Source organism: Danio aesculapii, chromosome 7 (genome assembly GCF_903798145.1).
Source record: "Danio aesculapii chromosome 7, fDanAes4.1, whole genome shotgun sequence".
NCBI lineage: Eukaryota > Metazoa > Chordata > Actinopteri > Cypriniformes > Danionidae > Danio > Danio aesculapii.
This window is the reverse complement of record NC_079441.1, coordinates 33,512,874-33,657,052: the sequence shown is the minus strand read 5'-3', so window position 1 is coordinate 33,657,052 and position 144,179 is coordinate 33,512,874. Positions and strand designations below refer to the sequence as shown.

General features: G+C 36.7%; 1 protein-coding gene across 2 annotated transcripts; it reads left to right on the top strand.

Moving 5' to 3' along the window:
* The first annotated feature begins 28,994 nt into the window (after window positions 1–28,994).
* nfatc3a (nuclear factor of activated T cells 3a) lies at window positions 28,995–139,703 on the top strand. 2 transcript variants are annotated; one of them, XM_056461760.1, is made up of 10 exons: window positions 28,995–29,426; window positions 57,266–58,442; window positions 65,786–65,948; window positions 87,775–87,974; window positions 89,946–90,118; window positions 90,208–90,348; window positions 109,403–109,458; window positions 109,720–109,846; window positions 114,495–115,511; window positions 137,074–139,703. In XM_056461760.1, exons 1-10 carry the CDS (start codon window positions 29,336–29,338, stop codon window positions 137,151–137,153), a joined length of 3,225 nt encoding a protein of 1,074 aa, XP_056317735.1. In that variant the 5' UTR covers window positions 28,995–29,335; the 3' UTR covers window positions 137,154–139,703. The 2 variants fall into 2 exon arrangements, with proteins under 2 accessions (XP_056317735.1, XP_056317736.1); XM_056461761.1 differs by lacking the exon at window positions 28,995–29,426 and adding an exon at window positions 35,154–35,258.
* Window positions 139,704–144,179: the final 4,476 nt, after the last annotated feature.

Sequence of the window (144,179 nt, the reverse complement as noted above, 5' to 3'; positions counted from 1 at the left end):
CTCGGTTGGGTCAGTTGCGTTTTCTGTGTGGAGTTTGCATGCTCTCCCCGTGGGTTTCCTCCGGGTGCTCCGGTTTTTTATCTGACTACAATCATAAAATATTGAGAAGCTTATTGTAATATTTAATTTAGATGAATGTTTTATTATTTTATTTAATCTTGTTACTATATATTACACTCGTTCATTCAGATTACTATAATGTTCTGAGTCTTGTACCGCCTGAGAATACAATCTCTTAAACACAACCATGTCAGTCTTGGTCATTAAACAGAGGCGATTAACCTCTATTATAAAAAGACAGAACCCTGCTTACTCAGCTTAGAATATTTTTAGTGTGGTCCCCATAGATCTGCTATCTACTAAATCAAAGCTATTTAATCATACCATGATCATTACGGTTAAGCAGACCAATTTATTTAAACTATTAGTAACTTTGAATGATCACCATGTGATTTAAATAGCATTATAGGTTTAGAGATGAAGGTCTATACACATTTAGATTGGTCTCAACAATACTTTGTTGCTGTATAAGTAAAAAATCCATTATTGGCCTTTTACAGTCTAAGTATACTTGAATTAATACCAATGTGTTAGTCAGAGCTCTAAGAACATCGTATAGCATCCCAAGCTGCTCCATCCATTGTGTTTTAGTCTGTTACTAACCTGTACAGGAGCCTGTGGCGTTATGGACTTAATGTAATCTACTAGAGTTAATAATACAAGATAAATTAGAACAATTTCAATCATGAAAATTTATTAGGTTAATGTGTATAATGCCAATTCACTCAGTCAATTCATAAACAATCAACAAGTCATCAAATTCTGAAAAATAAATCTAAGACCAAAAGATGCATACAGTACCTGACTTTAAAATATACTGTACTTAGTATAGAGCACGAAAGCTGTATACTATGGGCTGATCTGGTTGCAGAATCGCCCTGAACCTCTTAACACTTCAGACCAAGAATCTCCTTCAAGGAGGGTTATGTGTGGAACAGCAAAAGGCATTTGCATTCAGTGGCACATTAGATCTGAAGAGTTACTGTCTATATAGGGAACAAATGGTAATTTGAATAGAAGCCCCCTAGGTAAAGGCACACCCTTAGCAGTGGTTCAAAAGATACCTGAAGTTATATATCTATTGTTTTGATTATGTCTATTTCTGATGGAATGAGACCATTGGTGGGGTGTGGAGCCAATTGTCTCTGTGTTTCCAGCCTATGCTTGTATTGTCAAAGACATGAAAGTATCTGTGGTATCTCAAATCTTACAGGCATCCGCTGCGTAAAATATATGCTGGATAAGTTGGTGGTTCATTCCGCTGTGGTGACCCCAGATTTATAAAGAGACTATGCCAAAAGAAAATGAATAAATGAATGAATATTTGATATTCGTATATAAGATTTTTGTAAAAGTCTAACAATTAAAATATTTACACTGAAACATTTGATGCTTGATCGACTAATTTATTTTAGACTATTTAACAGTACACTGAAAACATAATCATAAGAGCAGTGTCAAGTGTATTCCTTGTTTTTTGTCTGCACAAGCAAAGCAGCTTCGCGTAGGCTCAAACTCCGCAATAGATTTGATGTTTTACTTGAGTGTTTTCATTTAGTAGAAATTGACAGGCTGAGGAAAAAAGTGCAGTGCAGAAATGAAAATGTGAATTATTGCAATGCAGGCTCCATCTGCCTGGGCCTCTTTAAAAAATACATTAAACCAGCAAGAAAAACAAATGGCGTACCCCAAATCTGAATGTCAGTTGAGCACTAATGTTAACCAAATTTCCTGTCTAATGTGTTTTCCCTTGTATTCATGCTTCAGGTTGTTGATTTGTATTCCTGGGCTCTTTGTAACGAGTGTTGTTTGTCAGGTCTGCAAAAAATTATATTGAATATTTATTGCATTGCAGGGCCATCTTCCTGCAGAGTCAGGTTATTATTGGCGTTGGTTGCCGCAAAGCTGTTTTTTTTCCCCTGAGAGAAAACTTGATGTTAAGAATGTAAATGATTTAGACAGGCCTGTTATGAAATTCAGCTGAATTGTAACATTTTATTTACAGCACTCCCCGTGTATTTTCAATCAGGTAAAAAGTTTCCAAGCTGCATTATAATGCCAGGCTATACCTACTCTACATTTAGACCATGGATCCCCTTACTGAACTGTCTTCTGAGTTTAGCTCCAACTTGCTTCAGCACAACTGCCTGGAAGCGTCTAGTAAATTAATAAGAGCTTGATTAGCTGGTTCAGACATGTCTAATTGGGGTTTGAGCTAAAATATGCAGGACAGCGGCCCTTCAGGACCGTGTTTGGGTACCCCTGCTTTAGACAGATGATGAATTGTGAACCATCTAAGATACTAAATACATATTTGATGTAGAAATTATTTTGTTTAACAAAAATGTTTTTGAACTTCATCCCAGGTCACTGTGTGATATTATAACTGTGCATTCAAGTCATGTTGCAGGATAAATCATATTAACTAGTTAACGCACATTGAAAGTCACCACAAATTCGGGAATCAACATGTTTTAAGAATTCTTAGAGTTCTTGGGTTGAGGGCAGATGTGCCATCTTGTTATATATGTGTAGTTGACAAATAATTCTGAAATATTTTTTCAAAGTAACATTTTGGAAGAAAAAATAGAAAGTATATTTATGTAGTTTAAAGTGTTATGTTTGAGGAATTATTATTATTATTATTATTATTATTATTATTATTATTATTATTATTATTATTATTATTATTATTATTATAACCTTTATTTTACCAGGAAAGACACATTGAGATTAAAAATCTCTTTTACAAGAGCGTCCTGGGCAAGATTAGGCAGTATACATGTTAGATGGGTCTAAAAAAAACACATCTAAAAAAAAATTTGACATTTGATAGTTAACAAGGATTACACATTGACAAACAAACTATTCAAAACATCTACAAGCCTGTGTTTCAATTTCTGAATCATTTATTTGAGGAAATATAAGGGCTCACTAACTTTATAAATTCTTTCACTGTTTTATTTATTTATTTTTACCGAATTGTACCTTAAATATGTCCTATGAGTGGCAACACGGTGGCTCAGTGGTTAGCACTTTCTCCTTACAACAAGAAGGTTGCTGGTTCGAGTCCCGGCTGGCCCAGTTGGCATTTTTGTGTGGAGGTTCAATCCACTGTGGCGACCCATGTTGAATAAAGAGACTAGGCCGAAGGACAGTGAATGAATGAATGAATGAATGAATGAATGAATGAATGAATGAATGAATGAAAATCCTATGGTGTGACAGCAAAAATTGGGATAACATATCTCATAATAACATATCAATGGCATTAAAGTGATTTGTCTTATTTGTTGGACACTTGTCCTCATATAGTGTTATGTATATTGTATAAATGAGAATTGAATTGAGATGTCACAAGAACAAAAAAAAAACTTTATAATGGTTAAAAAAAAATTATATGTGGACAAAAACTTAACAGGTGCAATTCATGGGCTTCATAGGGGCACATAATCTTGAATGTGGTCCTACAAATTTTTCAGTGTAATTTTCGATTTAAAATGAGCATATAGTGTCTTATAAAAGGGCATGGCTTGCAGTGACAAAATGTATATATTTGCCTATGTTTTTATGTGGATGAAAAAAATGATTGCCATTTACTAAAATAGCCACTTATAAAATCCGGACTGATGTAATTATTAATGATTTGATGATTTTTATTGTTTAATTTAAAAGAGTTGTAATTTGAACTACGCTTGAGACAGTCACACCACAGGGTAGTATTGAGATTTGTCTCAAATTTATTAAAAAACATGAAGGTCCGTGAAAAGTTCAACCATTTACTGCATTTTAAATTTTGACAAAACAAATTATATTCATTTTGCCCCATATATTGATCAGTAGGCAGAATACATGAATGCAAAGTCCACACATGTGCATTGTCGGTGACAAAACTCATTCATTCATTCATTTTTCTATGGCTTAGTCCTTTATTCATTTGGGGTCACCACAATGGAATGAACCGGCAACTTTTCCAGCATATGTTTTACACAGCGGATGTCCTTCCAGCTGCAACCCATTACTGGGAAACACCCATACACACTCACATTCACACACACATACACTACGACCAATTTAGTTTACCCAATTCACCTGTACCGCATGTCTTTGGACTGTGGGGGAAACCGGAGCACCCAAAGGAAACCCACGCGAACACAGGGAGGACATGCAACTCCACACAAAAATGCCAACTGACCCAGACTCAAACCAGCAACCTTCTTGCTGTGAGGTGAAAGTGCTAACCACTGTGCCACCATTACAAAACTCAACTGATGCAAATTCTTTATTCTTTGTTTCCATTTGTTGGCTCGATTTGTTGTTGGTTTCTGTGCTTGCTTGTTTGCTTGCTTGCTTGATTGAATCTGTGATTATGTCCCCATTTTGTTCAGTTTTGTTGTGATATATTGTCCGTCTTCATCTTTATTTACACTGTGTTGTCATTTTGGTTTAGTCACTGTCTAATTCTTGGCTGTCATCTTTCATGTCCTTTCCTCAGGATTCCCTACAGAGGTTTGGTAGAAAGACTGGTAGTTAAGTAGGTAAGTAAGTAGGTGTATTTTTGGTTAAGTTGATAGTTAGTGTAGTTTAGGTAAGACGTCTTGGATGTTGAAGATTTATTTTTCACATTATTGTTTATTAGAGGGGATTTGATATTGGTAAGACTTTGATTTTTTTCTTTGCTTTAGCGCCACCCTTAGCCAGTCTTTCTAATTTATGTTTTGTTTTGGTTGTGATTTGTAAATATTGTAAATAGCTCACTCACTGCTTCACTTATCACCACCTGTAATAAATCACTTTATTTGCACACCAATTCTTGTTGTGGTCGTTACTTTGAGTGCAATTTTCTTTGAGTGTTCGTTTGAACCAGATCCTTGGTCAAGTGTGCAACCCCACTCCCTTAAACTGCCCAGGGGTTGAAACACAGAGTTAACAAACCCTTTCTTGTATTTTATCAAAAGAAGGTACGACAGCATCTTGTGCCGGTAAAAATGACTTGAACGCACTGTATGTCATTTGTACAAACTCATATTGGAACATCCCAGGAGGACTTGAACACAGTATATGACCTTGAATGAGTTTTTTTTTTTTAGCTTCTGAATGATTTTTTCTTCATGAATAATCTCCATGAAGTTTTCGAATGCATTTTCATTGAAGTGCCTTGTTTTTCAATCAACCGCTGATGAAAATCAGATGTGTCTCTGGAGTCCTTAAGTCCCTTCTATGGTTTGTCTTGAGATCTTCCACTTCTCTCCTTCCCCATTCTGCTTTCCATCTGCTTTCCCTTGTGGGTTTTTATCAACACTCAAGCTAATTACACGGTCACGGTTTCAGAGAGGGGTGAAAGAACCCATACCGCCACCAGCATTAATTATTTTCTCTGCATAAAATGAAAAATCCATTCTTGTATTCAAATAAACCCAGACTCAATATTTGGATGTCTCTGGGTTTTTAAATAATGATATAAAATGATTGTTGATTATGAGGCTGTTGCAGACAGGCTGGCATTGGGCATCAGCTCAAGGAAATTACACTGAACTAAATGGGATTTGCAGAGCATTTCACACATTATAGGTTTACGGGTTATTATAGGAGGAAATGCAAGAGTTCACAAGGTAGAAACCAATTGGGGCATGTGCTTTGAATGCTTTGAACAAAACCCAATTGTTTTCCTAAACCTACACTGTAAAAAAGATATTTTAATTAAGGATTTTGAACCGTAATTTACAACACTAACCCAGACAATATATCACTTTAAACCAGGGGTGCTAAAACGTTTTCTTATAAAGGGGAAGAAAATTAACTTGATTGAAGGTGGTGGGCCAAAGCTAAATATACCAAACTCTATTATATTAAAGTTGGCACTAGTAAATTAATAATATTTAAAAATATAAAGAAAAAATACTTTAATCATATTAATAATTATATATTTTTTACATTTTATAATGTACTTTTAAAAATAAAAAGAAACAATTCTCATTTAATCTCAAATCTCATAATGACACAATAGAGTTCAATGTTTTTTTATTTGCTAAAATAATAATTTTTTTTCTGGATAGTGAAATATAATAGTTTAGTATAATATATTAGTTTAAATATAATAGTAAGTAGGTATGTAAGTGATGTGTATATATATAGCGCATTTATCGTGTATGGACATTTACCCAAAGCGCTTCACAATCATGAGAAGGGGTCTCTCCACTCCACCATCAGTGTGCAGCATCCACTTGGATGATGCGACGGCAGCCACAGGACAACGGGGCCAGTGCGCACACCACACATGAGCTTTAGGGGGAGTAGAGAGACCGTGAAAGAGCCAATTTGGTGGATGGGAATGATTGCGAGGCTGTTATGCATTTCTTTTATTTATTAAAACAATTATAAGAAAAAAATATATTTTATTTGAAGTAGTGAGTTTTTCTTTGTGTTGTTGTATGGACTGGAACATCGTTCGGAGAGTCTCCTCTCTCTCTCGGCTTGTTTTGTTTATTTGTGAAAAATAACTTGTGTTGTACTTCTCAGCAATATTGTTGAAATTTTAACGCTGAGTGTTGACTTATTGAGATGATGATAATCCATGATAGATAAGAGCCAATGAAGGGAATTTGTCCAGGGCACAAGGATTACACCCCTACTGTTTACGAGAAGTGCTATGAGATTTTTAATGACCACAGAGAGTCAGGACCTCGGTTAAACATCTCATCCGAAAGACGGCACTCACTGACAGAATAGTGTCTCCTTCACTATACTGGGGCATTAGGACTCACACAGACCTGCTGGCCTCACTAACACCACTTCCAAAAGCAACCTAGTTTTCCCATGTGGTCTCTCATTCAGGTACTGACCAGGCTCAGCCCTGCTTAGCTTCAGTGAGTAACCTGTCTTGGGCTGCATGATGATTTGGCAATAGTTAAATATAATAGAAATATAACTATTAGTGTCCTAATAGTTTTTTTAAAGAAACATGCTACACATGTATATCTGACAACATCATGACCCTTTAAAAAATCGGATTAATTCACAATATTTAATTGAGACAATTAATTTCAGTTTTGCTTTTTTTGTCGCTCAACAACCAAACAAACAAACAAAAGGTTACGTTAAATTAGAAATGACGATCTCTGTTTTTTTTTCCCAGTGATGGTGTGCAGCTAGAAGGGCATCCGCTGCGTAAAACATATGCTGGATAAGTTGGCAGTTCATCCTGATGTGGCAACCTCAGATTAATAAAAGTACCAAGCCGAAAAGAAAATGAATGAATGAATGGATCTCTGTTTGAGAGATTTGCCACGACCTTCCTCATCATTTGTCCCCATCTAATTGGTTTGCGGGCCAAGCATGTGCCAACTTTGGCCCGCGGGTCCTGGTTTGGGCATCTCTGGTTTAATAAAAATGTTAATAAAAGTCACTTTTTTAAACTTTTCAAGGTTAAAAGATCTTGGTAGAAAGATCTAGATCCCATAATGCAAATCAAAAGAATAAATAAGTTGCGGAAAATAAAAATATGAATAAAAAAATATGGAAAACTGCTAATTTATGGATAATTTTTTAGTGTTTGTGATCAAATTTGCTTTCTGTAAAACCAAAATATTGCAGAGTCACTCTTTAATATTGCTAACAGAAAATCCTTTCAGTCTGTTTTCTTTTGAGCTTTTTTCTGCGTCTTCCTATAAATCTTTTTTTATTGCCAAACAGTAGTAAGACAAGAGTAAAAAGTGCTCAGATTAACACTGATGGCTCTGAAAAGGTTTGTTGTGTTGAGGCTGATAGCAATTACAGCTTAAACACAGCATCCCCATGAGACGTAGAGCTTTAATGACTGCCTCACTGTAATGATGTCTGCTACATCAACACAACGGCTGTTGTTTTACACAGGATAAATTGTGCACTCGATAAGGACCACGGCTTATGCTGCCCCCTCACACTAACAATCCTCTAGCACCTCTCACTGCAAGCTCTTATCATTCTCTCTTTCCAAAAAAAAAAAAAAGATTTGATGTTGGGCAAAATCTAGCTTTGTTTGGTTGTGGCTTTGTTGTAAGCTCACCGACCGCTTCTGGCCTTCTTTTTATTCCGCAGCCAAGCACTTGATGATGTCAAATATGACGCAGCTTTTCAGCGCTGAGCTTAGATTATGCCGTAGATATCAAATGGATTGTCACCAATGTCTGGAAAGTATTGATTGCTGCTATATTACAGTACCATGTCCCATATTGGACCGTTTAATTAAAGCCTCTAGAGATTTTTGATAATGATGAAGACTTGACAAAGAGCTTTGATAGGGAATTGAAAATTGAAAAATAGTTAGGATGTGGATTAGAAGATTCTGCTGGGAAGGCTAACAAATGTTGATTTGTTTGTCATGTATGGAGACTGAGAGTCAGAACATGTCGATATTTTTTTTCTTTTAGATCTGTGTGGTTTGTTGAGTTCTTTTTAAACTGCAGCTTGTGCTGTTAGAGTCACTGAAAGAGACACAAAACTTGAATTAGCAACAAAATAAATATGTAAATAACAAAAACATTTTACAAATCAATCTTTTGGTACTTTATAAGGGGTAGTGTCTATTTTGATGGCTCCCTGTAGACATTCTTTTAGTTATACACTGTAAAAATCATTTTGGTTTCCATAATTTGGATTCCAAAATTTATTTTTATTTACACTTATGAACTTGATATCTGCTCTGATATTTTAATGCTGAAAAGCACAGCGAAATAATAACTGACTGACATTTTAGTTGTTAGAAAGATGTTGTCTGGGTTGGTAATGTAACTTGATATGAAAACTACATGATAAATGACCTTTGTACAACTATTCTGTTGTTTTCATGTGTTTAAGTCATTTGATTTTTTTAAAGCCCTGACCATAGAGACCCACATAGAATATCTGATATGTATGCAATATATGCAAATTACATAAATGACATAAAAGTTCATATTTGGATTTCACATATTTAAAATATTTGTTTTAACCATGGGAATTGCAAATATGACTTGTATGTTCAAATTTATTAGCTATATTAAGATTATCTGACAACAAAACAAGTCTTACAAAGCAATTGCCAAAAATACATTGTTTTGGGTCAAACTTATTTTTCTTTTATGCCAAAAGTCATTATGATATTAAGTAAAGATCATGATCCATTAAGATCTCTTGACAATTTTCTACCATAAATATATACAACTCAATTCAGTGGCGCAGTAGGTAGAGTACATTACAATACATTAGTGGAAAGCTTATTTATTCAACTTTCAGATAATAGATAAATTTCCAAAAATTTACACTTATGACTGGTTTTGTGGTCCAGGGCCACATTTTCTGACTGTTCAAAAGTATTTGACCACCTGACTGTTTACACTAATTATTAATGCAATCTGACTGAACAAGTTTTTGACCCCCTCTAGAAGTAGTTGAAAGTGGATAAAAAAAAATGTAGACCTGTATTTGACATGTTCCTGTCAACAATAAAACAAAACAAAACAAAACTGCATCATATCCTATAGGTGTAAACATGTCTTTGTAGATTCAGAACCAGTTTTGTAACTGTAATATTGCCCTAAATTCATTGCTCAGCTGGTTGTGCAGTAAGACATGTTTTCAGAAATCTAATATCGCAAGTGATCAGAGCTAAACACTGAAGGAAATTATTTCTGAATGCATCAGTGAGACCACATATGAGCTCAGCCAAACGTGTCATAGTGTTTAGTACGCGTTTCCTTCTGCAATAGCAAAGATATGCATGTGTGAAAAACACTGATTGAACTAATCTTTATTTCTTTCCAGTATTAAACATGCTATGTAAGTTTAATTCTCAATCCCAGACTGTAGTCACCAGGATCAAGGGAGAGAGGCTGTATTCTGACATGTCATGTGCCAGCAAGTCAGAAAATACAGAGGAATTTGTTTCAGAAGAGCAGTTAGGCTGATGACCGTTCAAGATCTGAATATAATTTTGACTAACATAACAAAAGCAGGACTAGCCCATCTGACTGCTCTTTTTCAGATCGGCTTCACCGTTGTTGGTGCTGCCAGTTGGCACACACTGCAGAAAAAAAAATTGCTTTGACAAGCATGAATTTCCATGCTTGTTTCAGATGGTTTATGCTGGTTTGTTCAACCAGTGTAGTCTTTTTCTAGAAACTGCTAATTGCAGAAGCTGTTTTTGGGGATGGCAGAGCTGTAATATGTAGCAGAAGAATGAAGACTGGCCTTTTGGGCCTCACTTTGTAAAAAGCAAATCGTTGATCTTACTTAGAAGACAGAGTGAACTCATTGCTCAAACAAGGCTAAATTTGGGCTGTCATTGAAAATCTAATAGACGTCTATGAATAGGCCATAACTAGACTAGTCATCAAATAAACAGAAATGAATGACTACACATAAAGTCTGTCTATTTGATGACTAGTCTACTTTTGGGCTATACTTGTCTATTAGATTTTCACTGACAGCCCAAGTTTAGCCTTGTTTTAGCCAAGCTTGCTACATTTAGATGTCTATTAGACATCTATTAAACACAAAAAAATTTGCTGGGATGCACTGGTTTAGCTAAATTGGTCATAGTGTGTCAGTGTTTGTGTGAATGAGTGTGTATGGGTGTTTCCAAGTACTGGGTTGTGAATGGAAGGGCATCTGCTGCTTAAAATGTGGTGCTGGAATAGTTGGTGGTTCAGTCCGCTGTGGCGACCTCTGAAATAGAGACAGAGCCAAAGAAAAAAGAATGAAGTTAAATAAATGGTTATTTTAGATATATTTAGTGTGTAAAAAAATATTCTTTATTGCGTGCCACTTGCATTGTGAGGGCCAAAGGGTAATTATTGCCATACAGAAATCTATACTGTGAACCATTTGGAGATATAACCAAAAAACTGGATATTTTGCTAGAGGGACATCTACAGACTGGGCAATAAGAAATGTCCGTCTCAGGGAACAGAATGCCATGACTAAAGTCTGGTTTATACTTCTGCGTTGAGTGATCGGCGTGACCCAGGGGCATGCCTTGCACATTGCCATGCATTTACACTTCTGCATGCTGTTTCTGTTGCTCTGCAATAACACTTCCGAAACGCTGGCTGGCAGTGAGGTTTTTTCTGAACGCTTCCTTAATGTTCAAGTGGCTCAAACTCGCTCATTTTGAGGAGGGCGAACTGAAGAGCGGGGGTATGAGCAGGTATGAAGATGGTTGCGCGTTGGGTTCGGGTGCGCAAATAGCTGAGGAGTGGGGGGGGGGGGTGGATAGAATTCCAGGAGTTTTCTGGGAGACAGAACAATACGGGAGATGGGTGGGAGATGGGTCTGAAAACGGGAGTGTTGAGAGGTATGCCCTAACCATGGTTAGCTGCAGCACTCAAAGAAAATTCTGACTAAGGAAATACATTACCTGTAGGAGACAGCCGAGCTTCATTCTCAGTAGTGGCCAGCTCTGAAGGTGGAGGACTCAACGCCAAGGGTGGCTGTTGTTCTGTAGAAGATGGAGGTATTTTCTCCATGTTTTGTTCATATTTGATAAAATCTAATACAGTGCTGGGATAATTGTGTTTATTGTTTTCTGATAAGAGGAATAGTTTCATTTAAGACAAAGTATTGCCTAAATATTACATTTTTGACTGTAGGCCTACATACAAAACTTTTTACAGAGCTCAGTTAAATGTTCTTTGATTAGGCTAGTTATCAATAAACTGTTAAAGCCAAAGCGACTGATAAAATATAGGTTGGAGTTAATTTAATATAGTTTAAATAAATAAATAAGATATACTTTAACAGCCTATATAGGCTAAATATATATAGCCTAACATATTTTTTAATTAAATAACTAGGCTATTTTCTGAAAAATGGCAATGTCCATGTTTATTTCATTGAATTAAAGAAATAAGATAAATAAATATTCTGTGTTTTTGTGCTGTTTTAAAGTGTGCTGTCTCAAATGTATGTGATGGATGTGAAAATTAATATAACTGGAAAAAATCTTATGATGTTTCTTTTGGTCTGTCATTTTCATGTAAGAAAGAGACTTGTTCCGGACATGCTGATATGAAGGACAAAAACTTTATAAAAGCATAAAAGTCAAAGCCATTTGAAACCACTCTGAATGCAGTCAAAGCCATATAATTCCAAAGTGGTGAAATGTGTCCAAGGCAGTTGTAATTGCAGGATAGTAAGAGGTAAAGAGAATGAAAACAAATGAATCAGGTACAGTACATGATGTAAGCTAAACCTACACATGCGTCATTATGTGTCGCATTTCGTTGCCGTTTCAAGTCTTGTCTGAGTGGCCTGTCTCTTACATAAATTTGCTTTCCAAAGGTCTACGTTTATCTTTTCCTTCCCTGAAAGACTAATGCACTTCATTGTTTGTGATCACACTGCATGCTTGCCATATTTTTTGTGATTGCTTTGTAAAAATTTGTTGTGGGTGGATTCATGACACTCTGTCTCCAGGGTAACGTACATTAAATCTGCTACAAAACCCAGGTAACAGAACAGGACAAAACGCATCATTAGAATGTTTTACTTCGTTTGCTTCAGCATGACGTTTGAATACATTTCACAATATTGTTGTCAGCTTAAAAGAGTTTTTTACTCTTCAGTACATTTTAATTTGCCATAGCTTTAGTAGCATGGTTGAGTACAAAAGAAAAGGTGTTTCTTGCAACAACTATAAAAACATTTATGTATGTTTTCCTACTTCATATAGTGTATGCCTAAAGCTTTTGTAAATGACACAGCCACGGCCATATCACCCTGCAGCTCAAGACCGGTTACTTACTGAAGCTAAGCAGGGCTGAGGTTGGCCAGTACATGCATGGAAAACCAGGTTGCTGTTGAAAAAATGGTGCCCTCGAACTACGGTCTGTGTGCGTGGAGACAGTCCTACTGTAGCTGTAGCCCGCAGCTTGATGACAGAGTTGATCAGGTCCGCTACGTAGTTGACAATCGCCTACACCTCAACCTACCCTAAACCCAACCGTCACAGTAGCATGAGCTTTACCTTATTAGGCGGTAGTTGACAATCACCTACACCTCCCCTACCCTAGACCCAACCGTCACAGTATCATGAGCATTACCTTAGTGGGCGGTACGAGGTCCACTACGTAGTTGATGATCGCCTACAGCTCCCCCTATCCTAAACCAAACCGTCACAGTAGCATGAGCATTACCTTCTGATTGCCTATAACCTCCCCCTACCCTAAATCCAACCATCACAGTAGCATGAACGTTACCTTAGTGGGCGAATAAGGGCCTCTACGTAGTTGACGATCGCCTACACCTCCCCATAACCCTAAACCCAACTGTCACAGTAGCATGGGCATTACCTCCTGATCGCTTACACCTCCCCCTACCCCTATGCTAAGGGAAATTAGCTCAAATGTAAAGCGCTTGCTTAGCATGCAAGAGGTAGCGTTATTGATGCCCGCATTCTACCCTAAACCCAACCGTCACAGTAGCATGAAGGTTACCTTAGTGGGCGAACAAGGTCCGCTACATAGTTGACAATCGCCTACACCTCCCCCTACTCAAAACCCAACCGTCGAAGTAGCGAGGTCCACTACTTAGTTGACAATTGTCTATGTCATCAAGCTGATGGCTGCAGCGGGGACATCTCCTAACACCCCACTATAGTGAAGGGGACACTGTACTGTAAATGAGTGCCGTCTTTCGGATGAGATGTTAAAATGAGGTCCTGACTCCCTGTGGTCATTAAAAATCCCATGGCACTTCTCGTAAAGAGTAGGGGTGTAACCCCAGTGTCCTGGCCAAATTCCTACCATTGGCCCTTACCCATCATGGCCTACCAATCATCCCCATCCACTGAATTGGATTGTTTTCCTGTGGATGCCGTCACATCATCCAAGTGGATGCTGCACACTGGTGGTGGTGTGGAGAGACCCTTTCTCGTGATTGTGAAGCACTTTGAGTGTATGTCCATACACGATATGTATAATGTGTATAATGTGTGTATGTCCATACACGAATGAGTGTATGTCCATGAATGTATGTCCATACACGATGAATACACATTACATTACATTACATAAATGTACACCTTAGAGTACTTTGCCTTGAGTATATCTCAGTATATCTCAGCTGTGTTGTAATAGTGCTCTTTAGTACTGTTCAGTCTGATGTCAATTTTCACACAAAAGAGGAAGAGACAGAGAAATTTGATTAACTAAAGTGATGCATTTTTAATTAACATCTTTTGTAAGTTTAGCTCAGTGACATTATTATCCATTTTCAATTATTTAACAAAAGTAATTCTTAAAATTGGCAAAAGTTATTACAAAGATGAAGCCGTAAGTTCTTTCTGTTTGCAAAGGATTCGTTTGTCTAAAGAGTCCAATTAATTAAACATTTCTTTGAGTGCAATTTTTGCAGAAATATTTTGTGCGTAGACTTCTAATAGGACTGAAACAATTGTCTCAACCTATATATAGCGATGGTAAATTGCACCAGTTGAGTCTGTCGAGGGTGAGTGAAAGGAATGACTGACCTTGCTGTGTATTCGCTCCATCAAGGGTCCTGGATATAAACTGTGATGACGGTAAATGCAGTTTACCACTCATGTAAAAAAAAATCTCGCTTCTTTTCAAAGCAAACTGCCTATTCAACTGTATTACACTCTGTGAAACCTGTGAAGGAAACTACAGAAAAACATTGCTGTTACACCTTGACGCATTCACACAAAACCACATAAATATATCTCCCCTGCAGAAAACACATTTTATATGCCTCATAAATGTCACAACACATCCCTTAATCATCTACATGATTAAAAAGACAGCATGCATTTAAATTCTGCATGGAAAAGCTTTAATTATGCTAATTAAAATGCTAATCCTTGGGATAGCTGACCATTACAATGTATAATCTAATTGAAATGTCTTTTATACAAACCCAAGTGGCTTTTAGCATGGCAAGGTTTTCCATTTATAACTCTGTTTACAAGCCCAAGGATTGTGTGCTTTCCATATGAACACTAAGGCTAGTGTTCATACGCTGATTTAAAATTATCGTTATGTAAGCCCTTACACACAAATAGACACTTAAATGCTAGGTTTGGACCTACTGGGCTGGGATGTGGTGGAAACTGTCACCCAAGGAAAGAGTGTGACACCCCAAAATTATCCCAGAATAAAATACAAATGTAAGCTGTTGTTTCTGTGCTGCTTTTTAGCTGTCCTTAGTTTTTTTCACCCCATTTTTTGCCTTTGTTGAATGCAGTAAATTTACCTGTGGCCGAAGACTATCTAACTTTCCACTACCATTTTCATTGTGGATATAACACCTTTCTAAAAATATAAAAAGATTTCTAAAAGATCTCTGTCATAACATGTGTACTTGAGGACAAGACTGACTTATATCCTCTTCCAGGCTGATTGTTGACTGGAATGTCTTGACTGAAAAGGTCAGATGATAAAAATGTTCTATTAATTCATTTATTTTCCTTCGGCTTAGTCCCTTTATTTATCACAGCGGAATGAACCGCCAACTTATCCAGCATATGCTTTACACAGCGAATGCCCTTCCAGCTGCAACCAGTTCTGAAAAACCCACACACACACTTACCAATTTAGTTCCAAATCCCCTATACCGCATGTCTTTGGACTGTGGGGGAAATGGAGCACCCAGAGGAAATCCACACGAACATGAGGAGAACATGCAAACTCCACACCGAAATGCCAAAGACTCGAACCATCGACCTTCTTGCTGTGAGATGACAGTGCTAACCACTGTGCCGCTGTTATTGCTATTTTTATTTTATTTTACTTTTTTACCCATGTTGCGAAGCTCAACAACCTTCTTTTTCTGCAATTCACAGTTTTGTTCTTTGCACTTACCCATCATGAGCGAGTTTGGCATTTGTGTTTCCTACAATTTATAGCCTTTAAGTCACAATTGAACAATTTAAGGTCTACAATGAAAATACACTTCAAAAAAATTTTGCACATGAGAATTCATAGGGGTGAGGTAATTGTGGCACACACACATTTTTTGGTGTTTGTTGCTGTTAATATTGAGCAGAGAATCAAAAGGCTCAAGACTTTTTTACAGCCTTTTTTTCCCCCAGAGGACTGTATGTTATTGATATTTGCTGAATGCTAACATTAAGTTGAGCATTTCTAATAAATGTTCAAAACCTTGTATTGTGATAAGTTTAAGAGAACATTATGTATTGGATTAATTAATTGTAACCTTTTAAATAACAATCTAATCAGGTATACAAGATTATTGTTAGACATTTTAGCATTTCTAAACACAGCAAATCAATGTTCACAATTAAATACCTTTAATACAAGCATGTGTCTTTATTTTCATGCGTATGAACAATAAGAAATACTTCTTATACTCTGGCGCTCTAACAGAATGACTAAAAAGCTGCACAGTCTTTTCCCTCGATCCAATATTTGCATTCTGTCTCTCTGTTTCTCTGCTCTGTGCTGTTCTCGCTTCCTTAATTAACTTCTGATTCTTTGTCTTTATGAAGCAAACTAGGGGAGGGCTTTTAGACGTACATTGGTTATCATGACATTTTCTCTGTTCTTTCTCTCTCTCTCCCTCCGTCTAATATCCTTAGTAAAGGGTTGTAGTCTTCATAATAAATCTGTTTACTTGTCTTGGCTCTTAAATGGTTCAATAGAACCTGTGTTGTGCATTGAGTGGGAGCTGTTTTTTTATCACTGAATAATTTTTTTACAGGAAAAAGTCTGCACCAATCAAATTGTACATCATGTGCAGAATTATTAGCGCAAGCCTCACAGAAATGAACCACGGGGGACTGATGATGAATTTAATAACTCTATGCGGTTTTTGGTGTAACAAGCCTAGATAAAGTTTAAGCTCCTTGAAATGTCAAATCCCAGAGTTTTAAAGAAAAAAAGATTAGCCATACTTTGAATCAGAACTTACTGAATCGAGATGCACTGAAAGCCATAGAAAACTGCTAAAGACAAATAAAGACTGTGTGTGCTGTTAATCTTCATGAATATGCACAATGTTATGATTATGGATTTGTTTGTAGAGTTTTTCAGAATTAATGACCATCTCCACTAAATAGTTTTTCTCCTGCCGTCTCAGATAGATTGTTGTTTATACAGCAGATCTTGCATTGGTGTTGCTTAGACTCACAAAGGCATGGCTAAAATATATTTATAATATAGGTGGGCATAGAATATTTTTTTAATCTAGATTAATCTCACTGTAATCTGGAATTAATCTAGATTAAAATGGCTCATTTGAATTCAGAATTCAAGGTATTCAGAATATGTGTGCTACCCAAATAATGACTAAAAGTAAGTCTTTGAAAACAGGTTTCTCAAGCCAGGTGGCGCCTTAGACTAGGGGCTCATCTCCGGTTTCTAAAATGAATCACAAACTGCTTGAGAAACTGTTCTACTATGAGGGGATGAAAATAAATAATGTTCAATAAGATGTTCTTGTGTTTACTAAATGTTTATTCAGTTAAACATGAATTTTGAACTGTAGGCCCACATAAGCTCGAAACTGTGATTTTTGATTACCTTAATCCGACTAAAGTCATAACTGAACTAAACAGAAATGGAATTAAGACGTGGAGTATGCATATATTAGTGGCATTATTGAAGTAAACATGGCAATCAAACTATTACCGTCATGTAGGACTTTTCGCCATTTCAGTCGCATGCGTTATTCAATTCCATAACACTCTCACCAGTCCTTACTCCTTATTTGCGTCTAATACCCCAGTTTGTCACGGGGCCATGAATGAAATGTTCATGAGTGAATGTGAAACTGCCGAACTGCAGTTAAAGTCACCCAAAATTACAGGAAACTCTTCACGTCAACACCTTAATTATATTATTGCCTATTACATATGACATATTACATATGTCCATGTAAACATAGTCAAGGGCATCCTGCTGATTTGATTATAAACGCATAAACTCTACAGGTGCCTGATAGTTAGATGTGGAGCTAACATTAATCAGATTCACTCTAGTGAACTGCATCCATGTTAGCACATCACTTTTGATGTGGTAATTTCAAAGTAGGATAACATGCAGGTTCGAAGACTCGTTCTCGCCACCTACAGTGCAATTCGGCCACACAATCCACGCTAAAATATCAAAGTGAAAGTCATCATAGCCTGCGTAGAATAGACCCAGTTACCAACCCAACTTTGAGAATAGATTAACCGCAATATTTTTTTAATCGCTTGATAAGAGTCTTGCGCTAACGATGCACATTAACGCCGATAACGGCCCACCACTAATATATATATATATGCACTAACATATATATGAAAGGGGGAGCTCTGAGATTATGGGGTCCCAGAACTGGAGCTTAGTTCACATTGCAGATGTTGTAATGAATTCTGACCCTTGCCAGATTATTACCCCATTTTTTATGCTAGGTTTAAGGTTAGATGTGGTAGAAGGGTTAGGATTAGGAGTGAGGTTTTGGATTAGGCAATCAGGTAGCATATGTTTACATGGCCACCAATACTTCAATTTTAATACAACAAAACTTTGATTAAGAGTAATTTTGATTACCTTAATTCGACCATTTTGTAGTACTTTTCGCTACATTTTGCGACAGGATGCACACTCGGCAGTTGTCGGGCTTTTGACAAAAATCAAATGAGAATAGCTTCAAGCAAGAAAGCACAAATTGGGTGCAAGCAGGAAATGAGGACTATGCTGAGAATTCTCCCAACAGTCCTTGTTGCACCCCTTTTTGCCTTCAGAACTGCCTTAATCCTTCATGGCATAGATTCAACAAGGTACTGGAAATATTCCTCAGAGATTTTGGTCCATATTGACATGATAGCATCACGAAGTTGCTGCAGATTTGTTGGCTGCACATCCATGATAGAAATCTCCCGTTTCACCACATCCCAAAAGTGCTGTATTGGATTTAGTGACTGTGGAGGCCATTTGACTGCAGTGAACTCATTGCCATGTTCAAGAAACCAGTCTGAGATAATTCGCGCTTTATGACATGGCGTGTTATCCTGCTGGAAGTAACTAAGAAATAGAAATGTGCGCACATCTAGGATTCTCAAAGGCAGGTGCTCGATCAAGCACAAACACAGTAGCAAAGAAAATCGGCACACTGCCACCTTAGCTCTCAAATACTTTTTATATAACAATGTTTTGACCTATATGGTCTTCAACAGGTACTGAAAATCCTGCTGGAAGTAGCCATCCGAAGATGGGTACACTGTGGTCAAAAAAGGGATAGACATGGCCCAAAGTGTGCCAAGAACATAAACCCACATCATTACACCATCATAACCAGCCTGAACATTGATACAAGGCATGATGGATCCATGCTTTCATGTTGTTGATGCCAAATTCTGACCCTACCATCCGAATGTTGCACAGGCAACATTGTGGTCTTCTGCTGCTGTTGCCCATGCGCTTCAAGGCTTGATATGCTTGACAGTGATTTTTAAACCACACTGAACTGAGCTAAACTGAACTGAACTTAAACACTACAAACTGAACTACACTGTTCCTATTTACTATGACCTTTTATGTGAAGCTGCCTTTGACACAATCTACATTGTAAAAGCGCTATACAAATAAAGGTGAATTGAATTGAATTGAACATGTTGAACTGCCGCTCACTGGATATTTTCGGACCCTTCTCTGTAAACCCGAGAGATTGTTGTGCATGAAAATCCCAGTAGATCAGCAGTTTCTGAAAATCTTCAAATTTATTATAACTCTTTATTTGTTTGTTTGATTGTTAAGCTACAAAAAAAGCTAACTGAAAGGAATTGTTTTAATTTAAATGCTGTAATTTAGATTAAAATTTACAAACTGTCACCAAGGGACAGAGGACAATGCAGAGACTTTGGTAAGTGAATCAAGTCAGATTCTGCTTGAGTAGTGTATTCAACGTTGAACTACTTGAGAGTGATTGTTTGTCTTCATGCTTTATTGTAATCCATTTAAATGTGATTCGTATATAAATCTGTAATAAAACGTGACATCGTTTCACAATCATATCTGTAGTTAATGCTGTTTTGCCCCTTCAAATTATTTTCTTTCTCTCCAGATTATTTCCTAGTACAGTAATATTCAATATACATCTAGAATATTTTTAAAGAAAACTTGTTTTTAGTGGTTACAGTAGTTATTCCTGATCCGCTGAAAGTAATTCCATAATATGTTTCCTTTTAATATTCAATGGATGGAACTGGAAGGACAATAATGGCACCTGTACAGATTTTATTACAGATTTGTACTGTTTAAAAGGAGTTACGCACATGCATTCAAGCATCACAGGGATAGGATAAGGGTGGATATAGAACAACTTTTAATGGTCATGAAGTTCAAGCTCAAATGTACCTCAGTATGTGATTTCATACACACTATTAATGTTAGAAAAAGTGCAGGTATGAGATTAGATGGCAAGTTATGTACTGCATAAATAATCTTCTCTTAGAATTACACTTACTAATGGATTAGCTACTGTCTACGTTTACATCATGAAAATGTCTGTGAACATGTTTGTTCGATAAAAATGCATGGAGGACAAATGAACATTTTAGTACAAGTGCAGGCGACTTGTCCTCAGTGTAACACGAGCGCATGTATTATTGAATTCATTTGCCAGAAAAGGAGGAGTCATTAATCAAGCAAATAAAGAAATTTGTCATTAGCATTAGCATACTAGCTGGAGATATATTTATTTATTGAGTGCATTGAGCCTATTTACATGTAAAATACGTACCAAAACAATACAAAATGTGTAGGATTTGCCATAGAGAAGAACCTAATGTAAGAATAAGCTCTAGCCACACTGTGAAATGTCCAGCTGAAGCCTGGATTCAATCAAATCCAATGTAATCTAAAGGAATATAATAATCCGTGTTTGTTTGTTTGTTTGTTCTGCGAGTAACATGTGACATAGTCATTAGTGCTTGTGCTGCACTGCTCTGAGAGAACATCAATCAGATGGCTGATCGATGCAACATTTGGGAGTGATGTCAGAGGATCAATACTAATCTCCCATGACAAACACACACACACAGATATACACACACATATACACACTTGCACACTTACCCATTCTCTGCAGGCTCACGGTGTCACACAGGCTTGCAGAGACACTCACTTTCAGTTTGCTTCATCTGACCCCTGTCTTCTCAAAGGATTGCCAGTTCTTGTCTAATATAATAACAGCAGGAACACAACTCTCAGCAGAAGAGGACTATACAAAGAGCACATAACATCAACTAAAAGGAAAAACAAGCCTTAAGTCATGGTGCATTCAGAACGAACACTGAAACACGGAAATATTCCTGCTCTGACTGTCAGTGTTTAATGTGTCAATGTTTTTAACTCTATTTTTGTGTCCTGTTCTTTGTCCAATTTCAGCCCTTTTAATATGTTTCCTCCACCGTCCTGTCTGTTTTAATCTTCGATTTGTTGTTGGTTTTAGTTGTCTTTTGATTATTTCATTTCTGTTTTGATAGTGTTTTTAGCAACGTGGGACACATATATGACTGTCAACATCTCAAAAAATGTGTTTTGGTGTTTCGTGAGCCTTTAAGATTGTAAATTTATAGTAGTCTTTGTTCTTTAGCTTTCTATTTATCTCTTTCCTTAATTTTGCCCAAGCCTATCTAATTTTATTTGTTACCAAGATTTGTATTTGATTGATTTCTTCTTTATTTTTTTAATCAGTTAGTTTTATTATTTTCCTTGGATAATTATCACTGCCTGTTTTCTGTCTTTTGTCTTTACTCATGCTGATTCCACTTCTGATTCCTCTTCCTTTCCTCCTGACATCTCTGGCCTGCCAATTTGGTGTACATGCTGCTGCTAGATCAATCTAGTATATATCAAGCCCTAGCTCTGCCCACTGCTGCTTTGACTCCTGACTGGCCTTTAATTCTGGTGCTGTCTTGTCCTTGCCACTAGTTTCCCTGCATGTTACTGCCCCTACTGTTTGGACAGATGAAGGGTCTGCCTGTATTTTTCCCGTTAATATACAGTACAACATTGTTTTGTTCATTTCTGCAACTGGGCCCTCTTTCCTGCAAACCACTGTGACAAAAAAAAAGTCTAATAATAATAATAATTCATTACATTCAAGTTTGTTTTTGACCATATATGACACAGGCTTGATGCAGGCATATGAACTGTCACAGTCATGGCTAAGACAAAAGAGCTCAGTGAGGACATGTGGCTGCGCTTTGTGAAGTCAGGAAAGGCCTATATGACCTAGTCTAAATGTTTTGAAGTTCTAGTGGCTACAGTGCAAAGTACTGTTAAAAATACAAGATGTTCTGCACTCTGAAAAATCTCAGCGGATGTGGTAGAAAGTCAAAAGTTACACATGTGCTAAGCAGGAGGATAGTGAGAGAGGTAAAAAAGAATCCAAGGATCACCACCAAGGCCATCCTGATTAATCTGAGCTCTGCTGGTGGCAGCATCACAAGGTAGACAGTCCAACTGTCACTACACACTGATGGGTTACATGGACGCAGACCAAGAAGGACACCACTTCTCCGGTGAATGCACATAAAGGCCGGCATGACCTTTACAAATGCACATCTGGATGAGATTTCTGGTCTTCTGTTTTATGGTCAAATAAAAAAAAAAAAATTTTTTGGTCACAATGATGTAGCCTTCATTTGGCATAAAAAGGAGAAGCCTTCAACCCCAAGAATATCATCCACACTGTCAAACATGGTAGCAGGAACCTAATGTTATGGGGGCGGGGTAGGGGAGGTTCGGTCGGTGTACCAGGGATTCACAGTAAATGGCATGAAGGAGCTCCTTGAATAAGGAGTAATACATCAAAATTCTCAACAGCAACATCAGACAGTCTGCAAAAAAATAAATAAATAAATAAATAAATAAATAAATGAATAAAACCTTGGACAATTCAACACTACAACAACCCAAAACACACAGCAAAATGGTTAAGAAATGGTTAGCAGACAAAAACATTAACATTTTGCAGGGGCCCAGCCAGAGTCCTTACTTAAATCCAGTTGAGAATCAGTTGAAGGAGCTAAAGATCAGGGTGTTGGCAAGGAGACCCTACAGCCTGAAAGAATTAGAGCTCTTTGCTAAGATTAATGGGAAAAAATACTAATGGAGATATGCTCAGCAATTATAAAAAGCATTTGATTGCTGTAATAGCCAATAAAGCAATTTTATTAATTACTGAGAAGGCTATGAATAATTTTGTAAAGTAACATTTCATTTAATTTAACATATAATTACATATAATTTACATATAGTACATCATTATTCATGGAGGCTACTGCTATTGTAAAGCGTTATCAAATATTTCAAATCAAATCTAATACCAGTTTCACCACACCATGCCATTAGCCCCGGTTTATATACAAATTGAGTTGTATAAACTCACGATTCAGACTTCAGAACATGGAATTGCGAGTTATCACATAATTCAGAGGGAATTTGTGAACACACAATTACAATAATGTGTAAAAAATCTACAAATGTAGATTTGTGAGTTAAAACTGACAATTAATTTTTTTATTTAACTTATTCAGTGTCGAATGTGCAATAGCTTCTGAGAGAATAGTTTTCAGACATAATTACATACTTTTTTAGCTGTCATATTTTGTATGTATATTTGAACATGATAAAGAACCATGGTTTAGATTTTTTTTATGTTGTTGAGTCAACTGTTAAATTAGCTCAAACACTGCCTTAGAACACATTCTGTTTAACAGATGTTATCAGCTTAGATTTTTTTAAAGAGACCAATCAATTGATTTAATAACTCACCGTGGTAGTTAGTTGCACAGTCCCATTACAAAATGTAATTTGAGTGACTTCTTTTTTGAACCATGGCCAAAACCTCATTATTATGCCTAATTAGTCTTTACACTAAGTTTAATTGTTTTGGTATTACATTAAACCTGGTGACCTTTAATGGTGACCGGAAATTTATATTAATCACAATTGCTAAAGCTGATAGTATAGTATTAGAATGCTTGCCATAGATTTCATGATTCACATAAAAAAAACATTTATCGTTACAGCAAGAGATAACTGTCCATCCTGTATTGTACGAGTACTCTGTCGTAATGTACCGTTTAACTGACTTGTGATCAAGTTTGTTTTTCCCTTGACTCATTACCCCCCTCTGTTGGTAAAAATTGAGAACAACAGAAAATACGCTTTGTTTACAAAGTGGTTCAAAGGACAGTTCACCCAAAATACAAGGATTTATTCTCATGTGGTTTTAAACATTTGTTGAATTCTTTCTTCTATCATCAAAATATCTTCTTATGTTGTACATTATTTCATTCAAGGCATATTTTATTACTAGAAAAAGTTATTTAGGAAGGGGTGGCACGGTGGTTCAGTGGTTAGCACTTCAGTGTGTGGCACTTCTGTGTGGAGTTTGCAAGTTCGTGTGGGATTCCTGGCCGTAGTTTATGAGTGTGTGTGTGTGTGTGTGTGTGTGTGTGTGTGTGTGTATGTGTGTGTGTGTGCGTGCGTGTGTGTGTGTGTGTGTGTGTGTGTGTGTGTGTGTGTGTGTGTGTGTGTGTGAATGAGTGTGTATGGATGTTTTCCAGTAATCGGTTGCAGCTAGAAGGGCATCTGTAAAACATATGCTGGATAAGTTGGTGGTTCATTCCACCATGGTGACCCCTGATGAATTAAGGTACTAAGCCGGAAAAACAATGAATGAATGAACCTACCTACAATAAAACTCAACAGTAGCTGTTTTGACCATTTCAAGTTGTGCAAGAATGTAAGTGTTTAGCAGTCAGGCCTTGATGCCTTTTCAGGTTAGCTCATGAAGTTCACGGTCAAAGCCAAAGACAATCAGCAGCTCAATCTGATACCGCTCATAGTCTCCCTGTAGCATCCTTAATTACCTGTGCTAGGTCTGATGCATTTCAACCAGGACACATTGCAAAGACAGCCTTGTTCTTTTCACAAGCTGAAGTGAAGTCAATGAGGATTCTGTTCATGTCGGAACATGAACATCGCTTCTGGACAGCGGGTGTGAGCTGAATGAGCAATTAAATTTACACCATTAGAGATATTATTAGAAGGATGGGAGACTAGCAGTGCTAAAGTCAGCTCTAAAGAGACAGTGCCTCAATAACAGTGAATGCTGTGGTTGAGTCTTGATGACCACAGAACAAACCAACCCCTGTTAGGAATAAAAAACAACTTATAATAGTCAGTCTACTGAAAAAGAATAGCACATGCTGACTGTGTTGCAGTCAAAGCAATGAATCATTAATCATTCATGGTTTCCAGGAGAGAGAACAGGATACTCACTTTTGATGTTTTCATATTCCTTTATAAACAGAAAATGTCCAGCAGAGGGCAGCATGCATTAGTGGAAAATGGAGAGAGGGAGAGCGAGCGAGCGAGAGAGAGAGCTATTAAAAATATTTTTCCTTGTAGAATCTGTTGCAGAGCAGCTTTGCCCATAAGCAGTTCTCATGTGGCAAATACATTATTTACTTTAACTGAGATAGTTGTAATTTCTGTTTTTACAGCCTTAAAAACTAAATCAACCAGAGTATTCAATATAACCAATACAAATACTCACAAACAAACATATAGTACACTCATTTTTTTATGAATTGCCCAATTCTGAAAGTTCTGAAAGTGCATGACAATAACATAAAACAATAAAAGGAACCAAATATTGTGTTTTCATAAAAATGAGAAAGAGAGCGTGCGAGCTCATGCACGTCGTCATTCTTTGAAGTCTGAGTTCAACACAATGCTTTTGATTAACTTTAGATTGCATATGATTTATTATTATTATTTTAACTAAACTATTGTGATCCAGATGCAACAAAAATATGTCTACCTGGAATAGGAATGGGAACTTAATTAAACTAAACTTTTTTTCAGAATATGTAAAAGTTTAGGTATATTTACTCATACTTGGTCTATAACAAAATCTGTACATGCAAAATTATTTAAAAATAATATTTCGTTTCTTTTTTTTAAGTGCTATTTGTCCTTACAGCAGGTTCACACTTGTTAACATTATTTATAAATGATATTTTCCACAGGAGAATTTGTGCACATAATTGAAACAAATCAGAATGTGTATATTTATACAGTATATATATATATATATGTGTGTGTGTGTGTGTGTGTATAAATATTTCAGTCTTCAAAACTAATTGAAAACATTTGTTTATCCCAAGAATATTACTTTGAAACAGTGCGTGTTATATCTAACAAACATTACCAAAACAACAATCCTTGAAAAGAAAACTAGTTTTGAACCGGATTTGTGTGAGAGTAAAAAGTTCTTTCTTTCTTTTTAACAGTCTTTACGAGAACACAGTATCAAAAACCACATCGTCCCCCTCCTACACAATCCACGGATACCGTGTTCTCTGTCTTCCTCCCACAAAGGTCATCAGCGATGAACAGAAACACAGGTATTCTGAATAGTAAACAATGAGTTTGGCAGGATCATTTCAACAATGTGAGAATGTGTTCAAGCCATTACCCTTCATAATACCATAATTTAATGCTTGTGCCTCTTTGTATGCATCTCTGATATTTGGACAATGAAATGATTCAGTCAGATGATTCATGATTATGCAGCATTATTCATTCTCTTACGTGATTATAAAACGATATTTGGTTCCTTTTATTTTTCTGTTTTCTGTTAATGTCATGCATTGCGGGCAATTCATAAAGATGTGTAGATATTGTTTGTGGGTATTTTTGTTGCATAAAGAAATTAGCCAAAAAATAAATAAATAAATATAAAAGTATATAATGTAACGTATATTCTGGTTGATTTAGTTTTGAAGGCTGTAAAAACAGAAATTCCATCTCTCCATCTCTTTTTTAATGAACAATATGTGCTACCTGAGACCAGGTTATGAGTAAAGCTGCTCTGCAAATAATTGTATAAGAAAAAATGTGTTAATAGCTGTTATCAAACTCTGTCATTGTTTAGAGTGTTCAGCGAGCTTTAGTGTGTTTAAAGCATAGATTAGTTGACATCTAAGTAAATAAAGACCACAGGAAATGTGAAATGTGATTCTGGCGTTTTTTACGCCCACGTTCGTCAAAGAAAACATTGTTGTGAGGCGGTGTGAATTGCCTGAGTTGCTGATATAAAGCTGCTTGGTGCACATATATATATATTTTACTTTTCTCTGGTATTGTCTAATATTGAGTTTTACTGTTAAAGCCGTAACACAGCATCCTGCTGACTAGTGCAGAAAAGAAGCATATAAGTCATGAAGGAAATAAATGATCATAGAGGTATATATTTATATCAGACAGGAAAACTGAGGATACGCAAAAGATTTATATTTAGTGGTGTCTTTTTCACAAGAATGCTCTTCCTGAATGAACTTTAACTTTATCACCAAGTCACTTTAGTGCAGGTTTTTGTTATGGCCGTCAGAGTGCGAGGGACCTCTATTCTAAAATCTAAAAGTTTGCATAAAAATGACTGTATAAAGAAACAATGCTGCAAAGAAACAAATATTATCAATTGGACTAAATAAGAATATTATTTAAAAAATTATTTAGTTAAGTTATTTTTTCTACCGATTATTTTAGTACTGAATTTTGTAATTTGCTATATATAATTTTATATATTCATTTTATGTCAATTCATACACTCTCAGAAATAAAGGTACTCGAGCTGTCACTGGAGTGGTACCTTTTAAAAGGTACACATTTGCACTTAAAGTGTCCATGTTGGAATCTAAAAAGTATATATTAGTACCTTTAAAAGGATATTAGTACCTATTTTAGTACCTATTTTAGTATATATTAGTACCTATTTTAAAAGGAACACTTTTGTACTTTTTAGTTACTAATATGTACCCTTGAGGTATTAATATGGATCTTTAAGTTTTGAAAAGGACAGATCACACACCTTTATTTCTGAGAGTGTACCAAAAAATGTTTATTATTTATTTATTTATTTTGAACTGTGTTAACATGCTTACATGTTTGATAATTTAATCTAAAATTAACTTTAATATTATTAATATTTATTTATTTCCCTATGTATATAAATAATTATTATCTTATGAGTTTTACAAAGTATCCCAGGGTCCCTCTGAACTGTCTTTGGCCCCTAGGTGTCCCAAGATCATTGGTTGAAAACCCCTGCTTCAATGATTCATCATAGGTTAATGAGGTAAACAAACACTGCACAGGGTTGAGTGATCTGGCTAAGAAATATTACTTGTATCATAACATCTAACTATACTTCGTTGGACAATGGTTATGCATTTAATTAGAAAGTGTGTTTGCATGCTAAGGAAATGTGCACAGAAATATGTGTTTGGGTGAATGTGATGACAGATTAAAGTAAGTTTAGTATGGTTACTTTTTATTAAAGCATACAACCCTAACCTAACTCCAACCTAATGAGTAAATGGCCTGTGGCGCAAGCTTTCAGTGAGACACATGATGTTGATGTACAGTACAACTATTTTATTAAACCGTTCATGCAGACTGCTGCTGTCATTAAACAAATATATACGCATTGTATTGTAATGCTGATATTAATGAAACGTAAAGTATAAAATTAGGAAATGCAAAGCAATTTATATATGTATTTATTAATTTACTTACCATACGGAGCAAATGACTCCACGATGTAAATTCTAGTAATAAAAAGGTAATACATAATAAGTCATTTTAATGATCCAATTAGTTAAATCAATTTATTTCAATGTTTACATAAATGTCCTACGCATAATTTATTGCATTCACAGTAAACTACACAGAAACACGTGCTTTCGAAAGCGCACGACTGATTCAAGTGTAGTTCTGTATTAACAGAAACTACAACACCCATAAACCCAGTGCGTTCGTGTGTGTATGTGTGTGTCTGTGTGTGTGCGCGCGCGCGAGTGACTGAGTGCGTGTGTGCGCGCGCTTGTGTTGTCTGCCGACTTGGCTGACGTCACCGCTGGAACTGCCCTGTCACGCGCTGTTAGTAAAAGTTGGGATAGGAGCTAGAGACGGAGAGCAGCAGCGAAATTACGGACGAACTCGATCAACGGTCGCGCTGACGCACAACGCTCACCCCCCCTTCACGCCACGGGCTAAAAAAAAAAGTTCAGACAGTCGCTGCGAGTTCGCTGAATCCCTGCAGAAGGTCGAGCAGTTTGGATTATTCTGAGGGACAAGCAATAATATTTTCTGCTCGGACTTAGAGAAGTACAGCACGGAGGAAAAGTTTAAAAGTTTTGCCTTCAATATTAGTCAATGTAGTGAGTTCATTAAAGAGTCGGTGTACATAGACGGGTGAGCCCGAGCTGTCAAACCCGATGACTACTGCAAACTGCCCCGGGAATGAAGAGCTGGACTTCAGACTGATCTTTGGGGAGGACGGGCAGCAGCCGCCGCTAGGCCCCGCAGGTTAGTGCCTCTACTTCGGGATACTCTCGCATAGTCTATCGGTATAGATCAACTCCTGAATCTTTCATGGATAGCAAAGGCGAAACACGTTATTAAAAGCAGCAGCGCGCGCCGCTGAAACCACGTCGCTCGCCGGCTTTTCTCTTCATACCAGCAGCTGCAGTTTTGTTTAGTTTTTGTGCGGTTGTAAATTCAGCCAATGAAAACGAGAAGCGGCAAGTTTAGGCGGCCGAGTGAACTAATGTATAACCAAGAAGCACCTGGACACCCTGTCCTGAAGACGGTCATAGCGGCTCCAAACCTAGTTAGCTGCCTGCCTTGACAGCCTTTTTGAACAACATTGGCGCCTTTAAGTGGTTTGAGACAGATCCACATCAGTCTGACAGCTGCCGCACAGTCGAATGCTATAAAAGTTTCTGTTATCACTCGCCCCTGCCTTCAACTTGAGCACATGGAAAGAGTTTCAAACCAAAAGTTTCCACTAATACTGAACTCAACACTGTTTCGTTTCTCCATTTATTATTTGCGGCGGTACATATAGGCAGTAGTTAGCTCTGTCACTTTGCAAGTAATACAGATATATTATCAAATGCATGAATATTCAAATGAGTTCTCATTATTGTTTAGAGGGAGGTCTCTTCTGAATAGCACTTTTCACATGCACATTTTGGGGTAAAATAAATGAAAATAAATTTGGTTTGTGTATATTTTTATAATTAATCTAATATTTTAGAATATATGCTAATTCTTGTAATCATTAAAACTCTTAAATTTAAATGTTTTTGCCTATGCCATTTACCTCAGCTATGTTTAATTATTGGATTATCCATTATTACAGCCACAATAAAAGATTGCTGCTGTATAGTAAACACCTGAATAACAGCTTTCTTTGAGAATGATAATTGTGTTTATTGACATTACTGATTCATTAAACGTCTCTGCAATGGTAACCACACTAAATGACAGGAGGAGTTTGGTTATTTCTAAACACATTTGCTATGTCTGCAGTGCAGATTATCTCCAGTTTGCTACCACCAGACATAGCCTGTGTGTGTGTGTGTGTGTTTGTGTAAATTGCCTAATGAAAAAACAGTGTGTGAGAAGCAGCAACCCTATCAGCGTCTGTCAGTGTGCTGGAGTGTGTCGTGAAGGAAAGAGATTTGGCTATAGTGAAAGCAGAATGCCTGTTTGTGGGTGGACCCCTGTGTGTTTTTGCTGAAGTTTTGCATGTTTTTTTAAAAAAAAAACATTGCATGATCTGTGAATTGCGTATAGGGATTTCATGCATTACCTAGGCAAAATAGGACTGATGATTTTGTGTCATTTCAAAAGAATAATCGCTGTGTTTTGCTTATAATGTAAAATACTGCACTATTTAGGTTTGAGCCGTATTTGGGTGTATTTAATAGATGAAGCTTTGGTACTTCATAAACTGCATGAAAGGCTGATGCTGATATGCAAAATTTTATAAAAATTGATAGAAGAATGAGAAAAATCCAAAAGGTGGGAGGATATATTTGGACTAGATGTTGGAAAAAAAGTGTTCAAGTGGTTTTTTAGTCTGTATAGTTTGGACCCAAATTATATAGTTGCAGGTGTTGTGTAAGAATTGTGATTTACAATTGGATGTATGTGTTTTCTATTTCAGCTATATGCATGTCCAACTTTATCTCAAAGAATTATAGAGTATTAAGGGAAAAATAAACTGATATTATTATATGTAGAAAATTATTACAGAAAATGAAACAATTTTTACCAAGCTTTCTTATGACTCATTGTTTTGAAAAATAAGACCACAGTATATACAGGAAAATGCAATGGCTAAATCGGACTGAAAATACAAACTCTTTTTACGGTGTTGTTTTAATTAAACAGACTTTCTGAAAGGGAAATAAAAGCAATTTAGTTGTTAAACAGGTTTTATCCTGAGTTTTGCAGTTGACCGTTCATGCATGTCGAAAAGTCATCAGGATTTCAATGCGGCTGAAGGGCAGGGCTGTTGTTACTATACACACTCATCAGTATTTTCTGTGCCTCTGGCTGTTTTTAGACAAAAGATAACTGATCAGCTTTTGTCTTGTGTTTGTTAATAAAGCTGAGACCGTTTAATTTAGATTGGCACTCTCTTTTCAGAATGTCAAAATATCACCAGATACTATTTAATTTGAATAACGTGTTTGTTTGTTTGTGTATTTATGTCACATTATTTATTTTATTACCTCATTGACCAAAAATGCAGTCTTTATCAAATATCAAATTTATCAAATTAAATGGATACATTCATGACTTTATGACCACTGGAAGTTTAAATGTTAATTATTGTATGCATTTAAGACCAGGTGAGGAAATATATGTATAATTCAGATTTATTAAATGTTTATGAATTGTAGCATGCATGCCCCTTTTTAAGTCTAATTACGGTAATTCTCCTAAAATGTTATACATAGAAAAGAGAAACTTATGGTTAAAAAGTTCAAAAAGTGATTCAAGTAGAAAAAATACAAATATGCCTGATTCAACAGCAGCGTGAAAGGGTGTGTGTGCACATCTCACACAGAAGTTTTTGTGATCTATGACAGCAGTGGTATTTATAATTACACTCTATAAAGCTCTGTTAGTTTTCAGTGTTGTTTAGTCCAGAGTGAAATCTGACAGGAGGACTGTCTGCTCGTTTGGTTAATCTGTGAATATTTGCATTGTGTCTATCGTCACCTTAAATGACCCACCACAGATGAACGTGAGCACATGTGAGGCAGCTTTCAAGTGTAACATTTTCTGTGCATTTTCCCTCATAAAGTGAGTTATAGTTTTGGGAGCAGGATATTAGAAACTGAAAACATATAATTGAATATACACTTCTTTATTTGTTATTTATCTAATTTATTTATTTGCATTTTTAATCAATAAAACATTTTGATAAGATTAGATAAACCACCATGTTTCTGAAAACTAAAAGTAGCCTCTTTTTTTTAAAACAATAAAACTTTTTTATATAATAATAAAAATAATAACAATAATTACTGCAGCTTTTATCAAATTTTATGGTATTATCACAATATTGAGAAAATTTTTATATCTATAATAACAAAAAGAACAACATTTTTGTGTATTATTGTTTATAAATGTTCAGAAGAACTTTCAAGCAAATTAAAACATGCCAAATTGCTAACTGATTAGCAAAATATTTTTGAAATACAGTCCCACCCCAGCCGTCCAAAGATGACAGTGGACAGCCCACTAGATCATGTAATTTGCCAGTTAGAAATCTTTATAGTACTTAATAATACTACAATTTCTAACAAAAACTGTATAATATCTGCACGTTTTCAGTTTTGTAGCAAGCGAAACCTGTCATGATGTGCAATATTTCATGCATGCAAGGATCACTGGTCTCTCTCTCTCTTACGCGCTTTATCCTAAAGCGACTGCTGTATGCCTCGCGATTGGCTGACGGCGTGCAGGAATTACACTTGTTATTAAGCCATACTTGCATACTTACATGCTATTTCTGACTTCTAGTAGCATGGTAAACAATATAGGGACGCGTCACAGGTTGTCATTGTTTAAAAATGAACCAATGCGAATATAAAACCAACTTCAGCTCAGTAAAGCAGGCTAGGCGGAATAATGCTATTCACTTATGTTTTGTTGATAAACTAAATGAAAATAAAATTATCGATGTTGTAAAAGGTCCCTTATGAAATTGATAATAGTCACATCAATCTTTTGCTGGGCGATTTAAGTGGCAGAACAACACTTCTGTGTATATAACCCATTCATAACACAACACATTCTACATCAGCTTTGTGTGACTAAAATAGTTTTAAAACAGAACATTACCTGTCTAACAGAAATACTTCAGCCATGGTGTCATCTATCCTCACCGTGCAAAAGTAACTCCATTATTAATTCAGGATTTTAAAGTTTTGATTCAGCATTTGTTTTTAACGGTTACTCTTTGTCTCGAGTGCACATAAACACGTGGTGCGCGTGTGCATGCGCAAACGGTGGATCTGCGTGAATGGCTGTGCAGATGTACAAATCTACATTTGTTGACAGAAAGTTTGGGATAATTATCAGAATTATGGGAATTGTCAGCGTGACAAATTTTAATTGGTTGAACTTTTTTTTGTCTTTTGCCTTACCCAAAATATAAAGTTACATATTAATACATTTAGATCATTAACTTTAATCATTACTATCAGAATGTGATGAGACTTTCAACCAGCACAACAACAAATGCTTCTGAGGACAATCACCATCTTTAAGGTTGTGTTAGTTTAAAAAAAAACTATTGTAATTAACTTTTAGTTATTATCTCTATTAAATAAGGTGGTTACATCTTTTAAATAGTGAGTTCAATTAAACATTAACTTATAAACTTAATTACCATTACCTAAGATTAGTACATTTTTTAAAGGTCGTTTTTCCAACAGTTTGTGTTATCAACTGGGACCTCATTATAAAGTGTTAATGATCAGTTGGTCTATAAATAATCAGAACATTTTCAATCAATATCCCTGGCATACTGTAGGCCATATTAACATGTTATGTAAAGTTTGAAGATTAATAGCCTATACACTGGTTCTGTGATGAGCCACTACAAATACAGCAATCTGAATATTCTTGAAAATCACTCCTAAAAACTTTTAAATAATTATTCAAAAATATATAAATCAGAAAGAGCTTTATTGCCAGGTATGTTCACACAAACGAGGAATTTGTTTTCGTGACAGAACTTCTACAGTGCAATAGAATTACAGAGACAGGACAAAAAACAGATAATAAATATATTTTAAAAATAGAAGAAAGTAGTAAATGCATATGAACAAATTGACAAGTGTATTTGTAGGTGTATTACTGTATACAACGTTATATGTGCAGCTGTTATTTGCAAATTGGCATGTAAAGTGTGTTGTTAAATAAGTGTATATATGTATAAAAAGTATATATAGCATCTAGTGATGTCTGTTTCACAATTATTATCATAAAGTGCCTATGATAACAAAATCCTGCATGCTCATTATCTCATTATATTGTCTTGTTGTTAAATATCAGCACGTGTTCACAACAGAATAAAGGTTTTGTCCTTTGTTTGTAAGGCAGAGGTGGAGTGAGTGCAGTAAAAGTGGCCTCTGCCATTGCAGAGGTGGCTGTAGTAGGGCCAGAAGGTGCTCTCTCAGGGCTGAGTAAAGTCAGATAGTGTGGAGCTGTCTGGCATAGTGCCCGGGCACAGCATGTGGTCTTCAGATGGCAGTGGAATTCAAGGGGAGGGGCACAAGACAGAAAAAGGAAAGAGGGTTGAGTCTTTCTCTTTTCTTCACTTTCTCTGTCTTTCATTTCCATCAGTGATAGACCTAATGTGACGTGAATGTGATTTTATTATTTATTTAATTATACTTATACTTTTTATAGTTTATACTTATACTTTTTTAAAGTGTGGTCATCTTTCGAGAGTCTGCAGGGTCTGAAAAACCAGGTCGTCTGAGTGCATGAGAGCACCAGTCTTGAAGTAGTTTTTGAGTGGGTTGCTGAAAAAGGCAGAGCGTGCAGGGTTTAGTGTCTGTGCATGCATCTGCTCATCTGGCTGGCTGGCTGTCTAAGTCGTGGGAAAGACTGAAATTACATCGCTCTCTGGGTGGGTTATTTTAAGCCAGAGAAAAAGTGGCAGAGGGCAGACTGCAGGTTTGCTAGTCCCGTCAGAGGAGAACTGCCCCCTCGGCTAGCAAGTGCCACTGGACGAATCGCCGCACATTTTCGGCCCCGCACCGCCTCGTGTTGTGTGTCCCGAGCAGCAGAGAAGTGTTAAAATGCTGTGCGCTACGTCCACAGGTGAGGCCGCAGACTCAGGTGCTGCATTGACGCTTGTTGGTCAGGGAGCGAGTAACGCGTGCTAGCTCATCCTGCCAGCTTTATTTAGACAAACAGCATGACTGCAAGTCACTAGTTTGGTAGGATGTTATCAAGCTTACATATTCTGACAAAATGAAAGTGAGGAGGGATATTTAAATGAAAATGGTTGCTGCTGCTTTCAATGGGAAACATCACTGTTTGGTTTTTCATACTTGAAGGAATCGTTCACCCAAAGATGAAAAGTCATCACTTACCCTCCATGTTTCAAACTAGGCATGAGCCGGTATAAGATTCTGGTGGTATGATAACCTTGGATAAAAATATCCCGGTTTCACGGTATTGGGATTACAGCTCTAAAATATGTTATTTTTAAATGTCCGGGTAAAATACTAAAACTTTTCCGCATTTAAACACAATATATTTTATTTTGAGAAACATTTAAAATATTTTAGAGCAGTAAACATGTCAGGCTAAATAATTCAAATGAATCATTGACTTCTGCTCTCTTCATTTGTTTCAAAAACAGATTTCTTTACAATTTTAAACAGCATCTTTGGATATCTTTTCTGCTGGAGATGCTGTTGTCTTAAAAAACAAACAAAAAAAAGTAAACAAATCTTACATATACTGTAGGAACGCTATAGCAGAAAATTTAGCTGTTTTTAAAACCTTGACTTTTCCAAAAGCGATATACCTTGAAAACGGTTTAAACCAGTTTGAGTTTCTTACTTCTGTTGAACAAAATATTTCTTTTGAAGAATGTTGATAACTAGTAGTCTGTCTTATTTTTTTTCTACTATAGAAGTCAGTTGCAACTGGTTACCAACATTCTTTTTTTCAGACAGTTTAATATGAACAAATAAAAAGTTAAGGGAGCTTTTGCTGTCAATGGTGCCAGCTTTAAGCGTTCAAAAGTTTATTTATGTTAAAGAAAGATACATTTAAATATATTTTATATAAGCTTGTTGAATGTGCCCAGGATTTGAAACAGGCTATCAGTGCAGACTCCTTTTAACCTCTGTAGAATGATGTTAACATGCAACCTAAAGATGTGAATGATCTGTTTGCAGTCAATCCATTTCAGAAAGAAATATTTTATGGCTATTGAATTTTCAGGTTGTTATAGAAGAGTCTCAATCTAGCAGTAGCTATTTTGGTCACAGTTTATTTTGATGATCCATTTGTTGAATTTAAGTTATATTGCATCTACATGCCAACTAATTCTCATTAGATTATAAGTAGACTGCTAGGTTGGGCTTAGTGTAAGTTGACATGAACTTGCAAAGTTTCTTATAGTCAGTTAAATGTTTGCTGAAAGAGCAGAATCAACAGATAATAAGCAGACAGTCTATTAATACTCAAGTGGACAATTAAAATAAAGTATTACTGCTATTTCTTTACCAAATTGTGTGCGTGTGTGCGCGTGTGCGCGTGTGTGTATGTGTAAGAGAGAGTGTGAGAGAGTGTGTGAGAGAGTGTGTGAGAGAGAGACTTCATTAAGAGAGAGAGACCATATTTGTTTGCAAGTGAACTTCAACAGCCATACCTTTTCTGGGTTAAAGGGGTACTTCAACCACAACAGAAAGTTCATTTGCATAATATTAATAACCAAACAGTTTGTTGCCATTGACTTAAAAAACCCAAACAAAACAACAACAACAAACTGACATCTCAGAATATCTTTAAAAAGTATATTTCAAACAATATGAGGATGAGTGAGTGATGATTGACTGTTTACCACTGACCAATCAACCTTTATCAGTTCGTTATTTTATTTTCCACAGTCCAGCAAAAGTGATTTGGTTATAAAGCTTCCTCCTCTTTATGTTGTCAGGCCTGTATTGCTAAAGCCACAGCAGGGCGCTGATCGTTGTCCACGGTGGTTACATTCATGTGGTGCTGCTGTTCTTATTTTGGCGAGCCTCATGTTGATTTGTTGCCAGTACGCAGTGTTGTAATACATGACAGTGAATCAGCGTTACATTCATTCAGGGCACTTGATACTAATGGTAAGGGCCATCAACATTACAAGCTCATGTCCCAAGTTGTTTCAAGAGCTTTGTTTGGCCCAGCTTAGCCATTAGCTTAGCTCCAGCAAAAGGACCATGTGTACCAGCCAACCGCCTGACTCATTGGGTCTCTGAGAAGATGTGTTTTCTTGCTACAGAGGGCTGTGTGAGAGAGGGTCTGAAAAGTGGTGGGTGCGAGGGGCTTGTTTCCTGGGGTGAGGCACGAGCAGATATGCTTGGCATTTGTCTAGTTTAAATTTAGTGTAACTGAAACCACCAACATTCATTGGATGCTAATGCAAAGAGAATATTGAGGTCTCAGAGATTGGCGTTTATAAAAGATAGTGAGATGACAGCATGTTGGGTGAGACGGAGATGCTGGCTGATTCATACAGAGACCTTTGGTAACATCATTTTGTTTTTACGCCGTAACTAAAACTAAAAGTTCATAGTGTTAGTAAAGTTTTACTTTTGTTCAGCAAGATGTATTCATTTGACCAAACATGTCAGTAGGCTAAACCTTGACATTGTTACAGTAGAATTGTATTTAATAGAAATGCTTGGTCTTTTGAAAGCTCCTTTTAATAAAGATTTCTGTAAAATGTTACACAAAGATTAGATTGGTTTGCCTCCTGATCAGTTCAATTCATTAAATCAAACTAAAGTAATACAGATTCTAAACAGTCACTCAACTTAATTTCATATGCCATTTAGAATTGTGCTTATATTTTTGTTAAAACAACTAAGTTGTATGCATCTTTGCAAGGTGCTTCATTTGGAAAGAAAAATTTAGGGATTAATTGTTTATTTTATTTATTTTTTTTATGAAGAAAAAAAAATTGTGGCGGAGCAATAGCCTAGTGGTTAGCATGCCGACATATGGTGCGGCAGCACTTCAGGGCGTCCCGAGTTCGAATCCCGGCTCGAGGACATTACCCAACCCTACCCCCCTCTCTCTCCCACTTCACTTTCTGTATCATTACTGTCCTATCTAATAAAGGTAAAAAGGCCCAAAATAAATCTTAAATAAATAGTATAATTATGTTACATTAAAAGGAACTTCTGTCATAATTTTACATTTTATGGTTATTATTGTTCTTGTGCTTACTATGTGGTGGTTCATAATATTTTCTGTATTGTCACCAGTGAAATAATGTTCATTAATAATTGGGTATAATTATCAAGGAAACCATTTGTTTAAGCATAATGACATTTAATAACCCTCAGTACGTTTGTAAAATGGCAAGGCAAGTTTATTTATATAGCAAATATCATACACAATGGTAATTTTGTATGAAAAGTTAAATTTAGTTTAACAAATGTAACAGTTAAACATAATAAAGTAAGTTAATTTGTCTTAATGAAGTTATTGGGATATTTAAAAAATGTAGAATTTTACAATATTAATGTTTTCATATATTATGTCTTATGTGTTTTGACGTATTTTTCAAAAACTTAAGAAAAAAATGCAACCCTAAACTTTCAAACGTAATCTGTATATTTAAAAAAAAAAAATGTTTTCAAACATTTACTTAAATTGATTATTTCAATCTGTAAACATTTATATCAGAAATGTATTAAAATATATCATTTTTGTTGATTATATGTAAAATTGTTATTATTGCAAATCTAAAATTATGAGCAGTTATTAGAATCTTTAATGCATTTGCTTTCTTGGTCAGTTAAGTGATTTCGTCCTATGACTATTGAAGTATTATTTGCAACTAGAAGTAGCTTAAAGAATGATCAAACATGAACTTGAAAGTGCAATAAATATCTCTTATCTGTTGTAAACAACCGTGGTTATATAAGGCGATATAATAATGTTTGATTGCTTTTCAAAGCTGTTGGATTTTATGTACTAATCACTGAATTAACTTCTCTAAAAATGACTTTTATTGACCTTCGGCATTGTTTAACTGAGGGGCAGTTTTGATTTCAGACCTTGTGTTTGGCATATTCCGTACAGTATATGGTTCTGTTGAAATAAAAACATAAAACCTCATTACCCCTACTCAAACATCTGCTAAATAGATGGATTGAACTCACATTTGGCTGAGCCCATCACTGTTATAAAGTATCTTTATGAACTCACCATAACATTTAGAATTTCACATTTGACAAATTTTGTAACAGCACAAACTTAGCAAAGGCCTTTTTCATTTTTCAGTCAGTTACACAACGATTTTCTTGAGCAAACTGCATCAAGATATGTTCCATTCAGTCTGAGGCAGCTCTCAAAACTCGAAGATTACAGGCAACAGACAAACGTGTTTTTGTAAAAAAAAAATTTTAATAAGTACTCAAAAATATCCAATGATTTGAAATGCATACTTTGATTTAGGCTGCATGGGATTCTGTTTGATCTTTCAGCCTTTCCTTCCCTTACACTTGTTTGTCGTGTTGTACCTAAGGTCCCTCGCTCTCCTCAGAGTCCCCGCTTCACTTCCTTCCCCTTCTTTTAGTCCCCAAGGCCCTGTTGCACAATTTACCCTCGGGCCGTTGTGTAATTAAAAGTGTGTCTGACAGCTGGATGGTTGTACGTGTGTGTGCGTCTTGGTTGTGGCGAATCACAGATGAGGCTCTGAGACTATCAGTGGCTAAGATGATGAGTGTATTTTGATTCACCGCAGCAATTATACTTTCAGTCATGTAAACGGCTGCTTTATCTGCTTTATTAATGCAGTTCAGCCCAAAAACAATTGAATTCAAATTGGCCTAGTTAAATACAGTTGAAGTCAGAATTATTAGCCCCCTTTATATTTCCCCCCCAAAATCTATACATAATAGTTTTAATAACTCATTTCTAATAACTGATTTCTTTTATCTTTGCCATGATGACAGTATATTTTACTAGATATATTTCAAGATACTGGTATTCAGCTTAAATTGCAATTTAATGGCTCAACTTGGTTAATTTAGTTAACTAGGCGTGTTGGCTATGTTTCCATCTAAAGATTAATTAAATTTATGCGCAAAACGGGAATATTTCATAAAAGATGTGTGAATAAAGCATCGTTTCTGTACAACAAGTCAAAGAGAACAAAATTGTCACTTCCTGATTAACTGGTGCCAAATATCAAAATTAAAATCAGAATTTGCTGCAGTGGGAGAAGCTGCGTGAATCTTTTCTTTATTTAATAAATGGCTTGCACCTCAGAAGATATGATGGTGTTTGAAAACGTGAAGATGCAGAGCACTAATGACATAGCATTAATAGTTTAATAAAACTAATACTGAAACGGTTAATGTGTTTTAGAATGACCAAAACAACATTTTAGGGTGCTTTCACACTTGGGTCAATTGCCTGGACCAAACCCAAGTTCGCCCCTTGCCATCTTCGCGGCTGGTTTGTGTTCACCCCGTGTTTTTTCATTCTGAACCCCGGTGTGCTTGCGTCATCAAGCTGCTATTTTAAATACAGCTGTTGCTAGGTGATGGCCACGAAAGCAAAGCGACAAAATGGACGTCTGCATATCACAGTCGCTCTGCTGTTTAAACTGTTACCAAAACCAAAATACAGAGAGACACTTGCGTTTATCTTCCGCAAAAACATTTAAAACGTTTAGAACATCACGTCTCATGTCTGCAGAAGTCGTTTTTGATTGAGACAAGCAGACATTATCACTGTTTGCACTGGGTCAGTCATGCTTGTCACTAAGGTAGGTGATACACAGACATACACACACACACGAATGAATGATATGAAAACTAAAGTTTGTTGTAAAGTTGGCAGTTCACTTTCATTATTTGGTACGATTGCATTCACATCAGAAGTAAACCGTACCAGAGTTCGCATGAATCGTACCCCAGATTTTAGGCAGACTCTGATCGGCTTTTATTCTAGCCGAAATAAAACAAGACAAGAAAACAAGAAATAAAACATTAAGACTTTCTCAGGAAGAAAAAATATTATAGAAATTACTGTGAAAATTTTCTTGCTTTGTTAAACATCATTTTGGAAATATTTGATTAAAAAGTGACAAGATGGTTAGTAATTTTCACTTCAACTGTATAAATATATTTTCATTTCTTTATTTATTGATTTAAATTTTTTTTATTTTTATGCTGTAATGAAACCAGTGGTTCCTCGAATAGGGTAGCATAACGATCTAGCAAGAGAAATATTCACAGACATGGTCATATAATGATGCCGAGGTCGCCCTTTTAGTGTCGCTCATCAAAAAGTTCTTTGGTTTCTGTCTGCTCTGTTGCTCACTTTGATCTCAGGTTCAGATACGGTACCTACTGGCAAAAAGTGCTTTGTGTGCTTGATTCATAAAGCGAGGCATGAGGTCTGTATTTACATTTCTGCCAATCGTAAGCTACTCTGTAATGTAAACTGCAGTTGGTCAGGTGTAAGATGCGAAAGCAACTCTATTGCTCTGGCTATTTCAGCTGTGATTGACAAGGTTGCCGCTAAATGAACCTGAGGCGTTCCCTCTGCCGGCTGAGCTTTGTTTATCCTGTAATGTTATCACAGCATGAGATGGTTTAATTAGGGAGCTTTATTTAGAAAGCAAACATACGTTCATGTTGGCTTAGGCTGCCATCACCTAGCACAGCGGACATCCGCAGCTTGTTGGTGATGTAACTGGCTGCAGAAGCGGGCCCACAGCAGTGACTCCACAGCATTGGTGAAAAAGCAGGCAGAAAGCTGTGAATAAGACCAGGAATAATTGAACACTTTGAAAACAAAGAATTCAATGTTTCTTTAGAGTCGACGATCTTGAAAAGAGCGCAAATGTCTTTTATATGAGATTACAGGTTTTCTTTTTGAAGATCAACCATTATTAAAGATACAAAACGCTGCAGACTGAATTCAAATATTGCCTAATATCATAAGTGTGTTATGTTATTATGCCGGTTAGGGAGCCAGAAAAAGGCATTTGTTCATCTCAGATGGCTTATCTTTTTGAAGACACGCATTGATACCATCATGAGACATGTCACAGCTTTTGTTCTAAAGCTATCTGTGCAGTGAATGATGAGCTTACTTTCCCTGTATTTCTTTGAGATAATCTGCAACGATGATCAGTGTTTCACATTTTATTGCCCTCTTTTTATCCGTTATTGGAAACTAAAAATTGACTGTTGAGTTTTTATTATTTTTATCTAATGATGTTGAATGTTGGATGTTTTTTAAACCCAGTTTCAGTTCACTTTAAACAATAGGTAAGAATGATTATTGTGAATTACCACATTCAAAATAATTTTTTTTTACATAATATGTGTGTGTTCTGTGTACATTTATTTTGTATAAATAAATACACACATGCATGCATATATTTGAGAAGGTGTTTAATTATATTTAGATATAAAATACCTATATACACTACCGGTCAAAAGTTTGGGGTCAGTAGGATTTTAAAATGTTTTAAAATACACTTCTGCTGCTCACCAAGGCTGCATTTATTTCATCATCATACAAATTGTAAAATGTTACTGCACTATAAAATAAATGTTCAAAAGTAATTTATCAGTGATTTTAATGATAAATTTTCAGCTTCATGACTTCATAGTCACATGATTCTTCAGAAATCACTCAAATATTAATTATTATTATTATTATTAATATTATTATTAATGGTATTAATGGTAATAGTAATAAAAGCAATAATGACTGGGGTAATAATTTCATTTAAAACTACGTACAACAAGAAAGCAGTTATGTAAAATTTTAATCATTATATATTTAACAATATTTTTTTTTCCAAACATTTAATAAAAGCTGTCTTGATGAACAGAATTAATTTCTTAAAAATAAACATGAAAAAAAACTGACCCCAAACTTTTGACCAGTAGTGTAAATGATACAAATGATATGTCAATTGAAATATATGTACCAAAAAAATGTTTTAGAGCTTTGTATTTTATGCTCAGCACAAACAAAAATGTAATAAATAGTGAGAAAATAGAACTGTGTTTTCTTTTTTTTTTCTTCTTTTTTTTTTTGTATCTTAGTTGCTTTTAAGTCTTAGGAACTCATGTGTTTTGCAGTATGCAGAATGATTCATCAGTTCTGGGTCTCTTACAACTGAGCAATGTATTCTTGCTTCTTGGAAGGATGACTAGTCATCTTTTTTCACTTCCTAAAGCAACAGTTTAGCTTGTTTTAAAAAAAAAACTGCTACTGTTGAAATCTTTTTGGAAAATAATGTATCTATTGTCAACCGGATAGCTTATTGGTTTGATGCAGCTGCATTCACAACAACCAGAGTTTGATTCCGTGGCCGAACCCACTCCCACTTTTACTGTCCTATCAACAAAAGCATGAAAATATTTACCCCCCAAAAATCATCTATTTATAGGCAAAACAACAACAAAAAACAATGTAAAGCTGCAACAAACAGTTATTAATTATTCAATTGAATATTTTGAATAAACCAATAAAATAAATAAACAAATCTAATTATTCAATTCATGGCCACAGTCAAACTGACTCAAAACAAAATGCACAGCCTATTTATGGAGTGTATTTAATTATTGTCTCCCCTTACTCCAAACAATAAGCTAATGTTTTGTTCTTCTACTGCTACTCGTTATAAAAATGCCTGTTGCTAAACTGTTTTGAAAGCAGCAAAGCAGGAAAGTATGCCTAATAAAAAAACAGCAAATCAACATTTGCTATGTGTGCGAGGGAAATGACCACAGAAAGCCCAGCTGTCCTCTTTCAACTCAGTCCGATTGACTGAGCATTCAGCATCGACTAATGAGACACACATACTGTTGCGCACACACTCCTATGCACTCCTAGCTTAGACAAAGGCAGAAACACACAGCCACAAACATTCAGTCATGCACACACACATAGACTCGCTGTGTTCCTTTGTGTTCTTAAGTGGCTGGCTACAGTTGTGCGCTACAGAGATGTTGGTGCTACAGGTGTGGGCTGCTCTGTGTGGCTTGCGTCAGAGACTCAGTGTTTAGAAGTGACGGCTCTGTGCCAGCAGTTCTTAGAAACAGGCAGTGTTAGGAGGCAGCTTGTTTGGCCGAGCGGGAACTCTTATTTTCAGTCTTCATCTGTCAGTTTTGATTTATAGTGATTTTTTTTTTTTTTTTTTTTTTTTAATATGGATTTGTAATGTTTTTTTTAGACCGGATGTTTTAGAGAGACTGTTCAATGTTTGATCTGTTGGGGAAACATTTTGTTTCTGTGAGTGTGTTCTACATAGGGAACTCCGGATTAGGTTACACTCATTACTATAGGCTCGATACGCACACAGAAGCACTCAGGTCAGGATGTTGTGTAAGCAATTTCAGGAATTGACCCTCTTTAAGGCAGGTGTATCTTATGGCCTGGAGTTCACACAGGTTGCCTGTACAGTGGACAAAATGTAAATGATGTTTGAGGTCACAGTGTATTTGGGTCAATGTCTTTGACAATAAATTTGTTAAATTTAGTGCATATAAAGTAAATAGATTGCAAGTTATATTTCTACCGTAAGGTTTTAAATTATGTTTGTGTAAATAAAATGTTTAAATAATGATGATATTCTTTTGAAGGGCTTATTTCTAAATTCTGTGCCTTATTAATTAACTTTTTTCAGATTTTTCAGTTTATGATTCTTTGAAACCACTATGGGAACGGAACCTAGGAGTTCTGTTTAATTCTGACGATTGGTCCAAGATCTGTCATAGTATTTTTCCAAAATGTACCTTATTTATTTATTTTACACCTGTTCATTTGCATAAAATGTTCCCAGCTTGTTTCGACCTCTGTTTTAGGTGCAAAACTTGTAAGGACACATTTTATTGCTTTTTATTTCATTTTATTGTATTTTGGTCTTGTGTTCATATCCAACCATTTTGGAGAGGGGTTCATTCTGCAATCCAGGACATAATTGGAAAAGTTTTATTTTCTGCCCCTCACTTTTTTTTGTTGAATGACATTCCTGAAGACCTTTTTGACTCAACCCTCAAACCTCTGTTTACAAACTCTTACATTTCTGGTTAAGAAATGGATATTACTAAAATGCTCTCAAATTTCAACTATTTCCATGTGGATTTCTCAGTTGTCAGTCTTTCTTCGTTTGGAAAAATTTACTTATGACCCCAACCACAAACAGGACAAATTCAGGAGACTTTGGACATCTCTCACTTATTTTAAGAGAGTTCTGGCTCCTTTTGTTTTTATTTATTTTTTTAAACTTGATATTTGTTGATACATTTGTACATTTTATCTAATTAGCAGCACTTGTACTTTGTTTGTTTGTTTGTCTGATTGTCTGTTGTTTGTACTATTTGAAAATCCTTAAAAAATTTTGATTATGTCTGTGATCAAGTGTAACTTGATATTTATGTAAAAATGAAAATACATCTGAGATGTACTTAATAAATATATTAAAGTGGACATGCTAAAACATTATTATACATTACAAAGTATTACAAAGTATTTTAAAAGATTAATAACTAATAGCAAATTGGTATGGTTGGACTTCCAATATTTAAAAATGTTTGTTACTTTTTAGTGTGCGTTTTAGTTTAACCATTTAAAAAATAAGCATTACTGATTTAAACATTTTGATGTGTAAAAATGTAAAGCTTTATTACACACTTTTTTTTTTCTCTGAGCCATTTGCATGTTTGACATTTTCACAATGGCTTAAATCTCAGATCTTGAGTTGTCAAATGATTTTCACAAAGCATCAGCAAAACAAATGACTTCGGAGAGAAGCTGGGGAAAGCAAAACACGTGTTAGTACAGTATGAAAATGATGTGGTGCAAGACTAGAAAATGCCAAAATGGAAATCGAAGAAAAGAAGATGCTGTTCATTTAGCTGGAGTGATTAAATGTTGTCACATCCTCAAGTGGTGATTTTTCTTACAGCAAGTTCTCAATAAACTGAAATGGGTACCTGAAGTAAGTGAGTGAGTCTTTGTAGTACATTGTAGTGCTTTCCTTAGCCAATAAATTACTCAAATGTCATTGCTAAATCAGAAGTCAAAACACTGCACAGATAATTACAGCTTGATGTTGATTAATCTATACCACAAGCATCCTTTAAATATTATTACAGCATCTGCCTTTTTTTACAAAGTAAAAAGTGGCTTAAAATTCTGAACTAAATGAACTATTCGTGCATAATTACAAGTTGATTAAAAAGGTTAAGTGAACTTAACAGTTTCTTCTTTTTTTAAGCAACTAATCACTCTTGCATTTGTATGAGGACAGTTTCTCTCGCAGATTTCTCTGTGCCACCTGATCCAATATTGACTTCTTTAAGCACCTCAATGTGCACACAAACACACAAACACACTGCACCAGGTAGGGACGGTGGCTCTCACCTCTGGGTGACTTTACTGGTGAAAGCCTGTGTATTAGTAGTGTCACGGACTGGGCAAGACATTGAGTGCTTCTCAGCGCACTGCAGCGATTTCCCACTATTATTAGCTTAGGAACAGCAAAGCCTCTTAGGGCTCTTTATTTAACCAGATAGCCAGTCTGATGTGAAGCTGAACCATGTCTGTTAGCAGGGAGACACAGGGTCTCCACTCCTCATAAGATTGCATTTGCTTTTCTCATCATAGATTATTACTGAGGCAGGTTTTGTGACCCCACTCTGAGGAGGTTTGGAGCTGAATGAAAAGGTTTCTTTAAAGGTCAATCAGCTGCCACATTGTTTAAGTGCTAAATTAGGGTTTGTTGTTGTAACTAATCTCAAACCGTATTAGTCACGACTCCCGATACTACACTTTTGCAGTTTCCTTCATTTCCTTTCAGCAGATGTTTTCTTGGTCGATCTGGGTCAGGTTTTCTTTTATTGACATGCTCAACATGCATAAGGTAGCAGAAATTACTTTTGTGTGTGCGTGTGCTAAGGCTGCACAATATTGGAAAAAACTGACATTGCTATATTTAACTTGTCTATAAAACATATTGCGATATTGAATATAATGTCACCAAATGAAATTAAACAGGTCTTTTTGGAAAATTTGACATTTTAGATATGATTTTGATGATTTTGTAAGGGAGAGCCTCCACAAAAAAATTAAGTAAATCATTCATAAACATTGGCGATTACAGTAGAGCAATGATACTGTACAAATAAAATGAAAAATGCTTTATGCTTTTTAATAAAAAATAAATGTATATTTTTAATATAGTTTTTAAATATATTCTTAATAAAATTAATACATTTAATAATCAAATGTAACATTGTATAGTCTTCATCCTATATTCACCAAATGTCCCCACAAGTAAAGCAGTGCCAGTAAATTTTGACCTTGTCTATCGTCAGTCTGTATGTTTATGGAAAGTCCCAATAAAGGCGTGTTTGTGAGTGTAAAAGGCAACAAACATTTCTCAAACCTTTTGAACGTACCTTACCTGTCTGTAAGTTGTTGGTTTTTTTTTATATTTTTTAAATATTAAATGTTTTATTTGAAAGAAATCTTTTTTTTTTTTTTTTTTTTGCAAGGCTGGATTGAAATTGACCGAAAGTAAAAGACATTTGTAATGTTACTGAGGTTCTCTTTTTGTTAAAAAAATCTCTCTTCATTTTATTTTGATTTTTCTATTCAACAAGGTATTCTGTAAGAAAAATGTTGTTCACACAATAATATTAAACTAAAGAAGAGAACCCTTTTCAATGTACAGTACTGTAGATAATAATAAAAAAAACATTTCATGATCACCAATCAGCATGGTTTGTAAAGCATCCTGGAACACTGAACATTGGTGTAATGGATTCTGATAAAACTTTGCTGTCCCATTAATGAATTGCATTTTAAAACATAAAAACAGGAAACGATTATCAAAAATTGCATCATTTCACAAAATTGCCATTTTTTTACTCTATTTCTGATCAAATATATGCAGTCTTAGTGAGCTTATTTCATACAAATTAGTGCCGAGCAAAGATTAATTGCGATTAATTGCATTCAAAATAAAAGTTTGTTTTCACATATGTATTATATATATTTATTATGTATAAGTGATACACACCTACATTAACTAGGCAAAATTATTTTCTTACAGAAATATTCATTCATTCATTTTCTACCGCTTTTCTGGGGCTGGGTCATGGGGGCAGCAGTCTTAGGAGAGAACCCCAGACTTCCCTCTGCCCAGACGCTTCCTCCAGCTCCTCTGAGGGGATCCCGAGGCGTTTCCAGGCCAGCCGAGAGACATAGTCTCTCCAGCGTGTCCTGGGTCTTCCCCGAGGCCTCCTCCCGGTGGGACATGCCTGGAACACCTCCCTAGGTAGGTGCCAAGGAGGCATCCGAAACAGATGCCCGAGCCACCTCAGCTGACTTCTCTTGATGTGGAGGAGCAGCGGCTCTTACCCTATCCATAAGGGTGCGCCCTGCCACCCTTCGAAGGAAACTCATTTCGGCCGCTTGTGTCCGAGATCTTGTCCTTTCGGTCATGACCCAAAGCTCATAACCATAGGTGAGAGTAGATTGACTGGTAAATCGAAAGCTTTTCTTTTCGGCTCAGCTCCTTCTTTACCACAACGGACTGGTACATCGACCTCATTACTGCCGCTGCTGTACCAATCCGCCTGTCAATCTCACGTTCCATCCTTCCCTCACTCGTGAACATAACCCCGAGATACTTGAACTCCTCCACCTGGGGTAAGGACATTCCTCCAACCTGGAGATGGAAAACCACCATTTTCCGGTGGAGTACTATGGCCTCGGACTTGGAGGTGCTGATCCTCATCCCAGCCGCGTCACACTCGGCAGCCTCAGTGCATGCTGAAGTTCCATGTTTGATGAAGCCAACAGAACAACATCGTCTGAGAACAACAGAGATGAAATCCTGTGGTCCCCGAACCGGACCCCCTCCAGCCCAAGGCTGCGCCTTGAAATTCTGTTCATAAAAATTTTGAACAGAATTGGTGATAAGGGGCAGCCATGCCGGAGTCCAACATGCACTGGAAACAAGTCGACTTGTTGCCGGCAATGCGAACCAAACTCCTACTCTGTTCATACAGTGACCTCATACTCCCCGAGCACCCTCTACAGAATGCCACGAGGGTTACATAAATATTTAAATGTAAATATATTTTGTTTTATTTCTATATACTTTTAACAAAATATAAATATTTTCTCAATTATATATGCGTACATATGTATGTATGCATGTATGTATGTATGTATATATCTATGTATGCAAGTATTTATATATATATATATATATATATATATATATATATATATATATATATATATATATATATATATATATATATATATATATACAGAAACACACATGTATTTTGTTAAAGCAAACTTTTTTTGGATGCTATTAATCTTTTCTCCGCAGTAATAAAAATTATAAATACTTACCAACCCCAAGCCATAAAACATTTGTTTAGCAGGTTTGTGAAAAATGAATGTCAATATGAAAAAGTGCTTGAGTGTTTTATTGTAGGCACAGTGCGACAACGGGACATGCTTCAGTGTGAGTATTAAGCCCCATGCCATGCTAAAGCTTCGGTGCTTTTTTGCTTTTACTGAGGGATGATGCAGATGTCACAGCACAGAATTTATCTTTATCTTTATCATGTGAGCTGATGGCCAGTGGATGGTCACACCGCTTTCATCATTGCATTCGTTAGCTCTGCAAGGGAGTCTGAGAGGTCTTTTGGGGGAACAAGCTGTTCCTGGAGAGATGGTGCTCATCGCTTCTATTCTGTTATTCTCTTTTCTCTTTCTCTCATTATGTGCTATCATTATGTATTTCTAAATATATATATTTCTTTTTCTATTCATTTATTCAATTTTTGGCATCATTAGTGTGTTTTTTTTTTTTTGTTTTGTTTTTTTGCTTTTTGCTTCTTTCAGGATCGCCTATTGCAGTGTAAATTTGTTTCCTGTCCAAATCATAGACTAACGAGCAGAAACTGGTGTCACCAGACTTTGTTTACATTTTTTTTTTAATGCATGTTGATGGTCTGAACTGACTGGATAATCTACTGGAAATTCCTCAAAGGTTTAATTAAGCGCTTTGTAGAGCCTTCTGAAAATTCTGAGGATGCGTCAATAGTGTGTTTACTGTGACATATCTCTGTTAAAACTATCGCTCGCATCTTTGGAACCTGCCATTTCCATAAAACTGCTCTTCATTATCTTGTTTACCTTTCTTATCTTTACTGTGATAGCCAATGATTTTTATGGCATATTGGAATACTATATATATTATATGTATATTAGTTTGTAGTATGCTATGACTGTTAATAAATATGATATATATTTTAAATTTAAAATAGTTTTTGTATTAGTTAAATGGCTTTGTTCACCCAAAAAAAAGAAAATTGTCATCATTTTCGCACCTTCCACTTGTTCCAAAAACATTTTTCAGGAGTTTTTTTTTCTTCTGTTGAACACAGGGTTTGGAATCCACTTGAGGGTGAGTAAATGGTGAGTAAATTTTCATTTTGGGTGAACTATACACATACTTAAGATACCTGTTAACACCACTGTTTTCATGCTGTTGTCCAATAAGCATTTGGGTCACAGGAGATGGCATTTATCCTGATAGTGATGATGAATCGATAACATTTTTAAGAAATATCAAAATGGTACAATTACATCTGACAAACAAACGATCACAATCCTGGGGATTACTTGATTTTAGGTTATGTAATCAGTTTATGCGTTGGACAATATTGTCAGGAGTATGATTTGAGAACTAGGTAAATTCTTGCCCAGATTATCTCCTCCAACTGAAAATACTGGAAGTGTCCAAACTGAGCCTTATGAAACACTCAACCTATATATGACCCTGCTATTCTGCTGTGTTCACAGCACCCTTCATCTTTCTCTATTAGTGTCTTTTTCTCCCTTATTTCATCTCTCCGTCATTGTATTTATTCATGGTGCTCTGCTAATGAACAGGCAGCCATTGTTTGCTGGATTAATCAAGACCTCTTCTGTCTCATAAATGAAATTCTGGATGAAAAACATTAGCTTTCCTTTTGCTTTTTGATGATTTTTATTTTTGTCTGAAGAATTAGTGTTACTGGAATTTTTAACCTCGATACAATACCTTAAATATTGATATTCGATATCATTTTCGATACTTCAAAGGAAAAAACACAACAGTATACATATTTTTGATTTCTATTAAAAGGTAAATCCTACAATCTATTGTATTTTCAAGTCAAATTAAATACTATACCAGGTAGTAGGGCTGCATATTTCATTTCGGCATCGGTATCTCAATGTGATCACTCGCAATAGTCACATTGCATGCATACGCAATGTTGAGTCTTGATTACAATTCAACATTTGCATGGGTTTTTGATGCCTGTGATTGGATAATGATTTAATGATAAGCATGTAGGCATAATAAATTGTACCCATTGTAACTTAAACAATGATTAATTTTATTCAATTATTTTTATCGTTTAGTTACTGTACTTGAATACTGTTAGACTCAGAAAACAATAAACACTTTTTAAATTGTATCTTTTTCTTTATTGTATTTATATGTTATACATGAAAATACTCACAACACGTGCAAATATAGAAATGCACTGCAAATAGCACAGATCACACCGTAAATGTGTCAGGAGACCCCAAAAACTTTATAGATTGTTTATTAGATTTTATGAAGAGGCACTCCCACTGCAGAATCATGCCAATCGATCTTACATTATAAACTCTTTCCAAATAGAGATATTCAAGTTATCTGCTGAATTTATATTGCAAAATAAAAAATATTGCAATGCTAAATTTTTCCAATATCATGCAGCCCTACCAGGTAGCAGTCCTTAAATCCAAAAATAAATCAAAATCAGTGGAGTCCTACGTAATCATATCTTATTTACTAAATAAAATAAGTGTTATCTTAAAATTGTTATTAATTAATATTATTTAATGGATCACAGCTAACATGGAAATTTGTTTATTATTAACTCATAATAACGCAGATTTATAAATCCTTTTATTTCTATTGCATATTTTTCATTATTTGTAGATAATGTGACCACTTATACAATAAACATTTCTGCATTTATTTCACATCTAATCTATGCATTTCCCTGTTTACGATAATGCTGTTTGTGCGTGTTGACCTGCTCGCTGAAACATTCATTTTCCTTCAGCTTGGTTCGTTATTTATCAGGGGTCGCCACAGTGGAATGAACTGCTGACTATTCTGACTAGTTGGCTACCACCAACAATGTTTTACACAGCGGATGCCCTTCCAGCTGCAATCCAGTACTGGGAAACACCCATACACTTTCACATTCACACACATACACTAAAAACTATTTTGTTTACCCAATTCACCTATACCACATGTCTTTGGACTGTGGGGGAAACCGGAGCCCTTAGAGGAAACTCATGCGAACATGGGGAGAACATGCAAACTCCACACAGAAATGCACATGGCCCAACCCGGTACTCAAACCAGCGATCTTCTTGCTGTGAGGCAACAGTGCTAACCACTGAGCCACCAAAACATATTGAAAGTATTGCCACATTCAAAGCCACTTAAATCACTTTTCTTCCCCATTCTGATGCTCAGTTTGAACTGCAGCAGATCATCTTGACCATGTCTACATGCCTGAATGCATCGAGTTGCTGCCATGCGACTGGCTGACTAAAAATTAGCTTTAACAAACAGTTGGACAGGTGTACCTAATAAAGTGGCCAATGAGTGGATATCGAAACATCAATATTTTTGACCGCACTATGAGAAATATTGTTACAGGATCTTTTGAAGTCCATCACAGCAGTGTGTGTCAGATTGATAGTCAATCCCCAATGCTCTGTTTCCCTTTAGGTTAGAGTTCACCGCTGGATTGACATGTCGAGTCTTGTGCGACACACAAGTTTGTCCCCTTTTCTGTCTGTCTGGCTCTGTCATCACAAATAGGCACGTCTTATGACAGGGGGGGAGTGCGGAGCATCTATAAATAAATCGATCAGATGGAGAGCGAGGGGTAAAAATAGAGAAACGAGAAATGGGGTAGAGAAGCATAATTTAATGAGAATCCAAAAGAAGAAATGGTACCAAGCGAGCCAGCGAATAGACAGTGCTGTAAGTCAGAGAAAGGTCAAGACTCCATTTACCCTATGCTTTCATTCAGAATGGTTAAGCAGTGGGGAATCAGGAATATGTTGAATAAAACTGGATCGTGTTTAATTGTGAAATCATAATGCTGTTCGGTATTCAGCTTGTAGAAAGCCATCTGACTGAGTGCTGTTCGCTGCTGTCTGGCCCTGTCAGGCTCCTCTGCCCAGTCACTGGGAGCTCATCAATAACCTTTAATAGACCACAGGCACAATATGCTCTGTGGGTGTGTGTCTGTACAGTATTAGTGCATAATAGCCATCTGTGTGTGTGTGTGTGAGCTGGCGTTATTAATAGGGTCGGTCTCTATGTGGTGACAGGCTAAAGCATGCATCTATGTGCAAATTTGTTTCCCGTGCGTTTTTTTGTGCACGTCCTGAGATGGATGACATGTGCACGGGTTATTCCTCTCTGGATTTGAGCCCATCTGTCGCCCCACCCCAAACATTTTCCCCATTGACTAACCCACCGGCTCTCTGTCTCATTATGTTGGCTTTGAAATAGATCTGGCTCTATGGATCTTGCCGTCTCACTCTCTATCTGTGCTTCTCACCTCTGCGTCCCCTCGCGCCGATGCCGAGATATCAGTACTGTTTGTTCTATAATGCCCTTATTGTTAACCTGTTGCCAGTGTTGTAGCGTCTGCAGATTCCCCAGTGGCTTGTTTGCAGCTATAGTCCAAGTCTTTCCTTTTCAAGGCTATCAGAACAGCAGTCCAATAAAGGAAAGGGAGAGACAGGAGAGAAAATAGCCTGTTCTCTTTCATCTCCCTTATCAGCAGACAGAGACGGAGACCTTGAAGTGCCTCAATAGACAGTAATTATTTATGTGTATTAGTTATACAAGCAATTACACTGAACCTCGGTAAACGTCATACAGTTTCTATAAGGGACTTATTTAATACACATCCTGTCTGTGTTTGTATTGAACGGGTGTTGGTTTTTGTGGCTGTGTGTTCCTAGAAATGTAGGATTTGTTTTTCCAGAGTGTTCGTGCTTTGCAAGAACACACACACACATGGTGAAAATGTAATAAATGTTTGATTTTTCCTATAATCTACAATATGATTTTATTTTTCTCAAATATTTGAAGCAATGCATGTATTATGAAATAACTTCATTTGAAGAGAACACCAAAATCACATGTTTGGCTAATCCCCTGGATATACTAAAAATAAAATTGATCTAAATATCAATAATGTAATGGTACAGCTGTACTGTGTGTTGTTTTGTCATGCTAGTGTTTACATTACAAAGAAAGATTGAAATTATTAATATTTGTATCCATTATACCTGCTATAATTTTATTCAATACAAATTATTTTAATATATATTTTAGTCTGATATTGTTTGAGTATATGGAACATTAAAGAGCACCTATTTTAACACTTTTTCAAGATTTAATATAAATCTTTGGTGTCTCCAAAATGTGTAAAGTTTCAGCTCAAAATACTCTACAGATTTTTTATTATACCTTTTTAAATCTGGGAAATGTGAGCTGTTATGGCATTGCAGCTGTTTTTGTGGCCTGTTCCTTTAAAGCTGGTTCTCGCCGCCCACCATTCCCAAGTGCGTGTCGGAGCCGTAGGCTTTTACGTAGATAAACAGCACAGTGACAGACAAGAATGAAGAAGATCTCCCTTACTACTGTAAGAACTTTCCTTACGGTTATTTGTTATATTTGTTGTGGAGTTAATTAAATCCTTTCTGCAGCAATTGAGTCACACACAATGTTGTTATAAAGTTTGCTTGCGTGCACACACACACACACATGGCAAATGTGACAGGATACAGTTTAATATCCTCTGCTGTATAGATATCCATTATGTTAATGTACAAAATAAACCTGTTTTAACATCCACAAACCGGGATTGAAGCGTCTTCTTTTATAATTGTACTGACATGCGGATGTTGTGATAAAGTAAAGCTGAAGTAAATCGCTGTAATACATAACAAATATGCACTGTTTTAAAAAAGTTTTAAACTTGTAAAACTCATTCTTGATCACATTTGATGATAATTGATGATCACAGAGAGCTGAACAGATCTTTTAATCCCAGTTGATTTGCGCACATCCTGTCTTGTTGTTATGATTATGCGCGTTTCTACGGAGATATGTTAATACGCAGCTGTCAATCAATTCGGTGGGCGGGGAAATCGCACTCCTATGTCACGTTGCGGTGGGCCTCAAAATGAGAGGGATTTGAATCCTATTTTAACATCAGGAAATTTAAAAAAAAGGGACTTATTGTCTTTATATCATTCCAAGATGACTGTGGACACACTATACCTACACACAGTTCTGTCCAAACAGCTTACAAAAGATGATATTCATCATAGGTGGTTAGGTGCCCTTTAATGTCACATTCATGCCAACACACGTCCTGTACAATGATTCAGTTAAAAAAAAAAAACTGAAGGAGTGCTGCACAGAAATGCAAATTCCATTCAATGACAATAGATGGCAGAAAAGCAAAATTACTGATGTCCAAAAGTACAACACTCTAAGAAAAAATGAAGTGAAATCGTTTTTTCATGTTTTAAAATATATATTTATTTGTTTTAGTCTTTATGGTGTTTACCAGTACCAAAAAAAAAACAAAAAACAACAAGACAAGATAGCCTCTTCTATATTTTTCCTTTGGTGTTTTCTATAACTTAGCAAATTGTCTGTTTTTGAGGGTCTTAAAGTAATAGTTTAAAGTAGCTGCAACTTGTTTGTGATCAAAAGTACAAATATTATTAGTATCCGCTTGTTAAGTGTGACGTCACATGAAGCAGCTTCCGGGTCCAAGCGCTCTATCAAACTGTGTGGGGAGACTCGACAAATGGTAATAATAAACGTTTACAAAGCGATGTAATACTTTCGAAAATCATGATTTTATTTATATATATATATATATATATATATATATATATATATATATATATATATATATATATATATATATATATATATATATATATATATATATATATATATATATATATATATATATATATATATATATATAAATAATCCATGCCTAATATCCGATTATTAGTGTATCAAGTGCAGAGACTGTAGTGTACATGATGCTTTTATATAAAATTTACTTTAAAGGGCACCTAAATTTAAGGGATAGTTCACCCGAAGATTGAATTAAACTCGCTTAAAAAAACAAACACTGTGAAAATCAGTGGCCATTGTCAAAATTTACCAGCATTCTTCAAAAAAATATAATCTTTTGAGTTCACAGGAAACTCATTTGATTGAAACAGTTTGAGTAAGAGTGTTGTACAGTTGACACTGCACAATTTTAGACCCAATTTTTCACTAGGTGACAGGTTTTGCAACAAATGGCTGAAATCAAACACAAACCGTTGCTTGTTCATGTGAGTGACAGTCCTGCAGTGAGAATGATGAAAGGCACGATCATAAGCACAGGAGCTCATGTTATAGTTGACAAGCTAAAAATCTGGGTCTGTCTTCGATTCAAAATCCTGCTGTGTGAAATTAGTTTTGACTGAACAAATACAGCCATATAACATAACATATTTTCTCGCATGTGTTTGGTTGTGAAAAGTAATTTGTGTCTGTGATGTTTTCTATTGTAAGTTATGCAGTGAGTAACCTCTTGTCACTGACCCGATACAATGTAAACAGCAGGTACTGTAATCATGCAGTGTGAAAACAATGACAATGACCTAGAAAATCATGCAGCGTGAACTTGATATAAATGTTGACAGAATTGACACTTTTAGATGAGTTGTCTGTTACTTTCCTGTAACAGACCTGTACCTTTATCAAGTTCTAACACACTTGGTAACTTATATTTGCTCTGCAACTGCATTCTCTATACAAATATTTTGGAACTGGCTAGTGGGTACACTATGTTTGTTTTTCATCGCTTGTGTCCTGTCCCTTTCACATGTTCTGATTTTTTTTTTCTTTATGATTGTAGATTTGGAAACGGATGACAACACATCATTTTACATCCTCAACGTGGGCCAACCCCCTTCACTGGTGAACCAATCGCACGGTATCCAGCGTCATGGAGGCCCTCCCCCGTCTCAGTTCATCAGCTCCTCCCCTTCGCTGCAGGCCCTCCACAAAATCTACGAGCCCAGCTATGAGCCTCAGGACTCTAAATACACACCCACGGGCGTTGGCGGAGGAGGAAACGGGCCACCAAAAGCCTTTGAATGTCCCAGCATCCAGATCACCTCCATTTCTCCAAGCTGCCAGCAGGAGATGGAGGCCAGCGAGGATGAGATGCGATCTAAGGGTCCGGATGGAGACTACCACGACAGACCTCTGTCTCGGGACCACCTGTACCTCCCACTAGATCACTCTTATCGAGATTCGTCCCTAAGTCCAAGCCCATGTAGCAGCCTTTCCTCTCGAAGCTGGTTCTCAGACGCCTCGTCCTGTGAATCCATCTCGCATGTGTACGATGACGTGGATTCAGAACTAAATGAAGCAGCAGCACGTTTCACCCTGGGATCGCCGCTCACCTCACCCGGCTGCTCTCCACAAACTGGCACACAGGAAGAAGTTTGGCAACAGCAGCACCACCATCATCACCCAGCCTTCGCTCACTCCCTTTCCCATTCACACGGCCATTCTTTGTCACCTCGTCAGTCGCCCTGCCACTCGCCCCGCACTAGCGTCACCGATGAGAACTGGCTGAGCCCTCGCTCTCCTTCACGGCCCTCTTCTCGCCCAACATCGCCCTGCGGGAAGAGACGCCACTCCAGTGCTGATATTTGCTACCTGGGCTCTTTATCACCCCATCACTCCCCAACAGCCACACCAGGCCCTTCACCCAGGGGCAGCGTGACTGAGGACACCTGGATAGGTAGCCCATCCATGGGTGTGTCTCCTTTCCAATGTTGCCCCTCTGAAGCTGACATCCCCTCCAAAACGAGGAAGACGTCCCAGGACTGTACAGCAGCAATTCAGCCTGGGAAAGGTGACCTGAGCATGGATGATTCTGGGAATGGGTCTCCTTTGCTTGACTCGCCTGCTGAGGACTCCATGCATGGATTAAAGAAAGATGGTTCTGGAGAGCAGTTTCTTTCTGTCCCATCTCACTTCACATGGAACAAACCCAAACCAGGACACACTCCTATTTTCAGGTAAGCCCCTGCTCTGATTTGAAGAAACACAAGAGTAAATGTTATTGAGTTGATGTTCTTTCTTACAAGTGCTCGTGTGTGTAGAACACAGTGCTTCCCACAGTTTTGAAATTTACTTGCGCGGTAGCCAGATTGAAACGCCATTTACCCACATCACATAAAAAGTTATCTCTATGCGACAATAAAACATAATTAAATGTTTAACAATAATTTTATTTATTATGTAATGTATTAACATCAACAAATTATTAAATAATCAGCAAATGAGAAACAAATGACAGAAAAACAAATAAAAACAAACAATATCTCTAAAAATTCAAATAATTACAAGTTTAAGAGCATTTAAATAAGGCAAATGCGTTGAATTAACCATTATTAATAGTGTACATATATTTTACAGCCAGTTTAGACCAGTCATTTCATCCTTTCTAAGTATATAGTAAGTTTTTCTGAGTTGGTTAGATTCAAAATCTGTTATTTACTTTTTCTCTTGGCTGTGTGCGGTGTCAGCTATGAAGCAAGCGTAAAGTAGTTTTTAATAAAAGAGTAATGCAGAAATGCAAACACGCTTTAGAAAGCAAAAGTAAAAGTTGTATCCCGGAGATTTTGAAACTCGGGTCGGACAAATTTTTTAAGTCCCAAAAAGGTGCATCTCTGCGGGTCTGCAAAGCACGTGATGCTGTCTGTAGGTGTGTGTACAGGTCTCGCACACACAGATGAAAAGGGTAAACGAGAGAAAATTTTCCACTTCTTAATGATCGCGGATGTTTGGTTGTATTGGGTGGATACAAAAATATGTTAAAGGATGATAATAAAAGTGAAAAATAAAAAAGTAACACTTAATATACTTGAGTGGTCATCAATATACCTGGGCGGCCTGCCCAAGTAAAGTCTATGTGTGGGAAACACTGGAACAGCCCTTCATAATCCTTGTCCTCGCAACCTCTCAAACTGCTTGTTTTGCATGTCTCTTTTGTTTAACACACCTGATTTAGATGACAAGCTTATACACACACTGCAAAAAAGCTTCTCTTACTTAGATTTTTTTTGTTTCTAGTCCAAATGTCTAAAAATGCTTAAATCATAAAGCATTTTTAGGACAAGCAAAAATATGGTCTTGTTTTAAGAAACAATATGACAAAATTAAGTAGGTTTTCCTTAAAACAAGCAAAATAATCTGCCATTGGGGTGAACAAGATAATCTTGTTTTTTGTTTTGACACAAGATTAGTTTGTTTACATCATTGGCACATTATTTTGCTTGGTTTAGATATTTGGACTAGAAACAAGACAAAAAATTTAAAAAAAGTAAGAAAAGCATTTCTTGAAGAGAGCTTAAAGAAGGAACTGCATTTAGAATAACATGTTCCCTAGTGTTTACTGCTCTCTACCTCATGCACATGGGATTTTTGCTGAACTTGAAGTTTTCTTCTTTATTTATTTGTGCTTTTACAGTAGTGTGAAGGATTATTTAACCATATTAATGTGATTGCCATCATGTCTAGCACACCTTACCCTTTGAATTAAACACGATTTCAAACAGAAATCATGGAAGAATATCCTATGATGTCCACTTCGCAGGACACTTAAGATCAAAATGGAACAACCTTTGAAGCAGTAAGAGAAACATACAAAATATGCATAGCAGGGGAGCGCAAAAACCAGAATTGAGGACCGCTGGTGTAGAAAATAGCTCCGTTCCAAAGACCTAGTGAACTTACTATTGCATTGTCAGTAGCCTTCTAAGGCAGCATCCGAACTGATGGAGAATCTCATGTGACTGATTTGGCAGGAACTTTTTTGATGGCTACTCACCACATAAATAGCACTCAAAGCATAAGAGGCTCATCTTTCCAACTGGCATGAACTAGTGAAAATAAAAGTCTATACTTTTAATAAAATTCTATACTGTTTTGTCTTTTGGTCTGAATTGGTAATAATTATGATGAGGCATGGTAATGATTATGTTTTCACAATATAAATATTCATTAATATGTAATTTAAACAGAAAAATTAATATATAATGAATTCTACAGTGGTATGAGAATGTATGGGAACCCCTTGTGAGTAATGTTTACTAAATAAAACTTGAAGAGTTTTTGAATTTGAAGGTAAATTTTACTTAAATTGTTTTCAGAGAAACATGCAAGTTTCTTTTGATGCTTCCGAAGATATGGAGCTAGATTGGCTCAATAATAATTCACACAAAAACAGCCAAATTCACATACATGAAACCAAATTCAAATTTTCCACAGGAACCTGTTGAAATAGTTGAAGCAAGTGACATGCCTTCGATTTTTTTTTTTTTTTTAACTAATTACTTGCTTCAGAATGGTCTGTGTATAGCAAAAAAATGCTTTTCTTAGTTAGAATTTTTGTCTTGTTTCTAGTCCAAATATCTAAAAATGATTAAATCAAAAAGCAAAATAATCTTCCAATAGGTTAAGCAAAATAATAATGTTTTTCGTTTTGACAAATGATTTTATGTTGCTGTGAAGCGATTGTGCTACCCACTGTGCCACCGTGCTGCCAGTTTACTTAAGTTTACTTCATTTTCTCCATAAATAGGGGCTTCTGCTGTAACTTCAGTGTCAGTGAATGACTGTCCAGCAAACACACGCAGTAAATTGTGCAGAGTTTCTGTGTTTTAATTACTCGCGGTCTCCTCCCTCGCCATAGTATTCTACCGTGACACAGCACATACGAGATAAATGACGTCAGTATGTATAGTGACTGGTTATGATCTAATACTTAACCGGTACCAAATTGTCCGTGTCTGCCTAATGGTGCACCAAAGAAACAATTAATTTTGACCCCCCTAATTTTTCTGATTTAATATAAGTGCTTTGTGTCTCCAGAATGTGTCTGTAAAGTTTCAGCTCAAAACCCCCATCAGATTTTTTTATTATAGCTTTTATAAGTTTCTATTTTATACCTTTTTGCACTGGGTGGTGGTTTTGCTGTACTGCGCCTTTAAACCTAGTCCTCCCCGCCCACGGCTTCTACGAGCCTTTCAACGTGCCTTAATCTCCTCCCTCGACTGCCCCAGACCACAGACAGACATAAAGGAAGAATATCTCACGTAACGTTTGTGAGAAATACTACAGTAAGAACTTTACCAATGAGTATTTGATGCATTTGTTGTGGAGTTGCAACGATGAGTCACACACAATGTCGTTACAAAAATCACGCACACACATAGATACATACACACCATACACAGCACGGGCACGCAAATGTGACAGGATACAGGTTAATCTCCACTGCTGTATGGATATCTGTTATGTTAATGTACAAGATAAACCTGATTTAATGTCCACAAACCAGGATTAAAGCATCTTCCTTTATAATTGTTCTGACACGCGGCTGTGCTGATAAAGTAAAGCTGAAGTAAATCGCTGTAATTCAATACACACATGCTCTGTTTTAAAACATTTTAAACTTGTAAAACTCACTCTTGATCACATTTGATGATGATTGATGATCCTAGCAAACTGAACAGACATTTTATTCCTGGTTGCTTTGCGCACGTCTTGTTGATATGATTATACACGTGACTACCGGGACATGTTAATGCGCAGTTGTCAATCAATATTGGTGGATGAGGGGACCACTCTCCTACGTCAAGTTGCGGTCGGTCTGAAAACCGCTCCAATTGGTCCACCGTTTTTATGTTGTTACATTGAAAAAAAGGTCTGGGTGTGTTTATATCACCCCAATATGACGGTCTATACACTATATCTACACATATGTCTGTCCAAACAGCTTGAAAAGTAGATTTTTCACCATAGGTGCCCTTTAAGGGAAAAACTCACTTAATTTTGGTATATTATTTCTTAAAACAAGACAATATGTTTTGCTTGTCTAGAAAATGCTTCTCGATTTAAGAATATTTAGAAATTTGGACTAGAAGCAAAACACAAAATCTAAGTAAGAAAAGCATTTTTTGCAGTGTGTATACAAAATTGCTCTATTCTATTCATCATTTTCTATTACCTCAAATTGATTGAGTTCATGCTAGCTTGCTCAAAGCTAATATGCATTTAGCATGTAGCATAAGACAGAAAGAGTTATAATGTATCTGCTAACCGTATCAGATGGTGTGCGTGTGCGTGCCCATATTAGTCAGATGACGACGGCCTATGTGTGTGCTCTGGCCTCTGTCACCATAAATCAGTAGAGCGTGTGGCTGTTGGTCGCAAACGTTTCCCTACCCACAATGATTCTGTTATCGACCACACCATCACAACACACTTTTTAACTCCGTCACCCACTTTCATTAATAATCATCAAAATATAGTAAACACACTTGATTCCACCAGCAGTAACGTACTCCATGAAAAAAGCAAACAACCTGTTCTCACTCCTCAAAAACATGTCAAGAAGGATCCAGCAAAAGCAACATGTAGGAGCAGTGTTGACTAACATCTTTATGAGTGTACCTTCATACAACAGAGACATGATACCTGATCCCTGATATATGAGCCTACTGCTCTGCTCCTTGCCATAGGACCTGTACGTGAGCACAAGCGTGCGTGCGTGTGTGTGTGTACTGACTCCACTATCAATCAGCAGCAATAGAAAAATCTAGAAGCTTGTCTGGTTTAACAGATAGGTGTGCAATAAGTTGGGTCTAGTTTTGACAGCCAGTTTAACTTAACACACTTTCAGACGAACACACACATTCATGGCTGGCTAATGTATTAAGTGTAGGTAATGTTTTCATTTTAGTGTTAGCATTTTTTTTCAATACATTGATGTGTAATTAGTTTGCCTTGCTTGTTATAGATCGGACTGCTGAATATGAATATTGTTGTAGTTATATTATGCTGTATACACACAATAGAACAGTGGTTTGGGGCATTTATTCAACTGTTATATTTTTGAAAGTAGTCTTACTCTCAGAAAATCTGTATTTTAAGGGATGGACCGAAATTTAAATTCTAGGCCGAAACAAAACATTATGGAATTGGCTGAAAACCAAAACCAAAAATGCATTTTAATAAACATTTCTTATTGTATTAAATAATATATTTTAAATACTTTTTAAATTTAACTTAATAACTTTTATACTGACTTTAAAAAACACAAACCTACAAAAAACACATTTTATTGACGCTAGCTATGTTTTTCTCCAATAATGCGAATTAACTTTATACGCAAAACTGGAATATCACATAAAAGATGTACAAATAAAGCAGTGTATCCATCCAACTAGTCACAGACAACAAAATAGTCATTTCCTGAGAATCTGGCATCAAATATCAAAAGTAAAAACAGAATTTGCTGCAGTAGGAGAAGCTGCGTGAATCTTTTCTTTATTTTTATAAATGACTTGCGCCTCAGAAGACAAATGCTGAAACCCAATGATCGCGCGGTGGCGTTTGAAGGCGTGATACGCGGAGCACAGACGCTCTTGACACTTCTGGAGGTCATTAATAATATAATAACACCACTGAGATGGTTGAGGCGTTTTAGGATGACCAAAACAACAATTTTATGATGTGCTCAGCCTGCTGGTTTGTCCATTCACAAACATTTTTTTCATCACATGATCTCCTATAACAAAATCACATGACCTTTTTTTAAATGCATTCTGGAATTTGTTCGGTAAAAGTGTTTCCATCGTAGTTTATGTGCATCTTTTCTTATCAAATAAAAAGTTTATCCTGTTCAGTTATGCGCATGCATTTTTATGCGCATTTTCAAAATGTATGAATCTTGGCGTTTCCATCAACTGTTTTTTTTTTTTTTTTTTGACATATCCAAAATTCGCAAAAATAAGATGGATGGAAACATGCATGAGGGGTCTTTTTACCAGCGTTGCCATGACAGCACAGTATCACTTATTCAAGCAGCAGGAATCATTACTAAGTATATATGTCTTGTCAGTCCATTATTTAAAATTTTTTCTCTCTTTGGGACGAAAACAAAAAAGGCCAGGTTCGGCAAAAAAATTTGGTGCATCTCTACTGTAATAATATATATATATTATTAGAGTGACTGTTGGGGTCACTCTGACAAGCTTTTGAACAGTAGTTGTCAGTGCAGAAGATAATTGAAATGGTTTAAATTGCAGATTTACAAACTCATGTACATGTGTGTATGTTTATTTGTTATTTCTCTGTGTAGTCATAATAAATGATATCAATTATAATAATGATAAAATAGTTTTTGGTATGTACAAGAGTGTGAATGACAGGTGTTTTCTCCAAGTGAAGCTGTTTTGATGTCCACAGGCCACTAGGCCACTGTCATTAGGCCACTACCATCACACACATTCAGTCTTCTCATGTTTCCCCTGTCGATCCATCTCACGTTACCATGACAGCGGGGCATGTATGTCACCTTACAGGAGAGCAGTGATCAGTAAGAGAGGATGTGGTAGAGAGAGCTAGACTATGACAAAATAAAAACAATCCTTAGTTTTCTATATTATTTCCACATTCTTAAATGGATACTTCCCCAAAAATGTTCAGAAATTATAATTAATTTCTGTTTAAGAAATAAAGAATTAGGAAAATTAATAAATGAATTTTAGGAAATACTCCCATTCATGACAGTCAAATCCTGTTTTGCTTTGGGTTTTTTTCTTGTCTCAATTGAATTTTTTTATATAAGGTTTTATAATGGTTTATCTGTCAACATATTTAAAATCTTATGTGTTCAGAAGCAAGTCACACAGGATTAGAGTGGCATTAGGGTTAGTACAAAAAAATAGAATTTTCATTTTTTGTGTAATCTATTTTTTCAAAGACTTCTCTCTGGATTTTATGTTGCTTAGATTTGTGCATTTAATTAATAGTTATTAATTTATATTCAAAGTAATACAATTTGCAGTTACATAATTATTTTATTCTAATTTAATTGAATAAATTTTTATATTAATTTTATTTTCTTTAATTGTATTTAATTTAGTTTAATTTGATTTATTTTAGGATTTTTTATTTTGTTGTTTTTTTTAATTTTAATTAAATGTAATTTTTTTATTTTTTTTTTGAGCTCATTTGTCCTGCAAACCTGTGGATGACAATATCACAAAATGCCTGTTGGCTTTCTCACATAACTGTGGCAAGATATATATATATATATATATATATATATATATAGTCTTGAATTATATACATGCTACCTGTGCAAGCCACTTCTTCTAGCTCCAAATTACATTGTCTTTTGTTTTACAGCAAAATAATCTAAATGTATGCCTCCTGAAGTGTTGTATACTTACTCACTGACGAGTATGTCTGGTTTTCTATGTTGCTTTCATTTTTATGGTAAACCAACGACCTGTACACTTTGCATTGTCTAACTACATTCCTCGTATTGCTCTTGGTCTGTTCACAGAGCATCGTCTCTGCCTCCCCTAGACTGGCCGTTGCCAAATCAGTATGGGCAGTATGAGCTAAAGATCGAGGTTCAACCCAAAGCACATCACAGAGCTCATTACGAGACCGAAGGCAGCCGAGGGGCCATCAAAGCCACGTCCGGGGGACACCCTATCATCAAGGTGAGTCTCCATGACGCCACTTTCTCTGGCTTCCTGTTTCCTGGCCAAATACAGTTGTTTTGCCACCAACTGTATGAGGGCTAACTTGGTTTTGGATTGTTGAAGCGAAGCCCCGTGGCCTTGATTTCTTAGTGCTCATTACGCTGGCCACAAAAGTGGGAACAGAGCACGATGCCATCCGTTCCCTCACAGGAAGTACAACTTGAGAGGCGAGACCACACAGAAAGCGTCTGCTGTGTGGCCTAGTAACCTCATTACTGGTCATAAAATTCCTTTTACTGGGTAGCAGCTAGTGAGCAAGTGTTTTTGTGTCATTTAGATAGTATAGCCATCTGACTTCATTTCCCATTGACTGCTTCTGTGCTACTAGTGCAATCGGTTCACCGGAGGGATCATGGGAGCGTGCTTCAGTACAGGTGATTGCATCATTTATGTAAAATGAAGCCCAATTAGTATCTCGCTGTATCATGTGGTAGTCCTGATCGGATAGGTAAACTTACCTGGCAATCTCCTGAGACTAGCTCTCCTAGAGAGACGAAGAGAGAGAGAAAGAGCTTGTTGGTAAATATTTTATGGTCTTGGAGGCAGTGGCCTCTTTTGTGGCATTCATAATGACGTGCACACACACACACACACACAACTCAGTAACTGAGATCATTGAATGTGTGAGGAAGGGAAGAAGGCCTTTGCTCTGAATCATAACCTCTGGCTTTGAATGGTCCATTAAACAACCACAAATACAGGCCCGCATTTCTGCCACATCACACCTCAGTCTTGTGTCTTGGGGGCCTTTAATTGGCCATCATTGCTTGTTTATGACCTTCGTTAGGTTACCTGCATGATCATCTTTCATTATCAGACCTCTCATCTCTTTTATACCGCAGGACTGCCTTACTGTGTCCTTTGTTAGAGTTCTTTTCGGTTTGCCGGTGCCATTTTTACGTTTCTTTGTGCTTTTTCTGGACTGTGCTGTGTGCAATGTATGGATGTCAAATGCAAAAACATCAAAACAAGTTTGGTTAATTCATAGTGGTCAACCAATTAGGACTTTCCATGGCCGATTCAGTTTTTTTTTACCTAAAATTTAGCCATTTTGATACCAATTTCCTTTTTTTTTTTTTTTCCTACAAACCAGAAAAAATTAGTATGTGAGCAAAATGTTTATTTGATTTATCACAGACGAAATCTGCAGTGATTTCAAATTAGATCTCAAATAACTGCAACTGCACTTTAATCATGATCCACACAAAAAAAGCAACACACATCTACATACATTAAATGTTTATGCATTAAATTGTGTCATTTCAAAATAAGAAGTGAAAAATCAAAACAATCTGATTTTGTGAAAATATGCAACACGCAATACACAAACCTAAAACAGTTGCTCTCTTTCAGCAGGTGGAGCATGTACTGTATAACTGCAGCAGTCACAGCATTTATGTACATTTCCTCTTTTGAAATGATACAATTTAATGCATATACATTTAACAAGATGAATAAGTTGCTCCGTTGTATGGATTATGATTTGAGTTAAAGCTGTAAGCAAAAGCGATTCTCTTGTTGTGTTTAAGGCATTATACATAGATTAGCTGAAAAGAAAATAATGTTTAAACTTTTATTATGGCAGTACATCTCACTCATAAATTACTTAATAAATCCCCACACAACAATATTTAGGATTTTCCTACAATATTTCATACATCATAACATTACGGATGAGTTTTTCAAACAGCCTACTAACCTGAGCTGACTATAATCCACAAATGAAATGAACAGATGCATGACTATATTGAATGAAGTCCATGTATATAAAGTTAGCTGTTTACTCTTACTTTAGCTTTATACTTTGACATATAAACCCAAAGTGATTACCTAAATGAGCTGAAATGCAACCCAACCAAACACACAAATATGATCCCAAAATTTCATAATGAAGATAATTATGATAAATCAGTTAGAGAATGTATATGTTATTGCAATAATAAATTATAAATAGAAGTACTTTTTGAAGTACTTTCTTAATTATATAATTTAATACGTTATTTGACTATACTTGTATTGAATTTGACAATACTTTGATCAGTCCTCAAACATGGCTGTTAAGATCTAAACAACTAAAGCCTTAGAATTATTATGGAAGGCTATGGGAAATGGTTACATCTGATAATTGATTAATTAAACTATTCATTCATATTTAATTAATCTGTAAGCATAAGATATTTTTAAAAATTCAATGTTTTTTTGACATTTTGGTACATTTGCGGTGCAGAAGTCAAAGACATCATGAAGATCAGATAACAGATGAAGGACTTAATAGTTTTTTCACTTATGTATATAGTGAATGACATAATGTGCGACACTATTCATAGAAACATGCCATATGCCATTATGTTTATTTATTTATTTATTTTCTAAAATAGTGTTGTTCATTATAATTATCACTTGATACTTATTTATGCCTGTAAAAGTTGGAAATTACTCATTTTAATAACACTTTAAGTTATTGAAAGATGTTCAAGCGACAGATGTTTCAGCATGTGAGCATCATATACTAATTAATTTACTTTTTAATCAGTCTGATTTCACAAATTTAATTACTGGCAATTAGCTTGCAGGTGTTTATTTCAGAAGTTTGAGAATAAAAAATTGTATATTCGCTATTGAGCCTGGAAAAAAAAGTGACAAACATAAGATGAATTACAAACAATTCAGTTCCAACTCACTTTATGACTTTTATTGTGTGCTGGGATTTATTTCCCAACCTTTCATGCTTAAACATCAACCACCTGTATATACATGATAAACTGTGTTGTGCGAGTGAGCGTGCCTTTCTGACTATTTCAGAGTATTAATGACTAACTCTATAACATCAAAACCTCACTTCCCCTCACACTATGGCTGAGGATGCATAATTAGCTCGCATTAATGAGGCCTCTCAGTGGTAGATACAAACACTGGTCCACCCACATGGAAAGGCAGTGCTAGACAAAAGCATCTTAATATCTTCTGAAAATACTTCAATAACTTTAAGTCGCTGGGATCTATACAGATATTCATCTATAAACTCCGTAACCTCTCTGAAAACTGCTGCAGACATATGATCTGAATGGCAGCAGGGAGATCAGCTGACCAGCCTATGCATCTGCTTGCGTGTGTGTTTTTGTGTGCTCACTAAATAGTGCTGTGTCATTGTTTTTCTCTTTCCATATTTTTAAAATCATGAGTTTAAACAATTGCCATAGTTATTCGGAATCAAACCGTTGTATTCCCAATTATAGTTTATTTATTTATTTAATATGTCAAAGAAATAGTTCACCCAAAAATGATGGTTACAGGTTTCCAGCGGTAAAGTCTAGATGGGATACAGCTGCGGATATTCACATCAATACAGCCAAGGTTTTGTGGCACTGCTCATCAATGATTCATATTTTTACATTACTTTGAGGGTTGGGTTTAAGGTTGACATTAATAAAATACAATTTAATGGGTAATTCACTAAATAATGTGAATAATACTCTGTTTAATTACTGTTTTTATATTACTGTGATGGTTAGGTTTAGGGTAAGGTTAGACGTTAATAAAATACAATTAACAGGTAATTTATGCAGCTGTATCCTTCTAGCAACAACTGGCTTCAGCATTATTTAGTATAACTTCTTTTGTGTTTAACAAAACAAAAAATTCTCAAATTGGTTTAAAATAATTGGAGGGAGAGTAAATGATGGCGGAATTAAAATTTTTTGGGTTAACTGTATCGTTAAGAGCACACATGAGGTATTCTATTGTTCAGTGTGCTCCATGTAATGTACAGCTGATGGTTTAATGGGCAATATGGGTCTCAGATCGGACTAGGACAAGAAGCACTTCATTAAATTCCATTTCCCCACCATGTCTTCAAAATATGAGTGTTAGTGGTTACAGCCGTTTTTCATCTCGTTTTACGCTTGAACAACTTAACGAATGCTTAAGTCTATTTAACTGAATGCATTATAATTACATCACAACATCGATGCTGTAAAAACATCTCATGAAATTGAAAATAGTCACATTAAGCTTTCACCAGAAGTTTATCATTGGTTTTAAACCTCTAGCTGTGCATAGAGCCCATTGGGGCATTCTTTCATAACCTGGCACGTTTTCTTCGTTAGTTTTGTTTGTTAAGGTCTATTTGTATGTAAAAGGGAAAACATGTCTGGATCTGCACCAAAATAGCAGTCTGTCTTAGACTGAGTGAGAGATGAGGCAGTCTTGACCTGCTTGAAAATGAGCTGTGGAGCAGTTTAATAAGAAAGATTAGCAACCTGGTTTATCACTGGGTATAATGAGATATACTCTACTTTTCTGTAAGTGATGTAAGGGAATACAATCTTACCACTGATAGAAAGGCCTACCTACAAATTAAACATTTTGGTCCATTAACTTAGACATATTGTGTTGTTCATGAACAAATTACGTTACAATTCATTGACATTAGGTGATTTATAAAATATTTGATTTGCCCCTGTTGCTAATTTAACATTTACTATATTTGTTTATCTCTTAAACTGGATTTATACTTTCGCCTGGTGCCGCATCGCACACCTCCGCTGACTGTGCGCGCACCTCGTGAAACAGACAAGGCTTTTATACTTGCCGCATTCGCCGTTGTGATATTCTTTAAAATGACAGGGGGTGGTCAAAAGAAACCCACCGTAACGGAGAAGTAGGAAGTTTCCAGAACTACGTCATATCATTAATATCATTCAATATTTTTAAACAAATTATTTTTATTATTTTTATAAAGTATTTTGATTTTTAGAACCATTCAAGATTTTTTTTTTTATCAAACTTTGATGCATCACTTGCTTTTGTTTATATCTCGGACAGTTTTACCTTTTAAAGTTTATTAAAATATTACTAAAAGAGAACATAAGATGCCCTACAAATATATTTTTATTATGGCAAGAATAAAAGCAATGGGTTTTCTCCTTTTCATCTCCTTTCTCATGGCTGTTGCAATTTCTAGCCAAGAATTATTGATCATCTGGTTATCTCTATGATCACGGATCATAAAGGTGTCTATACAGTCATACTGTTTCAGACAAAATCTCTGCAGAGTGTTTCATATTCAACTCAAATCAAACGCGGTGCCGCACACGCTGTTCGCTCGAGTCTCAAAAAAACCATGCACACCGCCAGCCGAAATCATGTCGCGCGCAACCAAAGCCAACATCAGCAAACTTCGCGATGACGTCACATTTGCCGCACCCTCTCAAGCAAACAAGCGGACGCGTCGAGTATAAACCAGGCTTTACAGTTCACATTCATCCAAAGTTGATCAAAACTTATTTTCATTTTGTTTCCTCATTATATACATTTCACTTCACCTCATTTGTCTTAAACATTTACAAACAGCTACACAATGCAAGAAGAGTAAAATTTAAGAATATAATATTTACGGGGCATTTTAAAGAATTATACTTCAGCATTTATTAATCTAGTTTAATGTAAATTCTCCATCTGAATTGTGTTGCCTTAACTAATGGTAACAAATGAAACCTTACTTTAGATGTTGTTAGCATTTTATTTTCTCTCTTATCTTTTGGTTTATTTTCATTTTATGTGCTCTTTGATTTGGTTTTGAAACCCCCCTGCTGTAACTTGGGAAAATGTGCACATGGATAACGTCCCATACCTTCAGACCTTTCAGCGAGCAGCTGTTTACGATAATGTTTCCCATGATGCTTTCTGGGGCCTGCGCTGCTGGAGTCTTAGGCTGCTACTGTGGAGTATCTGTTGTTGTGACGTCAGCAGGTGACACCGCAGACTCCATCTGTCTCGAGAGTAAGCTTCTCTGCGGTGACTGGATCTTAGAGACGGTGAACAGACTCACTAAGCCATATTGCCTTCAGCAGCGCTTACTCTGCCAATTAGCCAGGAGGACAGACCCATGCACCTGTATGCCAGGTGTGAACCAGCACAGGCACTGCATGTGTGTTTTTATGTATGCATCAGGCTACTTGACTGAGGAAAAAGCTGGAATTATGTCCAAAATAATTAGATAACAAAATAATTATTATATAATAAAAAAAATAATAATATGATATGAAATATGTGAATAAAATTGAAATTACCTTAAAAATATGGATCTTAAAATGATAGTTCATCTAAAATTAAAAATGTAATCACCATCAAGTGGTTTCAAACCTTTATTGAGTTTCTGTCAGTCGTCGAACACAAAAGTAGATATTTGGAAAGTAAACTGAAAACCTGTAACTATTGAGTTCCATACTTGGAAAACAAATCCTGTGGAAGTCAGTGGTTATAGGTTTACAGCATTTTTCAGAGTATCTTCTTTTGTGTTCAACAGAAACTCATAAAGGTTTGAAACAAGTAAAGGGTGAGTTGACAGAATTTTCAAATCAAGGGCGAACTTTCCCTCTAAATGGTTAAATTAAAAAGGCGCACCTCTGTGCTCTGTGAATTTGACCTTCTTTACACTTGCTGTAGTTACAGAGCATTTGTTGACAAATGCACCAAAAATTGCTATTAATACAAAGCAAACAAACTGACTGATGAGTTTGTTATAGGAACTACACAAAATATGCTTGCAATTAAATTATAGTTGTCGTTATTGATTAATAAATGTACCACACCATATGAACAACAAATTAAGCAGTTTTTAATTGGACAGCCAACAGACAAAATACAGTGAGAAAGTCATTAAAAAATAGAAAATATTTTTTTCTAAACCAAATTATAATCTAATCTTGAAAAGAAATCCTTCCCTGAAAACTAAATTAAATAAAGTACCTGTATTTATATAATGATTGTAATTATATATTTAATAACGTTAAAAACACAAAACAAAATGACAAAAAAACAACTAAAACTGACATGAAATTAAAATAATTTAAACCTCATTTAAAGCATTAACAGATAATTGGTATTAAGATTCCTTTTGGGTGATCAGGTCTAAGGAGAGGCATTCCCGTTTACACATGGTGTTTTAACTTGTCTTTGATAAATTATATTTAAACTGTTCTCTATTACTTTGTCTTATATATTACTGTATATAAATGATATGACAAGTCTAAGTTAATAAGTCTATAAGTCTAAACTGTATTTATTTATTGAATTATTATTTTTTTGAAAGAGAGAAAAGAGTGTGTCCAATAGGTGGCTTGTCAAGCACACTCTCCTATGTGGAGCACACTAAGAATTGCACAATGTTTTCAAGAAGCATTAGGTATATAAAAAGGTGTCTAGTAGATATGAAGAGGAAAAGAGTGTCAGTCTTCATGTGTTTGATGTCTCATTACAAACATACACAGCAAATTTTGTGATATGCGTGTTAAACTAGCAAATTACAGTTAAACAGGCTAGGCATGGGCCGGTATAAGATTCTGACTGTATGATAACCTTGGATAAAAATATCACGTTTTCACGGTATCACGGTATAGTGATCACTGCTCTAAAATGTATTCTTTTAAAATGTCTGGGTAAAAAACGGAAAAAAAATCCCCCTTTGAAAACAATACATTTTATTTTTTGAAAGATTTATGATAGTATGACAGTAAACATGTCAGGCTATATAATTCAAATGAATCATTGACTTCTGCTGTCTTCATTAGTTTTTTAAAACACAGATTTCTTTACAATTTAAAACGGCATCTTTGGATATTTTTCTTTGCTGGAGATACTGTTGTCCTAAAAAACTAAAAAATTAATTGTAAATAAAAAATCTTACACATACCTTAGGAACGCTATTACAGAGATTTTGGGCAGTTTCAAAACCTTGACTTTTACAAACCGCTGTATACCTTAAAAACGGTGATTGTCCCATGCCTAAAACAGACTTTATGCCTCTTTGGAGACCACTAAATAATTTTATAATCCATTTTTTTCCGACGACTCCCCGAGATTAGATAAGGGGCGCCATACTTAGCTACATTACCTGAGAGCTCTATAATGCTGGTCTCATTTTTAAATAAGAGCCTTATGTACATAAGAAATAAAAGCTGTGTTACATGTAAAAAACAACGTGAAAAAATATTGTTGTAATCTCACAAAGAAGTGTTGTGGCCAATCAAATGCTGCTGGGGGCATAGTAGTGATCCCATGTGGAGTGTTGCAGTCAGTGTTTGTTCAGATTGGCCTGTTTTTCAGCAAGATTTACATGAGAATGATGAAACGATTGAGTTTGAGGCTCACTGCATGCCGTTTCCATGTACTGAACTATTATTATTTAGCTACAGTGCTCAGCATAATTCAGTACACCCCATTTTGAAGATGAGTGTTTTTATCCATTTCTCAGTGAATATAGGCAATGTATTTTGCTGTATTTAAACAAAACCGATTTATTAAACAGAAATTTTATTAAAATAATATTTTAGTCACCAAACATATTTAGAAATTGAAAGATAAAACAATAAAATTCAAGCAAATTATTTCAAAAATGTTTCCCCTTTTTAAATTTGTATTAAATATTTTTCTATAACATATAAATTTGGGTGTACTCGTTTTTGGACCGTTATTGTAAGTTATTTTGTTAGATAAGCTCCAGATTTGGCTTCAGTACTGATTAATCTAATGTAAATGCACAAATAAAATGTTGTATAGCTTCCAATTAAAAATATGAATTTAAAAGAGAGATTTGCAAGAGGTGTACTTATATATGCTGAGCACTGTATGTTAGGTATATCCAGAGTTTCATTCAGTGTTGCTTTAGAGTTTATAGGCAGGTGTATCTGTGGGTTATTTATTGTCTTTTGATTTATCATTGTCAAATAGACAAGAAGAGATGAAAGAAAATTACAAAAAGAGCATCAGACGTTTATGATGCTTTTTTTTCCATCTTCAAAGCAGACTTCAGATTTTAGACAGCAAAGTTGAAATCTTGTCTGGCTAGCGTGCTTAAACACATCCCACATGTTTAAGAATTAGGTCAGTAGGTGGTCTTTTATGGCTCCTTAAACATGTTCAACCACAAGAGTGTCTACACTAAAAAAGTGAATTTGTAGACAATCACAAAGTTTCAGACCTTGTTTACACTTGTATTTAATGCAATTAAATTGACAAAACTATCCTAATGTCAGGTGTAAACAAGGCCAAACAGCCCCTTTGTTTTCTGTAGTTGCGCTCCGTCGCATATGTAACATGCTTCATCTGAATCCATTATATCTGCTCAGTGCATAATGGTGTGCAGGTACAAACAATTAGACGTTATGTGGATGGTGGACCTTACACAGGTCAAGAGGTTAAAAGAAGCTTGTGAAATGTGCATTACAGCATCATGAGCTGTCTAACGTTGCATCCAGAACACTTCACCTCTTCAGTTCTTTTGTGAGAAATCAGAAACCCGATTTGTGGGGAAACAGAGAAACCTGTGTGAGTGTGTCTATCAGTGATGTGTAAGTCAAGCTGCCATAACAGCAGGCTGTGGATTACAGCGTACAGTAGCCAGACAAACACCAGCAAAACAAAGTGACAGTGTTTACTGCTAGTGTTTGGACTGGGCTAATTCACAGTTCAGAGATCTACGAGGAATGCGGTGTAATACCCTACAAACCTTCGTGCCCGTTTTACTCTCTCTGGGTTCACCAAAATCAGCACACCTGTTGCTAGGAGACACAGAAGTTTTGAGCACGTCTATTATAGACTTTCCCAAATGTAAGTGTGTGTGTGAGAGCGAGATCACAATTGAACTCTTGAAACACAAAGGGCAGCGGAGTTTACATTTGCCGTAGGATCTGTTCACATGTTTTATTCGCAGCAAAAGTCACTTGTACCTTTCACCCAAGGCTTTTATGTGGATAAAAAGGTTCGGTGGAATCAACAAACATGGTGGAAAACAGGTTTATGAAAAATAAATTACCCTGCCTTTTTAAAAGCAAGAGGAAAGCAACTGTACTGTCCGCATCTATAAGCTATCACAGAGAAGGACATCCTAATGGCAGTTGTGCTAAAAGGTTAAAAGCAGAAATGCAAAGACTGTATTTTTGTCAAGATGATGCTTTTGAGTTTGGATTATGCTATTATAAACATGCCCATTTTAGAAAATTACACACGTCATACCTGACAGGCTGAAGAGACTCTAACCTTGCCCTTACAAGCCTGTAGTAGATGATCGGCCGGTCATGCACCATGCCGGGAACCTTCCTCCATTCTGGTTACCAGGTTAATTTCTGTGGTAAGGTTTTGCACTTTAAATATTTCCTCTGGCTCATTATATACGCATAACTCTGTAATGGTAAAACATTGCCGCAGTCATGTTTAACATGTTTTTGAGAAAATAAAACATGCCATTCAGGACCAGACAGAATTGCCCAACAAGTTGCTCATGCAGTATCATTTTGCAGCCATTTTGTACCTTAAAGGGTCATGAAACACCAAAACACATTTTTTGAGATGCTGACAGTCATTTATGTGTCCCACGCTGCTAAAAACACTATTAGGACACATATATATTTCTCCCATTCGCCATGCGGTATCAAACATTCCATTAAAACAACACTCTTCCAGCAGTTCCCCCAATATCTCATTTGTCACGGGGCATGCATGAAATGTTCCTGAATGAAAGTGAAAGTGCCAAACTGCAGTTATAGTCGACAAATTAATAATTTGGCAAATAATTTGATTACTTATGTCCATGTAAACATAGTCACTGTCTTTCTCCCCTGTGTCTGTGTGTTGGTTTCCCTTTGTGAAAATCAGCGTGTGCCCAAACTGAAACTTGCAAAATCTTCCCTCTTTCTCTCCCCCACACTCCCACCTCAACAGAGCTGGACTCACCCACTTTCCTGACTTTTTTCAAACTAGAGGTGTGAAAAAACCCTGCTGAGATGGGGGGTTTCGTGGCCCTTTAAGGCAAGGCAAGTGTATTTATGTAGCACCTCTAATACACAATGGTATTTCAAAGTGCGTTACATAAACAGGAATAAAAGAAATAACATACATATAAAAAAAATTAAAACAAAGAATAAAAATGTATTAAATGTGTTAAAACAGAAGAAATAAAGAGAATAAAAAGAAATAAATACATAACGTCTGAACACGTTTAGTAAAGGCACAGCTAAACAGCCTAATGTTGGAGCACATCTGATCATTTCTGGAAGCTGATTCCAGCAGCAGGAGGATGCAGTAGCTGATGGCGGATTCACCCTGCTTTGACTGAACTCTTGAAATTTCTAATTTACTTGATCTTAATGATCTGAGTGATCTGTTAGGTTTGCAAGACACCGTGCTGTTCAATAACTGACATATTGAATTAAAAGCATGGTATCACAGTGCCTCTTATGGATATTCATTCATTCATTTTCTTTTTGGCTTAGTCCCTTTTTTAATCAGGGATCGCCACAGCAGAATGAACCGCCAACTTATCCAGCATATGTTTTACAACGGATGCCCTTCCAACCGCAACCCAATACTGGGAAACACCCATACACTCTTGCATTCACACACATACTGTACACTATGGCCTTATTCAATTCACCTAAAGCGCATGTCTGGACTGTGGGGGAAATCGGAGCACCCGGAGGAAAACAAACACGGGGAGAACATGCAAACTCCACACTGAAATGCCAACTGACCCAGCCGTGGCTCGAACCAGCGACCTTCTTTCTGAGGCTATTGTGCTACCCACTGCGCCACCGTGACGCCCTCCAATGGATTTATCATCTGAAAAGTGTGGTAAAATGTACCCTGAGCAATCATATCTCAAGTTTTACAGAAATTAGTCACTTTTTTTTTGCGTGGGTTTCCTCTGGGTACTCCGGTTTCCCCCACAGTCCAAATGCAAGGTGAATTGAATAAACTAAATCGGTTGTAGTGTATGAGTGTGTGTGTGAATGTGGGAGTAAATGGATGTTTCCCAGTGCTGGAATACAGCTGGAAGGGCATCCGCTGTGTAAAACAAATGCTGGAATAAGTTGGCGGTTCATTCCGCTGTGGAGGCCTCTGATGAATAAAGGGACTAAGCCAAAGGAAAATGAATGAATGAATCTTAGAATTTTCCCAAGACAAGTCCACTTGTTTCTTCTTCAAACTACTTATTCAAGATGAGCTGAGACAACACAATTCTTGAGTTTTTTTGTTTTGTTTTTGGAGACAACTTATTTGTTTTATGTACTATCCACTTAAATTGGTTAACTTAATCGATTTGTGTTGGGACAACATGGTTGCGTTGTGTGGAACCCTGCATTTTTCACAGTGTAGAAATATGTGTTACTGGATATACTGAGTCAGGAGACAAATTTTGTGTGATATCTGTACACAAGTTTCATACATTTACACGTTACACTACACAGGTCATTTACTTGCTTAATGCTTAATTCTTACTTTGTTTACAAACTTAAAAAGACTCACAATCTTGGCTAACATCTATGGTAAACCAGAAAACTTTATATTCCTTCACTGAATCCTTTCACAGATGTATTAGCTTTAGTGTTTTGTGCGGCACGGCTTAGTATCCGATAACATCATTGTGAAAAACAAAGTGGCTGACCCTGGTGACCCTCAGACCTCACGGTGGGTGATTTGTCTGTGCTGATCAGAGATATTTGTGCACTATGTTAAAGTTTAGCTCTCAGATTGTTTTTCTGGGGAGTAGCCCTGTTGCCTGTATACCCTCATGAGTGCGCTGGTGTGTGTGTGTGTGTGTGGCTTTTGTTGTACAGTAGCCTAGGGCTGTATCTGATGTGGACTGAAAAGTGAAGAGTAGGACAAAGCACAGTGATAACAGAGGGGGTTAAAGAGGTAAACACAACGGTAAATGCTGTACTCACTACATGTGTGTTTAGGTCTTGATGTGTTTGTGTGAGAGTCTTGGCGCAGGTGTGTGTGTGTGTGTGAGAGAGAAAGGTATGTGTATTGACCTTATTTAAACAACTGGTTGCCCAGCCTCCTGAGTTCTGTGTGTGTGTGTGTGTAAACCTCTATTTATCCCTCTCTCACACACACATACTCGCGCGCACACACACACACACACACACACAGGCATATGTTGTGTAAATACTGCATCGGTGAACAGACCTCTCACTGTGTCCAATAAGCACAGAGTATGTCAGCACAAGTCCATGCTTCGGGGCCAGAGGCCAGTGTGTGTGTGCGCAATTGTTTTTTGTGTGACCTTGAGTCTCCTCCCCACCCCCTCGGGCTTGGGTTTATACACACACACACACGCTCACAGTCATACTCATGCATGCACACACACGCACCGGCTGGCCCTCACCATAGCAACCATAAAGCAACACAGGGAAACAACTTGCCAGCATTTGGTAGGAAGGAGAGAGAGATAGATGGAGAGATGGAGAAAGAAGGAGTGGAGACAGATTGAAGTGGAATAGGCGATGGAGACTTGAATCTCGAAAGCAAATTCAAGGTGTACAGGGTGTGTGAAGGCAGTTTAGGCACGATGAAACATGTAGCCTAAATCAGACTGTGGATAACTTACTACTTGACATCAAAACACGCTCGCCGGCCGCCGCACGTGACTTGTTGTATGTTATGCTCTTTTCAGACCACCCGATTCCCTGTTTCTTCCACCACTGCAATGAGAAACAGTTGGAATGAGACGTCTTTATTTAGTCCTCGATATGAAAGGCAACCCAGGGAGGCTATTTTTGCTCCTGCTAGCTTTATTCCAGCTATGGGACATGTGACTCTTCTTAATGTCAGCAGTTTAATATAACCAGTGTCAGGGAAGGGAGGTTACAGGAGTGCAGTGGTAGTCGTCTTGTGAATTTTCACACAAGCGCACTGTGGATTTGTTCAGGACTGCTTGCCGACGTGATGAGAGGATGAATGAGAGGATGTTTCCTGTGGCTGCTTGTGTCTGGAGAGATGCCACATCACCTCCGCGGCTCATTCTAGAGTCCTGCTTTTTAAGCTTGTTTGTTGTTGTCTCTTTCAGTTTTTTTTCCCTCGCAGCATGCAGTCGACTCTAAGCTGTTTTTTAGGATTAAAAGAAATGGGAATGGAGCATGAGTGTAGTCACTCTACAAAGTGTTGTCTACAAAACACTAATTATTTTCATTTTCTTGAAGAATGAGAAATTAATGTTCAAAGCCATTCCGTTCTTTAAGCACATGTAGACCCCAAAGGTTTTGTCTCTAAGGGTGTACTCACACTAGGCACGATTGTCCACTCTCACGCTCGACCCGCACTCACATTGCAATTTTTGCCTTCCGAGCCCAAGCATGTTGCAACTGTTCAGTAGGCATGGGATGAGAACCGTTTTCAAGGTATATCACGGTTTGGAAAATTTGAGCTTTTAAAACTGCCAAAATTTTCTGCTATACCGTTCCAACAGTATATACAAGAGTTATTATTATTATTATTATTATTATTATTATTATTATTATTATTATTATTATTTTAGGACAACAGTATCTCTAGCAGAAAATATATCCAATAATGGTGTTTTAAATTGTAAAGAATTCTGTTTTTGAACTAATGAAGAGAGAAAAAAGTTGTTTGTTCAGCAGACATGTTTATTGTTCCAAAATATTTTAAATGTTTCTTAAAATAAAATATATTGTTTAAAAGAGAAAAAAGGTTTTTGTTTTTTACCCAGAGATTTAACCGTGAAACCGTGAAATTTTTATCCAAGGTAATCATACTGTCAGAATCTTATACCAGCTTATGCCTACTGTTCAGTTTAACAGAATAGAAGCGCTCTTACTCTGTTCAATGGAGATTGCTTTAGTTATATTGTTTTTGATATGCAGTGACACACAGTCAAATATTTTGCTGAACAGATCCACCACTTTTGGTGCTCATACTGTAAATATCATGAAAGTCATCATGCTGCAGGTATTAGGAGGTTTGCTGAAAGTGCAACTGACAAGCAGCGAGAGGTTTGCGTCTTCAATATTCTACGAGAGTGTACCTTGATTGAAAAGTAAGAATGATTAATAAAGCCATATGAAGCAATCCCTATAAGTGTTTGACTGCATGTCACTGCATCCCAAACGACTTAAAATAATACAAAACAATATAACTAAAGCAATCTCCACTGTGCTGAGCGAGACCGCTTCTCTTCTCAGTCACATCATCGATGACAGAAGCGAGCTCAGGTTCGGAAGGCAAAATGCTGTGTGAGTGCAGGCCATCAGGAGAGAAGGGAGAGGGGACAATTGCGCTTTGGCAACTGTACCTAGTGTGAGTTCACACTAAAAGTGACATTACGTCTTCAGTTATGCGCTCTGGCACGCCTCTTCTAACCGGGCCACGGCTGGCCAACTGAACCATGCCTGGGCCCAATTCTTAGCACTTACACTTGTCAAACAAACCAGGAAATGGGAGTCAAAGGTGCCTGGGCATGGTTCGGATAGCCTAGTGTGAGTACACCCTAAGATTCTTGAAAACAACAACAAAATTCTAAACACTACAGCTGAGTACCAAATCAACATATTAGAATGATTGGTTGAGGATCATGTGATACTGAAAACAAATGATTCTGAAAATTCAACTTTGAATAAATTACATTTTAAAATATACATTTAAATAAAAAATATATTTAAAACTATTTTAAAAAATCACAATGTACTGTAAATAGGTTTAGCCATGGTGAGAAAAACAGACATTTATACTTTGAAACACTCCAGAAACACATTGAAACAGCACAGACAAAACTGAAAAAGAAGATCAGCTACTATTATTCTGGCCTAATGAAGGGAAAATCTCCTAAATGACAATTCCAGAATTAGGAAGAAGTGTAGAGGTTGTGCTGAATTCAGAAACAGACACTGATCCACTGGCCTTCTGTTACTCCACAAAGATGTGGCGCCTTGTATCTGCTCTAAATGTCTTGAAACTGAAGCCGTGGCAGCGCTGTGAAACTTAGCTGAGGCTGCAGCATGTTCATGGAATTTCCAAAAGTCATAAATGTACATGGCCTGATGTATCATCTTGTAAAGTAATTTTACATTCTACTGCATCATACAGACAATAAGAGCTTTGGGATGCGTCTGTTTTACTGCATTCCACATCAAAAAGAATCGATCTGGTAACCTTAAAGTTAATGATGTGAAATCAAAACTGTCACTGTTTAATCATACATGTTCCAGGTCATATTTTGCATGATAAATCAGTGCACTTTATTTAAAAGGGAAATGTTTTGATAAGTCATTAAAATGTAATCACTGGCTACATTATGTTATAGAGCGTCCAATGTAGTGTATTGAATATTTTGTTTTACTTTGGAATACATCATCATTTAGAAATAAATTTCTGCATGTGGCTTTGTGTTGATTTAAGGAGCCCCTATTGTGGGTTTTTGAAAATGACATTCCATGTAGTGTGTAACACAGCTCTAAGTGAAGTGAAATATCCAGCTACGGCTTAAATCTGACAGTGCATAGTGTTTCAAACTATTGATTCATATAAAAAAAGAGTCGACTCATAGTGGTTAGTATGAATCACCCTCAAAACAAGTTTTTAGCCGTTTCAGCGTGACGTGGCTATGAAACATAAGCCCCGCCCAGTATGTTGTTGGAGACCCATAAAACTGAAATATGACCTTTTTCAATGTATAATATGGGCTCTTTAAAGAGCCCCTATTTTGCATTATAAAAGGTCATAATTTAGCTTTGGTGGTCTCCCACAACAGGCGGATATGCATGCAAGCTCAAAAAACACTTTCACTCATCTAATGATATGCATTTGTTTTTACCTAATTATCCCAATGGCTCCCATATGATTCGTTCAGTTATTCATTTGTTCCCAAACCTTTCCTTAGCGTGAAGCTAATTGGCACTGATTGGACCAATGACCCAGTCTGTTTTGATTGGTCAGCTGCATTCAGCGCGAGACAAGAGAGAAATGACCAACACTGCTATGAAGTAGCAGAGAGTATGAGAGAGCTCAATGCAGGAATGCAATAAAACAACACCAGCATATTACTCTACTCTTAACGCTAATGCCAAGTAATAACAAAGACACACAAAAGTTTAACTATTTTGAAAATTAACTGCGCCCCGTGTGAGGAACAGCTGACAGTGGCCAATAGCAACAAACAGCAGAGGATCACGAGTTCAGAAACGCATTTAAACAGTTTAAGGAAAAAGCATGCGTCACGTTTTCAACATGGTTTTGGACACAATATGTGAAAAGCCCATAAAGATTTAACCTGAGAGATACAGTACAAGTTCTAATCTATAATAGACTTATAACACACAATTAAATACATATTTTGCAAACTACAGAAAATGAGGCAACAATTTTAATTACACTTACATGTTCTGATCCGGAGGAAGAAGAAACTGGTCCATATGAACTGTATGTAACAGTTACTGACAGTCCCTGTCAAAGTCCTATACACAATAGCCTCTGCTGCTCCTTCCTTTAATAGCAAACAGCCAGTGAATCCTGTGTTGCAGTGTAGGTTATTGTATCAAAATGGTGATGTACCGTATCGACACCAACGCGTTCAAGCAAAAGATCCAAACCCAACTCGACTCATTTATTCGACTCTGAGTCGGCCATTTCGCTAAAGAATCAATAGTTTAAACACAGTTTGCACTTTCAGATTTAAACCTCAGCTGGATGTTTTCATTCACTTAGTGCTGTGTTACACACTGCATGGAAGCTCATTTTCAAAAACCCATAGCAGGTGCTCTTTAAATCATAATGTATTAAAACAATAGAGGAAAGGTTTGATTATGTTGACTGATTTGCTTCAACAGTGCAAGATTAAGGTAAAATGATGATAATAAAAATAATAATTTTAAAATTGTAATTATATTTCATGTTTGTGCCAGTATTAAGTGTATTTCACTTGTGATTGAATTGACAAAAATGCATGTGAGCAATAGAAACTTCTCAAATGCTCAAAAACAATACAGACCCAAGCTTTTGAAAAGCAGTGTAAGTTGAGTAAGTGTAAGCTTGTTTTTGTTTGAACCTGACAGCCCATTTCACACAAACACACACGCAGCACATGATTGTTTTGTTTTTCTTGCACACACACAATGAAATTGAATTGTCCAGTAAGGTTTGGAGCATTACCGTAGGAGTATAGTAGACTCTCACCATTCAAATAAATCTTACAAGCTGGTGGTGTTGGCAGGGTCATGGTTCATTTCATTTGAGCCCTTCAACCTTTCCAGGTCTTTCAGAATAAACATGCCCTCTGCTTCTGAATCCCCCAGCGCCTCACTGTTTTGACAAAAACTACAGTATATTCAATCCTGACCTCTTTGCTGTCTGCTGAGGACTGTTCACCTCACCAAGTTCAGAAACATGAGCTCTTGATGAAGAAGAATTAAAGAGTGAAGAGTGGATCATAGTGCCCTATTTAAATTAGTGTCTGATGTTCCAGTGTGTAATTTTCAGGTCAAAAAGACCACTCAAATAATTTTTTTGAACTCTTTGAAACTGCCCCTTTAGACTTTGATCCAAATCATGCCGTTTTGGTGACTGTCGCTTTAAATTAAAATGAGATTGTGTTTTTTCTTATAGAGGGCGGAGCTACAAATGCCTATGTTTTAGCATAGCAGCATATTCAAAACAGGACTAATGTTATCTCTGAAAAACTGAAAATGCCAAAAGAAGCATCTTAGAAGAAGGTCATCTATAGAGACTCAAGTGTTCATTTGAGGATCCTAAAACTTTTCTTTTTTATTATTTTTTTATTTTTATTTATAATGTCTCTAATAGTGGATGGCTTCTTCTCGGCTTTCCCCCTCTGATGACATATACAAAGAGAGAATGTTCTTGAGACTGTTCTTATGAAGTGATAATAAATAGAATTCAGAACATTTTACCATTAGAGGCTGGATATATTCACACACGGTTACCGGACAACTGTTTAAACCCTTTATAAAAGTGAATTTTGCATAATAGAACCCTTTTAACTTTTTAAATTTTTTTTACGTACGGCATTTTTTAATTCTAATTTAGAAATATAGATTCTATTCAGAAATATAGTAACTTTACTGTAAGGGCCAGATGGTTTACATTAGAATGTTCATTATGGACAACCAATTTATAAGCAATTTATGGATAACTAATTTAAGTAATTATGGACAACCAATTTAAGCAGTTTATACAGAATTAAGTAGTTTCATGCTCATTTAAAATATATTCTGCTGTTCATTTACATTAGCACGTGAGTTATCGGAGTTAATAGTTAAATAAACAGGCTTATAAATATGTTATATGCAAAACGTCCTCAGCTATTGTCATAACAGAGTAAACCCACACAAGGTGATTAGGATGTGCATGAATGAATTCAAAGTAAGGTGAACATTTAAAACTGTTTGGTACAGTCACATCATTTATTACACTACTTTTTAGAACATCAATAATTATAGGGACATTGATTTAGGATGAAAATGTATTAACATGTGCTAGACTATAATATATTACATTGTACGAAACAATTTCTGGCAAGACAAATCAACACTATTATCGGCCTGCTGATACTAACGTCCACTAAGCAGACTCATTTTAACATGATTCCTAACTATAAAAGAGATGCCAGCAGATAGGTTTGTATGAAACAAGAAAGAGTGAGTCTGCGATATCCTGATGGCCTAATTAATTTATTGTCCAGAAAATATTGACTTGTGTTTTAATATTTTATTAGTCACCCAATGCAAAGCTTCTCTGAAGACAAACTACTTCAAGTACTTATTTATGGCACAACTGACCAATCAGATTTAAGTTTTCCAGAGAGCAAGATTAATGAATGATTCATGTTTTGGAAACTTTGTAAAGAAACATTGTTACCGTAAATATTTTTAAACAAAGCATGTCCTTTTGGATTAATCATTTCTTAGTCACACGTGCCTCCAAGTGTAATAAAACCACGCTGTCCCGGGAACTACCTGAACCATATCCCAGCACCATCGAAGTCTTCCTTTGTTCCTCGATTCTCTGTTCCCCACCGTCTGTTTCTTTTTCCTCTTCGCTCAAATATCTGGCTCTGTTCTTGAGGCCCATCACTTTATGCATGTTTTTCTCATTATTGTGTTGCTGTGGTTGGCTTGGACCTTCCGTTACCTGTGAGTGGGTAATCACTCTCTTTTTCTTCCTTCCTTCCTTCCTTTTTTTCGATTTAATTCCCAGTTTCTCTCTCATTGGTCAGTGTTTGCCAAGCGTAACATTTCAACAGTAGAGAGATTGTTAGGAGCCTGTGTGCTGAAAATGTATAACACCCACCCACACATGGACGTCAGTAGAAACGCTGCCCTTCGTTTGTGAACTCCTCACCTGTCTGGGAAGTGTATTGGCAGGTCAAACGTGTGTACTGACTCCTGGACGAGGCATTGCACTGCACCACTGGCTCCCGGTGTCTGACTGAGGTTTTCATCAGACACCCTGCTGTGCGCCACCAGGAGGGAAAACACTTCTGTGAAAGCTTTTTGTTCTTAAAAGAACTTCAATGACCTTACAGAGGGATGCATCGTATCTCATTATTCATGTTTTAATGGGTTTTTCACTTCCCTATTTCCGTTTTCAGTCGTTAAAAGTCTTGTTTATAGCAGCAGAAGTATATTGTTGTTCTGGGTTTTGTTTCGTTTTTTTCTTTTTCTCACCTTTCCACCCGCTCATTTAGTTCTTCCTTCAGTTCGTTTGCTGTTTTTTTCCCCCTCAACTTCTGCCTCAAAATGTGTTATGTTCCTGTCTGGATTTTAATTACCGGCCAAAGTTTTAGATTCGTTTTGGAAAAAATGGACTAATGTCTGATATTAATGCCTGTGGATGAAGACTTGGGAAGTAATTGCCCATATGCTGGGTCTTTTAGATGGAAACACACTGGGTAAAATGAGAGTGAAGTTAAATGGAGAATATGGCAATTTGACGTGATGTATGTTCAGTGCTTCCAGATGGACAGAGTTTAGGGCTGGGTGATTTGACCTTAAATCATAATCTCGACTTGATTAAGATTAACAATTATTTTATTTATTTATTTTATGTTTTTGCCTTCACAGTTCACTGACAAGTTTTGTACAGTAAATATGCTCACATATAACAAGTGAGAGATTTCTGAATGTAGGGTTCATTATTGATTTTAAAATAACTGAAGGAAACACACATCTACAATCTTTGACTATTTATTGAACATCAATGTAGAACAACTGAAATTAAAACACACAATGCCTATAACGAGGCTCTCCGCGCCGCACACCCTCGTCACCAACACTGTTGTTGTGACGTGTAGTTCATTTTTTGTGAGGTGCACAGGCATGCGAAGGCTGCGCCTGAATATAGTGTAATATCAGAACAATATAATAAGTGTAAATCATAATATAATAAGTATAAATTAGCCTTAACAGAGTGAGGTCACGTAAATCCACAAATGGTAGGGAAAGTAATTCTAAAAATTGACCTGGAAAAATTTGATCGATTGTAGGTTTTGAATGTCGATTTCGATTACTTTTCGATTAATCGTCCAGCCCTTACAGAGATAGTTAAAAATCTCTAGGTTTGACTATAGATTGATGTAAAAAAAGCATTTATGTTTTTTCTTTCTCTCTCTCTCTCTTTCTTAAAAAAAATAAATAAATAAATTTATTGGCTTTTGTATCATTGCAGATAATAAGCTCTGTAATAAAACTTCAAGGTAAATCCTATGTTGGGTGTTAGTGATGTCAAAGAATTAAATGAAATAAATGGGATGGAAAAAAAAAAATGTTTTATGGTTCATTGCTGCAGTTGTACACTTTTGGCTCTGTCTAATTGAAAACGAAATACGTCCTGTTTAAAAACGTTCTCTTTTTTGCTGATCATAGCAGATGATTTGTCATAATTGAAAACATGCTCAGCAGTAATTAACCTTTTAGTTATCTTCACAGAAATAAAAACTAATCATGAATCATCTCTCTGCTTTTTTAAACAGCTTCTTGGCTACAACGAGAAGCCAGTGAACTTGCAGATGTTCATCGGGACAGCGGATGACCGTTATTTGAGGCCACATGCTTTCTACCAGGTTCACCGGATCACAGGAAAAACCGTGGCTACGGCAAGCCAGGAAATAATCATCACCAGCACAAAGGTTCTCGAGATTCCTCTCCTTCCTGAAAACAATATGTCTGCCAGGTACCTGCCAACAACTTTTCACTTCTACGTCAGTCTTGATTCTCTCACACAGACACACACATTCACATTTGTTTTTCTTACATGATGGGGACTTTCCTTTTGACGTCTTTTATTTTAATTCTGGCTTTAAAAATAACATGATCTAATTTATACACAAACTTACTTATCCCTACCTAATGGTCACAGAATCCTTTTTTCATTATTAGAAATAAATTATGTAGTGTAGAATAATAACATTACAGTCCTCATGCGGACTATTGGCTGCATTCCACAATGTCTTGGTGATTTTAGTTATACTTTCACTGGTCACTTTATTAGGTACACCTGTCCAACTGCTCGTTAATGCAAATTTCTAATCAGCCAGTCACATGGAAGCAACTCATTGAATTTAGGCATGTAGACATGATCAAGACGATCTGCTGCAGCTCAAATGGAGCATCAGAATGGGGAAGAAAGATGATTTAAGTGACTTTGAACGTGTCGTGGTTGTTGGTGCCTGACTGGTCTGAGTATTTCAGAAACTGCTAATCTACTGAGATTTTCACACTCAACCATCTCTAGAGTTTACAGAGAATGGTCCAGTGTATATATTGAAACTGGTGTAAATATCCAGTTCTCTGGGCGCAAAAGCCTTGTTGATGCCAGAGGTCAGAGTAGAATGGCCACACTGATTCGAGCTGTTAGAAAGGCAACAGTGACTCAAATAGCCACTCGTTACACTCGAGGTGTGTAGAAGAGCATCTCTAAACACAAAACACGTCCAACCTTGAGGCAGATGGGCTACAGCAGCAGAAGACCACACCGGGTGCCACTCATGTCAGCCAAGAACAGGAAACTGAGGCTACAATTCACACAGGTTTACCAAAATTGGACAATAAAAGATTGAAAAAACATTGCTTCGATCTCTGCTGCAACATTCATATGCTTTGGCATCAACAACATGAAAACATGAATCCATTCTGTCTTGTATCAATGGTTCAGGCTGATGGTGGTGGTGTAATGGTGTGGGAGATATTGTTGCTGACCATATCCATCCCTTTATAACCACAGTGTACCCATCTTCTGATGGCTACCTCCAGCTTAATAACCGCCTTGTCATAAAGCGTGAATTATCTCAGACTGGTTTGTTGAACATGACAATGAGTTCACTGTACTCAAATGGCCTCCACAGTCACCAGAACTCAATCCAATCAAGCACCTTTGGGATGTGGTGGAGCAGGAGATTCTTATCATGGATGTGCAGTCGACAAATCTGCAGCAGCTGCTTGATGCTATCATGTCAATATAGAGCAAAGTCTCTGTGAAATATTTCCAGTACCTTGTTCAATCTATGCAACGAATGATTAAGGTAGTTCTGAAGGCAAAAGAGCGTCCTACCCGGTACTAGTAATGTGTACCTAATAAAGTGGCCGGTGAGTGTGTATCTTCATTATGTAGTGAATCACACAAACTCTACAACTATTTTCAAGATGACCTATGATAATATTCACAATGCCTTATCTTTAAACGTATTACTGCATTTGGAGTAAAACATTAATTGACCCTTAGAACATCACCTTATTTTATATGTACTTAATATGTTTTAGATTTCAACATATTTTTAATAGAAATGTATTCATTTATTTCTGTGATGACAACTGATTTTTCAGCATCATTAAATCATGGTCTTTAGAAATGTTTCTAATATGCTAATTTGATGACCAAGAAACATTTCTTATTGTTGATGTTAAAAAAAAGTTGTGCTGAAATTGAAGCAGTCATTGCTGCTGTAGCAAGTTAGCGCATTCTTTCTGAATAAAAGTATTCAAATACAAATACACATCTTCATTTACTAGTGATCATTTATTAACTCCAAGAAAAGAATATAAATCTAAAAATAACTTGGATGAACTTTGAGGGTGGATTATGGAAATGCTATGAATACTCCTTCCTGACGTTTCCCCTTTCTGATGTTTCTACTGTGTTTGTCAGTATTGATTGTGCTGGAATCCTGAAGTTGAGGAACTCTGACATCGAGCTGAGAAAAGGAGAGACTGATATTGGACGGAAAAACACTCGGGTGCGCGTGGTGTTCCGGGTTCACATCCCACAACCCAATGGAAAAGTGGTCTCACTGCAGTCTGCATCAATTCCAGTGGAGTGCTGTAGGTCTTATACATGACACACAGAAGTAGAAAAAGTACAGTTAAAAATATGTTTGACTTAAATATCATTTGTATTTGTGATGAAATAGCTCAGCGCTCAGCACAGGAGTTACCTCAGGTGGAGAAGGCCAGTATTAGCAGCTGTTCAGTGAGTGGAAGAGAGGAAATGCTCATCACTGGCTCCAACTTTTTCCCTGAGTCAAAGGTCATTTTTCTGGAGAAAGGTCCAGGTAAGAATTGCTGAATTAGATGAGATTTTAGCTACTTTTTCCCTTTTCTCTATGGATTTTTGTTTGTCATATGGCTCTCTGGATTAACGTAGACTAACAATGTTAAATACACAACGATGTTCCATTCAGGTTACCTTTTAACGAAAATCTCTGAATAAATACTTATGGGTCGTAGACAATCTGTGTAATCTTAATTTCTCACTCATTCAAGCAGAACAGAGACCCTCCTACCATATGTTTCAGTGAAATTTCAATAAATTTGCTACGTCCTCCTAATGCTTTTGAAAATAGACAGTGGGCAAGCTAAAGGGGTGAGTGTTGCTTGGGAAGGGAGACATTTAAAGCAACGACAACATGCATTTGCGTTTAATTTATGCATCACACAGTATTACAATCTTTATGAAATGAATATTATGTTATCACAAATTGTTAAATAAATGATCTTTTGTTTAATAAATGCTTTGAAATGAGGATATTTATACGTCAGTTGTGGGTGATGACCGCATGGTGCAACTTTCCGCCCGAGAGAGCCTGAGAGACACTGTTTGGATTATCTTTGTGCAGTGATGATGTTTATATTCATAAAAGATCATGAATTTAGGTCAAGGAAATTCGCATAAATATAATGTTTTCAAATTTTAAATTGTTATGCTGTAATAAAATAAACATGATATAAAAATAAAACTATTGTAAAGTTATTTAATTTCAAACTTTCAGAATAAGTTATTAAATATAAGTTTAACTTCAAGTTAAACACAATAATAGTATATTCTGACATTGTTTTTTAATAAGACTTAAAGCAATGTCCATTTTTGCTGGGGAATTGACGTTTTGCGCCCTGTATGGAACACTATTTTAGTCATGTACGGAACTCCGTTAACACCTATCAGGTGGGCAGTACTTTTTCTCAAAAACTACTGGTCCAAAAGACATCAATCAAAATTTGAATTGTACAATAGGTATTCACCCAGAAAATAATCACTCAAACATGCTTATCTGGTTTTTAATGACAGAAGAGTGGTCATTTTAGTGTGCTGAATAGCGAAAAGTGTACAGAACATGATTAGTCTGCTTTACAATTTTATGCATTTTTTTGTATGCTACTATGTAACTTGCAAACCATTTCATTTTAACCATGCAAGTTACTACCAAATGTTTTTATATAAAAAATGTAAGAAAATTATTTAAAAATTTAAAATAATTACAATTAATTATTAAATAAATTAAATGAAAATGTAATAAAATAATAAGATTATCTTTCATTTTTAATTGTTTTAATTATTAAACAAGTCTTTAATTTATTATTTGTTGTCCAAGGCAAAAAAAAAAATTGCATATCACATTTTCAGGAATTCAGATTTTTTTAATCCTCTTAAACATGCTGTGACTTATATTCCAAAGTGTGTTGTAAAATGCAGTCAACACCAAGCAATTAAAACATTTGCAAACTGCAGGCTAATTTGTATTGGTGTTGAATGACAGACATGTGAGTATTTGTAAAACATTTCTTACAAGCTGCTAGTTTCAGCTTGGCTTTAAAGCTTTTTCTTTTCTGTTTGTTTTATATTTAAATTGTTCCTTGCCTTGTCTGCCCTCAACACCATTTAATTTAAATAGTTTGTAGTGAGGTGGGGGAATTACATTTGTTTATAATGTTTGTCAGCAGCTTGTAGGCATTCATCTATTTTACATTATTTCTGAATGAAATGATACATCTTGTGACTTAACTCTTCTTTGTGGTTTTGACTTATAGTCAGGTACACTTTTTTAATACAGTAGTGTCAGTTTCATATCTCCCCAGTAGTCTTTTTCTTCTCACATATTTTTTCCTCACTTTATTAATAATTTAAAGTCAAATCAATATTTGACATTTATTTATTTATGAATTTGGTAAGTAGCTGTGTACTAAACTGGATAATGTCCAGTCAGCAGGTCATTGTATTAAAATTAACCCCTTTCAGGGTGATATTGGATCCCTCCACTTGTGTTTGGCTAGTACTAATTCCTTTTAGCAGGTTGCTGCAAGCACAGTTGAGAATGCACTCTAAATGTAATCATCCTTCACCCTGAGCAAATACTGCCTCCTCACCTGTCTTAGCCTCAAGGGTCACAGTTCTAACTGCACGAATCTCTCTCTTAGTGAAGCTCACCCTGCTTTAAAAACAACATGATCAGGTGGTTTATAGTTAAAAGTGCTAAAACTGGAGCGATGGGTAAAATGTGAGGGAGTGTCGATTTCTCACTTCTCATTTGAGTATGGAATTTGATTTTTGCTCGTCAAACCAAAGTGATTTATCTTCGCTTTATCAGCGTCTTGACCTCCCACGATTTCCCTCTTCCTGTGGGGACACAATGTGTTTATGTGCCCGTGTGTGTGTGTGTGTGTGTGAGTGCAATTCAGCATGAACACACCTACACACACACACAAGCAATACTGCACTCACTCTGTATATGCATATAGACATCTACACAAATGCACTCTGCGCACACCTACAACCACACTACACTCCACACTACACTAAGCCCATAATAACATGCACACATATACAGGAGCATTGTGCACACAAATACACACCCTTGTAGCCTTATGTGTATTTATACTTGCCAATTTCTCTACCCTTACGATCTCTATGCACACACACACACGCACACACACACACACACGCACACACACACGCACACACACACACACACACACACACACACACAGAGGCTAGATTTATGGTTGGCCATATATTGTTGTGTCACTGATGTTCTGCAGCTCACCTGTGGTCCTCAGCATCTGCTGTATGGATGACTCAGAGGTCGGCTCATTGCTGATTGCTCACTGGATACAAGACAAAGCAACTAAATGCATACTGTGTGTGCCGGACATTTTCTTTACCTAAAATAAAATAACTATTATTTATCACACTGAAGCCTGTTTATATAATGCCTTTTAAACACATTATTATTGTATTATTGTATTGTGGTCCTTAATATCACACATTATATTATGTCAAGTACAACTAAAGCTGTAGAACGTAAAATCAGATAAAATAGCAGTAAATTCCAAGATTAATTCTTCTTATACAGGCTGTAACAGAATGCTGGCAACCAGAAATCTGCTGCAATACATTCAGATTTTGAGAACAATAAACTTTCTGGGCGGCGTCACGGTGGCGATCGCCTCACAGCAAGATGGTTGCTGGTTCGAACCCCGGCTGGGTCAGTTGGCATTTCTGTGTGGAGTTTGCATGTTCTGGAGTTTGCCCCGTGTTTGAGTGGGTTTCCTCCTGGTGCTCTGGGTTTCCCCACAGTCCAAAGACATGCGGTATAGATGAATTGAATAAGCTAGATTGGTCGTAGTATACAGTATGTGTTTGAATGCGGGAGTGTATGAGTGTTTCCCAGTGTTGGGTTGTGGCTGGAAGGGCATCCACTGCGTAAAACATGTGCTGGATAAGTTGGCGATTCATTCCACTGTGGTTAATACTTCCACTCCTGATTAATAAAGGGACTAAAAGAAAATGATTGAATGAAGGAACTTTCAGGAATAATTGAATATTGACTATTTGAATATTCAGGAATATTGTGGCATAATTAGTTAACTCATTTTATTGAAATTATTGAAATTCTTTCGTTTTGGCCGTTGCATTAATATGCTTTAAAATTAACTTCTCAGTCAGGGTAAATTAACTTTAATTAACATCTCCATGTCATGGAATATTTGATTACCTTTATTATTAATTTATTCTTATGGATTAAATAATCGCTTCACAACAAGAAGGTTGCTAATTTGAGTGCTAGCTGTACCAGGAGATCTTTCTGTGTGGAGTTTGTATGTTCTCCTCATGTCTGTGTGGGTTTCCTCCAGGTGCTCCAGTTTTCCCCATAGTAAAAGGGATGTGGTATCCATGAAATGGATAAACTAAATTGGCCATTGTGTGTGAATGGGAGAGTGTGTGAGTGTTAAGGATTGTACTCTCAGTTCTGGGTTGTGGCTGGAAGGGCGCCTGTAAAACAATACACCAGAGTAGCTGTTGGTTCATTCCTCTGTGGTGACCCCTGATAAAGCAGGGTGTAAGCTGAAGGAAAGTGAGTGAGTGATTAAATAATCGTATTATTTTACCTCTATGAATATCCTGCATCATTGGTTGAGACAGTTGTTTTGGACCCGTTTTACAAACACTGTTATGATGCATTTAATGGTCATCTGCATCTTAAATCCTGGAAAGTTTTTAATATTTCTATATATATATATTTTTTTTAAATGAACATTTTCGTGTTTTTATGTATGTATTCCATCATTCTTCCATCAATTTGCAAAAAACAAATGACCACTTACGTGAGGTGTTTGAAATGCAGCGTGTATTGGCAGGATAGTATTGACGTTGTTCTCTTTTCTGGCTACCGTTATCAATCTCACAGAATTTATACTTTTTTTTTTTTTTTTCTGAAGGTCCTGATAACACCGTTGTGGCATTTTTCTTTAATTATTTCAGCAAATAGGATTGTAAAAAATTATTTGTTTTACTCTCCCATTCACTTCGCTCTAAGTTTACCCAACTATGATGACTTCCGCTACTGAGAAACACAGAAATGTGAAAAGAGTCCATTCTTTTTCTTTTTAACTTGTAAGCGGTTCAAACTGTAGTTCTGCCGAGCGACTAAAAAGTTATCAGTATGATGATAAAAAACTACATTTCTAGTCAAACCATTCTTCTGCAATCTTATACCAAAAACGGAAATAAGAGCAGTATTAATAGCTTAAAATATGGGAGAGCGTTGCTATTTTGTGATTGTATTGTATTGCAATATGGAGCAATGAAGTGTTGATGTTAAATTAAAAGTAATTCACAAATACTTGAAAATCTAATGATTTAATGACAATAATTCCCTTTGTTTACAACTGAATTAAGTACAAATAACTGTATAAAATGATAAAATATGAAATCATAAAAACATAAGATAATAATTTCACCCAGCTTAAATGTAAAAATAAAGTTACCAGAGGTAGAAGAAGAGACAGAGGGAGGAAGAGACAAAGAAAGCAGGTAGGCCTCAAAAAAAGCCTAAGAGCAGTAGCGCTAGAGAAGATAGACTCCAGAGGAGGAGAGGAGCAGATTAAGAAAGTGCAGAGCCGGAAAAGAGAGACCAGGAAAAAGAGGCAGAGCAAAGTTTACCACCTATTTTGTCTCATTCTTGACCATGTGAAAAAACCCAAATACTGAGACATTCAAACTGACCAATCAACATGTGACCACATCGTAAAACCCCCAATGTCCACACACCAGGCCATGATCTAATCAGTATCTGCCTTTGGAATTTGTGCGAGCCTTCTTTGGTGAAAAAAGACATGTTTTGCCATATAAACAAATGCATATGATAATTTAGCCTCTTACAAACTATTACAACTGTTTGTTTTTTAAATGAGTGAAATGCAGTGTGAACAGCCCCTAGAAATTAATGGCTTCATTAAAGCTCAACGTCATTCAAAATACCCACTTCTAGTCAGTTTTGAATGTATATGCAGTTTGGAATATTGCTAGTTATATCTACTCCAGATGACTACAGGTCTGCTGTCGTAGGTTATTTTTTTTGTTCTCTCCAGTTCAACACACCGGGCTGCCATGTTGCTGTCAGACTGAAGCCTTAGCTTTCAGGCACTTTCTAGAGGCTTTATTAGACTGACTTTTTGGGGTTAGACTGTGTCAAGAACCCGAACAGCGCTCTGTCTGTATGGGTTTTTTTTGTTGTTGTTGATCCTTTGAGTCTCACTGTGAGCTGAAATAGACCTTTTACACACTGAACAGAGCCCTCAGAGACACTCTGTTATCTCCAGCAAACAGCCTCTCTTTTTTATGTATATTTTTTTCACTCTTGCTTTCTTACTCTTAATAAATAATGTTGGAAATCCTTTTTTTTTTCCAGTATCACTTGTATGCTCTTGTTGAAATAGTTCGATAAGGAACGCTTCACTTTCTTTGGTTCGTTTTCTCTCTTTCTATTGCAAATTTTTTCCGTCACTTAAGGACACATAGTTTGTAGGTAATGAAACGCAAGTTAAGACCAGCCTCGGATGAAGAAAATGAATGAAAGGCATTCTGGGAATACGAGTCTTGGCCTGCCTTCGGTGTGCATCTGATTGTGTGTGTGTGTCTAGTTTGAGACAATGAGACACTGACTCACTCAACAGGAGTTTACATGTGAACACACAGGGCTGTTCTAATACAACAAACTGACTCAGAGAGAGAGAGAGAGAGACACCCTTTGGAACTTACCTTTCCTCTAATTGGCTCCCTGTGAAGCGGCAAACCCTCAAGGCAACCTGTGTGGTGGTAACCCGTGCTTTTGTTGCACTGTAGAAAAATGGAAAGTCCTGAGATGCTAGAACAAGCTGGATGGAAATTTGGCGCTCACATCTGGCCTTGAGTAGCTCAGTTCATTTCTTTTGGTGCAGGAGCTCATTAAACGGTGTCTGCGTGATTTATGGGAGTTGTGTTTGATTGAAATTGAATGTGTTGTTAAAAGTGCACCCAGTAATATTATGCTGCTCTTTACACTGGGACTGTGAATGTCTAAAATACTCATGCCATATTTGAAAAGAGTCATTTGAAATTGATTCAACTAGTGAAAATTTGCTACTGGTTTAGTGAAAGTGAGGCATGTTTAAACCTGGTGTTATGGTGCGTTTAGGTTGACTGGGTGACGTGTCGTGTAGATTGGTAAAGACACATTGCCGATTGCACTTGGTGTGTTTTGAGGTTTTTTTTAAATGTACTTTTTTGTCGACTTAAATTTTGTCTGCAAACTGCTATGTACAGTATTTGAATTTTTCTAATGTTGCAAATAGGCTTGTGCCGGTATTCGGTAATGCGATAAATCACGGTAATGAATATGCACGATATTGTTATCGCGGGCACTTCAAAATACCGTGAAAAATAATAGATCCGAATTTATATTCTTAGAACGCGCCTTAGCTTATTTTCCATCAACCGCTTGAAGAAACACTGCATATATGCTGCGCAGAACTGATGCGCACTCTGATGTAAACAATCCCCACATGTAGAAGCCCTGTGTGCAGGCAGAGCGTGCCGCCGCTGCCACCGCACTATAATCCTCACACAGACCGGGCACTTTCCCGGTGGGCCGACGTACTTTTTGGGCCGGGCTGATCATCGTCTTATGATTTGATCGGCCCATAAAAGGCTTAGCAGCCTATCGTTTTTTTTTTTTTTGCCTTATTGATTGACGCTGCTGTGATCTGTGACTCTCTGAAAGTAGATGCTTTTTTTCCCGGACAGACAGACCGGGCCGGTCCATGTGACACTGCAGCCCATTGGCTCTTTTCGGTATTGACATTGGGCTGGCCCAATCACAAACTCCTATTTTGGATTCCGTGTGAGCGTGCGTCGTCTGTATGTATTTGTCAAAATAGTCGAGAGTCAGAGAGAAGAAACGCAAGGGAGGCGCAGAGAAATCGCGGGAAATACACCGGCGTTTCATTTAGCGATTCTGAAAAGTTCTCTGTTCATTCTAGTACACGGCTAAAAACGCAAATCACGTGACCACACACTCTCTGCCCAGAGCTGCAGCCACTAGTTCAGCGGGTAAGCACAAACCCCAGGTGAGAGGATAGTGCTTGTCAGACAGTTCATCTGCTGGGTGATCTCATCTCACTATAGTTGTTAAACGTGATATTGAATTCATCTTGTTGTCTCTATCTAACAATTCTTATGTCTTTTGAATCACTTGTTCTCAGTTAACTGTTTTGGCTGAGTGCAAAGATAAGCTAATATATTAATTTATGTAACCACATACACTGATTCTGCACATTGACTGATTGCTTACCTTTATCGTTTAAATTTAATGTACATTATACTGTTATAATGGCCATTATTGGTTATTAAAACTGATATTCTGCAAAAGAGACAGTGTAAATCAAATATCAAAATGAAACAAATTTGACTTATATTGTGTTTTCATTGTTTAGATGACAGCAAGCAGGATGAGGTGAAAGGTTAAAATGTAACACTGTTCCCTTTGAAGATTTACCCATGCATTAGCAGGCAGTTTTTGTTATGTTTATTATTGAATATAGGCTGAGTGAATAGTGTATTGAATAAGCTAAATTGACTGTAGTGTATAAGTGTGTGTGAATGAGTGTGTATGGGTGATTTCCAATATTGGGTTGTGGCTGGAAAGGCATTTGCTGCATAAAACATGCTGGAATAGTTGGCAGTTCATTCCACGATTGCTGATCGAAGACGGTTTCCCTTTGCACATTCACTTTGATATAATTGCTCAAGTTTACTTTTATATTGTCCAAACGCCAGGTAAAGACTATATATTTGAACACATTTGGTCTAGCTAGCAGGAGAAGCACCTTAGCATCGAGAGCAACACCGAGTAAGTACATTTAGACCTGTTTTCAGTTGCTGTGTTTGGTTAGAGAACACTTAGACTTGTTTCAGCTGGTTGTGTATTGGTTGTTGGACTTTTAAAATTGTTTTCAGCTATCTGTGTTTAGTGTTTGGTTAGAGAACAGTTAGACTTGTTTCAGCTGGTTGTGTATTGGTTGTTGGACATTTAAAATTGTTTTTCAGCTATCTGTGTTTAGTACTAGCAAGTTTTAGCCACTGTTTCCTTTTGTTTACTGTAAGAGTTTGCGTGCCGAGCCGGAGGTTTTTCGCGCGCCCCCGCGGCTGCAGTTTCGGGTGTTTTTTACTCTCGAGGCGTGTCCACCTGAGCTCAATCAGCAAAGCGCCCGGGGGTCTATATAAGCGACTAGTCTCACCGCGGCAGCGGTCGCGGCAGCCTCGTGTGAAGCCCGTCTCGTGTGAAGACCGACGAGGGTAAAGACCATCGACTCTACCTGTGCGACTCCACCGAGCAAAGACACCGACAAAGCACTTGAGTACTTCTTACTTTATTTTTTTTTTTCCTTTTCTCCGCACTCATTATTGTTTTCCTTGCACTTTATTATGTGTTTACTAATTCCTGTTGTTACTAATACTCGCAGAGCACGGGAGGTACGCTGCAGGCGCAACCCTCACAACCTTCGATCAATTCATGTATCTTCTATTTCACAACTCTCTCTCTCTGTGGGCCTCTGGAATTGTCAATCTGCTGTTAACAAAGCAGATTTTATTACCTCCATAGCCACTCATTATGACTTTAGTCTCATGGCTCTAACTGAAACCTGGCTGAGACCGGAGGACACTGCTACACATGCAGCTCTTTCTACTAATCTCTCTCTTTCCCACACCCCTCGTCAGACAGGGAGAGGGGGTGGGACTGGACTACTGATTTCCAAAGAATGGAAATTCACTCAGAGACCGTCCCTGCCAAAAATCAGCTCTTTTGAATTCCATGCAGTCACCATTATCCACCCCTTTCGCATAAATGTGGTTGTCATCTACCGCCCACCGGGTACATTAGGTCACTTCTTGGATGAACTGGATGTTCTTCTCTCATCTTTTTCTGATTATGACACTCCCTTGTTGGTGCTAGGTGACTTCAACATCCACATAGAAAGACCTCAAGCTGCTGACTTCCAGACTCTGCTTGCATCTTTCGACCTCAAAAGAACACCTACTTCTGCTACTCACAAATCAGGTAATCAACTAGACCTTATTTACACTCGACATTGCCTCGCTGACCAAACACTAGTAACTCCACTACAAACATCGGATCATTTCCTTCTCTCTCTCAACATCCACATTACTCCTGAGCCGCCACACACTCCTACTCTAGTTGCCTTTCGCAGAAACCTACGCTCTCTCTCACCCAACAGACTATCCACCATTGTTTCTAACTCTCTTCCTCCATCTTCCAAACTCTCTGCACTTGATACGAACAGTGCAACTGATACACTCTGCTCCACGCTAACATCATGTCTAGACAGACTATGCCCTCTGACATCCAGACCAACCCGAGCCAGTCCTCCTGCACCCTGGCTCTCTGATGTTCTCCGTGAGCATCGCTCAAAACTTCGGGCTGCTGAGAGAAGCTGGCGAAAAACAAAAAATCCTGAACAGCTCATAACATACCAAACTCTTCTGTCTTCTTTCTCGACTGAGGTTACTTCTGCAAAGCAGACATACTTCCGTCAGAAAGTCAACAGTGCCACCAATCCTCGCTTGCTTTTTAAAACATTTTCCTCCCTCCTTCACCCTCCTCCTCCACCCGCATCCTCCACACTCACTACTGATGACTTTGCTACATTCTTTTGCACCAAAACTGCAAAAATCAGTGCTCAATTTGCTGCACCTACAACAAACACGCAAGATACACCACCAACACCACACACACTCACCTCTTTCTCCCAGCTCTCTGAGTCTGAGGTGTCCAATCTCATGCTATCAAGCCATGCAACCACCTGTCCGCTAGATCCCATTCCCTCTCATCTCCTGCAAGCCATTTCTCCTGCAGTCATACCAACACTGACTCACATAATTAACACATCTCTTGACTCTGGTCTATTCCCTACTTCATTTAAGCAGGCTAGGGTAACCCCTCTGCTAAAGAAACCCAACCTAGATCAAACGCTACTTGAAAACTACCGACCGGTATCCCTGCTTCCATTCATGGCCAAGATTTTGGAGAAAGTAGTGTTCAATCAAGTCCTAGACTTTCTTACTCAAAACAACCTCATGGACAACAAGCAATCTGGCTTTAAGAAAGGCCACTCAACTGAGACTGCCCTGCTCTCGGTCGTGGAGGACCTCAGACTGGCTAAAGCAGACTCTAAATCATCTGTCCTCATCTTGCTGGATTTATCAGCTGCTTTTGACACTGTAAACCACCAGATCCTGCTATCTACGCTTGAGTCACTGGGCGTCGCAGGCACTGTTATTCAATGGTTCAGTTCCTACCTCTCGGACAGGTCATTCAGGGTGTCGTGGAGGGGAGAGGTGTCCAACCTACAGCATCTATACACTGGGGTACCTCAGGGCTCTGTGCTTGGACCACTTCTCTTCTCTATCTACACGGCATCTTTAGGAACAGTCATCCAGAAACATGGTTTTTCCTACCACTGCTATGCTGATGACACCCAGCTATACCTCTCTTTCCACCCTGATGATCCCTCGGTTCCAGCTCGCATTTCAGCCTGCCTGTCAGACATTTCACTCTGGATGAAAGATCATCATCTCCAGCTTAACCTCATGAAAACGGAAATGCTTGAAGTTTCTGCCAACCCGACTCTTCACCATAACTTTTCAATCCAGATGGATGGAGCAACCATCACTGCATCCAAAATGGTAAAAAGCCTTGGAGTTACGATTGATGACCAACTGAACTTCTCTGACCACATTTCTAGAACTGCCCGATCTTGCAGATTCGCACTCTACAACATCAGAAAGGTCCGACCCTTCCTATCTGAACATACAGCTCAACTCATTGTTCAAGCTCTTGTCCTCTCCAAACTGGACTATTGCAACTCACTGCTAGCCGGGCTTCCAGCTAGTTCTATCAAACCTCTTCAGCTGCTTCAGAACGCAGCAGCACGAGTGGTCTTTGATGAACCCAAAAGAGCACATGTCACTCCGCTACTCACCCGTTTGCACTGGCTTCCAGTTGCTGCCCGCATCAAATTCAAAGCTCTGATGTTTGCTTACAAAGTGACCTCTAGCTGTGCTCCTTCGTATCTGCTCTCACTTCTGCAGATATATGTGCCCTCCAGAAACTTGCGTTCTGTGAATGAACGTCGCCTCGTTGTTCCATCCCAAAGAGGGAAGAAATCACTTTCCCGAACTCTCACATTCAATCTGCCCAGTTGGTGGAATGAACTCCCTAACTACATCAGAACGGCAGAATCACTTGCTGTCTTCAAGAAACGACTAAAAACGCAACTGTTTAGTCTCCACTTTTCCTCCTAATCTGCAATTGCCTCTCTGGCTATACCACTAACTGCGCCCTCTTTCTCTCTCTCTCTCTCTATTAAAAAAAATAAATAAAAAAAATAAAAAAAAAAATTTCTACTAATGTTTTGCTTCTTAGACTTTTACACGCCTGAAACTTGTCTATAGCGCTTGTTCACTGCTGCTCTTATAGTTGTGTAAATTGCTTCCTTGTCCTCATTTGTAAGTCGCTTTGGATAAAAGCGTCTGCTAAATGACTAAATGTAAATGTAAATGTATATTGTGTATTGTTTTATTTATATTTATTTGTATTTAAATGTTTGAAGTACTTTTAGTTAATTAAAAAGTTATTAAAGTTACTAAGTTGACGAAACTGAAGTTTTTTGTGTTTTTTTACCTGTTTCTCTAGTAAAATTACAATATCGTGATAATACCGTATACCGTGATAAAAGCTCAATCAATTAATCGCAGCACGAAAATGTGATACCGGCACATGCCTAGTTGCAAAATAAGCTTTCATAATTTCCATATAAAGGTGACAGAAGGTGACAGTTTTGTATTGTGCTTTTATAATTATATTATCATACTCAGGCCCTGTCCCAATTCTACCGCTTAGCCCTATATTACCCCTACCCTCGTTTTGCGTGTGTCTGTAAAGGGGTAGTGGTGTCCCATTTCTCTTTAGCTTGAAGGCGTAGGGCTAAGGGCAAGGGGTATACACCCCTTCAAAAGAAGATTTTTCAGGACCACACTCGAAACCAAGGGGTAAGAAAATTTCCCAGAATACACCATCCACAGCTGCAACCGGAAGTAAGGAGATCCACAAATTAGTATTTTTTTTGTCATTATTACAAATTTTTACAACAAACAAACACATGTTTTAATATATTCATAACCGCGTTCATGTTTTACCGTCGTGTTTTAAAAAAACGCTAAATTTCGCGATCTATAATCCCTAATAATAACTTCTGTACAGCAGTCTCACAACATTGTGACACTCGATGACACTCGAATACTCTGTCAGAAAAGTCTAGTGGCTGGGAATGAGCTTTTTTCAGTGTCTGCTATAATGATAATGTTGTTTTAGTGTGTTTATATAGATGAATATGAGCACTGTGTAAATGCGCAGTACAGTTACGATCTTATTGCCACATTGATCGTCATGATAACATAAAATATGCGCTCAGTGATTTCCTGAAGATAAATACCAAAAAATAGCACAACTGGAATAACTACAGCAGTCGCGATTGTCTGATCTCACATGAAGCCTTGATATCTGATGACGTGTGCAGGTGCTGTAGTGCTGTCCCAATTTTTAGGGGTAAATTTTGAAGCCCTTCCCCTTAACCCTCGGTTGTATGGGCCAAGGGGAAGGGGAAGGGGTGGGAAACAAAAATAGAATTGGGATTGGGCCTAAATGCTGTGGGTTTGTGTTAGGTTAGTCAAACATCATGCTTTTACGAACTTGATTTAAGATAGCATGGTAGGATATATATGGATATTCATTCATTCATTCATTCATTCATTCATTCATTTTCCCTCTACTTAGTCCATGTTTGCAAGTTGACCTGCTCGCTGAAACATTCATTTTCCTTTGGCTTATTCCATTATTTATAAGGGGTCGCTACAGCAGAATGAAGTTTTGCTACAGTTTAGCCATCTGTCCACACTCCCCCAAAGTTTTCGAGTGCCGAAAACGGAGCATTTTGGAAACCCTGAAGAGGCCGTTTTCATTTTAAAATGCTGCTGCTCCATGTCAGTGTGGATGGGGGAAAATGGAGGCGTGGCTGCAGACATTCGCTGTTTCTGATTGGGCCTTTTCTTCAATATTAAGTAGCCTACACAAAGTTCAGTCTTGCATCCTTTCATTGTAAGTTCAGACTTTGCAAGTTTAATATGGAAAACAAACTCCTGAGGACAGGTCAGGTAAATCTTTAAAGGGAACAGTGTTGGCTACTTTATTATGTCATTCCCATCTCTTTGGCTACGTTGTTTCACTATCTTAAGAATAAAATGAAAACATGATATAAGGAACTGTCAATTTTCATTTTGATATTAACAACTTAACAAATGTTCATCATGTAGCTACGTATTTATATGACCGTCATCTTCATTGTATGCATATTCATAACAAAATGGAGCCTATAACATAACGGCCTTCTTTCATTTTCAGTGAAAAATAGGAAACATACCCTGTCTCTTTTGCTGAATATCAGTTTTAATAATCAGTAACTGCCATTTATAAAAGTATAACGTGCAATAAGTTTATACATTATAGGAAATAAAACCAAGTGATCAATCAAATGTGCAAAACCAGTGTACGTGGTCACATAAATTATTATATTAACTTATTTTTGCTCTCAGCCAAAACACTTTACCTGAGAACAAGTAATAGATTCAAAAGACCAATGTCTGGGAATATGTCGTCAGATATAGACAACAAGATTAATTAAATATCACGTTTAACAAATATAGTGAGATTAGATCCAGCGGTAGATTCTTGATGAACTGTCCAACGTGCACAGCTCTCATATGGGGCTCTGTGCTCAAAGCACCCGCTGACTGCCTGGAGCTCAGACATCTGCATACGCTGCAGTGCATGCTAGAGTATGTGAGTGTGGTCACGTGATGTGCGATTTCAGCGGTGTAGTGTGGACGTAGAGCTGTTCTGAAACGCTAGTGTGGATGTGGATCGTTTTCATTCTAATATGCTGTTTTGAACTAAAACGGATTAGTCACATTCACACACATACACTTCGGCCAATTTTAGTTTATCTAACTCTCCTATAACTCATGTCATTGGACTGTGGAGGAAACAGGAGAATCCGGAGGAAACCCACGACAACACAAGGAGAGCATCAAACTCCACACAGAAATGCCAACTAGTCCACCCGGGACTCGAACCAGCAACCTTCTTGCTGTGAGGCGACAGTTCTAACCACTGAGCCAGCGTGTAAATAAGTGCTTAAATTAACTGATTGAACTAGATATGATTTCAAAGACTGTGATGCAGCTTTAATAGTTTCAGACTTTAATCATTCAGAGTTTCTTCAGATTCAGAAAGTTGGCTAAGAGCTCTGGCAATGATTGAGTCTGCAATATACAAAATCATACAAATTTACATCGGTTAAGGAGAGTCTTTTTGCGGATGGCACAGAGCCGTGTTTTTGAAGGGCTCTTACAGCAGGGGACAAACAAGGACACATAAGGGGAGGAGGAATGATACTTTTAGGTCTAATTCTAACAGATTGTATCTAATCTAATTGAATGATTGTTGGATATACAGTAATTAGATGGGGAGTGAATATTAACCCATGTGGTGGTCCTGAGACTTTTGCTGAATGGATTTAAATATAGTGAAGTGGACATGATATATGTTTTTATCACCTGAACAAACAGAGCTGGATATTAGAGGTTAAATTGTGCTCATATTCAGGAAAATGAGACTTCGCGCTGCAATGAAATTTCGGTCATCTTTGATTTACCCTCGTGTGGTTGAAACTGACACACTGCATAGATGGATGCATGGATGGATGGATGGATGGATGGATGGAATAATTAGGGGTGTCAAAATTATTCAAGAGATGGCAGTGATATGCTTTTTTCACACTAGAACTGGTTGAACTATTAGTATAATATGTTGACTTTAGCAGTGTTTGTTGTATTTAATGCCTGTGGTGACAGTTCAAAAATAAAATTAAAGTTTTTTTGTTTTTTTATTACAGATATTTAGCTCTTTAACTTTCACTCTAGGAATATTTCCACCATATATTTTAGTTAAATTATGTTGCTGATACAAGCTCGTAGCCCGCCTGGTGAAAGGGGTGGTTATTTTCTCAAAAAGGGGACCTTTTTGCAGTTATTGACTTAATTTTCTATTTAATTATTAGGTTTAAATACTGCATTTAGTGACTTTTTAGCACTATTTTTAGCTGCATTAGCTTGTCGGATGGTCATCATAACCACACTTTTTGATGTACTAAAAATATTACCTAAAGATTTAGAATAAAGAAATGTGAAGAAAAAAGTGCTTATTTTCAAATACAAATTTGTTGCTAATGATTATATTTCATTAAGAAAAAAATGAAATCTGTTAAGGTTTTAAATTAAAAACTGTAGTCTATTGTCATTTATTAGGCAATTAGCAAACAGAGTAGCACATTCAACTTTCCTCAGTCAGAATTTGGCCATTTGAATATTGAACAAGTAAAACATAATAATAATAGTAATAATAATAAAAATGGCGACGCAGCGGCGCAGTAGGTAGTGGTTCGAGCCTCGGCTGGGTCAGTTGGTATTTCTGTGTGGAGTTTGCATGTTCTCCCTGCCTTTGCATGGGTTTCCTCCGGGTGCTCTGGTTTCCCCCATACTCCAAAGACATGCGGTACAGGTGAATTGAGAAGGCTAAATTGTCCGTAGTGTATGAGTGTGAGTAAGTGAGTGTATGGATGTTTCCCAGAGATGGGTTGCGGCTGGAAGGGCATCTGCTGCGTAAAATGTGCTGGATAAGTTGGCGGTTCATTCCGTTGTGGCGACCCCAAATTAATAAAGGGACTAAGCCGAAAATAAAATGAACGAATGAATGAATAATAATAATAATTTAGAGCTTAACGATTTTTCTAGCCTCTCTTGTAAAAATTACATTTGAAAAATCACAAATAACAACAATAGCCTAATTAGTATTCAAATTTGGTCTTTTTTTCAAGAATAAAGTCCAAGATTTAGAATAAACATTGCTGGTAAAATTCCTTGTCTCTATTTAACAACAAAACAGTAGTGAAAGTTGACTTCACTTACCTCAGATTCCTTTTGCTCTTAAAACCTTTGATGGGTTAAATATCCCAATTTATGATGGCTTAGTAGTCAAAATAGGACAAATGAGCTCATGTATGCAGTATACAAATATACAAATGCATTATACAAATTCTGGACCTCTGAACCCCCCCTGGCTACGGGCCTGTGATATTACTTAAAGCAAAAGATCAACTAGGCATTCATTTTGTCATCTTAACAAACATTTTTCATTCCCACATCTTAATTCGGTCACACTTTATTTTGATGATCCGTTTGTTGAATTTAAGTTACATTGCATCTACATGCCAACTAATTCTCATTATATTATAAATAGACTGTTAGGTTAGGGTTAGGGTTAGTGTAAGTTGACATGTACTTGCAAAGTTTCATATAGTCAGTTAAATGTCTGTTGAAGGAGCAGTATCAGCAGATATTAAGCAGACAGTCTAATACTAATACTCATATGGGGCATCAAAATAAAGTGTTTCCCTTAATTTTAACATCCCTATATGGTTCATTTCCAGCGATACTAGGATTTCATTATGTCTTCATGAGTAACTAGTTTATTTGTGCAAATTTTTTTTCTTTAGCTATTTTAAATTATAATTTATAAAATATAAGTTTTGTCTATAGGCTCAGTAAACTGTTCCTTAAGGTTTAATTTATCAGAATTTAACATGAAAGCCTCTTAAAGGTTAATCATCAAAGATTAATTCATTCGTTTTGCTCCTAGTGAGAAAACATAAATGTCAAATATGAAAAATTAAGTAGAATTAATGGTCTACAATAAAAAAATCTGACTGGGGAAAGCTAACAAAAACATTTTTGTTTTTCTAATTAATGATTCAAGAAATTATAAATGAGGAGTTACATGATCCATCTGTTTTAGCTGATACAAATTTACGCCTACCAGCAGGACATTTAATTCCACATAATGACACATAAAAGCTTTGTATGATTTTGCCAGAAGTTTATTTTTCCTGGGTTTGTTTATCATAGTAGTAATAACAGAGCGGCAGTGTTTCTAGGCTTAAGAAGCATATGCGCTTGTCACAGAGTTTTTGAGTCTGGTTCCTGTTCGAACCTGCTCTCATGTGGTGGGGCCCTCTCCGGTGTCCAGTGAATGTCAGCATGTGCTGCTGTACTACGATTGCTGAAGTTACTGGCGTCCAAGGTCATTCTCATATTAGCAAAATGCCTTTTGACACAGAGGGAGTACAAACTCTACACAGTAACCTCGTGTAAACAAACGTCTCTGGAGTGCAATGCACAAGGCGATTATAAAACTGCCCAAAGCCATATCTGCAGTTTGATAACTTTTCTTAAACACTGCCCTTTATGTTACCCCCTTCTTATTGTATATGTGTGCATGCATACCCACACATTACCAAACATCACTCATTTTAGACATTCTTAGGATTGTACTGCCATTTGACTCTTGTTAGCCTCATGTCGAGCACAAACTTCAAAGCTGCACATGTGTTTAAAAGTGTAAATCAAACCGTGTGTCGTGCTGTTTGTGCGCTTTATGTAATTTATGATCCATAAAGTGGCAATTTTCCCTTCCAGGATCAGTCTGAACTAGTCAGCTCTAGTCCCTCGGCTTTCATTTTCTGTCTTCAAGACGTCCGTGTAGATGATTAGCGTCATTTTAAAGGAAAAACCTAAGATGACAACGTGTTTCCGAGAGATCCTGCTCAGGCAGCAAGGCATCAGGCAGTGAATACAGTTATTCCACACATCTAGCCATGAATTGGCAATAAATAAAAACCTTCCACATATCTTTCTAAGGCTCTAATGGCTTTATAAATGACCTCATTACTTTTTTGGGGGGCTCGAGCGTCTTCTCTGTTTCTGTCACAAAGGGCAAGCACATTGAGACTGATTTTATTTTCATTAAAGAGGCTCTGGAGTAGTCCATAATGAAGAGTTCTTTCTGCTCCAGCATTTCTAGCGCTCTTTCTTGGGAGTATTTAATATGACATTTGTTTTCGTAGTCAGGTCAGTGTTGTACACAGGCTGCGCTTAGAGCTGACATTTTGATCTATTCGAGCAATTGAGCCTCTTTCTCTTTGTGGAAAAAGGCTTATCGTTTGCAAGCAATCTCAATTTATCATTTTATTATTCTCAAGGCAAGGAATGATTTGTCAAACTTCTCTCTGGATTCGCTGCAGGAACACCTGTAGAAACATGCAGCAGAACAGCTCCCCGTTACTGATTGACGATTTGTAATGTGAATCCCTAAAGCTTCAGCAGAGTGACAATGGCAATGAGGAGTAGGTCAGGTTACCTTAATTTGAGGGGCAAATATTGGCACGCAGAGTTTAGTTCAGGTCATTTTGTATGCTACCTAGATGTCCTAATGTATTGTTCCAGTGTATGCAGCTAATGCTTTTCTTTTTTTCATCCTTCAGATGGACGGCCGCAGTGGGAGGTAGAGGCAAAGATCATTAGAGAGAAGAGTCAAGGAGTAAGAAAACGTTTTTTTTTACACCTCAGATAATATTTTCCAGCTAAAACAGACAATACACAAGAGTGCGTCTACATTCAGATTTTTTCCTTCTTTCTTCTGTTAAAAATTCCCCTTTTGAGTCCTCAGAGAGTGTAATGCATGATAGATTTAAGGCCATTGTGGTGTGTTTTGACTTTATACACTTTTGTATTCTTCAGTGCAACTACATTGAGAGATTATGATGATTATTAATGTCTTGTTTCTTGCCTTCATCTGTAGTCAAGCATTGTGGTGGATGTGCCTCCGTACCACAGTAAGACGGTCACTTCAGCAGTTCAGGTGCAGTTTTACGTGTGCAATGGCAAGCGGAAAAGAAGCCAGTCGCAACGCTTCACCTATCTGCCAGGTATGTATACAAAAGCACATTCCACATGACACCACTCACTCGCTGAATGCAACATTTGCTCAGATTGAAGTTAATATTTTATATATTTTTACTTTTAAGTAAGCAATTCCTGTGTTTTATGTGTTTTTTTTTATGATCCATATAAATTTAAAATGTACACGACTGTTTAGTAGTTGGTTCTGTGTAATATTTATGAATGTTTTAAGATGTATGAAAGCACCAAATAAATACTTGCATATTATTGCAACTGGTGGCATGGTGGCTGAGTGTTTAGCACTGTCGCCTCACAGCAAGAAACATACTAGTTCGAGTCCCGGCTGGGCAAGTTGGCGTTTCTGTGTGGAGTTTGCATGTTCTTCCTGTGTTGGCATGGGTTTTCTCCGGGTACTCTGGTTTACCCCACAGTCCAAAAACTTGCACTATAGGTGAATTGGATGCACTAAATTGGCCGTAGTGTATTAGTGTGTGTGTGAGAGAATGCCAGAGTTTATGGGTGTTTCTCAGTTCATTTTACTGTGGTGACCTCTGAAATTAACCTCTAACTAAGCCAAGGGAAAATGAATGAATGAATTATTGCAACTTAAAATAAATGTTTTGGATTTTATTATATTGTACTTTATTGTTTATTATTTTGTCTTATTGACTAAAAAGTTTGAAAGAACCTCATTTATTTGTTGTAGAATCCGGTGTAGCATATCCTTGCTGAATAAATTACTTATTTAAAAAAATTATATATTTCCTAACCCCCAAAAAATGGAAATGGAAAGCGAAAGAATTTCATTGATCCTAAATGCCTAAAAAGTACTAACATGTAAGTCAATTTCATGACAAATAGTTTTCTTGCTAACTTCCCATAACAGTAACAACAATGGCACACATGTGGGTTTTCATAACAGAGTCACCCGTTTGATCAAGCCGGCGTTCCTCTGCACTGTGCACCAGTGTGGTTAGGGATGAGGTTGTTCCAGTAACAGTTCAGCACCTGGTAACAGCTCATGTGAAACACTATAAAGGGTTAGTTCACCCAAAAATGAAAATCAGCACATGATTTACTCACCCTCAAAGCATCCTTCATGTATACAGTTAAAGTCAGAATTATTAGCCCCCCTGAATTATTAGCCCCCCTGTTTATTTTTTTCCCCAATTTTTGTTTAATTTTTTCAGCACATTTCTAAACATAATAGTTTTAACAACTCATTTCTAATAACTGATTTATTTCGTCTTTGTCATGATGACAGTACATAATATTTGACTAGATATTTTTCAGGACACTTCTATACAAAAAATCAAAGGGGGCTAATAATTCTGACTTCAACTGTATACGTGAGTATGAGTTTCTTCTTTCTGTCGAATCCAATAGGGTATTTGCAGAGCTACTGCTTTTTCCCATACTGATAAACTTCTTGTGAACAGTTAATGTGACTTTTTTTTTTCCATTTTATACGGTTCCTTTTACAGCATTGATGTTGTAATGTAATTAAAATATAATCAGTTAAATAGACTTTGGCATTCATTTAGTTGCTCAAGCATAAACGAGATGAAAAGCCGTTTACTCGCACGTGCCCGTCAGGATTAGCAGGCTAGCGCAGAAGCTCCGTTGTTAAAACTGGGGTAAAGTAAATGTTCATATTTTAAAGACATGGCAGGGAAAAATTTTATTTAATGCAGTGCTTCTTGTACATTCTGAGACCCACTTTATATCGGATGTCACTCAGCCAGTGGAGATCGCTGATTTTTAAAGAAAACAGACCTTAAACATGCTGATTTTATAATGGCATACATTTCACCGGAAGCGCTTGACCCAGGTTACTGACAAATTAAACGTTTTTCCGCATACTTCTGCATATACCATATTGTTTATTTTAAAAAAATCTTCTGGCTCTTTCAAGCTCTACGGTGTCAATGGGCAGGATACTACATACTGGATGATATGGAATACATGCCTAGCACATGCACCTTCGAGACGAATAATATTCAGTGCTTAACAGGGTAAGCTTTACACATATATCCCACATCATCCAGTGGAAAGCAGTCGCAGAAGATGCATAGATCTGTTTACAAAGTTTTAAATATGGATATTTGTCTGACAAAAAAGCATCAATTCAGTACAAATGACCTTTTTCATCCTCCAGAGCCATAATTCTATTATGGATGAATCTGCTTTATTGAACTTGGTTTGGGCTTTTCAGGGTATCCGTGTGGTCTTAAAAAGTCTTAAAATTTCTTAAATCTCAAAAGCTAAATTTTAGGCCATAATACCCTAAGTATTATGTTGTAGGTCTTAAATCTTTTTTAAAAGGTCTTAATTTTTTTTGTTCATGTATTGCTCCCCAATCTGGCCATTAACACTCGTACAAACACTGATAATCCCAATTTTAATAAAACTTTTATCTTTTTATTTAAAAATAGCATTTTTAACTCTGTTTACTATAATGTTTTAATTACCTGCCTTAAAATAACATTTGTTTAAAAATTATGCATTTATTTATTGTTGAGAATTCTGACCTGACCTATATTTATTATTATTAAATTATTATTAATGTATTATTAACTGTATTCCATTATAATCATTTTAATAGTGCAAGCGAAAATCTTTTCCAACTGGAATATTCAAAAAAAAAAAAAAAGCTAGCCTTGTATAAATTTTACTTCATAATGGTCTTAAAAAGTCTTAAATTTATCTTGGTGAAACCTGCAGAAACCCTGACTGTTGAAGCCATTGTAGCATGAAAGAGCCAGGAGATTTTTTTTTTTTTTATGTAACTCCAGTAGAATTCGACTGAAAGAAGAAAGTCATAAATTCTTAGTATATCTTTGGGTCAACTAACCATTTAAAGAAAGAATCAGCAGAATTTAAATGCAACTAGATGCATGTAATTCTGGGAACTGCTTCAGCGTCATAGGTTTTCTCACTATATTTAAACGCTTTGATTATGTTTCATCTCCTATTGGCTTCATCTGTCACGATAGTCATATTCTGCAGAATTGCCTTACATTTTTCATCAAGCCTGTTGAATCATGAGCTTGATGATTCACGTGGCAATGATAATGATGTTTTGTTGACATGGATTACATCAGCACGTAATTAATGCTGCTTTTGAAATAGACATTCATAAATCTGATGAAACAGCCCAGGGTGCAGTAAAAGTCGGCGTCTAATTACTGCTTAGTTTCTAATGAAGTGTAGTTGTCTGCGGTTCTCATAAGATTAAACTGGTTTGGTATTAATTTCTCAAAGTGAGTCAAACCGAAAACAGCGTTGGCGTCATTAAATCACACGTGAGCAACTTTTTTTCTGTGTATCTTTCTACAAGTTGCATGCTGAACTGTAGAAGAGATCGAGAAAGACAAAAACAGAAGGAGAGTGAGAGAGAGCAAGATAGGCCCAGCCTCCCGCCCACCCTTTTCGCTCCACAAAGCACCCACTCAAATTAGGGTTTCCTGTTTTCCACACTAACCCGTCGAGGCCTCAGCCAATCAGACGGCAGCACAGGCAGCTAATATTCTGAACAGGCCACGGCGACTGTGGTTGCTATGGCATCAGCCTGCTGAGAAAGTGGCATGGCAGGGGGAAGGGTTGAGGTGCTGCGCTGTTAGAGCAGAGCCAGACTCTTAACGGGGGTAATGAATAAGACGTCTGATACGATGAGCAGAGTACTTAATCCAGATTTAATCTAAATACAGTGTGAACGCTGTTGAGCCTGCAAGGAAGTCATTTGTAATACACCTAATTGAATGTCTAAAGCTTCTTTGTTGGTCACACACAAATCCACCAGCGGTGATTCAAAACACGAAACTATAAGGAATGTTACCTGTGTTTATCAGCTGAAACTTTTCATGTGCATTGTAGGTACACAGTGAGTAACACCATGCTTCGATGCATTCACACTCTCCCACACATGCTTGTCACTTGCTCTTTATAACTATGTAAACTATAGTTTTACCCCAGTAATGGCCTTTCAGCGGCTTATGGGCTGTGAACTGGATTTTGGTTTCCATTTGGAGCTATGCTGGAGGGCAGACAGCATTCTTTACTTTCCAAATTCAGCACTGGTTTACATGGCATTCAAGCAGGCAACATATGCTCTCTCAGAGTCCACAGCAAGTAAAAATATCCCCCACTCATGCGGGCCAGGGAATTGGCAGATCGGGAAATGGGTTACTGAACACTATGTGCTGATATTACTCATTGTATGTGCATTGAGAAGAGAAGTTTGGTGGAAATATTAGCTCATAATAAAATGTAATTATTATTATTATTATTATTTATAATTCTGGATCATATGTTGGTCATGTAGTATTACTGTCAGATCTGTTGGAGATGGGAAATGGGACAGCAGTTCATTAGTTCTGTCAATCTATTTAACTTTAAAAGAAATGGTCAAAACAGTATGGTTAATCAGTTTGGTATAAACAATGTATACACCAAATGCATTGGTGTACCACCCCACTCAATGCCTTAATGAGATCTTACTGTTGTTACAAAAAAGATAAATAAAATGCTTGAATATCCAATATTTTACTGATTACGGTTATATTTTACTGCTACTTTAGTGATATTTCATAGCTAATGACATTTCAGATGTTGAGATTTTAAGTTTTTTCCTTCTTCCTTTCTTTCTTTCTGTCCCTCTCTCCACACTCCCAGTCCTGGTCAAGCAAGAACATAGGGATGATCTGGACTCCCCCGCCGTGCCGCCCATGTCAATGCCTCTAGTCCATGCTGCCAGTTTGGTCTGCGCTCAGCCGCTGTCCTCCCCAGAGCACTCCCACCCACCTGACGGCCTTCTGTCCAGCTCCCCACGTGGCCTGGCTGCAGGCCTGCACCCACTCCAGGCCCCCTGCGCCCCAATGGGCTCCCCAACTCTTCCCCACCTGCCCCACCTTCAGGCTCGTGGGCTGAATGCACCTCCCGAATGCCAGATGCCCTTCCATACAGGCCCTGCTGCCACTGCCAGGCCATCTTACCCCCCTATACAGCACAACATGCCCTTCAACGGCCAGCAGAGTCTTCCTATGACTGCAGGCTCCCCACAGGCCTACGAGCGGATGCCCTTCCAGGCTGACCCCACCGGGTGTCACTCCCTGGGTGTGGGGATGGTTTATGGCCCGGCTTCTTCAACACCCACCTCTGGAGTGCCGGCGGGTCCTGGCTCAAGCCCCAGCCATGTAGCTTGTACAGGTAGTAACCAGGTCATGGCCCATTCTGCCCCACACCTTCACTCTTTAGGCTATCACCACCCCACTCCAGGGCAGATACCATCACCCACTCACACCCTGGGACAGCCGCCCCCACAGCTCCAACGTCCACTGGTTTACCATCCAGCCGGGCAGCGTTCTGCCTCCTGCCCCACGCCGTCCAGTGCTCCAGCTCATATGGTATCATCTCCCCACTCTGGGCCCTCATCCCCCCAGCTCCATTCGCTCCCATACCACTCGCCCACCTCCCCGTCTCCTACATCCAACAGTCCCCTGGGGCCCATGGCACTCTCTGGACAGCCTTCGCCTCAGGCTAGCAGCCCTGTCTTAGCTGGATTGTCTCCTTCAGGTCCTTTAGCCCACCCCCTGGCCCAGCAGGGAGAGAGGCTGAACATCAAGCAGGAACCAGAGGACAGAGAGCCCACCTTCCGCACCATCGGCCTTCAGGACATAACACTGGACGATGGTGAGTCTTTTCACTTTGTTAAACGGTGTCTTTTCATTCTTATGACACTTGCCAGGGTTTGAATAATTTGACTTCTTGCATGATTATTTCTCCATTTAGATTCACCTTCTTCGAGTCTAGCACAGTGTAAAGAAATTATCAACAATTTAAGCATAGTGTTAAGTCTTGAGACTGGCAATACTGATGTAATCCACCATTGCACTGATTTTTTTTTAAAGTCTCAAATTATAATAAGTTTGCAGCTGGACAAAAAATGTTACTATGGTAAAGTGTACAATTACTAGAATCAAATCTTAATTTGCATATACACTAGGATTTTTTCTCCATTGGTTATAGTTTACATAGTGTTGTTCCATAGAAATAATTATTTTAACTTTATTTATAAATCATTATCTATGGAGAAAGTACTTGAAGCAGTTTAATCTGTGTACTGGTGTGTAATTATGTATATGAATTTGCATAGTGGTATGCATAGCAGAAACTAGTAGAGCAGGTACATTGGAACGTAATAAATAAACAAGCAAAAGCTTCACTTACAGAAATGAATTTGCATGCACAAGTTGCCTGGGGTGTTATAGTGGCTGACAGGTTCCAGACCTTAAGAGTGTCATGGCACAGGGCGGATTCATTACACCCATAATCCTTCTTAGCAGAACTATGAGACCTAACGTCAGTACTGTGGGGGAGGAAAACGACTGTTTGGAGTACCATAATACCTCATTACTGTCCACCGTTTTTGCAGTTTAGAGGATATACAGTAAACTGTACACAGTATAAACATAATTAGATTAGAACCAACTTATCTACCTAAACTAAAATAAACAACTACATTTTAATGAAATATGTGCAGTTCAGGATAGTGCATAAAATAGTCAATCTATTAAAGCAGATGCAACAGTTTTATTGTACGCTGCCATTTTTTAATATAAGTGAAAGTCTCATAATCTTAATTTTATTTATCAAAAACATAATAGGCATTTCTGTGTGGAGTTTGCATGTTCTCCACGTATTCGTGTGGGTTTCCTCCGGTTTCCCCCACAGTCCAAAGACATGCGCTATAGGTGAATTAGGTAAACAAAATTGGCCGTAGTGAATGAGTATGAACGAGTGTGTATGGATATTTCCCAGTACTGCATTCAATGACTTTAAGAAATATGGACGACGCAACAGTGCCATTTTCCATTGAAACAGTGCCTTTTCCTATTTGCTTTGAATGCAAAACGCCTCATGACAGGCACAAACTGTCGCAAAAAAATGAAATTGGAGCCTGGGCATGCGCTGAAGGACAACCAGCCAGAGGCGGAGCCGCGAAATCAAGCTTCCAACCAAATGCTTGTACATCACATTAACCAGGCCCCTGAACATCTCATTTGACTGCCCGTATTTGCACTGTAACAAAGGCTCGCTGAAATAGGCTAACATTAGTTTTGTCTCCCTAATTATTATTTCAGACCCATAAAAAGAATTACTGCTAGATAACAATTACCTGATTTCCTCGTCATGACTAACAATATACGTGTACACCTAAGCAACTTAGATAAAGTGCGATAACGCCCACAATTTATCAAATAAATCCATCAGATCCTGTGGGTCAGAAAGTATGGTTCACTGCTGAACAACTCATTTTATCATGGGAAAATAACACAGAAATAAAACATTGACACATCAATTTTCTCCTGAAGCTTTGACGGTCTGTTTAGAGAAGCTGTCAGTCGCAACTGTTTATCACAATGATATGCCTCATTTATAGCATTAAATAATTGGGTAAAAACATACTCTTTACAAAAATTAACATCTGAATCTGTATCAGTGTGATAACCACTGCCTAAATTGACCAAAACCATCTTTTGCGAAATTTTATTGGAAATTTTTGAGGAGGCGGGGTTTATGCCCAGGGGGCGATCTAACTGCCGGTGCGTCACTCAAAAGAATGCGTGAGGCACACTTGGTTGTGGCTGGAAGGGCATCCGCTGTGTAAAACATATGCTGGATAAGTTGGCGGTTCATTCCACTGTATCGACCCCAGATGAATAAAGGGACAAAGCCGAAGGAAAATGAATGAATAAATGAAAAACATAATAATAAAAACAGCAATAATACAATAAATCACAAAAGAGTAGTATTGTTAAATAATATTGCAGTTCAAAACGTTTTCTATTTTAGTGCATTCTAAAATTAGATTTATTTATGTGATGGCACAGCAGAAATTTCTGCAGTTATTACTCTTGTAATAGACTCTAGTCTTCAGTGTCACATGAGATTTTAATATGCTGTGTCAGTATTCAAGAAGCATTTCTTTAGTTTCTCTGGTGCTCAAGAAACACTCTTATGAATCTTTTAACAGATGTGCAGCTAAATATTTGTGAAAATGATACTTTTTCAGAATTCATAATTGAAAAGAAAAACAGCATTTATTTGAAATGTTGAACTTGGTAACATTATTCAATATTTACAGTCATTAAAGTTTGATCAGTTTAATGCATCTTTGCTGAACTAAAACATCCAGTTCTGTAGTATTTCTGACCCTACTGAATGACAGTGTATATAAACAACACAAGACAAGAATTACATGTTTATAATTATAAAGTCATAAGGAAAATATTATTTTGTTTTTTAAAATTATTTTGTTTTCAGAGTGTACTGTCCAGCATAAAGTAAGGAGTACGCTAGTATTACTTTCCAGTCATAGCCAGAGCTAGAGAGCTTGTTTCTCAACTTCTGTGTTTATGTGGATATTTTTTGCTGATGGTGTGTTTATGCGAAAAGCGCAGACAACAGACCACAATAGATTTTCTTATTCACAACTCAGCAATTTACCACTGAAAATTCATACGCCATGTGGGCTGTATTAAAGTGAGCCTGGTGCATCTATCACACTAGTTTATTTTTTTTCATATGGATGACTGATGAGACTGTTCAGGCTAATGCTGTAGTTTATCAGCAAGGATTCCAGCAATGCCGTAATGTTCGTAAAATAAATGATTCCTGGTCTAGAATCTGATGACGGGGAGACACTTCTGCTTTCTGGCATTCTTCAGTTACATATTCAAACGTGTAGTCAGACAGAGTTAATGAACAGCTTGAGTCACTCGAATTAGCTCTGTGTGAGTAGTGAAGTGTGAGTCCAGAAGGGTCCTGCAATCAAAGATACCCTCAATGTATGCGACGCACACACAGAGACACACAAAACTAACACACTTGGCCAGTCTCTTATTTGTTTACAGATGTGTGCAGGCCAACTGACAGTTTCAAAACACACTTTCACACGAATACTGTTGGTACACCCTCAGTATTTCAGAGTTGGCATGCTTAGCCACACAACCCCGTACTCACTGCCTATGTGATGCTCAAATTCAGCATTAAACATCCTCATGCATTCAACGTTAGATGGAGTTTTGAAAGTGAAGTTTTGAACTGATTCCACCAGGGACAGTTTCCTCCCTAAAGCACACACTATAAATAGGGTCTGTGTCATTCTGACTGAAGCTCTTGAGCACTGTGAGTTGTTAAGGAGGTCAGAAATGAACTGCAAATAGATCTGAACACTGCTCCAGTCACTAACATAAACCTCCTTTAACGTCAACATGCTGCTATCACTGCTATTGCAGTGTACAGCATGTTTTTGAAAGAGTTACCTACTAGGGCTGCGTGATTTTGAAAAAATCTGATATTGCGGTATTTTATTTTTCTGCGATAAATATTGCGATATGAATACAGTTTCAGAAGATGGCTCTATTTGATAGTTTTCTGGGAAGTCTAACAGTATTCGTTTAGAGAAATTAAACAAACAATGAAAAAAAGTGTTTTTTTTTTTACTTTTTGCCTTGTTTCTAGTCCAAATATCAAAAAAATTCTCATACTAACAAATAATATTGCTTAGTTTTCGCTGTTAGAAGAAATAAGTGAAAATTAAAAGGTTTTTTTTTGCTTAAGGAAATTATATGTCAATGAGGTAAGTGAAATAATCTTGTTTTTGCTTTGAAATGTAGATATTTGGACTAGGGTTGAGCGATGTCAACCAATTTGGCATCATACGATGTCGTACGATGGTATCGTCATCGTAGGCGGTGGTGAATTCATTATTTATGAGTAATTAATTAATTCATAACAAATTTATTTTGCAGCCCACCGTTTCAACTACCTGTCCGGCATGGTCTTTGTTTTACCCATAACCAAATCATAAATAAATAAAGAAAAGTTACACACAGAGTTACACCTGTCAGTCAGTTTTTCTGCAGGACTCTGGCATGAATAAGCAGAGGGATCTGTGTCATTATAATAGTGTCGACAAACTTGGTTGGTAAAAAAGGTGCACAACCAACAGGAACCAACCAACAGTATCCAAGGTTTTCACTAAAATGACTAGGTACAAGCGTGAAAGAGAAAGATTGAAGCAGTGTACTGATGCTGTGACAGGTTACCTGATAGATTCAAAAGACCGAAGAGGGCTGTTCAGAAATACGTCAGTGTAGATGTGGATTGTTTTCGTTTTAAAATGCCATTTTAAAACTAAGACGTATTAGTAAAAACGGGGCCTAAGTGTGTATTTTTTGCAAGCGGGTTTGTGACGGGGGCGGGGCAGAGGATTCTCCTGCCAGCTCAGCATTGTGATGTCTGTTGACCATCGGCCATGGACTATGGCATAGTCTATCGACCCAACCCTAATTTGGACTAGAAACAAGACAAAAATTCAAAGTAAGAATTTTTTTTTTCATAAATCATATAAATTCCATTTAAATACAGTGATAAAATACAAATGTGTGGCTCCTGGTCAACTATAATTTATTGCATATCATTGTGATGTGACTATTGCAAATGTGCACATTGTGATACCGATGCTGAAACGATATTGTGCAACCCTATTAACTAGATTATTAATCATTTTTCTTCCCTTATTTATGCTTTTGAATTGCATTATGGGACCTTGATCTTTCTCCCAACAACTTTTAACTTTAAAAAAGTTGGAAAAAGTTATTTTTAATAACATTTTTTGTTTATTTATATATAACAGTGCAAAAGCCTTGTAATAAACTGCCAGTACATTTTCTGTTGTTTTACAGACGTATTTGTCTATCTATTATTTCTTAAATATTATATTATTTCAAACTACTAAAATGTCAATAAATGTCACTTTGTTAAACTGTAGAGATTAATTTTTAACATCAAAAGTCGACAGAGCAGAGAAAAAGGTCCCATAATGCAATTCACAACTGTAAATAAAACACTGAATCACACAATGCAGAACCTGTTATTTGACACATTTTTACAGTGTAGACATTAATGATGAATACAGTGACATTTTAATACCATTTTGAAGGTAATAGTTGTTAATTTGTTCATAATAATTTACTATATTCTGTAAAGTAGGGATGAGTAACATTTGCATTTTGCAGATGTTTTGTGTACAAATAAATGGGCTTTAGGAACGGGCAGAGGCTGCTGTAAACACTGGTGACTGTTGGCTGGTGTCGCACATGGGGTGCTTCATTCTCTCTGTGCTTTTCAAAATTTGGCATTTTATTCGGCTGATTCAGATGACTTTCTGGTAATGTTGTGCGTCACTACCATATAATCATATTAAAGGGATAGTTCACGCACAAATTGAAATTTACTCACTGTTTTACTCTGCCTCAAGTAGTTTCAAAATGAATGAGTTTGTTTGATCTGTTGAATCATAGCTTATTCTTATAACTTATTTTCAAAATATCTATCTTTGTGTTCAGCAGAAGAAAGAAACCCATAAAGGTTTGAAACAAGTAATGGGTGCATACATTATCACATAATTCATTTTGGGGTGAACTTTCTCTTTAAAATGTATCATATTCCTTAATGATGATAATGTGCATCTAAATATAAACACTACATGGAGCTACTCAACAACAGCAAGACTTCAGTTTGAACTTTTTTTTTTTTCAGGCTCTCTTTTTCCTCTCTTGATGAGAGTCATGATTCACTCTTCAACTGTAAGCTCTCTGCAGCTGGCTGAAAGTTTCACTACATTTAAATGTAAGTTGATGTATCAGTCAGACTCTGCAGTTCTTAATCACACTTTCCTGGCACTTTTATGGCCCCAGATACTTCAGTTCCATTTGATGAATCACTTTTCAGCAGAATTCAGCGGTTGTCACCGTGCATCCAGGGACAGGTGATAATTCAGTGTAAATGCAGACAATGGTTTGGTGCAAAAACCCAGCGTCCATCTACAAATCTCACACAGGCTTTCGTTTAAGAAGCCGTTTTGATACTGGTTAAACTGGTTTTAATACTGCCAACTAGCAGATCATGGTAGGCGGGAATCCCACTTGATATTCCGGTCTTGTTGTTTTTATTCCAGGTCTGGATGATGCTGGTGCTGCTACTGGGTGGATTAAAGTTTATTTATATATAAAGCTCATATTTAAGAACCGTTTGGGGTTTTTCACGGACACATAAAAACTGCTCCATACGAAGGTCTGTGTGTGTGTTTGTGTGTGCATGTGAACAGATGGCACAGGTGATGTCAAAGACTTTGCAGGTGGTGTTGGGGAGGGACTACAGACAGACTGACAGATGGATGACAGAAAACAGGGAACTGATACAAGCGCACACACACTCTCCAACAGAAAGGTCAGAGAAGAACTAGAGCATAGAAGATGTAAATCAAAGGTTAAAAGAGTGTTGTAATTTGAGTTGTCCACTTGTACCGTCACATTTATCCCTCAACATGATATCGTGATTAAATGTAGACTGCTTATGCGCTGAGTGAGCCGTATATGTGTCTGTGTGTGTTAGACGAGCATAAGGAGTTTGGCTGCCATCTCTTGCCTGATGAGTTTGGACTGGGTCCCTCATGCTGAGCAGAAGGAGCAGTGTGTGTCTCGGTGCTTTTCTAGAGTCTCATTTCTCTCATCTCGTCTCTTGTCTCATCTCTTTGTCCTGTCAATTGTGTTTAATTAACGTCCAGCCGTAGTGGTCTGTGTTTGAGGCGTGTGTGCATGTGCTCCTTTGTTCTCGTGGATGTCTGTGCTCAGCTGCCGCCCCGGCGTGAGTGCACTGATCTGGGTTAATAATAGGCAAAGGCCTGCTGTCTTCGGGTCCCGTATTCCTGTCATACTGTACACACTCACACAAACACGGCTTCTCACTTTGCATTCAAGAGCTTATGTGACAGTGTCAGTCAAATTCGCTAAAGTAACCCTTAAAAGTAACCTTAAAATGACAGCCCCCCCCAAAAAAAAAATGATAGTTCCCCCATCGTTTACTAACCCTGATGTGGTTTTGAAGCTTTATGCGTTTCTTTTTTTTACAAAAGAAGGTATTTTGAAGAAAGCTAGTAATTATTTACGTCTATGAAATAACAAACACTATCAAAGTCAATAGTGATTTTCTGATTTTATTTCAAATATCTTTGTTTGTGTTAAGCAGAAAAAAATGAAACTCAAGATGGGTTTGAAATAAGTGAATGGAGAATAAATTAGGACAGATTTTTCTAATTTTGGGTGAACTATCCCTTTAAAGTCATTAAATTAACTAGAAGAGAGAGATTTGGGAACTGAAAAGCAGGAATCCTTGTATTGTTTTATGTGATGATTGAAAGTGTGGGGATTCAATAACATCAAATCATTTATTCATTTTCTTTTCAGCTTAGGCTCTATATTAATCTGGGGTCGCCACAGCGGAAAGCCCCGACAACTTATCCAACATATGTTTTACGCAGTGGATGCCCTTCTAGCTGCAACCCAGTATAGGGAGACACTCATACACTCTCATTCACACACACATACGCTATGGACAATTTAGCACCTATACCGCATGTATTTGGATTTGTCGGGGAAACCGGAGCACCCGGAGGAAACCCACGCAATAATGGGGAGAACATGCAAACTCCTCACAGACATGCCAACTGACCCAGCCGAGGCTCGAACCAGCGACCTTCTTGCTGTGAGGCGATTGTGCTATCCACTGCGCCACCTTGACACCCACCAGGAATCATTGTATTGCTTAATGTGATGATTGAAAGGGTGGCGATTTAAAAAAAAAAAAAAAAAAAAAAAAATGAAATCAATAGTCAAAGTTAGGGTTGCACAATATATTGTTTCAGCATTGCTATTGCTATGTACGAATCTGCAATAGTCGGATCATAGGATGTTAAGAGATTTCAGGTTAATTTAAACCATTTGGACACAAGTCATTATAAAGTTTTCAACTTTGGTTTGTGTAGTTATACAGTGAAGACATTTCCCAATACTGGGTTGCACCTGGAAGGGCATCCGCTGCGTAAAACATATGCTGGAATAGTTGGCGGTTCATTCCACTGTGGCGACCTCTTAAATAGAGACTAAGCCGAAAGCGAATGAATGAATGAATACTGTTAGACTCCACTGAAAACCATAGTGTTGTTTATTTCATTTTTAACTTTGTTATATTGTTTTTATCTGTGCTTTAAATTAAAATTGAACTAAACTGAACTCAGAAAACTGGACTGGCAGTTTCAATTTACTAGAACTGCTATGTTAAGCTGCTTTGACACAATCTACATTGTAAAAGCGCTTTAGAAATAAAGATGAATTGAATTGAAATATTATTTTGTGTATTTTTGTATCATTTTGTATATTTTATGCTGATGCACCCCCGACCAAATCATCACAATCAACATAAATGTTTGTTTTTTTTCCAAATAGTCATCTTGTGTAATTATATGCATATTGCTGTGTATATATGTACATACACACACACATATATATATAACCAAAACGATATATATATATATATATATCACAGAAAAACAAAATATCGCAATGTAATTTTTTCCCAATATCATTGGGTCTCACTTTGTCAAACATTTTTGGTTTTGGTGTTCACAGACGCACTTTGACTGACATTACTGTACTGCTTATAAAAAAAACATATATATTTATTTCAGAAGTTAAAGTATAAAAGGTTATAAATATATATATTTTTATAAGCTTGGTTTATCAATAATGTCTTTAATTGTTCTGCCCCTTGCGTATCCTCATAAAATGTGCTGCCTTCATCCTTCTCTTTATGTCCGTTTCCCCCTTTCCGTTTGTGGGTACGGAAAGTTCATCATGCAGCTTATTCCAGGTCTGTGGTCTTTAGCCAGTGGTAAATGACTGTGTCAAATTAATAACACAACTCTTCTCTTCGCTCAGGGAAAAAGAGAGTGTGGAAGGGGAAAAAACAGATCGCTGGGCTTAATGTCGCCTGTTAAGCACAATCAGAGAACTCTTCTGGAACTAGTGGAAACCTGGTTTTGTCTCATCTTTCCATACAATTACAGTCTCAAGAACATAATTTTGAGGTCTAGGCGAAGGCGGAAAAGCAGCGTTGTGGTCTGTTCAGTTTGCATTGCTGTGGTGTTTGGCTGCAGAGACAAGGTGCGGTGCAAAGATCCTTGGCAAGTGATGTGACTTGTGCACCCTGTGACCAGGAAACTTTAACTCACACTTTTTTATTTACTGGCATGCCATTTGTACCTCATTATGTGTATTATTGAGTTTGGGGAAACATGCATTTTTTCTGGTGTGTATTACTCTTGTTAAAAAGGCATAATTCATCCAAAAACAAAATTCTTCATTTTTAAATCTTCAATTAATACTTTGGGGAACGTTTGTAAGCAAATGCCCATTCACTTCATCTGAGGCATTTCTTTCTTTCCCATTGTCTGGAACTGCAACAGAACTGTGTCCTTTAATTAAAGTCATTGTTTTTTTTGTTCACTTCAAATATTAATTAAATCTTCTTTTTGTTAAATGTAACAACTTTTTTTTTAAGAATTATTAATAAATAAGCTTTCATTTCATGTATAGTTTGTTAGTAGTGGACACTATTTGGCGAGATACAACTATTTGAATATCTGTAATTTAAAGGTTAAAAATAATTTGTAAACACTGAAAAAGTTGTCCAGATTAAGTTCTTAGCTATTCACATTACTAATAAAAATAAGGTTTTGATATTGACAATAAGAAAAAATTACAAAATATTGTCTTAGAACAGGATCTTTACTTAATATTCTAATGATTTTTGGCATTAAAAGAAAAATGGATCATTTGGACCCATACAGTGTATGGTTTTGGGGTCCAGGGTCACAAATGTACTGCATAACTGAGCTTTGAATGGCACAATTTGAGTTGTACATTTATTTGCTTGGCATGCAAACTTTGTTTTGCTCCTTTTATATTGATTTCTCTAAGGTCTTTTATGCATTGAGGTATCAAAAGAAAAGGTGTATATGTATGTTGGAGGGAGGCCAGTATAATTACGGTAAGGACTGCAACACGGGCTGCTTGCACATTGTGGTTTGATCTTATCACTTTGGTTAAAAGACATGCTTCTGTGTAACTTCAAAAACGTTTTTTTATTGACCTCAGGGAAATCTAGTATTTTTGTTTTCCTGAAAGAATTCCCTTTAAATGTATATTATTATATTTTATATTATTATTATATTAATTATATTTTTCAATAAAATACAAGGGGTAGACGCGCAGATGAAACGTTAAACGATAAAGTTTTTATGACATTTTCGCTGCTGCGTTTTTTTCGGGATGCCCAATGTACCCTATGGCTACATTGTATTGATCTTTAAAGTCAGTGACTAAACATGTTAAAGAGGTGGCTGAAGCGTCTGGTCAAAAAAAATTTGGATGAATCACTGACTGAATTCTTAAATGGGGAATCCACAAAATGATTCACAGAGCAAACTGACTGATCTATTGTACTCTCTCAGACACTTTTGCTGTTTTTCTTTTCTATAGTCTTTTAGTCTTTTTAGTTGTTTAAAACAGAGTGGTTTGCAGAGTGGTGTTATATATATCATTGTTGATGTTGTAAGGGATTGAGAGCATTATACCTAGAAAAGGTAAAAAATAAACATAAACATGGTCTAGATTTCCCATTTCTTGCTCTGTAGTTGAGCAACAGATCAGTTCGTTTAGACATATGACTTTTTTTTTTTTTTTTTTCCTGAATGGAAATGGGTGTTCTCTATCAGTTGCTCTGGCTGATGAGGTCAGTCTTGCCTAGTATGATACTTTCCATCATAACAGAAAACGTTCACTGCTTTGGAAATAGAAAAAAAGAGAAAAAAAAACAGGATCTCACCTACGTTGGAATTTTTTTTCTCTGTTTTTTTTTACGATGGAGTGCCTTTTTGAATAGATTTATATTAGTGAACATGTTATATGCCATATGTTATATATATGTATACTTTGCAACTATCCTCCTTTCTTAGCAAGAAGTATTCTTTAAAATATGCTAATATTTCATATAAATACTTATTCTTTTATATAAGTCAGATTGAGAATGCTGTTTTATATATATAAACAGTTGAAATCAGAATTATTAAACCCATTTTGATTTTATTTTTTTTATTTTTTAAATATTTCCCAAATGATGTTTAACATAGAAAGGAAATTTCCACAGTATGTCTAATAATACTTTTTGTCTGGAGGAAGTCTTATTTGTTTTATTTCGGCTAGAATAAAAGCAGTTTTTAATTTTCTAAAAACCATTTTAAGCTCAAAATTATTAGCCTCTTTAAGAAACATTTTTTTCGATAGTCTACAGAACAAACCACCGTTTTACAATAACTTGCCTAATTACCCTAACCTGTCTAGTTAACCTAATTAACCTAGTTAAGCCTTTAAATGTCACTTAAGCTGTATAGAAGTGTCTTGAAAAATATCTAGTCAAATATTATTTACTGTCATCATGGCAAAGATAAAATAAATCAATTATTAGAAATGAGTTATTAAAACTATTATGTTTAGAAATGTGTTGAAAAAAAAAACTTCTTTCCGTTAAACAGAAATTGGGGAAAAAATAAACAAGGGGCTTTTTTATACATGTGATATAAATTATGCTGCAGCAAAATTTTACCTATATTTTGATTCATTTATTTTGACAAATGTTGTTTGGAACATTTAATGATACCATCATTTAATTTGACACCAAACTGGTAATATCAAGTTTATATGTAGTTATTTTAACACCTGCAATTTCACATTCTTATTAATATGCAAGTTCAAGTGTTATGTGATTTCTTATTTAATAAACATAAAATAGTCATAGGTTTTCCAGTGAGTGACAGCCCATCTGAACTGTTACCGGTCAGCCAGTGCTGTGGTTTGTCCAGTGATTCACAGTTTAGGGACAGCACCATCAAACAATATCCTTAGCCCCAGCTCAGAGTTTTGCTGTCTGTCAGCGCTCAAACTCAGACCCTGTATATTGTATGTTAATAAGGGATGGCCCCTTACATTCATCCAAAGAGGATCCCCCGTTTAAAGACTAAACCCTGAGAGAGTCGAGCGTTATGCGAAAGAGATTGAGATGAATCATGCTTTCTTACATGTGGGGAAAGACAATGTTGAAGCCTCTCTAGTCAGTTGTTGCCATATTGCGTTATATTGCACAGTAACTTCCCGTATTCGACTGAGTCAGATGCATCGCTAATATCAAGTGGCAGTCTCAGTTTAGACACTCACCGACTGAATATACTGTTGAGATTTTTGTGCTCTGTGCTGGGTTATATCATTTACAGTTAGCAACTGTGGCGTGAATCGAACAACTTATGAGTTTTCACGGACTGAGCCTAGAGTTTTGGCTTCACTTCCTGAGGTGAATTACTTTCATACTGATCCAAATGCTGAACAAAGAGAGTATGCATTGAAGTGTGTGCGTGTGCGTGTGCGTGTGTGTGTGTGTGTGTGTGTGTGTGTGTGTGCGCGTGCGCGTGTGTGTGTGTGTGTGTGTGTGTGTGTGTGAATGAAAATAAGAAACTACAGTACGCTTTTGTCACACAAAAATGGAAAAAGTGAGAAAAGACAGCTTTTGGTCCAGGAGGAGAGAGGAAAATAACGTTTTAAAATAAGAAAGTCCTCATCAAAGTAGGGTAAATAACGTGGCAGACGGCATATTAGTCGTTTCTTCAAAATCGGCACGTTTAAAATCTGCCAATACCACAGGCACACCACAGACGCTGATTAAATAGCTGTCTGTATGTATTGACCAACTGTGTGCTTTGCTAAAAATACTGCCGGACGTTTTTTTTTTTCATGTGCTGTTTACTTGTTTTTCTCTCCGCCAGATGTTTATGTGTGCATGTGTAATGCTCTGTGGCAGTAACTAAATTAAACCTTATTTTACCCTTTTTTTAACAATTATTTTTATTTAATTATTGAAGTTGTTTTTGACATCTGTTTAGTGGAAAAGGTTGTGCTTCAAAAATTGTAGAACTGTAGATGTACCTAAATGCTTTCATATATCAATGTACACACACTATTTTAATTACTAAGCTTAGTCAGATTTGTTGATGACTAATGAATTTATTCAAACTGACAGCGTTATTGAAATGAATAGAGTTGAATCAACAGAAAATGGGTTGGGGCTGTTCACAACTCATAAACTGAACTTTGTTTCATTATGAATTAGGGCTGCACAATATATCGTTTCAGCATCGATATCGCAGTGTGATCGTTAGCAATAGACACATTGCGAGTATATGCAATACTGAGTCTGGATTATTATTTATCATTTCGCAAGTGTTTTTGAGGCCTGTGACTGTGTGAGGGTTTTTATAGCGTTCAGGCCTATGAAATTGTAGTGTTTTTAAATTTGAAAAATTAATAGTGATAAATTCTATTGAATTGTTTATAAAACGAAGACTATGCAGTAATATTTTACATTTGATTATTCAATTATTGTATGGCTGAATACTATTAAGACTCCTCAGAAAACAATAAAACGCTGTTTATATAATTTGTATCTTTTTCTTTGCTAAATGTATCTACGCTTGTAGATTGTTTCCTAGGATGATTTCACACCTAGACTTTTGTTCTGGAACCTGGCGCGTTTCCCCAGTTAGCACGGTTCGTTTGGCATATTTGAATTCAGCAATCGCACTCGAATCCGCGCCAAAACAATCAGTCTGAGACCACCTGAATGAGGTGGTCTTGGTTAGGTTGACCTCTGGAGTGGATCGATTGTAGTGCAAAAGCAAAACGATCTGAACCAGGCTTTATCACAGTGTATTATGGATATGTAATAGGCATACGGCTATATGAAGATAGACTTATGAGTAGGGCGGGATGTCATTACTACTTGTAAATGTGCGTTTCATGTCAAATACGAAAGTGAAAGCATGCTAACTATTTACGAGAGCTGTTTATGCATTAGGAAAATTGAAGTCTTGGTTTATCTGTTATTTCTCTCTATATTGTAAAGCCTATAATACATAATTCTAGCCAACGGCTGTGTATGAGAAAGTCTTACCTCTGATTTATATTTGCTGACGATGTCTGTGGTTGTCACCGTTCAAAATTAAAGCGCAGCTTTCCACTTATTGTCTCATTGCTCATCGTCATAAATTAAAATAAGGATGCATGACAGCTTATTGGGACTCTAAAAAAATAAACCGTGAAACTCTGACCAATGTGAGGAGTTTACTTGCACATGACTTGTTTTAGTGATTTTGGTCCGCTTAGAAACTTTGCCGTGTGAAAGTGAACCACACCAAGAACAAAGTACGACATTGTATCAATTTTAATCCCTGTTTTAGAACAAAAAAAATTGATCTGTAGGTGTGAAAGTAGCCTTATTTTTTTCTGCATATGCACTTCCCTACAGAATAATCCAATCTAAAATGATAAATTCTTTCCAAATTGTTATTCAACACATCTAATGAAATTGTATTCATATCCCAATATATATCGCAGAATAAAAAATATTGCAATGTTAGATTTTTCCATTATCGTGCAGCCCTATTATAAATGAACTTTACAGTTATTGAACTAAACTGAATCAACACTGAATTGGCTGAAACTGAGAAACGACACGGTTGTCCTGTTACAGCTGTCTTTCCGCAGAATTTAGATTTGCCCCATTTTTGAAAAACACACAGTTACTTTTCCTGTTTTGTAACAACCTCCATCATATGAACCACTTCTAAAATATTGATTTAAAGCTGTTTTTATTGTTTTTCCTGGAAAAAAAAGAGTTGTTTTTGTTTGTTGATTAAATTACATTATATAAAATTTAGAATGAATGTCATTAATAAGCATAAATATATTATTGTATTATTTATTTACCTAAAAATACCTAATAAAGTTCACTCAGTGTTAAACACCTCAGATGACACTTTGCAAATTGCGGTATAAAGTGTGCAGGAGGCGTCAGCGTTTACAATTACTCTGTATTTTGTTAGTTGTATCAGTCATCTACGGTGTGAGCTTGTGCAGTGCAGGTTTATGTGTGTGTGTGTGAGATTGTTGGATTGTTTGTGCGGCGTGAGCGGCAAAGTGGGTTTTAAAGCAGAACTCACAATCAGCCCAGAGCAGGTCTGCATGTGTGAAGAGTGTTCATGCAAGAGGAAGAGCCGCCTACGCCAACAGGATGATCTGTGACAGCGGCTGGGCATTTCAAACATCACACACACTCACACACGCGCACGTAGAACATGCAACTTCTGCACACAAAACCATCACAAATAATAACATCACCCACATAAGAATTGTACCAAGGCAACTCTACACTTTGAACAGATTAAATAACAATAATACATGTGCACAAAGCGAGAAAAGATCAAAACTTGATGAACGTAAATAGGTTTATAAAAGACCCTGTGCACAAGTAACAAAAGATAGAATCTTCAGCAACCACAAATTACTAAAATACTTGTGCAATTCCTTAGTATATAAAGCCTGACGCTCAAACTGAATGATATGAGTGCTATAGTTAGGTCTGGTGACATTTAGATGCTTTTAAACAGCCAAAAGTCGTGCGTAAAACATCACAAACGTCAGTTGCTTTACGTGCACAATGCGACTGCACAGTTGCTTTAAATATTCACCTTACAGAAGGCCTGTTATAGGCGACGCTCACATTATTTTGATTTACTGAACGGATCAGCACAGTCCTTTATATGGTCTTCTGACACTTTTTTTAAAACACCCACTGCCATATTTCACATCTGAACACACATATTCTTTCATTTACCTTTAATGTTATTTTTAGCGCCAAGTCCAGCTCTCTGGCTTTTGATGTCTCGTTAGGAAATGACTGTTTATGCCGTTATATACGTCTGCTGAAGCTTAGCTTTAATCCTGTGTAGGGAATTGAGCGACATATTTGTTCACTCTGACTGAGCTCACCTTTTTTTAGTTGCGTTGGAAAATGTGGTGAAAGCTGGTCCATCCCAGTCAGTCATGGGCTGTCTGGATGAGGAATGCAGGGATTATTAAGCGCCTGCAGAGGCAGGTATACTCGTATGAATGATACCTGCGGCCCCTTCAACAGTCAAACCTGTTTCTCTGCTCCTCAGCTTTTCCCTCAGATTTGTCATCACCTGTTATAGATGTGGGCTTTTTCACTCCGATGACAAGCCTGGAAATCGGGTGATTGAATGCTGTGGTGAGCGTTTCAAAAAGCTGCCATCTATCCTGGGGAACGATTCTTTTTTCCACAAAGCGAGGAGCCGTCTTTGCCCTAGTTCTTCTGTGTTGGTTTTTATAGGATGAACCTTTGCATTATGATTGTTGACTGATTTTGCAGCAATTTTGTTGTGCTTGTTATAGCGTTCTACTATTCAAAAGAGCATGGGGAGAATCAGACGCATTTTTACAGCATTAATCAGAAGACTGCAGAGATGACCTGTTCAAAAAATTTGGCTGCTTGCTGAAAGGGATAGTTCACCAACATCTTTTACTCACCCCACACTTGTTCTAAACCTGTTTGAGTTGACAATAGAAGCAGTGTTGGGTGTAATTACTTACAAAGTAACTGGTTACTGTAATTAAATTACTTTTCTTTTAAAAAAAAAAAGTAAAGGACTTTTTTAGGTCATTTAATTGCAGTTACTTATAGTGTTCTTCCTTTAATACTGAACATTATTGCAACAGTTTAAGGAAGCAAAGTAATTTTTTGTTAAGCAAATATATTTTGCATAATATTTTTTTTTAAACTAAAGAAGATTTTTCAAGACAATTGCACACACTTTAGAAAATAACCTTACATACAGTCAGAATTATTAGCCCCCTTGTTTATTTTTTTCCCCAATTTCTGTTTAACAGAGAGAAGATTTCTTCAACACATTTCTAAACATAATAGTTTTAATAACTCATGTCTAATAACTGATATACTTTATCTTTGCCATGATGACAATAAATAATATTTTACTAGATATTTTTCAAGACACTTCTATACAGCTTAAAGTGACATTTAAAGGCTTAACTAGGTTAATTAGGTTAACCATGCAGGTTAGGGTAATTAGGCAAGTTATTGTATAATGATGGTTTGTTCTGTAGACTATTGAAAAAATATATAGCCTTAAATGGCTTTAAAATTTTTATTTTATTTCTGTTAAAAAAAGGGGGTTAGTAATTCACACACACACACACACACACACTTACATACACATGTATATGTATATATATATATATATATGTATATATATTTTTTTTTTTTTTTTTTTTTTTTTTATATAGGTTATGAAATTTATGTGGATACAAATAATATAATAAATATATTCATTATAATATTATAGATCTTTTCAGATCATTTGAAATATATATTATAATGAATATTTTTCAACTAATGAATGTTAGATTTGACCAACAACCGCACTAGCAATAAGAAATTTGGTTTTATTAGTTTTAATTGTTTTGGATTGATACATATAATGTTTACAATTTTTTAAGTGTTAATCTTTAAAAAATCAAATGATAAGGTTTTGTTTGGCTCAAATGTAAAGTATTAAAAGGGTTTCATTCCTATTTTCTATGGACTCTACTCTTCATCCTGAAGACACCAATCATCTAAAAACCATGACTCCTATTGCATAGACTCCATGCATACACTGTAAAAAATGCTGGGTTCCACACAATTTCTTCAAGTTGTCCCAACACAAATAGATTAAGTTGACTTAATCATTTTTACAAATTTAAGTGGATTGAACATAAATCGACCCCAACATAAATGTTGACCCCAAAAACACCTTAAGAATTGCATTGTTTTAACTCATTTTAAATAAGTAGTGTAAACAAGCAGCAAAGTGAGTGTATAGAGAATTTATATTGATTAGAAATTAAAAAAGTATTTTTCATTATGTAATTAGTAAATCATTAATTTTTTTAGTTATCGTACCCAACACTTTATTAGAGATATGCTGAAAAATATTTCCATACCATTTTTTTAAATCCTACTATGAATTTCAATGACTACTGGTTTCTTTTTTTTTTTTTTTTGTCATGGAACTTTTTTTATTTTGACCTAATATACCCCACACAACATACAATTCACAATACAAAATCAACATTCAGGAAAATAATGTAAACAAAAAAAAAATAAAACAAAAATTATAACAAATATTAAATATAAAATTATACAGCCAATGACTACTGGTTTCTAACATTCTGCAAAATATCTTATATGTTCATCAGGAAAAAAGAAACCTACAGGCACCAGCTGAAACTGAGAAAATAGTGAGTTCATTTTTGGATGAACTATTCCTATAGTCTCCTGGCCTGCTGAAGTAATTACCACACTTGCCGCACTGTCTTCTGGGATGTGGAACATGTGTTTTAACAATGGATCAATTTTATGCAGCCTTTTCATAGAGCTCTAAAAGCCCCAGTCGACAGGCTAAAGGAAATGTAGTCAAAGGCCATTAAACTCATAATGAACTGATGCAACTGCCTGCATCAAAGCCTGGTAGTTAAAGAAGCAGGGGATGGTTTTATAGTGGTGTTGCTGCCATCTTAGTAAGACTGTTGCTGTTTAAAAAAATTGTGTCTGAGTTAAAGATGTCAATTTTGAGAATTCACAAATCAAAGTTGTTTTTCTTCTTCTTCTTCTTCTTCTTCTTCTTCATACCCCCTTCTGACTGTCTTTTATTTTTCTCAGCCCTCAAGGATGTTGTCTGTACTCGACTTTACACAGCTCAACACTGCCATTCAGTGGTCAGATATAGGAATTGTTTTTCAGATGTTCACTATGAAACCCCTATGCATGTGATACTATTCAAAACTAAGAAGTTTCATTCAACAAGGATGCATTAAGTTAATAAAATGTGACATTTACGCTAGTGTTTTTACAGTTTTATGTAACATCTTGCCACTAATTGATTTTAAATTATATGTTATTTTAAAGAGAAAATATTTCACTGTTTTGCTGCATTTTTTTTTTTTTATGTTAAGGCATTTTTGATGAGCAGATAAAAATTCATGAACATTAAATTGTAACGTTTATGGAGTACTATATAATCAAAGATAATGTTTTTTTAATGTAATACTCAAGTTTCAAAAGACCAAAATATGGCAAGCCGTTTTAACATTTAATTAAAGGCATTTAATCCATAACCCATACTAGTATCTATTTTCATGTTAATAGGGCTAATATTTTAGATACTAGTATCTTTTCCATTAAGTACTAGTGCTTATTCATTAGACACTAGTGCCTATTCTTTTAGAAACTAGCGCTTTATAAAAATATACTAGTGCTTATTCATTAGATACTAATTCTTTTTATTAGATTCAATTCAATTCACCTTTATTTGTATAGCGCTTATACAATGTAGATTGTGTCAAAGCAGCTTCACATAAAAGGTCACAGTAAATAGGAACAGTGTAGTTCAGTTTGTAGTGTTTAAGTTCAAGATACTAGAACTCATTCATTAGATACTAGTGTCTATTCAATAGGTACTAGTACTTATTCATTACTAATTCTTATTATTTACATGCTAGCTCTTCTTTATTAGATACTAGTACTTATTTTAATAGTGACTAATATTGTGTTGTTACTAGTAACACATTTTCCCTTCATTTCTATGGGATCTGACATTGAGATATCAACTATTCAGTTTTGACTAGTATATATTCCAGCTGGAACTAGTACATATTCTATGTACTAATTCATCATTAGATACTAGTACCTCATTAATAGATACTAGTACTTGTTCATTAGACACTAGTATCTTATTAATTAGATACTAGTACTTTCTGTATGTATTAGATACTAGTACTGATTCATTAGATACTACTCTGTAAAAAAAATTATATGATCATTAGTTATGACAGCATTTTTTTAGTTAAGCATGCTCGAACTTCATTTTATAAGTTACACAAGCTGTTTTAAGTCAGTTTAACATAATGGACTCATAAGGTTAATTTGATTCAGCTTAAAAAAAGGCAACCAGGATTTCTTTACTGTGTAGTATCTATAATAGATATAGTGCTTATTAAATAAATACTAGTACCTATATAGATACTACATAGATAGATACTACAACTTATTTAAAAGACATTAGTACACATTTATTAAATACTAGTTTTTGTTTGAAATGTTACTAGTAAAATGTTTAATTGAACTCTTCCATTTGGTCTAGTCATAACATAAGACAAGTAAAACAGCAGAACTGACTAGTAAAAAAAAGAATTGTTACTTGCAATAGTTATAAAAGATACTAGTGTCTAATAAATAAATACTAGTACTAATAAAAAAAATAAACTACTAGCGTCTATTTAATAGTTACTAGTATTTATTGACTTGGTACCAGTATCTATTAAATATATACTTACATCTAGACCCATACGGAATCTGCGCATGCAGAAATCGCAGATTTTTAGCCCATCATTGAATCTATTTATTTTCTTGTTTAAATGTGTGTAAATTTATTTTGATTCAGTTTTTTAAATTAATTTTAGTAATATCATTGACTAATATGAAAATATTCATTTGATTTATTTACAGTACAGTTTGTAAAGTAAAATTTTCTGTCTTTTAGTAGAGATATTATATGAGAGACTTGCTTTGTTTACCAAATAAGTGGATCTAATTTGATGTGCATTGTAAACATCAAATAAACATAACAAAGGCATTACTTTTTATTTTATATATTAAGATTTTAGTTATGATACTCTCAAAACCATTCCGCATAAATCTGCAGATTAACAAAATTCTGTGCAGAAATAGCAAAACATGTCAGCAGATTCTGTCCGGCTCTACTTGTATCTAATGACTAAGTGCTAGTATCTATTTAATAAGTTCTAGTATCTAATAAAAAAAAACTAGTGTCTAATGAATAATAAAGTGTCTAATGAATAATAAAGTGTCTAATGAATAAGTACTAGTGCTGCTTAATGGAAAAGATACTAATATCTAAAAAATAAGCACTAGTAACATGACAATAGATACTAGTACGGGTTATAGATTAGATGTCAAAACAGCCTGCCATACTCCAAAAACATCATCTCTTGGGGATGTTTACACTGAAAACTGAAGAAATGATGTTGAAAATGAAGCTTTACCATTACTGGAATAAATAGCATTTTCAAACATATGAAAAAAATAATCGTTTTAAATGTAAATCATAGTAAAGTTTCAGATTCTTACAGTATCTACTGTAACATTTATTTGAAGAAATGCCTGGAGCATATACAACAACTATACAGTTTAAGTGGCAAGAGATGACACTCAAAAAGAAAACACATTATAAGTGTATCTCCAACTATATCGGTCTCTGTATTTCCCTTATCAATAATCTCCTTCTGTGTGTGTGTGTGTGTTTCAGTGAATGAGATCATCGGCAGAGACATGTCTCAGGCCCCAGGGGCTCATGGAGGATCTCCATCAGCACACAGTCAATCCTAGCCCTCCAAACATCACGGTGAACTCTGACAATCCTCCCAGGACTGCAGCGCCGACCTCCAGTTTCACCCTGAAGACACCAATCATCTAAAAACCTTGAATCCTGAAGCAGTCTGAGCAACCGTGACCGCTTCCTCTATAATCATGAACACAGCTCAGCCTGTAAATGAGTTGGGGTATAAACTATACGCATGCACACAAAATCAGGTGTACCGTCCACACACACATGCACACACACACGCAAATGTGTGCAGTTCTCCTGGAATTAAAACCAATAATTCAGGGCTCTCTGCCAGGATGATGTACTACTATATGTAGCTTGTAGATTCACCCTATGCATTCGAGCGCCGACATATATGCAGTCCACTGGAGGCGTGATGGATGGCCACACGTCAGGCTTTCTTACCAGCGAAAAACGCCGCATTCTGCCAGTGCTGCCCCCTAAAGGACTGGCGCTGAGTCTGTAGCGAGAAATATGCAACATTCCAGGTGTTTAGTGACCTTTCTGAGCTGTAGATAGTCTCGTTTAATGATTGGCCCATTTCCTCTTCAGGTTGAACAAATGCCTTATGTAGTAGCTGTGATTGTGAACAGGCTTTCTGCTGAGAACTTGTAATCTTTTTATTTTTCAGTGAGGACGCCGCTGAATCTGGTGTGTGTAAAACGTAGCCGAGCTTCATCTTGTGTTTTGGAGTGCTGTGAACGGTGTTGGTTCGATCTTACTTTCACAGTGCTGTGCTTTAAAAGCAAAGTCAAAGGAATTATGGAGTAAGTTGTTTTGTACAGTTGTGTGAGAAGATGAGCTTCTGACCCTAGACCGTCTGGAGGTAATAAAGCCCATATAGGATATATATATATATGAACAAATATGAAGAGTCCACTTGAAAACTCTCTCTTGGTGTGTGTTTATGAATTGTTGAAAGATTTCTTCAAAATGTAAAACAAAATCTAATTTGGACTTTCAAACAATCATTTTCTTTTCAACTTAGTCCCTTTATTAATCAGGGGGCGCCACAGCGGAATGAATCGCCAACTTATCCAGCACATGTTTTACGCAGTGGATGCCCTTCCAGCTGCAAACCATCACTGGGAAACACCCATACACACTCGTACACTACTGACAATTTTAGCTTACCAAATTCACCTGTACCACTTCTTTTTGGACTGTGGGGGAAACCGGAGCACCCGGAGGAAGCCCACACTAATTTAGACTTTATTTTCCCCTTCAAATAATAAGAAGGTGCCATGTTTTTCAGAGACCTTATATTCGTTTTTAGACAACACAATAACAACGTTGTTTTTAGCTTCAGTAGAGTTCAGAAAAGTCTACGCTTGGTGGAATAACTGTAATATTCATTTAATATTAAAATATTTATTCAGGGCTGCCCACTTCATTGAGAGCCGTGGGCTGTATACAGTCAGGTCCATAAATATTGGGAAATCGACACAATTCTTACATTTTTGTTTCTATACACCAGTGGTCACCAAACTTGTTCCTGGAGGGCCGGTGTCCTGCAGATTTCAGCTCCAACCCTAATCAAACACACCTGAACAAGCTAATCAAGGTCTTACTTGTTGAGGCAAGTTGGAGCTAAATCCTGCAGGGACACCGGCCCTCCAGGACCGAGATTGGTGACCCCTGCTATACACCAACACAATGGATTTGATCTGCAGGCTGGGCATTTACATTCAAATCAGGTTAACGGTGTAGGAATTACAACAGTTTGCTTATGTGCCTCTCACTTGTACCCTCAAATTAAAGCATATTGGGTTTTGTTGGTGTATAGAGACAAACAGGTTTGAATTGTGTTGTTGTCCCAGTGTTTATTGACCTGACTGTATATAAGGAAAAATCTCATTTATTTGAGAAAACATTTAAATCATATTAGCTAACCCAGTTTAACTTCTTAAATGATAACCTACTGAAATAAAGCATAAACAGTCACATTTATAACCCAATGGAGTTCAAGTACACTAGTCAAGCAGAATCTGCCTCTTGATTTGCTCACCAAAGTCTCTGTGTTGACCTCTGTCCATCAGGTGACAGCATGTACATTTAAATGAAATCATATTCATTTTATTTCGGCTTAGTCCCTTTATTAATCAGGGGTCACCACAGCGGAATGAACCGTCAACTTATCCAGCACATGTTTTACGCTGTGGATGCCCTTCTAGCTGCAACCCATCACTCAGAAAAATCTCATTCATTTACAGCATTTAGTTGAAACATTTCATTTCATTTAGCTTTTAACAATAAATCAAACAAACTAAAGGTCACATTAGATTTGAAATGACAATCTCTAAAGCATCTCCATCATTCTTCCTCTTCTCAGATGGGACGGTGGATCAAATCAAAGGTTACAACGGGTCAACTTTAACACACAAGCCCTAGTTTGAGCATCTCTGATTTAGATTCATTGTTATTTTCAGAATAAAAACACAGTTTCTGTGTGAAATTTGAAATAAATTACTTTTTATAGAATCATACGGTGATGAACATTTTACTCAACTCATAGCAGTAAATCCAGCGCATTCTGAGAATTTTCAAGTGGTCTTTAATATTAATCTGTATATTATCTTCGAGATGCATCGATGCACCAGACAATATTGGGTGATTAACAAACAACTTTTTGCATTACAACAGTTGTTTAAAATCAGCTGATTTTGAGTAAACAGATATAGACCATTTCAGTGGTGTCATGTCATTGGCCCGTGAACATTCGTAACTGTAACAAGACAATTCAATCATAACTTGACGTTAAAACAGCTACCATAACATTATTTATCAATATGTGGCTCTTTTTGGATTCTCAGAAGCTATAGAAATTAAAAATGTAAAACAGGAAATACGTTGGGATTATTGTTTTTGTTTACGTCCCTCAAAATGGTCTATATTTAGTCTTGTTTTGTTTTATTTGCAATTCTGTCAAAATTGTGGATCTATTGTATTTCAGAGAACGGCCAGATAACACTCTGAATAACTGTTTATTCTAGTATTTATTTGTCAGCCTGTAAACATGGTATCAGTGCATCTCTCTTATTTTATATGGGCTTTATGTTCATTGATCTCAACCATAATATGTTAACTATGCTGAGACACGCTTTGTGCCTTTGATTAGAGAAATCATTAGACTATTGCAAGAAAAATCATTGCAGGTTTGAAGTCAGGGAAATGACCATTTTTCACTTTTATGGAAAGGGGGGGGGGTGTTATTAAAAGGTTGCATGCTGACAATCAACAAGTAGACTATCTGTTACACAATAGAGTGACTTGAAAGCAGCTCTCAGTTTGAGTCCCTGCTGCGTTCACAGAGGGTTGAAATTGTCATATATATATATATATATTTTTTATTTGCTCAGTTTTTTTTGTTTCCTGTGTGGACAGAAACCCGGCCTGCTCTCCTCAGTTCTTCACACACTGCCAGAGCAGACATGGCTTCAGACTAATTCAGACACATTTGTGGATCGGCTTTTTGCCTTAAACTTTCATTTGGTGGTTTTCTCAACATTGTTTTCTTGAAAGCTGGCACAATTCACTTAATATGTTGTTGTTTCTTTTTTCAGTCTTTGAGACATACAGTACCGCTGTAACTATGACTGTTAATTATGTTGAAAAAAAAAAACCTGCTATGCACTATAAACCTGCCTTCTGCCTTTAAAAGAGAAAATACAAAAAGACAAAAAAAAAGAGAACCTTGATGCCTCTAGACTAGATGCTGTAGAGATGCTTCTCCATGTAGACTATAGTTTGCCAGACAGGAGTTTGTGTGTGTGTGTTGATGCACACAGCAAAGCGTCTTAACCGAGTGTTTGTTTGTTTGTTTGTGCAGATGTGCTTTTGTCCGTTTGTATCCAGTGAACTGTAGATATTTGTTTGGAATTTCTTGAAGAACCTTTGAATTTGAATGGTGTAAAAGCACACTGATATACATTAGGCTATGCAAGGACAAGAAATATATGATGGTTTGACATTTGCAAACATAAAAAACCAGGTTTGTTTGATACATCTATAAAGTATGTAAGTATATATTTGGTTGTATGGAAAACCCTTGCGTATAGTGACCGCTGTTTTCAATGCCACTTTTGACTATTTCATTGGAACTATCAGACATACAGTAGGAAAGCCTTAACTTGTGTTTTGAAAAATAAATGTAGAGAATGTGTGTCATAAGCTTTGGGTTGGATTTAGGAATAGGTTTTTGTTTTGAGAATCAAGACAGGAAATCAAGCAAACTAAACAAACAAAAAAATACAGATGTGAGTTCTGGAAAGTTTCCCCTAAATAAAGCACCTATTTTCATTCTCTAGAAACCAAAGATTGAACAACGTGTTCCCGTTTTACATGCAGACGACGACGCAGACACCAGAACTCTATTTTTGATACTTGGATGTCATTCCTAATGTTTTGGGTAGCTTGGATGGTTTGTAAAATAAATAAAAGTACAGGTTCAGTTGACGTTTACGGAGCCTTGTATTGTTGTTTCATGTACATTTTGTATTTAACATTTTGTAATTTTTAAGACTGCAGTGCTTTTTGAACTTATTCAAAGGGAACAGTGTGTGGCGTAGGCTCTTCTGAGGTAGTGTATCAATAAAAAGAATAAATGCCCAAATGTCTCTCCCTCTGTCAGTCTGTCTTTGTGTTTTATGACAGGAAACGATGTGTGATTGATCAATGTGTTTAGGATAATGTCAAAGACGTGGAGAACGGGATGCCATGATGGGAACTAAAGAATCCTTTTAAAACAGTTCTAGTTTAGTGATCATGCTGTACAACACTTGAATGTCAATTTTGATACTCAATGCTCTATGCAGGGTTTTGAATGCTCAGTTCTGACTGGCTGATGAGCGTTCTAATGTAAAACAATTAAATTGGCCAAGGATCATAATAAACAAGTGAGTAAAATACTAACTAGTTCCAAAGTTAATTTAAAGGGCACCTATGATGAAAATCCTCTTTCAGAACTGTGTGTGGGTATAGTGTGTCCACAGTCATATTGGAGTGATAAAAAGACAATAAGCCTCTTTTCTTTTTTTTTTAATTTCCTGGATGTTAAACTAGGATCCAAATCCCGTTTTCAGGCCCACCGCAGCTTGATGCAGGAGTGCGATTTCTCCACCCACCGAATTCATTGACAGGCCCGTTTTAACACGTCTCAGTAGTAATGCAAAGCAACTAGGAATAAAAGATCTGTTCAGCTCTCTGTGATCATCAAATGTGATCAAGAGTGAGTTTTACATATTTAAAACCGTGCATGTTGACTTCCGGTTTAGCATCCGCCATGTGAAGTCTAAACGCGGGAGCTCTGCAAACTAATTCTTAAATTTACTAAATACATAGTTACAACCTACTCCAAGTCTATTGTTGCAGCTGCTAATTTGTTTTGTGGACTATTTCTGAACTTTGCCCTTCGATGTCGAAAGCCCCGCGTCAGAAAAAGAATGATTTGGCGAGCTTTAATGGGTCCGCCGAGTCAGCCAAAGACTAACCAGGAATTCACCAAAAGTTTGACACGCACGCGGCTGAGTTCCGAAAAGAAATATCATCCCTGCAGGAAGAAGTGCACAACTCGCTAATAGCGGTCCCTTCAGATATGAAAGCACACGAGGAGAGGATAAATAGTCTGGAAAATGCAACATCCAAGTGGGCGACTATTTTACAGGCACTTGAACCGAATGTGACCGCCCTAGCGGCCCTACGGAGTGAGATTGCTGCACTTCAGGCCAAGTGCATAGATTTGGAATGCCGTTCTCGACAAAGCTATCTGCGTCTTGTGGGTATTCCTGAATGTATGGAGGGTACACAGCCTACAAAGTTCATTGTGGAAACACTGCAAGAGATATTCAGCCTGCCCTCCACAAGTCCCCGCTTCTTGCCCGAGCGCATCGCACATTCTCTGCGCGACCAGCTGAGGGTCAGCAGCCGTTTGTCATATGCTTTCACCGACTCGACGTCAAGGGAGACATTGTGCGGAAGGCTATTGAAGCCAAACAGCTCAAATTTAAAGACAAACCCATATCCGTCTTTCCTGATATCCCCCCGGAGATCGCGAAAAAAGGGTTGTGTATTACGACGTGAAACATGTGCTGAGGTCGCGATCCGATGTGAAATATGGGCTGACAGGTCTAACTGGCCTCCGCATCACATACGATGGTACAGAACACAAGTTTGAAACACCTGCTGAAGCGAGGGACCATGTGAAACGGCACAGCACATGAATTAAAGAATTCTCGTTGGGGGATGATGGAAGCCGCCTTATTGTTCACAATAAGATATTTGTGTGGCAAAAGCCAAACTTTTCTCCAGTTTGAAATATTTGTGAAATTGCTCCAGTAAGTAATAACATATGATTTTGCAACAACTTCTTTCTGAAACAAAATACGGATTGATTTGTTATTTGAGTTTGGAACAAGACAAGCTTTGCCCACTGTTGTTTCAAATGGATCACAGAGAGATGGTGTGATACATAGAGTTCTGTTCAAGCCTTTAAACAGTGTAATAATTCCTGCAGGAACAGCATCAAATACAATGGCAAATTCTTTTGGTGACACAGGAAAATTGAACTTCTGTAAGAACTCATAATATGATAGCAAAAAACCATTTTCATTAAAGAGATCATGAACTAAAATAATTTTTTTATCATACCAACTCTGAAGAAATAAGGATTTGTTTTTGTAGAGTATATTGCGGTTATTCCAAACAAAAAAAGAGTGTGGAGAAAAGTTGTGTTTATAGATAAGAGACCAAGCAAGAAGCATTTGCTTGTGAAATGCCGAGAGCTTTATGGGTAACTTCTCAATATTATAATGACACAGGGAGAGAAAGTTCAAGCCACCCAGCTTTGAAAAAATATAGTTAGGGATATAATTCCAAATCGATGTGGGGCACTTTAAAAATTGTTTCATCCAATTAACTTTAAAGGTGCAATTTAATGTATTAAAATCTAAAAAATTTAGTCCTCCATTTTCATAGGTGTTCATCACAACTGTTTTCTTAATGTAATGTGTACGATTTCTCCAAACAAAGTT

Excerpts from the sequence above, each read along its gene's own strand:
- nfatc3a (XM_056461760.1), top strand. The coding sequence starts at position 29,336 with ATGACTACTGCAAACTGCCCCGGGAATGAAGAGCTGGACTTCAGACTG. Across the intron at positions 29,427-57,265 it reads GCCGCCGCTAGGCCCCGCAG|ATTTGGAAACGGATGACAAC; the intron begins GTTAGTGCCTCT and ends TTATGATTGTAG. Across the intron at positions 65,949-87,774 it reads GGGGACACCCTATCATCAAG|CTTCTTGGCTACAACGAGAA; the intron begins GTGAGTCTCCAT and ends TTTTTTAAACAG.